Source organism: Seriola dumerili, unplaced genomic scaffold (assembly GCF_002260705.1).
Source record: "Seriola dumerili isolate Sdu_G_001 unplaced genomic scaffold, Sdu_1.0 BDQW01000138.1, whole genome shotgun sequence".
In the NCBI taxonomy this organism is placed as follows: domain Eukaryota; kingdom Metazoa; phylum Chordata; class Actinopteri; order Carangiformes; family Carangidae; genus Seriola; species Seriola dumerili.
In genome coordinates, this window is record NW_019174393.1 from 20,543,350 (window position 1) to 20,687,528 (window position 144,179).

General features: G+C 41.0%; 4 protein-coding genes across 11 annotated transcripts in view; all 4 read left to right on the plus strand.

The window, feature by feature from the left end:
• Positions 1-2,126: 2,126 nt before the first annotated feature.
• On the plus strand, positions 2,127-11,924 carry LOC111224877 (sorting nexin-4-like). Of its 2 annotated transcripts, XM_022749563.1 has the most exons (14): positions 2,127-2,205; positions 3,583-3,710; positions 3,851-3,989; positions 5,246-5,395; positions 5,495-5,542; positions 5,635-5,690; positions 6,691-6,763; positions 7,810-7,871; positions 8,084-8,149; positions 8,347-8,436; positions 10,246-10,345; positions 10,519-10,664; positions 10,774-10,888; positions 10,976-11,924. In XM_022749563.1, exons 1-14 carry the CDS (start codon positions 2,128-2,130, stop codon positions 11,021-11,023), a joined length of 1,299 nt encoding a protein of 432 aa, XP_022605284.1. In that variant the 5' UTR covers position 2,127; the 3' UTR covers positions 11,024-11,924. The 2 variants fall into 2 exon arrangements, with proteins under 2 accessions (XP_022605284.1, XP_022605286.1); XM_022749565.1 differs by lacking the exons at positions 5,495-5,542; positions 5,635-5,690; positions 6,691-6,763.
• Positions 11,925-18,754: 6,830 nt separating this feature from the next.
• On the plus strand, positions 18,755-68,274 carry ttll12 (tubulin tyrosine ligase like 12). 2 transcript variants are annotated; one of them, XM_022749076.1, is made up of 14 exons: positions 18,755-19,038; positions 19,594-19,769; positions 20,095-20,293; positions 24,664-24,823; positions 25,204-25,337; positions 27,756-27,832; positions 50,126-50,242; positions 54,224-54,418; positions 54,579-54,690; positions 62,983-63,134; positions 64,715-64,796; positions 64,914-64,949; positions 65,278-65,416; positions 67,904-68,274. In XM_022749076.1, the coding sequence occupies exons 1-14, from the start codon at positions 18,901-18,903 to the stop codon at positions 68,053-68,055; spliced, it is 1,869 nt and encodes a 622-aa protein (XP_022604797.1). In that variant the 5' UTR covers positions 18,755-18,900; the 3' UTR covers positions 68,056-68,274. The 2 variants fall into 2 exon arrangements, with proteins under 2 accessions (XP_022604797.1, XP_022604796.1); XM_022749075.1 differs by having other exon boundaries at positions 18,757-19,038; positions 64,881-64,949.
• A 3,284-nt stretch (positions 68,275-71,558) lies between these two features.
• LOC111224535 lies at positions 71,559-86,491 on the plus strand. 5 transcript variants are annotated; one of them, XM_022749069.1, is made up of 5 exons: positions 71,559-71,850; positions 80,459-81,732; positions 82,114-85,653; positions 85,774-85,836; positions 85,978-86,489. In XM_022749069.1, exons 2-5 carry the CDS (start codon positions 80,511-80,513, stop codon positions 86,028-86,030), a joined length of 4,878 nt encoding a protein of 1,625 aa, XP_022604790.1. In that variant the 5' UTR covers positions 71,559-71,850; positions 80,459-80,510; the 3' UTR covers positions 86,031-86,489. The 5 variants fall into 5 exon arrangements, with proteins under 5 accessions (XP_022604790.1, XP_022604792.1, XP_022604794.1 ...); XM_022749071.1 differs by having other exon boundaries at positions 80,459-81,693; XM_022749073.1 differs by lacking the exons at positions 82,114-85,653; positions 85,774-85,836 and having other exon boundaries at positions 85,978-86,491.
• A 1,447-nt stretch (positions 86,492-87,938) lies between these two features.
• LOC111224753 (DENN domain-containing protein 5B-like) overlaps positions 87,939-144,179 on the plus strand; it is a 68,344-nt gene continuing 12,103 nt past the window's right edge. For both annotated transcript variants that reach the window (XM_022749375.1, XM_022749376.1), the window contains exons 1-14: positions 87,939-88,601; positions 113,855-113,914; positions 120,017-120,126; positions 125,469-126,171; positions 131,548-131,735; positions 135,813-136,391; positions 137,065-137,296; positions 138,504-138,654; positions 138,774-138,864; positions 140,589-140,720; positions 141,487-141,639; positions 141,870-141,951; positions 142,045-142,126; positions 142,755-142,883. In XM_022749375.1, coding sequence (XP_022605096.1) covers positions 88,493-88,601; positions 113,855-113,914; positions 120,017-120,126; positions 125,469-126,171; positions 131,548-131,735; positions 135,813-136,391; positions 137,065-137,296; positions 138,504-138,654; positions 138,774-138,864; positions 140,589-140,720; positions 141,487-141,639; positions 141,870-141,951; positions 142,045-142,126; positions 142,755-142,883 — 2,801 coding nt within the window. In that variant the 5' untranslated portion in view covers positions 87,939-88,492. The remainder of the gene's footprint in view (positions 88,602-113,854; positions 113,915-120,016; positions 120,127-125,468; positions 126,172-131,547; positions 131,736-135,812; positions 136,392-137,064; positions 137,297-138,503; positions 138,655-138,773; positions 138,865-140,588; positions 140,721-141,486; positions 141,640-141,869; positions 141,952-142,044; positions 142,127-142,754; positions 142,884-144,179) is intronic.

The following is a 144,179-nucleotide window of genomic DNA, read 5'->3' on the forward strand; positions in this document are numbered from 1 at the left end:
GATGGTCATTATGGCCAAACAGTTAAATTTGAGTTTCAGGACATGTCTCCAAAAATTAAGGTCTTTGTCCCTGTGTGCATTTGCAAACTGTAATCTGGCTTTTTTATGTTGCTTTTGGAGTAATGGCTTCTTCCTCGCTGAGTGGCCTTTCAGCCCATGTCGGTACAGGACTTGTTTCACTGTGGATAATGACACTCTCCTACCAGCTTCAGCCAGCATCTTCACAAGGTTTTTTGCTTTTGTTCTGTGGTTGATACGCACATTTTGCACCAAAGCACGTTCATCTCTGGGACACAGAACCCGTCTCCTTCCTGAGCAATATGATGGCTGGACATTCCCATGGTGTTTATACTTACGTATAATTGTTTGAACAGATGAACGTGGCACCTTCAGGCATCTGGAAATTGTACCCAAGGATGAACCAGACTTGTGGAAGTCAACTATTCTCTTCCTGATATCTTGGCTGGTTTCTTTTGAGTTTCCCATGATGTCACACAAGGAGGCAGTGTGTTTGAGGTGTACCTTAAAATACATCCACAGGTGTGCCTGTAATTAATTCAAATGTTGTCAATTAACCTATCATGATGACATCATCATCTGGGCTTTCCCAAATTGTTTAAAGGCATAGTAATCTTACTGTATGTAAGAAAGTAATAAAAAAAATTCTTCATCTGCCTCAGTGGCTTGGCAACACAACTCTTCTTTTGTGTCCTCATTATGTCTTTGTTTTTATTTAAGTCCCCAGATATGAGGGCTTAGTTGTTTTGCTGAATAGTCTCCTTCTCCCTCTCCTGTTATTTTTCGATCTCACAGGCTTTGAGACACATTTCTGAAGAAGTTATTCCTCCCTCTCAACAGTTTTCAAAAGCATCTCTTCATTCTTGTCATTCTTTCAAGAAGAGCGTTTTCTGAAGCTCACAATTGTGTTGGAAAGATTCATTGTTTTGCGCTAAAACCTCCTCACCCACCCCCCCACCCCCCCCTTCCTTTTGGTCTTTTTCTTCCTTTTTTGTTTCACAGGGAACAATAGCAGTCTCCTCCTGTGACCTGAGCTCTTTGTCAAGCACCTCAGCAGCTCAGCAGTGCTGCAACTTCTGACCATAAATATTCATACTTTAAAGCAGTATGCAGTGTATACATATAACATCCCATATATGACACACATATGTATATATATATATATATATATATATATGTATACATGCAATGCCAAGAATGATGTTGCCATATAAAAATCAAAGAATCTTTGGATTAGCCAGGTGGTTACATGAGGATTATGTTCTTTGATTTTCCAAGTGCATTTAACACTATCCAACCCCCCGTTTTTAAAGACAAGCTGGAGGGGATGGGGGCAGATCCCTGCTTCACGTCCTGGATTGTGGATTACCTGACAAGATGACAACAGTACGTCAGGCTGGGTAACTGTGTCTCAGTGACAGGGATGAGCAGCACTGGGGCTCCACAGGGGACTGTTCCAGTTCTGTTCCTGTTCACTCTGTATACGGTGGACTTTAAATACAACTCTGAGTCCTGCCACATCCAGAAATACTTGGATGACACAGCTGTTGGGGCGTGTATCAGGAACGGGCAGGAAGAGAACAGGGATCTGACGATTGCCTTCAGGGAATGGAGCAACAAGAACTGCCTCCTTCTGAACACCCCCATGTTGTTTTATTAAAACAACATACATGTACAATTTCTATATGTTTGTGCATGTTTTGTCATTAATTTCTCATTAACTTTAAACATCTTCACATTCTGTGAAAGTGGTCTCAGACTATTGGAGCCTACTGTTTATAATATCAACATAAACTGACAGGTTTTGGGATGGATATATATTTACAAAACATATGTCTACAAGATAAGCATACATACATAAACACACATGTTTGTATGGGCTAGACATAAATGTCAATCTATGAAATTCTTCAATTTTCCAATAGATTTCATATATCATTCTTACATATGTTTTCATTTCATATTCCACATATGGTAATTCAATATATGTACAAATATTACATTTGAGTAAGGGATAATAACTAAAGATGTATAGTATTTTAACCTTCAGGGTGGAGTGGCGCTATGCGCATGCGCCCTGAATCACCAACATCATCAGGAGAGAAGAAGATGGCGGAGGATGTGAAAGATGAGTCGGTGGCCACTGACTCAGAGCTCCTGGCTGCGGACGGGAGCCAGAACACTGCGGTGAGACAGCAGCTTCTCCTCCTCTTACTTCAAATCAGGTCTACGTGTTTTCTTCCGCAGCAGCGGGTAAACGCTGCGTCCACCTTACGTCGCGTTTGACGTTGGCTTACTGCTGAAAGTTCACTATACATTATGGTATATTTGAGATACGTTAATTAGCACAATTCAGGTTATTAGTTCGCCATTGAAATAGCTTTGGTTAGAATAGAGACAGGTCATCTCTGACTGTTGTCATGCTAACAGTAGCTTGCATCATAACTAAGAGGGGAGCGTGTCTATGTTCCCACAGCCCTATGTTCCCACAGCCCTATATTCCCCTTTTATACCCTTTCAGAACGCTTTGCATCCACGTTCCACGGCGTCTTCACATTTATCCACCCCAGTGATCGTTTTTGTAAAGCATCGTTTTCAGTTTCGGAATTCACCATTCTAATGTGGACGGAAGGGCTAACCGGATAAATATTACCTGGGTTAGTGTGGACACGGGCTTATGGGAACATATAAGACTGTGGAAAAATAGGGCCTAATTTTCAAAACATTCTTAGAAATATGGGAACATAGGGCTGACCCCACTAAGAGACAGCTGCTGGCTAGTAGCTTAATGGGAACACAGTGGGACTATGTCCCGATTCCAATCCTGTCCCTACACTCAAACTCAGAGGAGTGTAACTCCGGGTGGAGTCACACTCGCGGCTGTGGAGGGTCTCTTCGTTAAGGGTATAGATACAACGGCAAGCTTTGGAACGTCCTCGCCCTTCTTTGATGGAATCAGGAAATTTATTGTTACCCAAAATATTTCAGAAAGATATTGTGATTAAATCAATATTTATCGAAAATATAATCTTATACACAGCATTAACAAAGATGTAGGTGTGTGGGCAACGACATGGCTCTCATCACATTCATGGCATAGATAGCTTGTGAAAGGGAAATTATCAATTGGCGGAGTCCCCTTTTTTTCAGGTACACAGCCATGTTCAATCCAAAATACAGTGTAAGCTCTAATTTCGTCTTGTGTGCATGAAAATAGTGAAATGTCTGTTTGAGGTGATTTATGACTTGTCCTTTGGAAATAAACACACGAAACTCACATTTGAAGGTATATGGAATTTCATCCATCCCGGATTCAAAGCAATGCTGCACTTGTTTGGGAGTGTGGTTTGTAAGACTGCATCGATGCAGGCTCTGTGTTGGAGGCTTTATAACCACCTCACTTATGGGTCATTAGTTTGGAACGACACTCAATGTGGCGGACCCTTCACACAAACGTGCAAACGGAGTGAGAGTGGGTAGGGGGAGTGTGTATGGGCCAGATTGGAATTTGGCCTATGAGTGAACAGGTGTTTGGGATGTTAATGTCACCGGGTGCCGTTGCAGGTGGAGGAGGAGGGTGGCTGCACTCTGCTGCGGAGGATGGAGATCTGTGTGGCTGAGGCTGAGAAGAGGAGTGGGAAGAATGCAGTGAACATGCAGGAGACGTTCACTGTGTACCTCATCGAGACACGGTGAGAACTGCATGGCTTGGGTGCTGAGATATGTATTCATCTGCACTTCATCAATTTCTGGGCTCTGTGTTGCATGAATTCACTTCCGTCTTTTGTGTCAGTGCTAAAGAACTTGTCCAAACTGTCCTGCATCTTTAAAGGCCGATGGATGCAGTGGCAGAGGGTCGTAACCCCGCTCCCGACTCTCTGTGGAGGCGATACAGCGAGTTTGAACTGCTGCGGAGCTACCTAATAGTTACCTATCCATACATTGTGGTGCCCCCCCTGCCTGAGAAGAGGGTGAGTTCACTGTGGCTGTGCTTTCCAAACCCTTCAGTGATGCAACAAACACCAGACATACAGGGATGGTCCCAGAGTCAGTGAGTTGATGCATCAGTCAAAGACCCAGAACGAGCAGGTGTAAACTTTATAGCCTGAGCCTGGTCTGAAAATAACTGTGCCACAAAACTGTGATGGAGGTAGAGAAGGGAGGGCAGGGACCCAGACAGCATGTGAACCAGACAACCACTCCTGATGATGCATCGTTTAGAGGGACTAACTCTGAACATCCTGGTACAGGGAAGAAATATGACAGAGAAAGCATTAGTAGATGTGGGCAGACTTCTGGAGTATGAAGGAGCTGGATATCTTGTTCATTTTCTATACATATATGTGGCATGGAGGTGCAGTGGTTAGCACTGTCGCTTCACAGCAGGAAGGTTCTGGGTTTGAACCTGTCTGTGTGGGACTCCTCCATCTACCTGCAAACACATGCCCACATAACTCTAAATTGCTCGTAGGTGTGAATGTGATTGTGAATGGTTTCTGAAAAACGGTTTTGAAGCTCAGAGTGAGATGCCCCACTGTCGCTATCTTGGTAGTGTGTGGCTCCGCCCCCGACTCCTGGCTAATCCAAAAATGGTCCAAGCGGTGGGGCGTGGGTGGAGCCAAGACTTAAGTGTGGCAAGAATACCCTCCCCCAGCTGTCACTCAAAGAGGCCACGCCCTTAATTATACATAACTTGAAGCCTTAATAAAATGTAAACAGGTGAGTTATATAAACAGTTATCATGAAGGAGGAACTTAGCTAGAGGGACCAAAACTGTTTTTGGACCAGGCTGTAAAATAGGGCTGTCACTTTTTCAAAAATCTGGGTCGTAGGTATTCGAAGTGACCCACATTTTGAAATCTAAGTCCCTCTTATTTTAGTTGATAGAGATGATGCTACCATCTAAATGATCTCCACTTAACCTCTGTTATTCGGCAACTTGAAATATTATGGTGATTAAAAGATTAATGATTAATAAAGATGGATGGGAAATCTATTTGGAGTATTTTGCAAAGGTAGAGTTGTGGCTCATCTTCAAATCTTCCCATTTTATTAGACAATTTACACATGCTTCATTCATCTAAATTACAGGCCAGTGCAGTGGATAAACCAGATGCACCAAAAAATATGACTGATGAAAATCAATGAAATGCAATCATGCTGAAATAGAAATTTACTGTACGGCTTTGCAGTGTAAAACATGAATGCTTCATTCTCTTGCCTGCAGGCAGAGTTCGTGTGGCACAAGCTGTCAGCGGACAATATGGACCCAGACTTTGTGGAGCGCCGCAGGGTGGGGCTGGAGAACTTTCTGATTCGTGTGGCATCTCATCTAGTACTCTCCAATGACAAGATCCTCTACCACTTCCTCACTGAGGTACATGGTGCTGCTCGGGGTCAGTCCAGCAGTTCAGCGGATCAATTATCAATCAGTAATTGATCTGTAACTGACTTCTTAAACTACTGTGTGTCGCAGGAACATGGCTGGAGAGAGGTGGTGTATGAGACAGGTTTTCAGGCTAAGGTACTGGATATCTGTGGTGGTTCTGTTTCTCAATTCATACAGTATTTTCAGTGTTCACAAAGCTTGACCAGCTCCTCTCCCTCCTGCTGCAGGCAGATTCCAGGCTGAGAGCTCTCAGTGCCACCTTCCGGGTGAGAAATACAGATAAGTAAGTTAGTGTTTCCAAGTCACACTGTAAGAGTGGCTCATCTGTTTGTCAGGAGTAAATAATTAGCCCCAGTTATTTGGAGTAACTTCTTAAAGTTAAAGCTGTCTGTAATGACCAAGATATAAGAAGATGTAAGTTAAGCTGTTTGAAGGTAGAGGGTTTTTATATTCGTTATTAGCATTATCTACATGGTAAATCTAAAATTAATTGCATAAATACAACTGCAAGCAGCAGTGAGCAGGTTTCAGGTGTGACCAATCAGAACAAAGTGACATCAGCTGGATTAAATGAAACCAATCACTAAATCACAGATTTATGATGATTGAACAAATTTTTTAAAGAGTTAAAATAAAAATTGGCAGAAAATCCCTCATGGCGGACTCTAATGGTCCAAGAGGCTTTTTTGTAGAAGACATTAAGCTGGCCTTGTTTGTCCAGGTGTTAGGGATGAGGGGTGAGGGGCATGGCCTTTCCAAAATTGCATTTGCAATAACAGCTCCGCCATCTCCTTATTCACCATCACCATATTATTTTTCTCAGTTCTTTGTTTAATCATTTTGTCATTAAAACATTATAAAACTGTGTATTATCCCAGCGCACAAGACGACATCATCAATGCCTCATTTTGTCCGACCAACAAACCAAAATCCACAGTCACTAACTATCCAACTTACTATCATTTCAAAACAAGAAAGCGTCAGAGAACCTAGAATCACAGTGTTTGAAATTTTATCTTAAAAGGTGACTTAAGCAATTATCAAATATGTACATATATATATATATGTATATCAGTATATATAATATATATAATACAATGTATAATACAATAATAGATTAATCGTTGCAGCTGTAGATCCACCAGATTAAAAGAAAGAGTCCAAAAATGAAAGGAATTAAAGGATTAATATATACAAGTACACTTTGAATAACTGGTTGGAAAGTAGGTAAAGGAAATTTTAATGGCTGTATTCTGTATGTGTTTTTATTGTGTCTGATGCAGGCGCTTCATGGACATGAAACACTACAGTGATGAGCTGCAGTCTCACACATCTCAGCTGCTCCGAGCAAGAGCAGTGAGTTTCTTCTCTCGCTCTCTTTGACATATCATCACCTTTAAGTTGATTTGAGGAACCCCTTTTTTACACATGCAGCAGTTACAGAGCAGCATTAGGATTCATGTAGAGTCATGTTTCATCTCTAACTGTACCTGTTTAGTATTAAAGGACACTGGTTTGGTTTGTCACTCCAGTCTAGAAAGAACATGCAGTAGTGCAGTCTAGAAAGCAAAAAAAGAAGAGAAAGAGTTAGACCAATCATAGTGCTTGTTTCATTCCTCCAAATATCAAGCTTGGATGATTGTCAGATGTGTAATTTCAATGGCAGCACAAAACAGGTTTCATATCGTTGCCCCTCTCTAAAGACTGTGCTTTAAATCCTTCAAAGGTCAAGGCTAAAGGCCCAGCTCACAAATCTCTGCATCCTGTCTGATTTTATTCTGAAAGTCCTCACTGGAGGTTGTGACCTGCATCATCCTTTGACACTTCTAATGGATGTTTGTCTTGCAGCTGTTCTTCACCCACAATGTTGTCCTCTGTTTACATATCACAACTGCTAACCAGCTCGTCCTGCCTCAGGTTGTCCTGCCTGCAGCGGGTCTCTGGTCCTGCAGGCAGGTCTCTGTTCCTGCAGCAGATCCCTGGTCCTGCCTCAGGATGTCTCACATCCTGCAGGCAGGTCTCTGGTCCTGCAGCAGGTCTCTGGTCCCACAGACAGACTGTAGTTTCTTGGACTGAAGTTGATGACAGTGGTTCTGGTTCTGCTCAGGTGGATAACAGCTTCATATGGAGCTTCACAAAACTCACGAGACTGCAGAGCAGAACAAGGACTGCTGTCTTCAGCTTCAGTTAGCGAGATAGCTGTTTAACAGCTAACATGGTCTGTTTAGCAGAGACTGAACTTTGCAAATTAAATATCTGAATGTAGAAGCTTTTAATGATGAGATCTGTACGATTCATCTGAAAAGTAGATTATATGTTAAAGTAAGATTGTCAGGTCACCTTTCCCAAATTGACTGTCTGTTTTTATTTGAACACTTATTCAGTTTCTGTGTCTCTTGTAGAGAGTTGCTGATCGACTCTATGGTGTTTTCAAGGTGCATGGGAACTATGGCAGAGTCTTCAGGTTTGTAGCTGTGCAACACTAAAAGCAATGACCTGATGTTCCATCGTCAAGTCAAGACAACTCCATTCTATTTTCAATTCTGACAAGAAAAACTAACAGAATACAAAAAATGTCTGTTGTCTATTGTTTTCCTTAAAAACTAATAGTGTGTATGACAGACTCTCCTTGTTAATTTACATGTATGTGTGCGTGTGTGTGTGTGTTCGCTGCAGTGAGTGGAGCGCCATAGAAAAAGAGATGGGGGATGGACTGCAGAGTGCAGGTCATCATATGGATGCGTGAGTATTTGAGTCTGCAGATCCTCAACAGATACTATAATGTGTGTATAGACACATTACACACATACATACGTGTATATACACACCGTGTATAAGACAGTATATACTGTATGTACATATATGTATATGTGTGTGAGTGCGTGTGCATGTGTGTGTGTGTGTATATAAGACAAATTTTCTTTGTCACACACCTGCAGTTACGCTGCCTCGATAGATGACATCTTAGAGGAAGAGGAACATTATGCAGACCAACTGAAAGAATATCTCTTCTATGCTGAGGCTCTGAGGTAAAATGTTATACAAAATATATTAGGCAGTAATAAACTCATATCTAGGCTTGTCACTTTATGCCACATGGAATAGGCCACTTAGGAAATTAGATATCTTGATTTCCTCATATCTTAAAGATGTATGTTTCTCCTCAGGGTTGTGTCGTGGTTAGTTTGTGTGGAAGTGGATGGATCACAGTGGTCAACTGAAATTCTACTGATCAAACTGTGGTGATGTTCATGAGATTAGGGGCTGAGAGAGCTCGTAGAGGGACAGTCAGCGTAGCTCTTTGTTATTACTCCACACCAGCAATAACCAGAGCCAGAGGCATGTTTTCAGGCTGCCGGTCCATCTCATTGTTGTAGACACAATATCTCAGTAACATCTTGATGGCCAAATTTGGCACAAACATTCACTTGGACTGAAGCTTGAACTGATTAGATTTTGGTGGCTAAAGGTCAAAAGTCATTATTCAAGACTTTGCACAACAATTATGACAAAGTATCACACAAATGATTCATATTTTATGTGACTCTTTATAAACAGGGATGTAACGTGAAACTAGTCTGAGTGGTGGAGGCAGACAACCATAAGGAGGTGATTCTAGTTTTTAACTAGCTTCACCCTCCCACCAGTATACACCAGTATAACACCATGAAACCTCTTCATCTTGATGACATGAGCTGTCAACCAACAAAATGTAAGCAAAGACTAGATTTACAACCGTGTTATAAATGACTATCAGGTTATTGGATCAGTGACCACCACACTCCAACATGTACCTGTCTCTCTCACAGAGCTCTGAACAGTAACAACCTGAACTATATTCATTAACAGGTGTCTTAATGTGTCACATCTGTGTTCACTGGACATTGGTTCTTTCTGTTCCTGTAGTATAGGTTTCATATAGCAATGGAAAAACATACACACACGCAGAACACACGAGGTACACACACAGGTACACACGCAGGTACACAGAGAGGTTAATTATTGTTACAGCAATGGACACCTAAACTCACACATATACATACATATCTCTCTTATGCTCTCTCACTAATACTGTGGGTGTCTTATCACAGCACACGTAACCATAAACACACACAAACACACACACTCCTGTAATGGGACTGTGCCTCTGTGGTTCTCACACTGTGATATTTATATGTTACTGTTGTTGAAATGACCTCTTGTCACTAATATCAAGTGCTCACTTTAATGTTGTGCACTTGAATTGACGTTGTTTTGAAATCTCAGGGTTTCTTGTTGAGCTCCACATAAGTGGACCTCATTATGAAGGTCTACATCATGTCATTAGTTATTTTCAGTTAACAGCTGTTCAGAGGTTTTTTGGTTTCATTAAATACTGTTTTGTTAAATTCAGTCTGGTTGTGATTTTTTAATACACATTAAAATTGTTCCAATAAGGGGCGTCGCATAGCGCAGTGGGTTATGCAGGCGCCCCGTATATAGAGGCTACAGTCCTCGCTGCAGTTGGCCCCCGGTTCGACTCCCACGGACGGCCCTTTACTGCGTGTCATTTCCCCTCTCTCTGCCTCCCCATTTCCTGTCTCTCTACTGTCCTGTCCATTAAAGGCACAAAAAGCCCAAAAAAATCATAAAAAAAAAAAAAAAATTGTTCCAATATAATTAACAATTATACAATTGTTAATTTAGAGGAGATTTTAAAATATCAATATAGATATATTGTGTATCGTGATAGAGCCTAAAAATATTGTGATATTACTTATAGGCCATGTTCCCCAAAGTTAATTAGATCATGACATACTATTAACTTAATATTAGTTATGTACCCTTTGCCTCTGTAGGGCAGTGTGCAGGAAACACGAGCTGACCCAGTTTGAGCTGGAGATGGCCTCCCAGGACCTCATCTCCAAGAAGCATCAGCGTGAGGAGCTGGCCACAGGGGTACACTACACTTCCTTACTCTCAGTCTGTCTTTAATGTCTTTAAGAATCATAACTTATCATAATGAGTTTTGATAGATGTCACACTGACCTAAGACCTTTGAGGACTATGTAGGTCTCGTAGACTACTGTACCATCCATCTGACTGTAGTTATTTGTGTTTCATCTTCTCAGATAGTGCGGACGTTCTCCTTCAAAGGAATGACCAACAAGCTGTTTGGACAAGAAGCACCTGAGCAGAGGGAGGCCAGACTGAAGCTGCTGGAGGAGCTGATAACAGAGGGTGAAGATGCCGTCAAAGAGAAGACAGCTGAGTGCGAGTGAGTCCGAGTCGTAGATGCTGCTTAATGATCACGGAAATTACCTGTGTTGGTTAAAAGAGGAAAGTGTTGCATATGGTGTGTGTTTGTCTGATGTGTGTCACTGCAGGGAGCATGTTGAAAGAGCCTGGGTGGACATGGAGCGCTTTGAGGAGCAGAAAGACAAAGACCTGCGGGAGGCGCTCATTAACTATGCTGTCATGCAAATCAGCATGTGCAAGAAGGTTAAGAAGAACATCAGGCCTGTGAATGTTACGAGACAACTGTAGTGGTCATGTCCATGATGAAAGTGTTTTCTTCTCTCTGTGCAGGGAATTCAGGTGTGGAGCAATGCCAAAGAATGTTTCCTCAAAATGTGAAGATGAAGCCATGTTCAGTGCTGCTCACCCGTGGATGCCGAAAAATGACCTCAGTGTCGTCGTGTTGAGGTTTGAAAATGATCACATTAATGTAACAAAATGTTTAGAATATAATGTCATTTCAAGTTCTACTAAAAAGCATTTATATGCAGCTCATTTGCAACAGTGATTCACTGTAGTGGAAAAGCTTCGGGAGGTGGTGGATCACCAAGGACCATTTGTCTAACTTCAAATAGGCACTTCACCAGTTTTACATGTTTAAGTCAGTATATTAACTCTGTTTAGATCCAGGGTTTTCACATGCTCACACCTCTGTGACCTGCTGTGTTTGGTGCGTTTGCGCATTTAGTGAAGTTTGTTGGGCTGGTGTGAAACCTGCTCATCAAACTCTGGTACAGACCAAACAACCAGACCCAGGAGGGTCCTGGTCCAGTTCTGTTATGGTGTGAAAGCAAAGCAGACCAACCACAGGTTGTTGTGACAGTAAATGTGTGATTTTAGCATGAATTCAAAAGACAGAGGACTATTAAATGCATTTGACCAGAACTAAATGACAACAGGTTGCTGAAGATATCAAACTAGAATATCCTTGTGAAACTGGCTTCAGAGAGAGTGAAACGTAGGCGCCACAGTCACTATCCCACCATAACATTACACCACATAAAAATTACTCCTTTTATCTTTTTGCTCCCTGTTTTTCATCATTCATGAAATAAGCTCAAGTTGTAGTCTGGATTGTTACTACTCATGAATCATTTATATCCAAGAGATGCTGTGTGTTTCACTAGATAACATAAATGAACACATCAGTATCTATGGAGCTCATTCACTGCCTAAACCTAACAAACAAAATTCATTAATAAACAAACACAAAACACCATTAACAAACTAGTGTGTTTTGTTTTGTAAATACAAAATGTCTATTAAACAAATACACAACATATTTCTAATACATCATTCAGAAACACATACAGCAGGTCTTACAAGTACAAACATATATCCTAAAGAGATTTGAAAAATAATAACGTGTCTTTCCACCGTGATTGTGCTAAGAAATGTCTCGAGTAATTCTCCCTCCACGGCAGCAGGTGGTGGCATGAGTCAGTTCAAAGGCAGATTGAGCAGAGCAGAGCACTGTGGTCAGGTGAGCTGTCCCTGGTCAAATCTCTGTGAAACCAGCTGTTTGGAGTTCAAGCAGCGTCTCCTTGTGTAATTATGGTACAGGTGCTGGAAGCAGCCAAAATGGACACATGTGAAAACAGTTTATACACCCAGTGAAACGGTTATTATTTTAAACATCATAATGACATATTAAATACACTGTAATGGTTCCTAACTGAGAAACTACTTTTATATATGTTCCATGACATTTACAGTTGTTGCCCTCTTATTTGGAAAAAAAAACAGCCATTGATTAAATTTCACTATTAACGTGGAAAATTCCTTTACCCCCTTTTCCCTGTTCCTTTATACATTTCCTGAAAATGCTGTATATATTGAACTTCTGTTCAAATTAAACGTTACCTTATATGACTATCTACATTTTAAAGAACTATACTGTGCAGTCTTTGGACAAATTACAGGAAACGTGAGTCAAATTCACAAAAACATTTCCTCCATAGGGTTGTTGAAACCCTCAGTGGATTCTTGGATTCTTCAGAGTGACCCTGACTGTTTCCATATGAAACTTCAGGTTTCATTTTTCTGTATATGGTCACACAAAGACATTTGACATATGACATTTCAGCCGATGTATAAAGGAATAGGAAAGAGTTGGTGGGGAATTTTCCATGTATACAGTGGAATTTAGTTTATGGCTGTTTTTTTATCCTCCCAAAAACACACCAACACTAAAACAACTGTAAATGTCATGGAACATAACTAAAAGCAGTTTCTCAGTTAGGAGCTATTACAATGTATGTCATTATGATGTTTACAATAATAACCGTTTGACTGGGTGTTTGGCAGCTTCCAGCACCTGTACCATAATAACACAAGGAGACACTCATCAAACTCCATCAAACAGCTGGTTTGACAGGGATTTGACCAGGAACAGCTCACCTGACCCCAGTGCTCTGCTCTCTCTGCTCTGTTCAACCTGCCTTTAAACTGACTCATGGCGCCAGTGTTAAAGATAGTGCCAAAAGCCACATAATATATTTTTTGTTATCTCTGTAGGATGTATGTTTGTACTTGTAAGACCTGCTGTATGTGTTTCTGAATGATGTGTTAGAAATAAGCTGTGCTTTTGTTTGATAGATACATTTTGCATTTACAAAACCAAATGCATTTGTTTGTACCATTCACTGCCATTCACTAACAAACCAAGGTTTGTTAGTGAATGGCAGGGCATTTGTAAAACATGTTTGTCAAGTGTTGGCTCCATGAGGATCAGTGAGTTGCAGCGTGACCTGCTGTCCGTTATCAGAGGTTGATTTAAGGTTAGATTCAGAGTTTGTTGAAGCTGGATCAGGCTCCTGAACTAAAGGCAACAATGAGTTATATTTGTCCCTGGTCTGAACGACAGGTGTGACAGTGACCTGAGTAAACACAACCATAAAGGCACACAAATGAAATCATTTTTTGATTTTTGATTATGTTTTTTAAAAACATAATCAGAGTGACATCATTTCCTCCACGTCCCTCTGCTGAGTCAGTAACTTAAATCTGCTTTAATAAATGAATCGTGCAGCAGCTACATTACATGTCTTTATGTGCAGGGCGATGTGTTGTACTAATATACAGTAAAGCTGCACATAAGACTCAGTCTGAGATGATTTTATTAACCTTCATTTATTGACTGAGGTTTTTTCTCCTGTGTGTTTTAAATGTTACCTAAATAGCATTTTATTTCCTGCTTACCAGAAATAAGCTTTGTGAGTGTATTTCTGAAGATTCATATTTACAGTTTTAATGCTCAGTTTGGATGCAGATCTTGTTTGTTCTATTTATTTGAATAAAAATCTGTCACACCACTGACTATATTTATATTATCATTATTATTATTCATAGCAAGCAGGTTGTTTTCACCCACAGGATACAGAGTGACTGAACAACTGAACCGATGAACTGAACTTAGTGGAGGGATGGATCATGGACCAGGGAAGAACCCATTAACTTTGGGGCAGATCTGGATAATTTGCTATGAATTAGAATATTTTTCTATGAAGTCTGGTGTGTGTTTTACATCAGCGCTCTGAGTACCCCTCTAGTTTTTCTTGTTTATTTTGTGGAATCAGAAATAGTCTGATGTTCTGCAGATCTGTTCTAACTGTGATTTGACACACATACACACAGCAGTCATCAGAACCTGTGAATGTGGGCTAGAGGAATAAGGAACTGATGCTTTGTTATTTGACAGGCAGAGAGAAAATAATGCTCAGAGACAGACAGAAATCAAGGATCCTCCAGCCAGGACTCAAACCTCCCAATGTTTTGTTCTTTTCACATGTTACTATGTTCACGTTCATTTAGATAACAGCACAAGAAATCATTCTGAGTGCTCTGAGTAGTTTAATGAATCTTAGCAGAAAAGACATTTACACATCAGCTTCCTTTTTCTGTCTTAATATGATTAAAGCAGACAGTGAATAGAGACTTAGTAACAGAATGAGCCTCACAGTTATCTGTGAGTGAGATTTTTCCTTCACAATAGAAACAGCTGTTAACGACACAGTCTGGTGGTTTTTCTTGAACCTCGGCAAACTTCAGGATTTAAACTCAGTAACTCCTGTCTCTAGGGTCTTTCAATTAAAACATTAACAAAAGACGGTATCAGGTGACATCATGAAATACCGTGGGATCATGGGAGTTGTTGTTTTCACCATCATTACTGTAAGTTCCTTCCAGTTTGGATTCCTTCAGTGTCAGTGGTTCAGGAAATCAAACAGACCCAGTGATTATAACCATTAAAAACACTGAATAAAGCAGTTTCACATTTAAATTAAGTGTTTGACTGACGCTGTACGGAGGACAGAGACGTCAGGGAAGAGTTGGAGCTGAGATTGATGCTAACCTTTGATTTGATTGTTTCTCTGATAGCTTATGAACCAGACATTCAGCAGGTTTTTACCCGTAGCTGAATTATCCTCAGAGGTGTCCTCCTCTCCATAACAAACAGACCAGGCGATGAAAACCAATAGAAACACCCATAAAGCAGTTTCACCAAGATAAACCGACGCTCTTCAGTGACACAGGACAGGATGTCTCCAGCAGCTGGGAGCTGAGCTGTCTAACATTTGCTTGCATTAGCTTGTTTCTCTGATAACTTCACATCCAGATGTACGATGACTAAAATCCTTCATTTGGTTCAAATACAGTGTTGAAAATCACCAAGGTGTAAAAAGTGTATGTGGCTTAAAACCAGATAAAAGTCAATGTTGAGCTTCTGGTAGGAAACCATAAAACTGACACATGGTCGCCCACATCGGACCCCATAACAATATGGAGGCCGAATAATGCCTTCTTAGAGCATTTTTATTTTAATGATATTGATCAAACATTGGCTTATCACAGTGATAGATAATAATTACCAATTTATAATTATTTTTACTGAAATTGTACTAGCAAATTGTTTAATTATGTTAAATTGTTTTGCAAATGATTTCACGGCCCACTCGCAATACCTGTGCAGCCCACCAGTGGGCCCACAGGTTGGGAATCACTGTCACATGAGATACGATGTCATTGACAGGTGACCAATGAAACGTTACCTTGATTAAAATCACAGATTTCTCTGGTTTGAGAATTGATGGAAACATTTGGGATGATGTAAGAACACAACAACATATAGAACATAGGTCTAGTTGTTTTTAGACATTATAATGTGGAAAAGTTACAGATTATTACTTTAAAAATGCAACTCTTACAACTGAGTTTCTCAGGAGAGCCACTTGTTTATTACATCATTTAGTTTTAATGGAATCAAACAAACTTAAACTTTACTGTTGGTGGGTTCATTGTTTAGCCATCACCTGACTGCTCTCTGGAGTCTGGGGTTAGACTTCAACTGATACCAACACCCCATTCCTCCACTCAACAGATCAGCTGTTGCCAAAGATGAAACCCCCACATGCTGCATCTTCTACTTGTACTTAGTCACCAACAGTCACATAGTTGTCATTTTCGAATTTACATATGCACAAGTGATTTTTCTTCTTTCCTATAAACACCATGTATTATGAGTATAGTATAGGTGATAACATATTCCTATCTCCCACCTGCCAACTAAGGATATCTGAGTGTGAGTGTGACCAGATGCACGCTGCCTGCCAATGATCTAAGAGCTCAGATTTACTGTCCCTCCTGCATTGTAGGGTTCCTACTTGGTTTTCTGTTTGTCCAAAGCTTTTCCTGTTTTTCCACACTGACAGACCCTCTCCTCCCTCTGGCAGTCTGACTGTGAGGGAATTTTCTCTTGTCCACCTAATGAATGACTGACTCAAGGTAAAAGGTCAGTGTGAGGCCCTACGTCTCTGTGCCCCAGCTACTGCACTAAATCTTACTAGCTTTGAGACGCTGGAGCAGCTCCTCCAAACAAAGCTGTGTTTGTTCCTATGTTCGGCTGATACTGCTGGTGCCAGGGCTGATAACAACAGACCTTGGATGGGCAGTAACAAGTGGCTGAGTGTACTAAGAATCGGCACTCGTACGTATATATTCATATTTCCTTGTTTATGGTTAATGAACCAATAGTGTAGTAACACATCCCTCTCCAACCCCTTCTCCATCTTATGGGGTTATCTGACGAATTATGGAGTGTAAGCTTTCTATAGTATTCTTTCTAAATGTATAAAACCTATCCCCAGAGGTTCCTGCTTCAGAATTTAGGTGGCATCATGCACAGAAGCCTGTATTGATGAATCCTCCTTTCTCCTTGATCAAGCATCAGTAAACATCCTCAGCATAAGACATCCTGGACTCCAGCACTCTTTCTTCACCACCGATGATAAGAATTTTCCCTAACACTGACTATGAGGTTATACAGTTACAATCAATACAGAGTACAATAAACATCCAAACACATGTATAATTTCTTAGCAGAAGCTATTTATATCTACAACAAATGCATTTTTCTCCACGAGTCTCATCACAACATCCTGTACTTTCAGTTGTATGATGTCATCATGTAGAAGAAGTGTTCAGTTCCCAGAGTTAAATACCATGGTTACTAATAAGAGTCCTGTTTGATATGCATTTAAGTATATTGATATTATGAGCAAATATTATTTTTTATTATTAATATTAAAGTATTAGAAGTTAAAGTACTTGTTATAGAAAACAACCCCATTAACAGTCTTCTCATATTGGGTTATTAAGTGACTATTCATTTTATACTTTAGAAAACAAACAAGTTACTTTGGGAATTATTTTGTTAGTCTCTCATGGTCTTATATTTTCCTGTTCTGTTTATCATTAGCAATAGCAGAGCACTCAAATTAGGTTCTATGTTCCACACAAAATAAAACTCAATAAATGTTCTTTGATATTATTACATAAATAAATAATACTTTATTATTATGTAAAAAAAAAAGTATATTTTCAGAATACTATGCTTAATGGGACCAAAAGTTGATTAGTGGACTCTAATGTGTTTTTTAATATGTTGTATGTATGTATGGCCCCATGAAAAAATATCACATTGGGCCCCCTCACCAAAGGCCACAAGAACCCTGTGCAACTGCTGTGGCCACATCTCCAGGATCCAATCGACCCACTCAAAAGCTTTACATAACTCTACCTTTTCAGCTGTCTTGCCTCTTGTAGTCAAATATTTACTGTATGACTGACAAAAATGGATGATTCACTGCGCACAAGGTGACTGATTTGCCTCTTCCTTTATTAAGTCTTCATGGCTTCATCATGGAACCAAAATGAACAAGCACAAAATAAAAACAGGAATCAGTTAGGCTACATAAAATGAAAAGGTAGGGCAACTTAGCATGAATAGGAACATAAGACTCAAGAAACCCATTTTTCTCAACAAAAAAAACAGCTCAACAAAATATTCAGTCTTGATTGTACACAACAAGGTTTATGGTGCACCTGCCGACATATCAGCTGCTGAGTCTGGTAGGGAGGGCGGGCACAAGCCATTTAGTAGGCTATAATTTGCTGAAACGTTCATCTCATTGTGGATATCAAACTAGCAGGTTGATTTCAACCACTCACAGACTATACCCATCTTTCCTGGAGAAAAACTGGGTGACATACTGACGCCCTTTCTTCTCTCTCTCCTCTCTCTCCTTTCTTTCCCTCCTTTTCTGGGACCCAGACTTTGTGTTTCCAGACATTGCTGCAGCCTTTGGCGCACTCTGTGCGGCTTCTGGTGTCAACTGCTGCGGCACAGCTGACTAGCGCCACTCAGGCAGGGCTGTACCATTTCATGCAGAGTAGGGGGGGGGTTTATTATGAATTTGTGCCCAAATGAGTAGAGACCTTTGATATAAATTTTATGAAGACAAAGGGACCGTTTGTTTCATTACTTTATTTTGAATAAAGTATTAATTCTGATTTAAAAAGAAAAAAAAAAAATATATATATTATCTATATGATATATATATAGTAATAAGTATATTTTTTTTTGTGTTTTGTTTTTTTTTTTTTTTTTTTTTGGGAGGCCCCCTGTCAGTCATGGGCCCTTAGAATCGTCCTAACTTTTCCCCCCTTTACGGCGCCCCTGGGTATAATAATTTACACTATCCATTCGGACAGTACTACAAAGTATGTAGTGGACTAGGGAGTGAGTAGTGAGGGATTTCGGACAGAACGATTGATTCAGAATGGATGCAGTCCTTTAAAAATCACCCACAATGCACTGCTAGCTCAAATGTTACACCCCTTCTTCCGGGTTTATCCAGTCCGCCTCCACGTGAATAATGTCAGAGCAGATCATAATGAACAGAGACGAGGATGAGGAGTTAAGTGCCTTCGTGGCTCTTCATGCAGGGGCCCTGCGGTCCTCAGGAATACCCCAGATCTACTGGAGGAGTCTACACCACAAGATCACCAGCGAGGTCTGTGTCCGGCCCGACACCCAGCGTTTTTGAATGCTGTATCACACGCCTTACGTGTATATTAAGTTTTAAGTTATCATAACCAAAGTCATGTCCACACAGAAGTCCACTACATCAGACATCTTCCCCATTCAAAACTTGCGCGGTAAATATAAGGAATAAATTATCCTCTCTGTGTTTACAGGTGTACACACTGTTAGAGCATCACTCAGACCGGAAACAGTATGAATGTTCCTCTCGTTGATTCGACTTACAATTACAGCTCATACCAGCATGTTGGTTAAATGCTTCTCGGCCTCTTTAGTCGGTTCACATGCCGTTTGCTTGTAGTCATTTCTTGTAGGTAAACTGTGAGAGTCACCTTGAAGTTTACATATTATTAACATAGCTGCTTCTTTGTGCTATTTACTGTATTCCGAGTTAGAGTGGAACTAACCACATACTCAACGTGTTGAAGCAGCTTCATTAGTTGCCTGTGCTGAAGATAACAGGCATTCTTCAATGGAGTCTGGGGATGTCGGAAGAGAGTAGGCTCATTGTTTTCATATATGATAGATTTACGATGCTGGGGAGGTTTTCGGAATCATGCAGTTCCAAGAAGAAGACGACGAGGACGAAGAGGAGGCAAATTGGGAGAATGAGGGGAAGAAGAAGGACAGTCCTGGAGCGGTGATCCGCTGTAAAGTGGTGGTAACCCGCGGCAGTGGGCTCCAAGCCACGGAGCCGACCAGGTGAGGGCGCCACAAGCCTAGACGTCCCTCTGGACTTACGGTTTAGCATCAAGTGTTCAGAATTTAATAATAAAAAGGGGAGAAAGAAAAGAAAAAAAAGAAAAAATAAATAATCATATAAAGTTTATAAATTGTGTACAAATGCGTCATGAGTTATAGCCAATATTCTCTAAGCACCGCCCTTTGCAAAGATATTTTTGTTTAGGTCGGCCATGTGTTTCAATCGATCTTTATCATTTATGCTCACAGAAATGTGCATCTCAGTCCCTCCAGACTGTGTACAAAATTTGGTGTAAAGTAAAAATCCCTCTCTGTCTTCCTGCAGTGTTTTCTTGGTGGATCATGCCTGGACCTACCGTGTGGATCATGCCCGTCAGCAGCTGGAGCAGATCCCAGGCCTGCTGCCCAGAATGGCTGCCCTCATGGGTGTGGACTACCATGGCGAGGCCCCCAACATCAACACGGTGGAGCTGGTGATGGAGCACATGTGGAAATATAACCAGACTTATCACCTCTCTCACGGGGTAAGTTAGGAAACACAGTCCATCCTCTCAGGTCAATATCAATGACCAGGGGCCTCATGTACAAATATTGTGTACGCACAAAAATGGTGTTAACACCATCTTTCACACTCACGGTCAGATGTATCAAGAGTGAAATTAGAAGGAAACAGGTATTTAGAGACCATGCTGATTTTTCAGGGCCATGATGATGACTGACTTACCAGCAGTTTAAGATTTCTGTTGGAAAAATTGTGATACTTTATGATTAACATAACCATCTTAAAGGGAAACTGTATTATCCTGAATAGAACTTTTCCATTATTGTGTCTACTTTTAAGACAGGAGTTGTCAGAGAGGAGCGCAGTGACCTTCGCTGTTCCTCCTAGCCACTACACCCAAATATTAGCTATGAGAAGGCATGAATCGAGTCTCTATTGTGTCTGTCTCATTTCAGCAACAATGTAAGGTCACTCTCACATATTCTGTGTATAAAATAATATAGATATAAATAAATATATAATATAAATATCCTACTCTTATAATTTTCAGACGGTGTTCATGAGTTTATTTGATAATTTTCCTAACAATTTCCTAGAGCAATCCCCTTGGAGCTGTGTTGAATTGAGTCTGGCTATGGAGAGAGACACGGCGACGAGTTAGGCATTACCTGTTCCATTACAAGGGCTGACCATACTGGGTTTCATGGCATTTCAGAGAGAAGAGGCAGAGCAGTCTGAACTGTGCTTGTGTCCCTAAGCCACACCATGTCAGATGTACAGGACAGGATCATCCGTATGTCATCCATGTGTATAAAGTTCCCATATGATGTGGTTGACCGGGCTAATAAGCATGTGGTTGATGCCTTCAGAGGAAAACTGACCAATAGGGTTAGAGTTATTAAAGGGGGTCACCCATCATTGAGTTTGAGACTTGTGGCCCAATTCCAATCCGGTTCCTACACACTTCCTCTACCCATTCTCAATCCATCTGTGCATTCGTGTAAAGGGTCCGCCACATCTTTGTAAATGCTGTGTATAAGATTATCTTTTAGATAAATATTGATTTAATCACAATATCTTTCTGAAATATTTTTGGGTAACAATGAATTTCCTGCTTCCATCAGAAAAAGGTGAGGGCAACCTAAAGTTTGCTGTTGTATTTATACCCTGGGAGTGTAGGGACCGGATTGAAATAGGGCCTTAATCTTGAACTTTTTAACAAGAGAGACAAAATTATCCTAAACATGGGATGAGATGTTCAAATTATTAAAATCAACTAATCAGAATAATTTAGACAAATGAAACTATTATAAATCTGTTGCTAGCATGACTGAAATTATATTTCACTAATGCTAGAAGTGTGCAGTTTCATTAAAAGTTCCTCTCCACACATGTTTTAAACTGTAACAGTCCTCTGGTATGATTATTATTTTGTTTAACATGTTTTCACACATAAAAACTGGTTCTGAAGCTCATCTACTCTTACTTCCTGATTGATAAATCTGGTGAAGGTCTTATGGACCACCCACCAACTGCTTGCTCCAGGTTGACAGGTGCAAGAGCAGAGAGTATCAAGATGGTTAGAGGAGAAAACATCATAGAGACTCAGCCACATGTTTGAGCCTCAGTCAGACTCAGATGAGGAGTCTGTTGAGACCAGAATCAGAGACTAGCAGATGTATCAGAACGGTTAGCATAGTTAGCATCTTTTATTTGTTCATAATGTTTGTTAGCTTGTAACTGGCAATAACTGACACAGAGTTAGTGGATGTGCTTATGCTAACTCTTGCTCTGGCAGTGGTGTGCGTGTGTGCGTGCGTGCTTTTGTGTGTTGTTTAGTTTTAAAATAAATGGGTGAAGTCAATTTATTTATGGAGTATGGAAGCGTAACGTCTCAGAATTCGGACATAATGATCCTTTTGTTCTGAATTTAATTGTTGTTATAATGATCTTGTTCTTAACCGAATGCGTTACACTTCTGTAACGGAGCATGTTTACAGATGACAGATGTTGACCTCTGTGTTTTGCAAAGTGATGAAATGATGAGATTGTTTCACTGCAGTGAAAACAAAAAACACATGATGATCAAATAAAAAGAAAACATACATTCATAAGAAATTCATAATCCAACCACAGCACTGTCTGACAGAGAATAAATAAAAACAAGTAAAAACCAGAATGTGATCATATGACTAGTATCTAAGATGTATGTAGTCGCTAGTGTGTGTAGCAAATAAGAGGATGTAGTTACCAAGATCATGATATGTGGATGTAGGGACATAAGTTAATTAGTTATTAATCATATTGGCAAATTGGCAAATTAGATAGTGAAACAGGTGACTTGAATTATACATAGGGACATTGGACTGACATCATCATGTGTAAAAATAATGTGACTGGAATCACGCCAAAATAGGTTAGTTGGAAGAAATTATCAATTCAAAAGGAAGAACGTGGAAAAAATGGTGGAACATGTTAATCCACAGTAGGTATATAGAGATACTTGTTGGACATAGGTGTCTGTGTTAATGAACCAGCCTCAGTTTCATTCATTTAATTTGCACAATTCAGAAATAAAATTCATGTAAAGTATACAAACATGATGATAGCAATGGGGGAAAATGGGGCACTGCAATAAGCCTCAGAAGCTTGTGAGTAGTCGCCCAGTCACTGCATGTACAAAATATAATTTCAGCCACAAGATACCTAAATCCTAAAACCCTAAAAGGAAAAAACTGAAGGGTCCAAAACATCGATCCCATCAGTACAAACAATAATTAAATAAATACAGAGATAAATAGAATAATAATATAATAAAAATAATAGCTCAGTAAAGTAACAAGTTGTGAAGACTGGGCCAGTGGATCTTCTGAGTCACCTCAACACTTTAACTTTTAACTTCTTTCAAGAAAAATATCTAACACTTAAGCAAATACTCAAAAACTGAAGAAAAAGACAACAGCAGACAGAGTCGAGAGCAATCATTGAGATTTTACTGTAATATGCAAGCAAATACATTAAAAATGAGGCTGGGTTCATGAACACAGACACTGGCCAAAGGTGAAACTCCCCCAATACTGTATATCCTGGCGTTGTATAAACTTAGATGTCATTAATTACTGTCCATATCCAAAAGCTATTCACAGTGGGGATTTCTCGCAGCCATTGCCTGAGGCGTCAAGGAGCCTTTGATGTTCATATTTTGTTCATTAATGGTGTATTGGTTTTGTAAAACTCCCAAAAAATAAAATCATGTCTATTCTTTTACTTAACCAAATTATGTCAAGAGTGACACATGTATTTGTACACATCATGAATTAAACACAGCAACATTGCTAATTGTGCCACAAATGTGCTGACTAAATCTACACAGCCTTTTCCAAGTCTATGCTGCACTTTTTCAGGGAAACATGACTGTGCCTCCTATCCAGAGTCCATGTATAGGTCACAGCTCTTGTCTAGGTTTCTTATGTAGTTCATGGAGCAGAATACACTACATGGAACAAAATACACAACAAGAGGCCAGCCTTTCAATTTATACAAGTTTAAACATATTGTAGGGGTAACTGCTGCTTCAAGTTCTTTTTAAAAGCAGAAAGAGATAGTAACATTTTTACAGTGTTATCAGGCTCATTCACACCTGTGGACCTCTGCAGACCACACTAAAACTTAGTTTTCCTGTATAAGATGCTTTTTTCTGGTCTTGAATGTATGCGAGGGAAGGTAAATTGGAGGTCACAGAGTCTGTAATTTAGTTTAAGTGCTCCAAGTGGTAGAAAATGCCTCAACTTAGAAAATAAACCAACATATCTGGACATTTTTTCATCAGCTCGTCAATGTGAACCCCCAGGAATTTGGTAGACTTCATTCTTAATTTCCTGACCATTTATTTTAATACGATCATGTTCAACATTATTTTGATTTCTACTGGAACAAAAAATAGTACAAAACATTTTGTATTGCTTATATTTAATGGTAGCTTATTGCATTTAAACTACATATCCACCTTAACCAGTTCTTCATTTAGGTTATTTCATAGTGCACATAAATCTTTATTTTGACTGAAGTACAGTAAGTCTTGTAATTAGACTCGACTCTGCTTTGTATCTGTGTGTTCCTTGCCTCTTGAGCGCTATAAAGTGAAGTGTTGCAGGAGACCTGAAAATCCACTGGTCTGTCTGAAGAGTTCTGTAATGACAAGACCATGTAATTGTTGCTCTGAAACTATTCCAACAACTGAAAATGCTCAATTACTGTTTGATTTCTACTGGTGTGTGGAATGGAGAGCAGTGATTGGTCAGGAGATGTGAGGGGTCTGGAGGGGGAGTGAGGGCTTCAGAGAAGTAACCTGGTGCAGATTTAAACTCTGTCCTGCTCCTGTTGTGTTTTCAGTCAGCGGATGAGAAGGTGCCTGTTTGGTACATCATGGATGAGTTTGGCTCCCAGGTGGAGCACTCTGACCAGCCGAGCTGTGGCATGGCTCCCTTCTTCTACCTACATGGCCAACTGGCCTACACTGTACTCTGGCCCCTCCAGGACCTGCAGGAAGGAGGTACATCCATACACACAAGATGAACACAGCCTCATAGCACATTCAATTCCTCCATTACACTGGGAGGCATGTTCTTTAATCACCATGAACACATACAGTGTAGTTTAGTTTGTCCGACACACACTGTCCTGTGTGTGTGGGACAAATAGTCACTAGAGTAATTAACCTGCTACTTCAATAGTCCCCAACAAAAGCACCATTTCCTCCTGTTTTAGGAAATTACTGAGTCTTGTTAAAAATACTACATACAGTATGTGTGAGGTGTTTTTAAATATTCATGCCTCAGTAGGAACCAGTGGGCTCAGAGCTGAGCGGCTCAGGAGGTAATGAGACAACATTGCCACACAGCAGAATTGAACAACTCATTATTATGTCCACAGATGAAGTAACCCGTGATTATACGTATGGAGAGACAAACCCCCTGGTGAGGAGATGCCGCCTTTTACCATGGATACCTGCTGATCTTGAAGGGGTCAGCAGTGCCACCAGTGAACCCCCAGACTCATACTATGAGGTGAGGACATACATACAGCACATCACCTGTGTGAAGGAATCAGGTCACTGGTCACTTATATGTAAGCCCTAAAAGTACTGGTTCATTGTCTGTCTCAAGGACAGCTGTGAAAACACTGATAGAGCCAAGCTGGCCCAGTCCCCCATGATAGTTGCCATAGAAACAAAGGTTGTAGCAAGACCCTATGCTTGTAAAAGCCATGATAGAGGAGAACTCTACACAGAAAGGCCCCATTTCCTAATGCATGGATTTGCACAGGTTCAAACCCAGAACCTTCTGGCTGTGAGGTGCTAACCACTGCACTCCCGCCTCTTAATCTATCAGGGTGTCTCAAAACTGTAAAATTAGATTTTGTCAAACTGACTCTAATCAGGCCAATTAATGCACATCAAGAAATTTCTCAGCACTTGTAACTCATAGTCATCAACACCAAAGCAAAAAACAATCTTTCAACTATTATGCTGCACATGCATTTTAACCTCAGCTCAAAGTTCGTGCTCTAAGCAAAATTATGTTACATGGCCTTAGCAGCAAATAAGTATCTTTATGCAATTTTGGCAAAAATATACATGATTATAAAGGAGAAAAGGGGAAAAAATGGCAAATGTTTGAATAAGAGAGCTCCATTGAAAGGATCCAGCTTGGCTTGTTGGGTAGCTGCCTGTTTTGGTGTTTTGTATCTTTGCCACGGACTGAACTCTGTCTGTGCTAGTTAGAATACAATGAGTTAGATAAGTGAAGAGTTTTTTCCCTCACAGTGTTTACATACTATTTTCAAAATTGTCATAATGTGCAAAGGTCAAAAGGGTATTAAACTGTCAACTACAAACCCAGGTGTAGGTTCCCCCGGACGTGGTGGTCAAGAGTCTGCTGCTGCTGCAGCCTGCACCAGGTGGAAGGTGCATCTGTCAGAGCAGTGTCTCAGGCAAGAGGGCCTGAGGAATTGAGAAGGGGTGAGCCTTGACCACACCAGCAGCTGGCCACTCAACAAAAATACTATAAAACAAGAAACACTAAAGTACCAGTGTAATAACTTGAGCTCATTCAACTTGAGTTTGAGCTTTTACTAGAAACTAAAGATAGAAAGACACGCAACTTTATGCAGAGAATGAAAGATGAGTATAGGAGAACTCAAAAACAGAGAGAGAAAAGAGCAAAAAGCAGAGAACAAAGCTAGTCCGTCTTTTTATGACTGACCAGGTCTATGTGTGGATCATAGGTGAAGGAAATCGTCTTTAGGGCCAATTTGTACTTTCTTTGAGGGCCGGGGGAAGGATTGATCTGAACTCCCTCTACTCTGAAGAGGATCGTTACATGGGACATGAAAAGGGCATAGTGGCAATAAGCCTAGTGTAATAGATTAAGGAAGCATGCTGAGTGGAACAAGACTATTTATATATAAAATAATGTCTAATGTTAACAATAACTGCCTTGAATTACATCACTATATATTCCAATTTTTTTTCTTTGCTTTTTTCTTTTATAGCACCAAATCATAACAAACATTATCTAAAGACACTTCAGAGTCAGGTCAACACCTCACAATATTATAGAGAGAAACCAACAGTTAGCAGCTGGTGACAGTGAAGAGGAAAAACTCCCTTTAACAGGAAGAAACCTCCAACAGAACTCTGAATAGGGAGGGCAGTACACTTGAAACAGAGTAACTCAGTCACTTTGGCATTCCTGAGCCAATTTATGAGCAGTCTGTTCTAACTAGCAGAGGCCCACCAAGGGAGACTGAGAGGGAGGAGTGTGTGTCAGTGTGAAGTTCTTCATTCTGACAATTCACTATCTGGTTAATCTGGTTCCATGAGCATCTTCATCTTGTGCTTTCCTTCTCGGGAAATTTACACCAATGTTAGCGAAAGGTTGTTAAAAAGGCCATTAATTTCATTATCAGATGAAAACATCACCTTGTGTGTCTCAGGTCTGTGTTACTTTGACCTTATGGCCTCTAAAGACGCAGCTCCACTTAGTTCCTCTTTCTCTTTCTCGAGGTTCAAACTTCTGTGTTCAGGCAGGAAAACTCAGTTCAAGACTAGGTAGCTGTATTTTAAAATGTCAACTGTAATCTGATAATATGCAGTCTGCCAAGAAATATAAAAAAGTACAAATGAACCATCCATTCAGTTACTTGTATAAATGATTCTGTTCCAACATCCAAAAAAAAAACAGAGGTGAATGGTCGACAGGGTCAAGCCTATGAAGACATGAGCCCCATGCTCCTGCACACAGGGTATCAGCATAACCTGAAACAAAGGGAACATTTCCTAAAACTTATTAAGATTCCTGTTATTCAACCTTGTGTACAGTATATAAATGATTTCTGTAGAAAGTCGTGTGTGTGTCTTTAAGGTTAATCTTAATTGCTGAAGTATCTGAATCAGTGAATGAAACCTAATTGTGTTTCCCCAGACCATTGCACAGGAGAACAAGGAGCAGCTTCCTGTGGAGATCCAACCCTTCACTGTGCCCCAGGACAAAATCCTCAAGTAAGACTCTAACAGCTGCTGTGTAAAATACTGTGTGTGTGTGTGTGTGTGTGTGTGTGTGTTATAGTTGACCAGAGAAGTTGACCCTTGTTCTGGTGGGAACCACAAAGTTACACTGCTGTTTATAGATGTTCTATACTCAAATTTACACATAAATTGCTTCTAACCAGATTTTTTTTTTTTTTTCAATTTGAGTAATTTTCCAAAAACTAATTTATTTATTTACTAATTTATTCTCTCTAAAAACATGGCAGGTTTTGCATGGTGGAACTGCTGAAATTTTATTCAAATACCAGAACATGGTAATATGAACATGCACAAGTATGTCAAAACATAACGCCACAATGAATTGTTTTATTCAAATAATTCAGACCCTAAGACCTATTTTGGCAAATTTTGGGGGAAAATAGTCGTGGAGTTTCTGTTACATGTCTTTTTTAAAGTAGGGGCCTGGAAATAAGGAATACTTTGAAAACAGACTCCTAATGGAGAAGGGATCATCCAAAGAGAGATCTGTGTGTTATCACATGCTGTCCACTTCTCATACAATGGCATCCTGTCACAGGAATGTGCAGAGAGTTTTTCAGCTTCTATCCCCATGCATCAGAATGCTGAATTTACTTATTGTATAATGTGTTATAATGATAATAGCATTTATTATTTTAATTATTATTTTTTTATTAGCCTACTGTTGTCGTTCACCACCTGAATGCAGTTCATATACCAAACTACTACTAAGACAACATTAGAACTGCTGTGGTGCTATGGGACTGTTCAAGTTCATTGGATGGGACACAACGACTCGACCATGTTCCACTGATTCCCAAAGCAAAAAATAAACTGCTAACGTTAGCTAAATAGCACATTGCTGCTGCTAAATAGTTGAAGCATAGACAGACCAGACCTACCTGCCAAATATTGTTAAATTCCTAAAGCACATCAATATCAATCTAAAAGGAAAATGGAAAGTATATTTATAATGTGTTTGGCCACATACCTGATGCCTGTCTCAAAGTAACTTGTGATTATTATTGATCAATAAGGGGACAACGCTCACATAAAGTAGCTAACCTGTTTAGTATTTGCTCTCCACCTATTTTCTTAAGCGAACCTATCAACGCCATGGGTGTCAGCCCCGCATGGAATTTCCCCAAACCAGGCATGCCAGGGTACAGTAGTGGTGCCACGTGTCCCCTATCCATCCTCAACCTGAGACCCGCTACAGCTGCTACTCAAACACCATTGTTTCTAGGGCCCTTCAGACCATTTTAAAAAAAACAAAAAAAACAACTTTATTCCCTCCAGGTTCCATTCTATAACAATCCTACTTCAGCAAAGGCTAGTTCACATACAAATCTAACCTCAGTTGTGAATATAGCTGTTACATTAGATATAAAAGGTTTAACATTCAGTATATTTATAATGTATAGTATATTTTAGTGAACATTTCCCCTCTTTGGGACCAACTAGTCACACATTCACACATTATCCAGTGAAGCCAATGCTAGGGTACAACAAAGAGCAGTAATCAAGACAATGGTCCATACATAATGACAGGTTCAAACATAAGCATATAAAGGATTGCAAAATGATCGTGTATTATCATTCTTACTTCTAACAAAACCCCACACATTGTGACGTAGTTAAGGGTTATGCAGTAGGCCTTGTTTCTAGTTAAACACATTAAGCAATTTGGATAATTGAAATTGCCATTGAAATTGTTTACACTCCAGGATCCGTACACATCACAGCAAACTATTATTCTGGATCCAAAGTGAATATGAATTTAACAGCCAGTGCAAATTCAAGACATGCATAATATTTAGTGTCTATGCTCTTAGTTCAAACAAAGTGCTCACCAAACATCGTGCTCTGTATGTGTTTTTCAAACATAATACTCTTTATGTGCTCTTCAAACATAATACTCTTTAAGAGAGCACTAATCTGGGGCGTCGAGTAGAGGTAGGTTGAGCATCCGCCCCATATGCTAAGGTCCTTGCTGCAGTTGGCCCCGGTTCGAGTCCCGCATCTTACTGCCCTTTGCTGCATGTCATTCCCCCTCTCTCTGCCTCCCCATTTCCTGTCTCTCTACTGTACTGTCAATAAAGGCATAAAAGGCCCAAAAAAATCATTAAAAAAATTAAATAAAAAGAGAGCACTAATCTGTTGTTATAGTGTGGTGTGTTGTCCACACACACAATTGTGAAAGTCTGTGAGATTATATAGTCCACAGTGATTGATGTATTGCATGATCCACAGTTCACTGTGGCTGAATGTTGGGACGTATTCCGATTCCTCATAGGACTCAAGGACAATACAGACTCTCAGGTGGTGGGCAAGAAGATTTTTGTTGAGAGCCATTTCTTTCACTTGGCATTGAAACTGGTTATAGCGCTGGCACTTATTGATATGGTACCGTTTGGTAGAACGCTGCTTCAGCACATTGGTTCTCATACGGCGCAGTGCCTGAACTTCTTCTTGTGGGCAATCTTCTAACATTCGTTGGAACTCCTGTGGCGTCATGTCAACCACTTAGTTTGGGTCTCCAACTTCCTTGGGTGCAGAAGCATTAGCAGTGTTATTTTCAGCAGTGTTTTCTCCAACAGCGGTGCTGGTGGAAGGTTGTGGGGTGTTTCCTCTGGTGTTTGGGGCTCTTGATCAGAATCAGTTTGTGCTGCCCATGGCCATGGAAGCATATACCTGGAATCCGGGGGTGGTTAGAGAGTAGGATTCCTCTTCTGGCTCCTTGGTAGGAAGTGGTGGTTCTGGCTGTTGGACTGGCATCTCACCTTGGAGCAACTGGTACAGTATTGAAAGCTTTGGTGGAGGTGGTGTCAATGGTGGAAAGGTTCCTGTGGCGGGTCCTCCTTGGACTAGAACTGTGTATCCTGAGGCAGTTGGTTGCTTTCCCAACTCCAAATCCTGGGCGGTCTGGTTAACTCTTTTTCTAACTGTTCAAGCAGAAGACTCTCATACGGGCCTCTAAGATATGACACAGACATTGGTCTCCCTGTGCACATCTCTTGAGGTGTTAAGTGTGTTAGTCTGTTAGTCTGTGATTTCATAGACATTAGTGCCAGTGGTAAAGCCTCCGTCCAGTTTAACTTAACATCGCTGTCTGCCATTATTTTATTATATTAAGTGCCAATAGCTCAGGGGTCTCCAACACGTCGCTCGCGAGCTACCGGTAGCTCGCAACGCCTTTCAAAGTAGCTCGCCAAAGGGTTAATGAATCCTACATAAATTTGAAAACTTGAGTAGTCAAATTTGATTAGTCACTCGGCAAACCAACTTACATAATATCCAATCAAATTCATAGATATCCCGCCCCCTTATCACACAAAATGATCATTTGCCAATTAGTTGTCAGTCAAACAGTTGCGCTGCTGTCAAGCTTGATGAGTCAGTGAGGATGTGAGATGGGCAGCAACCATGACCATGGCAGGTACCCATTCTAAGAAGAGTCTAAAAACATACTATTTTCATGAAGAGTGGGAACCAGAATTTTGTTTCACGAACGTAAATGACAAGTGTGTGTGTCTAATCTGCGGTGCAAGTGTGTCGGTCGGTAAAAGATGTAACATGGAGTGCCATTTCACCAAGGTCCACAGCAACTTTTCACGAGACTTTCCTGCGGGTAGCAGTCTACGAAAAGAGAAGATAAAGGAGCTGAAGACAACCCTTCAAAGACAACAGTCTTTGTTCACCAAACCTACGAAGAAGGCCAATGCAGCAACAGAGGCCTCGTTTAAAGTGGCGCACATCTTAACGAAGCACAAAAAGCCCTTCACCGATGGCGGGATTGTAAAGGAGGCCATGACTGCGTTGGCAGAAACATTATTCAGGGACCACAAAAGTAAGACTGAAATTTTGTCTGCTATTGCCGATGTACAACTTGGTGCAAATACTGTAGCAAGGAGAGTGTCTGCGTTGTCTGTGGATGCGGTAAAACAGCTGGAAACCGACATGAACAGGTGCAAATGGTTTTCAATTCAGTGTGATGAGTCTGTTGAGTCAACACACAGCCCACCCAGCTGTTTTCATCTGAATGGTGTTTGATGACTTTTCCACCAAAGAAGATTTTTTAACCTTACTTCCACTGAAAACTACAACCAGGGGAGTTGATATTTACAATGCAGTGAAGGATTACTTTGTAGAAAAAAAGATCCCTGTGGAAAAGCTGGTGTCTGTGACAACTGACGGAGCACCCGCCATGACAGGTCGTCACTCAGGATTTATTGCGCACTGCAAAGTGGATCTGGACTTTCCCAAGTTTCTGAACTATCATTGCATCATTCACCAGCAGGCTATATGCGCAAAAGTTATGGAATTTGACCATGTCATGGCGCCTGTTGTGAAGATCATCAACTCCATTCGAGCGAAGGCAAAGCAACACCGGAGCTTCAAGCTGTTCCTGGAGGAATGCTCTGCGGAGTATGGGGATCTCTTCCTCCACACTGAAATCAGATGGCTAAGTCGGGGTAAGATACTACAGCGCTTTCTTTCCTTGCTGGGTGAAATCAAGGCTTTTATGGAAATGAGGGAGGAGGATACTGTCAGGTTTACACGACCTAAGACATTTAAGACTGACACAAAGAAGAGAAAGACAAGAGCGTTAAGAGTCTTATTTCTAGTTAGTCCTTCCTCCGGTGGTTCCCATAAGTACCACACAAGCAGAAAGGTTAGAATTAGGAACAGTGTCTCCATCCACCCTCGAATGGCGTTCTTTAACCCATTGGGAGTAATTGCGACTGAAATATTTCCTCCTCTACTGGGTTCAGTGTCTTATAAAATCTTCACTGCCTTTCGGGTCTATCCAGTCTCTACACGTCTGGATCCACCCTATTATCAGTCTTTGGCTCACCTCCCCTATCAGAGCTTTCAACCGAAATGACCTTTTTGCAATGGGTCAGATGATGGGTCAGATGAATCCAAGTTGATCTTTCTGCTATTACCACAGTGGGAGTTGTTAGCAATACCTGATAGGGTCCTTCCCACTTAGGTGAGTGCCAGTGTTTCTTCTTTATACTTTTTACTAGCACCCAATCTCCCGGTTCCACTAACTGGATTACCTGTTGGGGAACAGAAGGATGCTCATCAGTCAGTTTTTGTTTCTGTTTCTCTAATATTTTTCTCATGTAATCTTTATAGGTAGTAAAGTATTGATGTATCTGTCCTACCATCCCTCCTGTTGAGACGTGTTACACCATGGCTCCCCTATTCCTAAAGGTTGATCTTTTAGGTCAGTTCTGCTTTTTGCTGTCTGTTCGGCTAATTCCTGACAGTCATGTCTTACTCCTTCTTCTGGGAGTGGTAACAAAGTGGCAGGATTTAGATCTTTTATTAAATACAGTTTGTGGCAAGCAAATTGCCTTTTCTTTTTCTTTTCTTTTTTCCATCTCAATGACAAAAACATCTTGTGCACATACAAAAACCTTCTTTTTCATCGCTCTTCCCCTACATTCTTTTTCCATTGATTACACTCACTTGAGTTTTACCGACCAATCATCCATCTACGAGCAAGATACCACATCAACTTACACAAGGGAAAGTTGTTGGATTGACACATCTTGCACATACAATCTATTTCAGTTTCCAAAACACACTTTATCCATCTCGTCTTTAATCTCTTCAGCCTTCAGACAACATTCTTCTAGTTTCATTTACAAATCCTTTACATGTTTAACTTTCTCGTCCCTCAGGACAAATTCAAACATCCTGCTCTTCTTCTTTCCTACGCTTTCTTTCCCCTTCCTCTCTTTCCTGCCATCTTCTTCCAAAATTCTATGTCACTGTATCCCTCTTTTTCCCATTTCTTGGGATCATTTTTTTGTTTTTGTGATTATTTCGGTCTTTAGCATGGCTATTTTTTGAGTGCTTAGTCGGCCCTCAAATCCATATTTTGTTATCCATTTATCTAGGTGTTTTATTTCACTTGGATCCTGTTTCTCAACATATTTCCAATCTTTACATGATAACTCTTCCTTTGGGGTTGGTTTGCCCCTTTCCCATTTTACCTTCTTATTTTTATTTTATTTTATTTATTCATCTATTAATATATCTATTTATTTATTTCTTTACTTATATATTTTTTTTCTTTTTATGCTTTGTTGCTTGGAATCGTTGGGACGTCTCCCAAGGTTTTAACTTTGCTGGTATTTATCTCCCTAGGTACTTTAATTTTGTTCGGGTCTGACTCCCCAAAAAATTTTTTTTTTTTCTTCAACTTTTGTACAGAAAGTTCTTTCCCTAACTCGAGATTTAGTTGTTTCTTGTATTTTAGAGAATTTGGGCCAGTCCTGTTAACACCTAGGGTGTTCTAAAGACTGGGTTTTTTCTGTCAGCAGGACAGCAATTCAATCCCCTGTTGTGGTAATTCTCACTTCAACTCTTTCGAGTGGAGAATTCTTGCCTTTGCATCCACAAGAGGTTTGCTGTTTACGTTCCCACTGTTTTATATGAGACAAAATACCTAGTGGTGTTTTAATCTCCATGCACTCAGTCACTCGTACACAGTTGTTTTTCCACGGAATTTTACGGGACTCCGCTGCCCATTATTGTTACGGATTTTCTCGGACTCCGCCGTCCTTCTTTTACGGATTTTCTCGGACTCCGGCGTCCTTCTTTTACCTGTGAGAGCCTAGGATTTACAGGGTTTGTTACAACGCGCAATGACCCTCAGTCACTCGCTTGTTTTTAACCAAACTGTACTCACCGCTGTTGTCCTTCCCCTCTCGGAATACCGTCAACCATCAGATTCCAGCCGGTGGGTAAACATCCAGTCCTGGAAAAGGATTTAAAGAGCTCATACTATAGAGCCCTGCTGTGGCCACAGTCTTTTCTGGAGTCCACCCTCCCGCTGGAATCCTCAGGTCTATTGGTATCCGGCTCGAAGGACCAAGTTAATGTCAGGTTTACACCACCTAAGACATTTAAGACTGACACAAAGAATAGAAAGACAAGAGCATTATTTCTTACTCGCGAGGAGAACGGACAGAGATATGCTCAGTTACAATCTCCAACCCGCTCTGAGCATATTCCGCAGTCTCCTCTCTTTTTATTATCACACCAAGCATTCCAGGCATTTCTTAGTTACAAGGCATTGCTTATCTTAGAGAACTGAGAATCACACAAAAGCAATATGATAGGTGCCTGATGATACATTGTTCAAATGTTCATCCCATGATGTAGAAATAAAACAATCCGGCTCCAGTCTGCTCTGTGCATCGTGAGCCCCTTTATCAGCTACTCCCTGTAACACAACTTCATCACAAGACAAACTGTATGCATGATTATTATCCCATGACAAACTGTATGCATGATTATAGGACTGTAAAGCAGGATACATGGTTAGTTAGTAAATATGAGATAAATCCATATACACAATTATTCCAACAGATACCACCCTATTATCTGATGCAGAGTGGCTACTTGATCTTGCTTTCTTGACAGATGTAACTGAGAAAATTAACCACTTGAACCTACAGTTACAAGGCAAAGATAAAAACATATCTGATATGATCAGTGCTGTCAAGGCCTTCAGTGCAAAACTGTCATTGTACATTCAGCAAGTGAAAAACAAGGTTTCAGCACTTCCCCTCTGTCTCAAAGATGTTGGAAATTCACACAGGTGCAGCCAGCGTTTTAAATGTTTCCAAGTATTGTGGCCTCTTGTCGAGGCTTGGACAGGAGTTTGCAAACAGATTCAGTGACTTTGAGAGACTTGAGTCATGTGTGACATTTATAGCCAACCCCTTCATGGATGTGGACATAAGTGAGATTTCGGGACAGATGGCTGAACTTTTTTTGGGATGGCTTGAGAAAAGTAGACAGTGAAAACCGAACTTTTAAAGATGAATGGACGGACCAATACATGTTCGTCCTGCCTGCAGCCAGTTCTAAACCCGTGTGTCTCATATACTGTGAAACTGGGGTTCATAAAAAGTAGCAACGTTAAGCGTCACTATGAGACCAAACACGGATCGTTTGATGAAACATACCCGCAGAAGTCCGCAGTGAGGGCAAGTAAAATGATCGAACTGAAAGCACAGTATGACCGGTCTACCCGTGTCCTCACATGCATTTACAGGCCAGCAACGTGCAGATGAGTGTTCACTTAAGATTGCGTGGATTTTGGCGCAACAGAAGAACGCATTCAGCGATAGGACAGTGGTGAAGGAGTGCTTAAATGCGGCTGCAGAGACTTTACTTGACGGTAAACAAAAAAACAACGTGTGAAAAAATCAAGCAAATCCCATTGTCAGCTTCAACGACAACCAGAAAATCTGAACTATTAGCAGAGGATGTACTGGCACAGCTTGATGCAGCTGTTCAAAACGCAGTATGCATATCCTTAGCCATTGATGAGTCCACAGATGTAATAGATAATGCCCAGCTTTTGGTGTATGTGAGATTTCTTCACAAAGAGAAGAAAGAGATGTGTGAGGACCTGTTGGGTTTAATGCCACTAGTTAATACATGGTTAAAATAGGGGGTGGGCAGCTCAAAGGTCTTTTGTTTAGAAGAAGAAGAAGAAATTCAGTTACTTGAAATGTAGTAAAGACAACTACAGTAATGTTTTCCATTCAAGTGCCATACAAGTTCAGACTTATCAGTATGTTTAAAGTATATTGAAAATACTTGAAATTTGACAATAAATGACATAGAAAAGTACATATGTTGTTTTTTATTTACATCAGGGTGCACTATTTCGAGTGACAATATAAGATTCGGACCTTTGCTGGGAGGACATTTTTGTAACTGGACCTCTTTGAATTTTAATTGAATACCCCTGTTATAAACCTTCAAAATAATGTGCAGTTAAAGTCTCAACAGCATTCTCAGCATTTCTGGAGCTTAGTAGAGCCAGATAACTATAAGAATCTTCACCAAGCAGCTCTGAAAATGTCTGCTTTGTTTGGGTCTACATACCTCTGTGAGTCTGCCTTTTCTGACATGAATGTCATGAAATCAAAGTTCAGAACAAGACTGACAGATGAACATTTAAATGACTCCATAAGAGTGAAACTAAGTGGCTACACTCCACCATACACCTCTCTTGTTGACTCCATGCAGTGCCAGTCATCTCATTAACTGAAAAAGACTGAATACACATAACACATACAACTGGACATGTCAATACTCTTGTGAAGTGATACAGTGACATGTGGACAGATATAACAAAATGACAAGTGAATAAGTAATATCTGTGTATTTGTAATTGCATTGGTTTGTTTTGACAGCATTCATGTTTTAATTTAATGTTGTGAGATACACCAGAAAGAATTGCATACAGACATACAAAATGCACATGCAGGTGAACTAAATATTTTTTGTGATGTTTTAATGCAAAATGTGAGCTGTGGACACCAGCATTTTGTAAATGTTCTGGCAAAACAAGCTTATTCAGTTTGTTTAGGTTGAAATAAGCTACAAGAATAAATGTTTGAAAACATGAGTAGCTCTCGGCCATTTTCATTTTGTAAAAGTAGCTCTCAGAGGAAAAAAGGTTGGGGACCCCTGTAATAGCTCGTTCTACTGCTCCCTTTAACTGAGGATGGTACACACACCCAAACTTTTGCTTTATCCCTAGCATCTTTAATGTTATCTTAATTGCTTGTGCTACAAAATGTGGTCCATTGTCTGAGCTGATAGTATCTGGCAAACCAAACCGTGGAAAAACCTCTCAGCACTTGGCCACTGATTTATAGTCTGGTCGCATTGTTGGTGTTGCTTCAATCCATCTAAATCTATCAAACATGTATCTCATTCTTCATATTCGTTGGATCATGTCCACATAATCTTTCATTAGGTGCCTAAATGGACAATTTGGTGGCAGAATATGTGCAATTGGAGCTGAAAAAGCTTTCCTTGTGTTATATTGTGCACACACTTCATATTCATGCAATGTTCTATCAACTGTGGCTGCCAAAAATGGTGATCACAAACTGGTAGGAGGCGTTTAATAACGTCCCCCTTGTGCAATGGTCAGAACCATGCACATTTCTTATGGCAAAACGCAACAATGAAACAGGCAACACAAAATGACCATGAGAGCTTCTCCACAAACCCTTTTGAGGAACATCTTGTGTGACCTTGATAGCTCCCTTTTTCAACCACACCAACTTCTCAAACAGATCAGCTCTCTCCTGTGCCTGTATTAGAAAAGGTAGAGTTGTTCACGAGGTTCACGAGGTTCACAATCTTCAGCTACCAACAATTGGCCCGTAATTGTGCCAACTGCTGCAAAAAGGTGGCACAACTGCTAAGTTGTTGCTAAATTACTAAGTTATTACCCTTGGCAATTAAAGAAAACATCGCGTCAAACACAGCAGAGACAGCTTACCCGTGTGTTCAGGGGTGCCATGTGACACACACCAAATGCAGCTGTTAATGCTTTGATTTAAAATGGCGTAACCAGTATGGTTTCCTGGAGCATCCCTGAAACAGGAGCCATTCACAAACAATGTGAGATTCGCTGTGATTGGTTGATTATACAGATCATCACGTGCTTGCATGAAGGTGTCTGTTGTTTGGACACAGTCATGCGGTGTTCCATCCACAGGCAACACCGTCCCAGTTGCAGGATTCACTGTGTTGCATCTTTGGATGGTGAGTTCAGGTGCTGAAAGTATAACTTCATAACCTGTTTTTCTAGCTTGAGTTAGAAGGAACTGTGGGCTTGTGAGCAAGGCATGTCATTGGTGAGATGTGTATAAGACAACCTTGTGTCCCATGGTCAACGCTGATGCCTTTTGAAAAGCAAAGGCTGCTGCTGCCAATCCCTGATAACAGGGTGTGCCAGTTCTGATTCAATGTTATCCAATTTGGTGCTGTAGTAGGCTAATGGTTATTTACCTATAGGTGTATCTTGCATCAATACTGCACTCTCATATCCAGATTTTTCTGCAACATATAAATAAAATCGCTTGAAATAGTCAGGGTTGTCCAGTGCTGGGGCAGATTGCAGGTCTCCTTTTAGTGCATGGAAGGCTCCCTCTGCCTCCTCTCTCCACTATAGTTTGGCTGAGTTGTTTGTTTGTCCTGCTGCCTATATTAGGGCTCGCAGAGGCTTTTTTTTTTTATAGCATAGTCACAAAGCCATGGACAACTGAATCCCCCCCATCCCCAGAAAAGAGAACATTTGTCCCACTGTAGCTTCTAACTGTGATGGAGCAATTAAACTCTTATTTCCACAGTGTTCTGCCCAGATATTCAACTTGTTTTTGACAAAATGTAAGTTTCTCTTTGCTGACTTTATGTCCTCCTTTGCTAGCATTGTTAGCACTGCAATTGAGTCCTTTTCACACTGTTGTTTAGTCGGATTACAAATTAACAAATCATCCACGTACTGGATTACAGTACTTGGAACGTTTAAGTGTTGCAGATCTTGATCCAGCATTCTGTTAAAAATTGATGGGCTTTCTACATAGTCCTGTGCTAGGCGTGTGTATGTGTATTGCTGTCCTTGATAAGTGAATGCAAACAGGTGTTGTGAGTCTGGATGTAGTGGCACACTGAAAAAGGCTGAACATAAATCAATGACTGTATACCAGTGTGGATCAGGTGGAATGTTTGAGAGCAGCATATGGGGGTCTGGAACCACAGTTGTCTAAGCATCAAAAATGGAATTGATAGCTCTAAGATCATTCACTAATCGATAATCATTAGAGTGTGGCTTCTTAATTGGAAAAATGGGAGTATTGCAAGATGCCTTTTGTTTTTACCAAAACCTCTGCCTCCATCAAGCCCTGAATTTTGGTTTTGATTCCTTCTATAGCATGCTTCTTCAGTGGATATTGTTTTCTATATGGCAATCTAGCTCCTGGTTTAATGTTAATATGTATAGATTGCTCTACTTTAATCCTACCTACACCAGTATTATGTTTTGACCACACTTCCTGTGGTACCTGTTCTAATAAGGTTTCATGTTTTGGTGTTAAAGGCATAAGTGTAGGTGTTCTTTCGTTCACTATGACCTTTTCTGCTACCCCTTCATCACATGCTCTCAATGATATTCTACTATATCGTTTTCTTGGTGAGATGTTAATGTACTTATTCTCTATAGGTTTCCACTCTTGTATTCCTAATGCTGCATTCACCATTGGACCGAGTTCATGTGATTCATGTCCCTTTGCCACTAGCAGTGGGCCTTTGCTTTTTCTTTCTTTGCTTTAGTTAATTCATTCAGCTGTAGCTGTGTCAGCTTGTTGGCCAGGTACCTGTTAGCATCTTCCTTCCTCTGTTTTTCCTTTCTATAGCCACGTGGTGCAAAACATGCTCAGAGAAAAGAGGCTAGTCCATATTCATGAGTCCCACAACATTTTCCAGACATTTCTGCACTTCTTGTGGCATGGCTTTCTTCACCATTACTTTGAACAGAAATTCAGTGGTGTTATTGATGTTCCAGGCACTTCTTGTTTCATCTTTCTATTTTCAATCTTTGTCCATCCAATTTAGAGGGGTCCATTTTTTCTGGATACTTCCTTCTCAGCTGGGCCCTCACTATGTTGTGGTGTCAACCAAAACCCACACTTTCTGCTTCATTTCCATCCACCACCAATGGCAGGTCTGCTGCATTGAATATGTCTTCTGTCATTTGTTTTCCTGCTATATGCATAAGTAGAGCCTTAATGTCACCTAGTGCTAGCGGTACTCCTGCTGTGCTTTCTTCCAGTGCAGTTATCCATTTATTTGCTCCCAGCCGAACCATATCCATGAATGACCATGGCACATACTGGGTCTGTCACTGTGCCTTAGTTATTATGGGACACTGAAGTTTGGCTCCATCTTGTTCGCCTCTCTTCTGGCCTTCTGTATTCTGGCCGTGGTTTTGTGGGTAATTTTTCCTCCCACTCGTCTTCCACTTCTCAAGTGCATTGGCGATGGTTCTGACATTTCTCTTATATAGTGTGTTTGGTGGCCTATTAAATCTGATAGTTTTCCCCTGACACTGTCTAATCGTCAACTTGTTTCAGAGGGGGATTCTTCTGATATCATGACGCCATCCAGTGGCATCCTCACTCTTTGTAACTAGCCAGTTGATGCCTGTATACTTTTAGCCTCCTCAATAATTTCATTCCATACAGCATCTACCTTTCTCTCTTCCTCCTTCAGTGATTTTATCTGCTCCTCAAGTCGAGTGGTTTCCATTTGTGTCTCTTGTGCTGTCCTTAGAATGTCTTTTCTTGCTGATATTTTCCTCTATCATCTCTGTCTCCCTCCAATCTTTTTTCTTCGTCTTGGGATGTATCTCCCTCAGACTCATCATCCTCAGTTTCTGTCATTATTTCTTCTTGTTTGTCTTTAACTCTTCTGTCTTTACTCAAATGTGTTTTTATTTACCCTCAGTCATTTGCTTGTTGCCTGTCACTGTGAACTTCCCCTGCAGCTCGCCTTTTATCTTCTGTTTCTCATTTTCATCTGTTAATCTTGTCACTGGGCATTGTCCTTCTCCAGGCTTCCTGTTGGGAGAATATGGTGGTGGTCTGCCAGGCCACAGTGGGGCTGTAGGCTGCTGTTCTTATTTTTTTCATTTTTTCCTTTTCATTCTTCTCCTCCTGTTTTTTTTTCATCTCACATTTGTGTCTGTGTCTATATGGCATAAGTGGGTGTATGTCTGTAACTTTTCTGTTTAAACAGCACCTCCCTCTCTCTGGCTCGCTTGCCTTCCCTCTTATTGCTTGTATCTTTTGAATTATAATGTTTTATGTTGGCTTCCACTTCATTGCAGTAGGCTTCTCTGAAGCTGCCTTCTTTTGGCCACTGTAATTTTCCTGAAGTGCGTTTATGCCACTTTTTCATACACGAGTGGATCTGTTTTTCATGTTCTGGTGTTGATTTATCACCAAATCCACTGGTGCTGAAACACCTTTAATCACTTTAGCCCCCATATACCCTTATCTCCGCTGCTTGATAGTGATCTGGGGATTTCTGAAGCTTAATTTGACTCTTTTATCCTGATTAACAGTGGTATTTAACAGCAGTACTGACAGGCTTATTTTCTTCCCCTTATAGGGTTAAATTTGCAGTCAGTTCCCTGTTTTATCTCATTTCTTAAGACTCACTTTTATAAAAAATGCTTTTATTGTGTGATGTTTTTAATTTCATTTGCATTTCAATTTGATTTGTTTTGATGTCTGTATTCGATTTGTGTGACGCACTTTATTTGTATTTAAAAGTGCTATGCAAATAAACTATTATTATTATATAAATTCCAGTCTCTCTGACCTGTCTTCTCCTTGGGTTTTAACAATGTATTGGAATCTGGTTGCCTCCCACTTCACTCTCCTGGGAATGACACTGATACACAGCTGTGAGCTCACTGCTACCCTGTTCTGCCTACCAGCTCCCTCTGACACTCCCGGTGCTTGACTTAGAGAGATAGTGGCTATACACTAGGATCGCCACACAGCTGCTCTAGCAGTCGTGCCAATGTTGCTACGGTCTAACACCTGCTTATCACCTCTTCCCCCTGCACGCCGGGAAACTCCCTTTGCACTTGTGTTAGATTTAACAAACTTTGTGATGTGCCACAGGTTTTGATTTCTATTCTGCGAAAAAATCACACTATTCTCTGACATAGCACATATATTACACTTTAAACACAACTCTGTTCACCAGTAACTCTAATCTATTAACTGTTTTAGAAGCATAAGTCTTGGTCACTGTATTTAAATTTTAACACTTTTTCATGCTTAATTTTTGAAGCAGAGACTTTCCCGCCGGCGACGGCATGTTCATTAATCTGCCGCCTGTAGCACTCACGTATCGCTGGACTATACTAGCAGGCCCGTAGCCCTCAGGGAAAAATGCAGCTAGTTTCTCTGTCCTTGTCTGGTTGCTACCGTTGGCCCCTACACATCCACCCACACTCACTGGCCTCGTCCCTGATTTGAGGCAACGTATGAGCACTGAGGCGTGTGGATGCGGGAAGGGGAGAGGGGCAGAGGAGGGCCCTCTTATGTGATTCTACCCACTGGCCTGTGCGGACGTTGCTGAGACTCCCAAAGGCGCACCCTGACGATACTTTATTCGCTGTCCCAGGCCTCCCCCGGTGGGGGAGTACTCCTGCGAGCCCACAGACCTGCACCTGTACCTCCGTCTTAACAACCCTATCAGGACTTATACCCCTAACCAGAAGAAACCTAACAGTTATGAAGCCTTCACCAAGCCTGAACACCTGGTCGGCCCGGGGAGGGGTCCCTACACAGATTCTCTACCCTACGGTGTATGTGTGTGCCCTAAGGTCGTCAGTGGTGTTGCTGTAGTGTGGTTGTGCTGGGCAGTTTCCTCTTCAAATAACCTCTTTTCCTTAAGCTTGTAAGTTCTCTCTCGGAATGAAACTGATAATAAAGGCTAATAAAGTTTTAAGTAATTTTTTTTTTCCCAGTTAGTTATTTTTGCAATGCCACAAGAAAATTAAAATAAAAAAATTAAAAGATTGAACAGGCTCTGTTCAGCACCTACATGCTGTCATTTAACCTCAGTCAAGGCCGATGACAGACAGAAAGGTGACCATTAAATTTTTTGTTACATTTGTCCTATTTGATTTTATTGAAAATTGTTAACTGGCTGACATCAATTACTCATGCAAGGAATAAATTAGGAACACTCAAACGAAGACACTCACATTCGCAAATAACAAACTCTCACCAGTTTTTAAAATTTGATCTAACTGACTCAGTTTCCCACTGTTGGGACTCATCATTCAAGGGACCAGATGTTTCTTTGCTCCACTGGACAAAGGAACTCACACTCCACAGTTCCTCACCGTTCACACCTGGGGATGACCCTTCCCCCAACGGACCTTACTGGCCAGCCAGCATGGGTCAGCGTGTCGCATGTGACCCCCAAGGGTGTCACCAAACAAAACCAGATATCTGGCCCTCTTCTCTCTCTCTTCTTTCTTGGCTTGCTATGGAGAGCAGCCCCTGCTTTCTCCTCTCGGTTCTTCAAAGGGCAACAAGGCCCCAGCCCAGGTCAGCTCTGCTACCTGAGAAACCAGCTCTCTCGCTGGCCCGCTACCAGCCGCCTGCAAACGCTCTTCTCCTCAAGAGCAGCGACCTGCTTCGGATTAACTGTGAATGAACCAAATCCTCTTCAGAATCAGCAGCTACGACACAAGGCCAGCTGGTTTTCCAAGCAACAGGAGTCATAGCAGAGTTAGCATGGAACAGCTAACTCTGTGAGGAGAGCAAAGGAGATAACCACAAAGCAACACAGTCAGACAGGACTTTACTCCACCAGGAAACCTCCCAACTCACTGGACTTTACACCAACACTGGAAAAGACCTCTTTGCTTGTTCCAAGGACTGGGTAACGTTAACTGACTGGGCCTAACCTTTCCCAGCACAGCATAGCACAGCACAGCATAGCTAAGCAGCAGAAGTCTTAACTTTGTTAATGTACTTGTTGATTGATGTCTTGTTGTTGTAATGTTTGCTTAGGTTGTGGTCAGTCATACAGTTAATCAGGTACTCGTATGTTCACACACATAGCAGTACGTCTCAGTTCTAGAACCTGCATGAAGCTAACCACCCCCCTCTAACCTGGTACCTTTAGATTACATGAGCTAGGCTAACAAAGAAACTCACACCTTCCCTCTCACACACCCCAGGTGGTCCAGCGGCCATTTTGAGTAGTTTCTTTGTTTACCGCCATCTTGTGTAGTCTTCTTTGTTCAGGTCATGTGGTCACAGTGACCACTTTGAATCGGCCATCTTGCCTTTGTTTGTGTCCCCACAAACACACACACAAACACACACACACACACATACACACACCTGTATATAATATATCAGACATTGTGTTTTACTCTGCTTCATTGTAAATAAATGCCTTTAAGTATAACTACTGGTGTGTTTAATGTTGCACAAGCGTGAATGTTGCCAACCTCTACTTTGTAGAATTCCAATCCTTCAACTTTAACTTACTGTTGATTTGGTTGTTTGGTTATAGTTAGTAAGCTAATTGTTAATCAGAGTTCCAGATTAATGGTAATAATTTGAGACTAAAACCATATTGGCTATTTTGCCTATTTGTTTAGGCTGGTGCCCCGTGAACTTTAATTAATTTTAAAGTTATTATTTAATATTAATATTTTTAATATTAATATTTTCTTAATTTATGATAGCCAATAAATTGATAGACAACCGAAATTCAACATATTTGGTGTCCAGCTCATGAGGTAGAGCTCAGACCCAACACCACGCAAGGAATGCTTCATTCAAAAATCAGTACCACGTCCTCAGGACCGGCATAAATCAGGAATACTCCATGAACAAGGCACTCACTTTCGCAAACAATCAACTTTCACCAGTTTTAAAGTGTGAAAAAATTGCAGAGAGCCTCACGGGTGGCAGGAAGCTCCTGTTTATATACTCCGTTCCGCTGTACATTACACGTGAGTGCATAAGCGCTCACATGTACACAGGAAACACCTGCAGAGCTCCCCACGTAGGGTCCCAAGCCAAACTGATAGGTTGAACTAAGATTGAATTTAGTTCACACCTCTTGTTCGGAACACAGCGACAAGAGTTGTGACAGTTTGAAGTATAATTGAATTTAGTTTGCACTTCTTGTTTGGAACACAGCAATAAGAGTTGTTCTTATCAGCCATTTTAAGCCTCCTTAGTGTCACATTTGTCAGCCATTCCATGTATCTTCAGACAAAGTCAGTTACAACCACAAGAGAAAACTTATCTTACTAAGTAGATAACAATCTTGAATAATGAATGAATAACATTGGCAAATGACAATAATGATAACAATGATAATGATGAACACATTAGGTAAGTATACGATTAAATGAGATTAAATGATTAAAAATGAATAAATAAAATATATAATAAGTAAAACACATGATTAAATAATAGTAAAAAAGAGTGAATAAAATATAAATGAGTAAAAAACTAATGTATTATTTTAAAACTTAAACTTCTTAAACTTTACAGATGGAGATCCACATCCTTTCATAGAAGATAAAGATAATAAAGAATAACTGAGGGGTACAATATATAGGTAAATAAATGTAAATACAAGCAAGTTGACCCTGCTGTTCTGTCTGACAATATTTTTGTTGGTACTTTTCTTATGTAGGAGTCCTCTTTACATCTGTTTTTGGTCTTTTTTTTGTCATTATTTTCTTAATAAACCAGCTCAAGACTTGTACTGTTCATATTAAACAAACAGTTATAATCTTCTACCGCTGTCCCTCCAACTACTAGGGACTGTAATGGGCAACCACAGATAATTAAACATCGGCAAATAATAACAACAAATGCATAAACTTCCATTCCTTCAACATTTCTCACTTACTTTTAAATAATTTCAACTAGGTTCTTTAGATAGATACTTTATTTATCCCCTAGCGGATATTCATGTATGTGAGATGACACGTTTGCTGCAGCTGTAGCTGCTTCTCTGTCTTGCCAGAATGTTGTGGAGAGGATGGTTGGTATTGTCCAAGATAGCCTCCATCTTACATTGCATGCATCTCTCCACAACAGTCCGGAGTGTGTCCAGACTCCTGCCAAGCATAGACCCAGCCTTTTGTTACCAGATTGTCCAGTGTGTTTGTGTTGATGTCTCATATGCTGCTGCCCCAGCAGACTGCAGCATGAAAGAGTACACTGACCACCACTGACTGATAAAACATGTGCAGCATTTCACTGCAGACCTCAAAGGACCTGAGCCTCCTGAGGAAAAAGAGCCGGCTCTGCCCCTTCTGGTAGATGGCATCCATGTTCAGGGACCAGTCCAGTTTACTGTCCAGGTGCACACTTAGGTATTTACAAGTGTGCACCCCCTCAATGTCCTTCGCTCAAATGTTGATTGGCTGAAGGGTGGGCCTAGACCTCCAAAAGTCGATGACCATCTCCTCAGTCTTGGAGGTGTTCAGAAGGAGTCAATTCTTGTCACTCCATTCACTGAAGGCCATCTTCAGATCCCTGTACTCCTATTCCTGCCCATTCCTGATACGCGCCACAATAGCTGTGTCATCCGAGTATTTCTGGATGTGACAAGACTCAGAGTTGTATTTAAAGTCTGCCGTATACAAGGTGAACAGGAACAGAGCCAGAACAGTCCCCTGTGGAGCCCCCAGCGCTGCTCATCACTGTCCATGAGACACAGTTACCCAGCCTGACGTACTATTGTCGTCTTGTAAGGTAATCCACAATCCAAGATGTGTAGCAGGGATCCACCCCCATCCCTTCCAGCTTGCCTTTAAGAATGGGAGGTTGGATGGTGTAAAATGCACTTGAGAAATCAAAGAACATAATCCTCATGTAACTATCTGGCTCATCCAAGTAAGAATGGGCCCAGTGGAGCATGTAAAGGATGGCATCATCCACTCCAATATGTTCTTTGTAGGTGAACTGTAGGGGATTTAGTGCATGTTCAACCTGTGGCCTCAGAAGATGGAGAAGCAGCTGCTCCAGGGTCTTCATGATGTGTGATGTTAGGGCCACCGGTCTGTAGTCATTTATCTCAGCCGGTCGCACTACTTTAGGTGCCGGTGCAAGACATGATGTTTTCTACAGGACCGGGACCCTCCCTGTTTGTAGACTTAAGTTGAAGTTCCTCTGGAGAGGCTCAGTCAGCTGGGCTGCACAGTCCTTTAACAGCCTCGGACACATACCATCCGGGCCTTGACCCCAGTGTGGAGGGAGTTGCAGCTGCAGTGTCAGCTTGTGGAGGAGATGCTGTAAGAGAAGCTGCAGCTGAAGCAGTGGGAGAGAGAGCAGGTGAGGCTGTCTCAACCTGTTGTAAAACAGGTTGAACCCATTGGCCTTGTCCTCATCACCTGATGTTATCTGGCTGTTCTTCTCTTTACAGCCAGTGATGGTTCTCATCCCCTTCCACATCTCTCTGGTGTTGTTGTGCTGCAGCTTCCTCTCTACTTACTTTTTGTAGTCCTCCTTCGCTTGCTTTAATCTCCTCTTCAGCTCATCTTGCACACACCTGAGCTTCTCCCTGTCTTCATCCCTGAAGGCCTCCTTTTTCTGGTTGAGGAGGGTCTTGATGTTACTGGTGATCCAAGGTTTGTTGTTTGGAAAGCAGTGTACAGTTCTTGCTGGTATTACAGAAGTTAATGTAGTCCGTGATACATTCAACCATTCTATCAAGGTCATGGTCCTTGCTTTTATCATTTTCCTGTGACTCCAACAGTACATTCCAATCTGTGAACTCAAAACTGTCTTAAAGACTCTCACTGGCCTCCGGGGTCCATTTCCTGAATGAGTGGGTGGTTGCAGCCTGCCTCAGTAAAACCAGATTATGATTTGATCTGCCAAGTGGTGGTAGAGCTGAAGCAGTGTAGGCCTCCTTGACATTTGCATACAATAGATCCAGTGTCTTATTTTCCTCTATGGGACATGTCAATATACTGAGTGAAGCCAGTCAGGTGAGAGTGACATGGTTAAAATCCCCAATATTGCAATGAATGCATCAGGGTGCTGGATCTGTACTCTCGCAACAGTCACACACAACTGCAGGCTCTGCTCGTGGTTGAATGTAAACAACAATGGCAACAATGTGTGAGAACTCCCTTGGTACATAGTACAGTCTAAGACCAACTGCCAACAGTTCAGTATCCCAACAATAGATCTTCTCCTTCACTGTGATATGACCAGGGTTGCACCATCTACTGTTCACAAGCAGAACCAGTCCTCCACCTTTATTCTTTCCATTTGCTCAGGCATCTCTGTCCGCTCGTACTGCAGTGAAGCCGGGTAAATCCACACAGTGGTCGGGAGTGTTGTCGTTTAACCAGGTCTCCGTGAAACACATGAGACTACACTCACAATATGCTTGCTGGTTCTTAACAAGTGCCTCCAGTTCATCACACTTGTTAGCCAGGGAGTTGACATTTCCCATGAGGATCAATGATAGAAAAGGCTTATATCTCCATCTCCTAGCCTTTAGCTTAGCTCCACACTGCATCCACTGTATGGCTTCTTCAGCTCAGCCAGTATGGGATGTTTAACTCCATATCTTGTAAACTTTAAAGCCAGGAGTTCTTACTTTGTGTACATTACTTTCTCCATCGTCAGACGAAACAAGGACGTAGAAAAAAAAAAAACATCAATCAACAAAAAATGATACTAATATATATAAACATATTGCAAAAAAAACCTACGAGCTATGCTGTCTGATCCTCTTAGGCAGGGGTCCACAGGCCTCTGTCTCTCCTGGCTGGCTTGCAAATTTATGTTGGAGAAAAAAGTCCAGGTCCGGGCCAGAGTCTAAGTTGAGACCTCTTCAGCAACACTTAACTTTCAACAAAGCTGCACTTTTGTTGGAGTCAAAAAAGATTAAAAAAAGAAGTCACTGGAGATGATCAGAGTCCAATGAAATTGAATTTATTCTTTCACAAGAAGAAAAGCGAGATCAGATCCAGATCTGAACTGTGCCTGTGCACCATCATATATAGTTAAATCATTCCTCCTTAGGTGGCCTCTCTACCTATTTTCTAAAGCAAACTTATCAATGCAGCCTTGCGTGAAATTTCCCCAAACCAGGCATGTCAGGGTATAGTAGTGGTGCCAGGTGTCCAGAAACCTCCTATCTATCCTCAACCTGGGCCTCGCTACGGCTGCTACTCCAACGCCATTGCTCCCAGAGCCCTTCAGACCATTTTTTTTTTAATTTATTCCCTCCAGGTTCGATTATATAACAATACTACTTCAGCAAAGGCTGGTTCACATACAAATCTCACCTCTGTTGTGAATATAGCTGTTACATTGGATATATATGTTTAACATTCAGTATATTTATAATGCATAATGCATAGTATATTTTAGTGAAAATTTACTACAACACAGCTATAAGCCGTCACTGGTAAATCAGACCATGTATTAATTAAGAAAAAAAAAAAATAAATTAAGAATGTATCTATAAAAAGGAGACAGTTAAATACAATATGCATCTCAAGCATCTGAGTTTAACAAGGACAGATAGGTAAGAGCTACAGTATAGGTCCCCATTAATAAGTGATCATCACTAGACCTCCAAACAAACAATCAATGCAAGTGAGGGTCACATTTCCACCTGCATTCAGTATTTATATATATATATATATATATGTATATACATGTATATATATAAATACATGCACACACACACACACACACACACACACACACACACACACACACACACACACACACACGTGTGTGTGTTTATATGATAACGGTTATCTAAAATGAGTTATAAATGTAATGTAAGCATGGGAGAACATGTCAGAGTTAGCACTTGCTCTCCACATGACTGTTGTCTTATTGTTTCCAGGGTTTACTCTCAAATGTCACAGGTAACAAACAACCTGACACACCCACAGTTCCAGCTGACGGAGGAAGAGGAGGAGGCTGATATCATTTGGGGCTACGATCACATCAAAGACTACAGGTCAGAAACTCGGCCACACACAACACACACACACATTTATACACTCCACAATGGCCGTCAACATTTCTTGATGGAAGTGAAGACTGTATCTCAATGTAGGCAAATCATTTAATCAAGACAGATAATATAGATGCAGAAATGATTTCAAAAATAAAAGCTAAAACAGAGCAACAACAGCTAAATCATTATAATTAGAATCCAGGGCTAAGAGACACATAAGGCATCAATTCACCTTTGATTCTTGCCTTGGAGCAAACCAATGGGGTTTTAAAGCTCCAGTAGAGGTTGCCCTTGTCTTCTTATGTGCATGTGGTGTATTCCTTACTTTGCTGCTAAGCACTGAGGTGCTGATCCAGGAATTGAGGACAGAGGTTACCAGAGTTGGGAGAGTATGTCTCCTATACTTAACTTGGGACTCCAGGGGGGTATTTCATAAACGTCGCTAAGGAAATCTGCGCTTAACTGAAAAAGCCCAGTTAGAATTAACAACAACCCTCACTTCAGGCTCAAGCCACCACATTAACATGATTTGGCCGATCCTCGTCAACGTTAACTTAAACCAGGCTTGGACAAGCTGCATTATGCGCATACACTGACTATACAAGCAGCCAAGAACAGTCAATTGTGGAAAAGAAGATCATGTCACAGAAAGAATGGGAAATAAGACCCATTGTCTTCTTGGCAAAGAAGCAAACCCTGCTGTTTAGGGCTACCAACCATCCTGTATAATATGTGAATAATGTAATGTCAAGCAAAACCCAACCAGTTATAGCTACAGGTGGAGTAGAGAAGTTTATCAGTTAGCAGTAGCCTGACGAGCTCTGAGAAAATACACCTATGCTCACTTTCTTCAGGTAAAGTCAGTATGCAGCGCTCCAATAGCTCACCCAGCAGAGCGCATATCATCAGTGTTTACTCATAGCTGCAGTGGCAGGGATTCAAGTCTGACCCGTGGCATCAGAATAAAGGCACTAAATGTTTAATTCTATATTGCCAACTGCTGGCTATTATTATTGTCTTTGTTAGCCCATTTTACACAATAACCAATGTAGGTAAGGAGGCAATAATCAGCAGATTGATCATGCTAATATTCCATCCATTCAATTAGATTTGGAGCTGAAGGTTAAGATAGTTATTTATTTTATAATTCATAAATATGATTGATAGCCTACATTATTATTATGACAATACACGATTTAAAACCTCTACATAAATAACCAAATCAATCTATCCTGTATAATTCATAAGCAGGGGATCCTATAAGCCACAGTGATGGAAGGGAAATCTGACTTATATTAGCGGGATTTAACAAAATAAGCCAGGATTTTCCCTTATCTGCTTTGATGGAATAGGGCCCAGAGTTCCTTGGTCCTATAATACAGTACATATAAACAATATAGGAAGATAAAAACAAAGTCAAGTCTATGTATTAAATAGTGACTCAACAGGCTCAGGCTTATATATGCCTGCCTACCTTCTTATCAAAAAAGAGTTGATCACACTTGTAACCCTCAAAAATAGCTCTGTAAACCATTCTTTTGAAAACCAAAAGCAAATTACACATTTTAAAATGATTAATATCATTGTTCCATAATTTAAGCCCAAAAATAGAAATGCATCCTTTTAATCTCTTTTTTTAACTTTTTGTACTGTAAACTTACAAACAAGTTTCAGATCATATGCGCTCTGAATATTATTTACATCATTTTACATTATACTACATCCATGTGTTGTTTGATTATAAAGCAGGTCTAGGTTCTATATTAATACTATTAAAGTATCAAAGCACTCAGTCCACAGAAAAATGCACATAGCCTGAATTCAGAAACTTAGCCTTAAAACCAGCCATCAGGACTTCTCGAACTTTTTGATGTCACAACAAATCAGTCATGCCCCAAGCCCTGCCAACCTGGACCCACCAGCCGAACCTTGCAGGATTTGGTTTCTCTGAGTGTTTGCCTGAAATCGATGAAGCAAGAAGCAAGGGTTTTTTAAGCGGGCTGCCCTCAGAAGTGTCAGAGCCAAGACTTTCCCGCCAGCGACGGCACGTTCATTAATCTGCCACCTGTACCACTCACAGATTGCTGGACTATACTAGTAGACCGTAGACCTCAAGGAAAAATAGGGGTAGTTTCTCTGTCCATGTCCGGTTGCTACCGTGGGCCACTGACCAAAACCAGACAGTGGTCTGCTATACATAGCAGAATTAGTGTATCTAGCAATAAACTTATCAGATGTCTCAGCACAAATGGCCCATCTTTTGACAAGTTTTCGGCCAGGTGAATTTTTGGTCATCAAAGCAATATTGAAAAAAATACAAGTAGGTCAATGAGAGTCAGAATGAGTTCAATTAAATCTACTACCTTGCCAAAGGAGAGACAATAGTTGAGAGGGAGAGTCAAATACCTAACAACAGAGTCACCTACTATCAAAATCTCCAGGTTACTGCTTACTACATTGGTGGTGTAGACAGCGAGGTTTGGTAGAAGCTGACAGATAGCTGACAGAATTGGCTTTGCTATTTCCTTTGGCATGACCTCCACTCAGCAGCGGTGAGGCTGAGGTTGGTAGAGCCAGAGGAGCAAAGAAGTTGGATAACTCCAGGTCGGTGAAATCATCTTGGGAATCATTAAGGGGAAGGGAGTGTCTGTTCTTGCCTTTAACCACAAGGCCCAAGTGGAACAGCCAGGAGATGGGTCGACTGAGTGTTTTACACTCACTAGTAGACTGGTGGACTCAGGCTCAGGACACTCTAACGAGGATGGTCGGGAGCCGAGGTCAGCCTGACGCTGGAGAAGAACCGAGATGGGCTGCGCAATGGAGGCTAACTCACACCTGATCTCAGAGATAAGTGAGGATGTAACCGTAGTTCAGAGAGAGGCTTCAGTTTCAGCTTTTAACGACATAAAAGCTGAAAAAGCCATTCTGGAGGCTGTTAGGCTTGTTTTACAAAGTCCATAAATGTTTGCAAGGAGGATTCAGGCCTAGCCTAGCCAACAACGAGACAGAGTAAGCACTAGCACAACCACCAAGGTGAGTGATCAGCGAATCAGCGAATGGTGTGCATGTTTCTGACCAAACTGTCAGAAACAGACTCCATGAGGGTGGAATGAGGGCCCAACGTCCTCTAGTGGGACCTGTGCTCACAGCTCAGTACCGTGCAGCTCGATTGGCATTCCCCATCGAACATTAGTCTTGCACTGTTGGCCATTCTTCTCTTTATGCAGAGTGTGGTTGATGATGGGGTGTAATGTCCCGCATATCTTTCTTCTTCATCCTGGGACATGCTTCCCTCAGAATGTACACTTGACTTCGTCTGTGTTTTCTGTCCTCGCCCTTTCTTGTTCTTCTCTGCTGTCATTCTGATGTGTCTTTGTTTTCCCCTTATCATTTGCTTGTTTGTTCCATGTCACTGTGAATTTTCCTTTCAACTCACTTTCTATTTCATGTTCTTCATTTTCATCCGTTACTTTTGCCTGTGGGAATTGACCTACTCCTGTAAACTTTGTGATTTGCCACAGCTTCTGATAGATTAGATGTTTGTCTTGCCAATGCTCTAAGCCCTCCTCGTCTTTATAGGTTCATTGCAACCGAAAATGTGTTCGCACTCCCTGTGTCTCTACATCTCCTTCATTCTCATAATGTTCTGAAAAAGACACTTCATCTAATTTCTTAATTGTGAACATTACTGATACATTGAGTTTATAGGTTCATCATTTAGTATGATTATAATGCAGAGTACATATTAATAATAATGAGTTACACATTTAATAATGCTGAGTTTAATATTCATTGAAGGTTTACTACAACAGTTGTTAATACCTTTAAATATACTTTTCCCCTGTTGATACTGCCTTGTGCAGTGTGGTATGACAAAGGTCAAAAGTCACCATCCATATACATCCCTGTAAAGGAGACCATGACTTTATTCAGTCATCATTCATTTTTCTGATTTTGATTGAAGAGCCATTTCTGTGACAGGAGACTGAGTGAGGAGCGACCTCATGTGATGCTGAACCAGTTTCCCTTTGAGAGCATTGTCACTGTGAAGGACTGCCTGGCTGCTGTGGCCCGCAGACTGAAGGGTGGCCCACCACCTGATTGGCTACCAGAGACCTTCAACCTCCAGACAGAGCTGCCACAGTTCATCAAGCACTACCAACAGAGGCAACAACGGTTGGACTTTAATGTTGTTTCACTATCTGAATAGGATGGTGTGCAGTTCTGTGATATAACCGATAGGCACTAAGCAAGCTACATGTCAGACTGGTGTGTGTGTGTGTGTGTGTGTGTGTGTGTGTGTGTGTGTGTGTGTGTGTGTGTGTGTGTGTTTCAGTGGAGAAGATAACCACTGGATCTGTAAGCCCTGGAACTTGGCCCGTGGACTGGACACACACATCACCAACAACCTTGACTACATAATCAGGCAGAGAGAGAGTACACCAAAGGTACTGTAATAGAAAAATCATATTCTGCACTTTGTATAACCTGGTTTTGTACTTTGTTGATCTGGCTTTGTATAACCTTGGACATGAATCTGTCTTCACATGTACACTCCTTATCTGTGTTGGGTCTGAGCTCTACCTCATGAGCTGGACACCAACTATGTGGATTTCGGTTGTCTATGAATTTATTGGCTATCATAAATTAAGAAAATATTCATATTAGAAATATTAATGTTAAATAATAACTTTAAAATTAATTAAAGTTCACGGGGCACCAGCCTAAACAAATAGGCAAAATAGCCAATATAGTTTTAGTCTCAAATTATTACCATTAATCTGGAACTCTGATTAACAATTAGCTTACTAACTATAACCAAACTACCAAATCAACAGTAAGTTAAGGTTGAAGGATTGGAATTCTACAAAGTAGAGGTTGGCAACATTCACGCTTGTGCAACATTAAACACACCAGTAGTTGTACTTAAAGGCATTTATTTACCATGGAGCAGAGTAAAACACAATGTCTGATCTAGTATATACAGGTGTGTGTATGTGTGTGTGTGTGTGTTTGTGTGTGTGTTTGTGTGTGTGTTTGTGGGTGTGTTTGTGAGGACACAAACAAAGGCAAGATGGCCGATTCAAAGTGGTCACTGTGACCACATGACCTGAACAAAGAAGACTACACAAGATGGCGGTAAACAAAGAAACTACTCAAAATGGCCGCTGGACCACCTGGGGTGTGTGAGAGGGAAGGTGTGAGTTTCTTTGTTAGCCTAGCTCATGTAATCTAAAGGTACCAGGTTAGAGGGGGGTGGTTAGCTTCATGCAGGTTCTAGAACTGAGACGTACTAATATGTGTGTGAACATACGAGTACCTGATTAACTGTATGACTGACCACAACCTAAGCAAACATTACAACAACAAGACATCAATCAACAGGTACATTAACAAAGTTAAGACTTCTGTTGCTTAGTTATGCTGTGCTGTGCTATGCTGTGAAAGGTTAGGCCCAGTCAGTTAACGTTACCCAGTCCTGGAAACAAGCAAAGAGGTCCTTTCCAGTGTTGGTGTAAAGTCCAGTGAGTTAGGAGATTTCCTAGTGGAGTAAAGTCCTGTCTGGCTGTGTTGCTTTGCAGTTATCTCCTTTGTTCTCCTCACAGAGTTAGCTGTTCCATGCTAACTCTGCTACAACTCCTGTTACTTGGAAAACCAGCTGGCCTTGTGTCGTAGCTGCTGATTCTGAAGAGGATTTGGTTCACTCACAGTTAATCCGAAGCAGGTCGCTGCTATTGAGGAGAAGAGTGTTTGCAGGCTGCTGGTAGCGGGCCGGCGAGAGAGCTGGTTCCTCAGGTAGCAGGGCTGACCTGGGCTGGGGCCTTGTTGCCCTTTGAAGAACCGAAAGGAGAGAGCTGGAGCTGCTCTCCAGAGCAAGCCAAAGGAGAAGAGGAGAAGGAGATCTGGTTTTGTTTGGTGACACCCTTGGGGGTCACATGTCACACCCTGACCCACGCTGGCTGGCCAGTAAGGTCCGTTGGGGGAAGGGTCATCCCCAGGTGTGAACAGTGAGGAACTGTGGAGTGTGAGTTCCTTTGTCCAGTGGAGCAAAGAAACATCTGGTCTCTTGAATGATTGAGTCCCAACATCTGGTACTGTATGGTACAATCAAAGGGGTCCTTGTCCTTGAACACATAGCTGCTTCTTTTTGACAGTGTTGAAGAAGTAATTCGAATACCTCTTCCCCGAGTTTGTTGATGCAGAAAAGGAACACTATGAAGACTTCAAGTTGGTTAAAAGCATTTATTGCGCAGTTTGCAAAGTGCGGAGATCACTCGTACAGAGAATACGTCTGTCATAGTCCAACCCTAGAGAGATCTGTCTGTTGTCTGACTCATTGTCCTTTTATACATATTTTAGACAGTCCCTCCCTGTCTATCTTTTACTTCCTTCTGTGAACATGTTTATCCCTTTAGAGAAGTTTTCTCCTGATAGTGCTGATATCAGCATATCTCGTTTTGCAAGATCTGTGGTTTTGTTCACCCCTCTCTGCCCTTTTCAGTTTGGACATTGCGCCATCAGTTATTGTGACACACTGATAATTATACATTGTCTGTGTTCCTCTTAATCATATACCCTATCCCTATGTATTTAACATGTTTTGCAAAGCCTGTCTGCATCAATAGCTAGGTTAGTCCCACAACAGTTAGACAGTTTTGATGGCACCCAGAATTGTTCACACACACATCCTGACCATGCCTCCTTCTTCTCTTTCCTCAATAAAGATATATATATATATATATACGTATATATATTTATATATTTTATCAGTCAGTGGTGGCCAGTGTACTTTTTTATGCTGCAGTCTGCTGGGGCAGCAGCATGTCCAACATAAACACAAGGAGAAACATAGAGGTTCAGGAGATCCTTTGTTCCCACTGCCATCAGGCTATACAACAACTCAAGGAATTGGACTAATTTAATTATCAGCAATTAGCTGTTGACCCACAAACAAAATGTATGCACTTTCCAATCACTGTTCATGCACTGTACTCATCTGAGGGCTTAAATGAAGAGCCTGTATATATGTATATATACAAGCTATTGGCTGATGCATGAACACATCACAGTCATAACAGCGATATTTAATCAGGAAGTCACATTGACATCGAGATCTCATTTGCGGCTCAAATGCTGCTCTACAATGAGTGTGGAGGCAGCCCTCATTGCAGACATAGCAGAGGCACATACTGGTGGTGTTTGATACCATGTGTCCAGCAATACAAACTGTCAGTGGGAGACTGTAGAAAGTGAAATGCCTGTAAAGCTTTGTCAGTCAGAAACGGCGAATAACAGCATGCATTCGATGGCAATGAAAACTGTTGTCTCTCACTGCTAAAGTAGATTTTAGATTGGCTCAGCAGTACAAGTGACTGACACTCTTCCATAGTGACCACATTAGAAGTTAGTGTATTGTCGTGGTAGGGGTGGGCGATATGACGATATTAGATCGTGAAGGATTACAACGTGAAGACGATCTTTCAAACTGCAGAGATCGTGGGATCGTCTAGGGCACATTCTATAAATTGCAGTTCTATGCTGATGCACCGACGCAACAGACGTATTGACGTCGTCAACCTGACCGACCAATCATAGCGAATTACGGGCAGTGACGCACTTTCCTACCCGCCTCCTTGTTTGTGTGTGTAGCGGTAGCACATGGAGAGCGATGGCTGAAAGCCAAATGGAGTTGGTCGCTAAAAAAAAATTCAACCTCCATTATATGGAATTGGTTTGGATTTTCCGCAACTAATCAAGCACAAGCAAATGTAATCTGCAAAGCTTGCACAGAAACCGTTCCCACGTCGGGTGGTAACACGACGAACCAGAATGTTGTTGTTGTTTACCTTAAACTTTACGTTGTTTGCACATGCAGGCAAAACTGTGACTATTTGAAATAAAATGTTAAGAAAGGTTCTTTGGTCTAAATTGTCTGTTTTTCTTTTTCCAATTTAAGATCGTGATAAAATCGAAATCGTGATTTTATTTTTAAAAAATCGTGATATGATATTTTTGCCATATCGCCCACCCCTATGTCGTGGGAATTTCAGGAAACAGAGGACTGACAACTAGTGTTGCTTTCGTCAACGAAAATTATGACTAAATATCTTCGTCAACGAACCTTTATCACGTGACGAAGGCGAGACGCAACGTAAAATGCTGGTCATGTGACGATAACTATAATTGAATATATAATGCAATATTGTTGACGAATAAAAACGAGACTAAATGTGGTTTACAAAATAAAAACTCTGCTAAAATGTCTCTTCATTTTCGTTGACTAAAACGAGACGAGACGAAATGTTATAACGTCATTTCGACTCGTTTAGTCGAGTTATTATTATTTTGCAGTATTTCTGTTTCCTGTGTCTCACTTCATCAGGTCGCACTGCGCCGACGCATGCACATCACTTCCTCAATCCCCACTCGCGGGCGGCATTTAGAAGTTGCAGCTGCGGTTGAACGACAATTTCAGAAACATAACACGACAGAGAAAAGGACCAATGGCCGGCAGCCAGTTGGGGTTCTTCTTTGGAAGAAAAAGACGAAATGACATTTGGACACACTTTCATTACATAGAGGTGGAAAAAAAACAGAATGTGTTGTGGGAAAAGATGGGGAGAAATGCGGATCCGGGTCGCGGGGGCAGCAGCCTCAGCAAAGAGGTCCAGACAGCCCTCTCCCCAGCCACTTCCACCAGCTCCTCCGGGAGAATCCCGAGGCGTTCCAAGGCCAGCCGAGAGATATAATCCCTCTAGCGTGTCCTTGGTCGGCCTCGAGGCCTCCTCCCAGTGGGACATGCCCAAAACCGTCCCGGGGAGGCGTCCAGGAGGCATCCTCACCAGATGCCCGAACCACCTCAACTGGCTCCTCTCGACATGGAGGAGCAGCGGCTCTACTCCGAGTCCCTCCCGGATGACCGAGCTCCTCACCCTATCTCTAAGGCTGAGCCTGGCCACCCTGCGGAGGAAACTCATTTCGGCCGCTTGTATTCGCAATCTCGTTCTTTCGGTCATTACCCAAAGCTCATGACCATAGGTGAGGATTGGAACGTAGATTGACCGGAAAATTGAGAGCTTCGCCTTCCGGCTTAGCTCCCTCTTCCCCACAACGGACGGATTCAGCGCCCGCATCACTGCTGACGCCGCCCCAATCCGCCTGTCGATCTCCCGCTCCATTCTACCCTCACTCGTGAACAAGATCCCGAGATACTTAAACTCCTCCNCCCAGATCTGATAGACCCAGATCAGACGGGCTTTGTGAAGTACAGGCAAACCCAGGATAACGTGCGACGAACTCTTCACCTCAGTAACCAGATGAGAAGTAGCCACAGAGAATCTATAGCTATAAGTCTTGACGCTGAAAAGACTTCTGATTCCGTTCGATGGGATTATTTACATTTGGTTCTCAAACGTTTTGGCTTCAACGATCAGGTCATCGGATGTCTAAACTCCCTATACTGTTCCCCCACCGCCCGAATAAAAATTAATGGGTCCCTGTCTAATACAGTATATCTTGAAAGGGGGTGTCGTCAGGGGTGTCCCCTTAGCCCCACACTTTTTGCTCTTTTTATTGAGCCACTGGCTCAGGCGATAAGAGAGGATAAGGACATAACTGGTGTATCGATTGGAAATATACAGTATAAAATTTGTCTACATGCGGATGATATTCTTATGACCCTTAGTAACCCCAAAAAAAGTCTCCCTAAATTACTACATCTACTTGAAGAATTTGGCTCATACTCTGGTTACAAACTTAACCTACATAAAACCCAAACCCTAACCTTTAACCTTTAACCACATGAAAGCATTTATAGAACATGTAAATTTAAACTGACAGATAATATAATTAAATACCTTGGAGTACGAATACCGAAGGATTTAACTACCATTTATGACCACAACTATACCTCCATAACAGCTGACATCAAGGCAGACTTAAACCGCTCGTCCTTATTACCGACAAATATGTACAACCGGATAGACATAATTAAGATGAACATACTGCCCCGTCTCCTATACCTCTTCCAGTCATTACCAATTGAGATACCACCAAAGCAATTTAATGAATGGAATAGGATGATTTCTACTTTTATCTGGGCAAAACAAAGACCACGGATTAGATATCAGACACTACAATTGCCCAAAGATAGAGGTGGAAGAGCTCTACCTTGTTTGGAAGAGTATTACAGAGCGGTCTAGCGGTTGGTGTGATCCGGAGTGTGAGGCAAAATGGAAGGAGTTGGAACAAAACTTTATATGTGAACCTCTCCCATCTGTGTTGGGAGGCAAATCCCTCTTGAAAAAGTACTTACTGGAAGATAAACTAGGTAATTGGATCGAAACCCCTCTAAACATATGGTACAAAATCCTTAAAGCCTCTAAATATGAAAGAAGCGTACGACTGTTACGCTGGGTATCAGTTGATACGGAGTTCACACCAGCCGAACTGGACAGCAGGTTTACACGTTGGACAAACCTGGGTATTACCTCATATTGCACAATTTCTACTGATGCTGGTCTGGTTTCCTTTGGGTGTCTCAGGGAAAAGCACAATTTGGAGAAACAGGATCTCTTCAGATATTTCCAACTGAGAGATTACTTTAATAAAAATATCAAAACTATTGGAGAGGAAGGAATGAACCTGATAGAGATATTTGTTGAAATCGAGTAGAAGATTGGTCTCAAGGATTTATTCAGCTCTGCAGAAGGACAGAGGCCTCTCCACAATGTATATTAAATCAAGATGGGAAAAAGAAGCTAACATTCAGTTAACTGAAGAGGATTGGCTAAATATCTGTAGGACATTGTCCACCACCTCCAGCTCAGATTTATGGAGGGAATTCACCTGGAAAAGTATTTTAAGATTTTTTATAACTCCTAGAATCAAAAGCTTACAGACCAATAACCCAGATCAAGGACGATGTTGGAGGGAGTGTGGTAATATGTTAGCTGGCCATTTTCACATATTCTGGGAATGTCCCATTATCTCGTCTTATTGCAAAGATATTACAACAGCAATTAAATCAATAATCACTTTGCAACCAGATCTCTGTTTCAATGTTGTATACTTAGGCAACATACCAACCGAAATAAATAAACAGGACAGATACCTATTACAGCTGTTTTTGGCAGGTAGTAAAAAGGCAATAACCAGGAAATGGCTGAGCAAGGAATCCCCGACTATTTCAGACTGGATAGGAATAGTTGAAGAAATTCACAATATGGAAAGGTTAACATTCTCCCTGAGACACAATACTGAGGGGGCTGACCAGTGTTGGTGGAAATGGAGGGACTACATGGATAAGAGGTAACCTTACCACTGAATGTATATTTAGGGTTGAAATCTGTATATGTATATTTCTTTTCTCTCTGTATACATATTTACTTCATTACATATTTATTTTCATTTAATTATTATTATTATTACTATTTTTTTTTTTTTTTTTTTTTTAATTTTATTGGGGCCCTTGAGGCCTGTACGGAGGGAAGGTATTTTGTGTCTCTGTGGATTTTAATGGAGGACTGTGGTTCCTTAAAAACTCTAGAGCTAACCCTTCAGCCTGACTTCTGCCAACCCTTTGTTTTTTTACAAACCCTGCCATCGTGTTTTTCTGTAGATGACCCTGTCTGATGTACTTGTTCCATGTGTATACTTGTGTTGTGTTTTGTTTTGTTTTATACTAATACAAATTCAAATAAAAAGTAAAAAAAAAAAAAAGTAGACATGAACAGAAAAATGCGAATGCACATACAGCAGTGTAGGCGCCACAAGTACTGTAGGCGTAACATAAATCAAGGTTTTATGACCCCCAAAGATAGTATGAGGAATGTGCTGTATTTTCCTAATACATGTATACACTTCACTTCTCCACAACACCTTGAGGGAACTTCTTCAAATTTGGCACGAACATTCACTTGGACTCAAAGATGAACTGATTGGATTTTGGTGGTCAAAGGTCAAGGTCGCAGTGACCTCACAAATCTTTTTGGCCATAACTCAAAAATTCATACCCTAATAATTACACAATTCAAACGTCTATGAAGTACAAAATTAAGTGATAATATTTTATATCCAGAAGGTCAAAGGTCAACTTCACTGTGACATCATAATGTTCTGTAAAAGCACTTCTTGCCATTATTCAACACTGTAACTTAGAAGGGAGAGATTGTGACCATATTCCCTGATACCTAGCTGGTTGGAGGAGGAAACAACCAGGAGGAGGAGATTCAAGTTTTATCTTTGCACTTATGTCCATACTGTGATCCTACCTTGTACATTTCTTTACTCTTTGTCTCTTTCTTCAGTTACTGTGTATTTCCTATTATTACTCATGTATAGTAGTTTCTTATTTGTACTTATTTACTTCCTAACTGAGTGTTGTAAAATTCCACCACAGCACTCTTGAATGTGTAGTTTTGTTTGCTGTGGTTCAGTGTGTGTGATGCTGGCCACTTCAGAGTGGCTCATTCATGGATGCATGTCTTTGCTGATTGACTCTACTTCTTTATATGAATTTACATATCTATCATTGTGGTTACTATTGCTACATATTTCCATAAAAAAAATCAATGTTGTATTAGGTCAATGAGTCTTTTCCTTTTCTTTACAAGGTTTCACTATGTTGTTGCTTATAACTTTGTCTTTGTTTGTGTCTTAATGTGTTTCATTGTATGTCTGTGTGTGTCTCTGTCTTTGTGTGTCCTGTGTGTGTCTTTATGTGTGTCTTTGTTTCCCAGGTGGTGTGTAAGTACCTGGAGGATCCGGTGTTGTTCAGCAGAGAGGAGGTGGGGATGGTGAAGTTTGACATTCGCTACATGCTGATGTTGCGCTCTGTGCAGCCTCTGTGTCTTTATGCCTACAATGTCTTCTGGCTGCGCTTTGCTAACAGGTACAACACACATACAGATACACGTATGTTTAAATTTTAATAGTACCAGTTCTAAAGCACTCCTTGTTAGTTGTGGGTGTTAAACCAGTTGGTTACTGGTTGTTTTAGTTCCACCTTGACTCACGGAATCAACAAAGTACTGATAAAGATTCATCTTCATATACACCAAGGAGCCACAACATTAAAACCAGTGTGGTATCTTGAGGTGCTGATGTGAAGAAGTGATCACCGCCGACACGTCTTTACTTGTAATCCAAAAGAAGTTTATTTACAAGAAAGAAACAGTGTTAGTCTAAAAATGCCTAATCCTGGAGCATCTCTGCCAATGTGAGATCTCTCTCTGCCGTTTCACAAACCCCTCTATTTATCAATCTCATCCCACCTTTGGGATGTGCCTTTCTTTTAATAGAAGGGCCTTCACACAAATGATCGACCATATCTGGTCGATGACCTCTGGTCTCTAACCTCTTAACCTTTCAGTCCAAAAAAGGACCCACACATCCTGAATGTCAGAAAACCAGAGACAGAAAACCTGAGGAGTAAGCAGATTTACCCCTAATGCGCATTCCTTAAACTTAACTTATAATGTATAGTTTCAAGGAAACCTTTGATAAAACCTTAATTGACACCCTTCTTTAACTTATTAATAAAACTTAAATAAAGGAAGAACCTACAACAATTTAGACTGTTGAAAGAGGAAGAAATGAAGTGGATAATACACTACACCAGTCACCTGTTTTAATGTTGTGCCTGATTGGTACATAATTATTGGCATGTAGGCTTATAAAAATGCTGAGCTTATAAATACATTATAAATACAATATCAGCTAATATAAGCCTAGCCTAAGTGTCATAGCTTACAATATGTGCACTTACATATGGATCAGCCACAACTGCCAGCCAGTTAGCTGGTTTAATGTTATGGCTGATCGGTGTATATTATAGTTCCACTTTGGAATAGACACATGACGGATAAGGATGTAGGTCTATTTGCCCCAGATCTTCAGTGGTTGCTGGCTTAGTCATTTTTGTGACCTGTAATTTAGCAAGAAGTGGTCAGAGGCTGCTATTTGGCCCCCTATCAGTTCAAGTTCCATAAGTATAAATTTTTAGACATCATAGAAAGAACTTCTTAAATATCGTTGACCCAAGCCACGATCGATATCCTGGATCTGAGGTTTCAGAAAACAGCAGCCACACTGTGAGGCAGTAACACTCACTGTAAAAAAAAAAAAAAAAAAAAAAAACTATTAGATAGGAAGAAGAAAGTTAATTAAGATTTTGAAGTCATGATGTTACTAGAAGAGTAAGGATTTATCCCCTGGGGGCCATGTATTTCAGCACCAGATTTTATGGCAATCCATCAACTAGTTGGCAAGATATTTGAGTCTGGACCAAAGCAATTGACTGACCAACCGACCAACAAGCATTCGTAGAGCCATGCCGCTTGTGTGGCTATAAAGATGTTTTTGATGTCATGCATGCAGCATGATACGTGGCAGTAATGATATAGATTATCTGTATTCAGAGTAGGTACCTTCTTCTCCTGTTTGGGCCTGATCTTGGTTTTTTCTATCCAGACCTTTCTCCCTGGACCGTTTCGATGATTACCAAAAGCACTTCACTGTCATGAACTATGCAGAGGGTGTAGAGTTGAAGCAGGTATGTGACAACAAGTTACAAACAACAAAGATTAAGTTAGTATTTATTAAGGTGTTAACTAAGTCTCTGTTCCTCTGTTTGTAGGTTCATTATGATGAGTTCATCCCTATGTTTCAGAAGCAGTACCCACAGCATCCATGGAAGGAAGTGGAGGTAAGTGTCAATGTTTAGCCCTTCTTCATCTGCAGGAAGTTTTCCAGGGAGAATTGAAAACTTAATCCACATTTAAACTGTAGGAACATACAGTAGGTTCAATATTAGCTGCCTTTTAACTCAGCTTATTAAAAACAGAGCTCTAACTGGCTCTTGGAGTACCAAATCATTAACTTCTCCATAAAGCTTAGGGTTAGGGTCATAATCCTCCTGTTGGTTGTCAGGATGAGCAAAATCTGGTGTAAATCGCTCAGTGTGGTGTTTCTGGTGTTCCCTTTTCTTCTCCCATCCTTTCCCATCTCTCACTTTTTTACCTTGCTTCCTATAGGAAAAGTTGTTTAAAGCATTCAAGGAGCTCTTCCAGGCAGCCTCATCTCGACGTGCTCCATATGGTATCTGTGCTTATCCATCGTCCCGGGCGATATACGCTGTAGACCTCATGCTGAAGTGGAGCACTGGGGAAAATGGTGAGCATATATGTTCTAAACTTAACAACATCCGCAGGGTGAAGAAAGATCCATGAATGCTTTACCTAAATCTGGACATGATCTCTTACCTAAGTCACACTGAGAATCTATCTTGACGTTTGTCTTAATAAGGACGATTCATCTGTCCCTGGGACTGTAAGGCAGGTGGGACTGGAGCATCTTCACACTCCCTGGGGTAGAGATAAACAGTGAACTATGGTGACCTGTGCCTGACCTTGGACCTTTAAAGGCCAGCAGATACAGGAGTCATGCATTACTTTTTTACTGAAGCTGCTTCATACTCCAGATCTTGGACTACATCAAGCATTTCAACTACTGCAAAACTAGCGCTGGTCCAGCAAAATTAGCTCTGATCTGGAAGGTGTGCTTCAACCACCCTTGTTTCTTCAACCTATAGGGGATCCAGTCCGTTCAATATCAGAGACCTGACATGTGACTGTAGTTGGGTCTGTTCGGGTTTTGGATCAAGTGTAATTGTCCTGGGGTCTAGTAAAGATCTCTTTTAGTGGTGTAAATACCTTCAAATTTGAGTTCTCTGCTGATCCTTTGAGGGGAATTCATATTACTTTTTGTGACCTGGGGCAAGAACATGCCATTGCCATAAAAAAAACACCTGAGTTTACTATGGTGAATGTTGAGGATCATCAATCAACCCACTGATCCCAGGGCCATCCTTCTGTATTTTAGTCCTTCAGGTGCTGCGCCATTCTTAATTAACATTAACCCACAGCCTAAAGCACTCAAGCCTCTAAAATGAGCGTGATTGTCAGTGATAGAGAGTTAGAAAAATTGTACCTGCCCTTCAGCCAGTCAAGGCTCACGATCTGCTGCTGCTGTAAGAAAGAAAGTTTCACACTGTAAAACCATCCATCAAGCTCTAACGCCTTTTCTAGGCCTCCATTGATAATGACAAGTGAAGCAACAGATATAACAACAGAAATAAAACACAAATCAGACATTACCAAAGGTTAAGACACAGAAATGCATTTTAAGAAGTATTTAAAGGAAGTGCTGGGGCTCTAATAGCGAACGCCTGGTCACCCTTAGTCACAAACCTTGACCTTGGTATGACCAGCAGACCTCCATCCGCAGATTGCAATTCTTGGTTGGGCATATACCTTGTCAAAAAATCGGAGATGTAATTGGGAGGAGAGCCATTCAAGACTTTAAAAGTCAGTAACAAAATTTTAAAATCAATCCGAAATCTAACAGCGAGCCAATGAAGGGAGGCAAGTAGTTATGTGATTGTACTGGTTAGTTCCAGTAATCAGAAAAGCAGCAGCATTTTGTGTGAGCTGAAGGCGGTGGATGGAGGCCTGGCTGATACCTGAATAAGGTGCGTTGCAATAATCAAGCCAAGTTGGCATCAAATATTACGCCTAGATTCCTAGTAGCTGGCTTAATATAATTAGAGAGGTCACCAAGATTTGTGCTGAGAGAGCTGATGGAAGAGGAAGCATGTAAATTGAAAACGTGTCAAATGCAGCACTTAAATCTAAAATCTCAAATCAAGTAAAAACCATTGTCAGCAGCCCACAATAAGTAATTTGTAACCTTAACAAGGGCTGTCTCTACTATGGTGCGCTCTAAAACCAGATTGGAAGCTATTAAAAAGATTATTAAAGAATGTCAATTTAGATGAGACTATTTTCTTAAGAACCTTGGAAAAAAAGAATTTGGAGATGGGTCTGTAATTGTTTAAGGACAAAGGGTCTAGATTGGGCTTTTTTAGGAGAGGATGAATGACAGCATGTTAAAAACAGTCTGGGACAAATAACTGTTAAAAATTGCTAAAATAACAGGGCTAACAGTGGGAAATACATCCTTTATAGTTTGGTGGGTATTGTATCTAAACGTATTGAACTCTGAGTGCTGTGTTTTGAGTTATTATTATAAAGACTATGTCTGATATAACATGACATCACAGTTGTCTAATTACAGCCTGAGTTGTCTCATTAAGCTTCAAAGGCCCATGTTGGTAGCAGTAAATGTCTATTACACCACACCATCATTTGCAGTATAGAGTCTGTAGCATATTTTGGATCTGATACGACTCTGTATTTGATTTAATGTCTAATGGTATATTAGGGTCTCCTATGTTCTTTCTAATTAGTGTATAAGTTGGTGTAATAGTGTCTGAGTATTGTTTATTTTGGATCTAATACATCATTATATGCTGTTTCTAATTACAGCATAATTTAGGTGTGTAGTGTCTAATTAGATTATGGCTGTTTTGTTTACTGTCTAATAAAGAACATATTATTTCTACTCTGTCTAATTTGTTCACTGTCTATAGTATTTTTATACACACACAAACACACACACACACACACACATACACACACACACACACACAGTACTGTCACCTGTGGAAGTCTATAGCACAGTAACACCTGTTATAACACTTGTGTACTGTATAATCAACCGGACCATTTCTAATCGGTGTGTGTTCTGACTCCCGGTCAGGTGAGCGGCTCATGCAGCCTCAGATCTTGGAGGTGAACTTCAGCCCAGACTGCACTCGGGCCTGCCTGTACCACCCATCCTTCTACAATCACATGTTCCAGACGTTGTTCCTGGATCAGCCTGAGCAGTGCCCAGTCACACAGATCGTATAATCAACTCAAGATCAGCACCAAGAACGGTGTGTTTGTAGTTCTGTTTTTTATACATAGAGACATACACTTATTCATCTTCTCTGTAACTGCTTCATGTCATTTTCTCATTTTACCATCTACTTTCAAATTGAGTATAGCTTGTGAAACATGTTTGCCTCTAACTCAGTTCTGGTAATTAAAACCAAAACACTTCTGTACAAATGAGAAGCAATAAAAACACTGTTGAAAAAACTAGACTTTTATCTAACGACTCGTTATTGTTTCAGATACCTTTTCCATTTAGGCAAATCATCTTTGGTGTTTTAAAACTGCAAAGCAAAAGTACACAATTACCTGTTTTCAACTCACCTTCCTGTCCGTTCTCTCTCTTGCTCCTTACTGCTTCATGTTAGTTGTCTACGTGTTGTGTTGAGTCTAGGACTGAGTGGATCCCTCGTCCTCCTGGTACTGCGAGGAGAGGAGAGCATGGTGTGACCTGCTGTTTGCAGGAGTCCAAAGAGAAAATTGAGCTTTTGATTGAGGAGCATTCAGACAGAAACAGAACAACATGAGCTAGGTTGGATAAAGGGAAGTGAAACAAGCAGCTGTAAAGGAACATGTAATGTACAGAGATTAGGGTGTTGGTTTATTTCTGTAATGCTTGATGTATGCAGTTGGGTTTAGCCACTCATGGCTCTAGAGATGGCATTGTCAGCCTGTCTGCTACTTTAGTCCAAACTTAAATGTACTGAAGAAAGTCAGATAAATAGTTTGTCCATTCATGTTCCCGACATTGGTGATCCCTGACTTTTCATCAGCACTTAAGTTTAGAGGTGTTGACATTTATGGTTCCGCCACAAATATCTCAACATATTAAACTAAGCGGTAGTCCAGCATTGTGAGCATGTTAGCACGGCTATATTATCATTTAGCTCAAAGCACTTCTGTGTCTAAGTACAACTTTCAGATGGCTGTTGGCATGGCTGCAGACTCACTGTTTTGTTTTCGAACAAAGAGCTTCTCCCATCTGGATTTTGGCCTTTAGACAGTGAGAAATGTCTGTTCAGAGAGAACACAGTGTATAAATCAAAGAAACTGAAATCAGCCTTAAGCCCAGTCTCATGTGCCGACATGTACTGAGCTGCAAACTCTTTTCCGTGCTTGGTTTGGTCCATTAGTAGTGGGAACTCAGGCTGTTAAGTGTAAGCCTGATCATCTGGCTTAGCTCAGCCAAACAGCTCTTCCTTTAGTTCCACTTTTGGCTTCTATAATTCAGCCAAATTTAGCAATGTTTTGACGTTTGATTTCTGTAATGTAATTATACTAAATGTTATCATTTCCAGAATACCACAATTTTCCATCATGTTTGGTATAAAATCAGTCAGAATAGGATGTGTCTCATCCTATTATTCTGTCTTGTATTAATTAAGAAGAACTCCACTCTCAGAAGAGAGAACAATTATGTCACAAGCCTTTTTGGCTTGTGATATATCTGTTCTCCCTGTCTGCATGTGGATGGCCACAATGCATGGAAAAAGCTAAATTTAAAAAAATATGTATACGACTGGGCCTCAGACCACTCAAATAAAGTTGTATCTCACAAAATGTTCTTTCTATCATTATTATCATCACTCCCATGTCATGACATCTAAATACAAGCACTTGTAACCATTTCAAATTAAAAGCCCTCTAGCGTTTCAGAGGACACAAACCCTTTATTTCTTAATAGGTCTTTTATTGCTGTGGTGCAGTAAGTGTATTGTCTTATTTCCTGTTCCTGGTGTTTCTCTTGTTTACATGCTATTCAGATCTGCTAGCTTCTTTAGCAGTTAGCGATGACTTCTCTCTCTCCTGCTTTCTCTGCTCGGTTTGTCTTATGTTTAGTTATTCCTCTGCCTCCTTTAGTAATAATGATACATATAATGAAAGTAGATTATGTTGTAGCTGAAAGATTATTCTTGAGACAGTCTTGCTAGTTCAGAGTATATTTTATTTGAACCCAAGTGCTTGGTGGCAGACGAAATATCTGCAGATAGCGGCAAAAACCAACTCCTTCAATCCTACCTTTTATGGAGCAGTACCAAACAGCCTCACATCCCTTGTGAATACAATTATGCACTAAGTTTTGAGAAACCAATCTCCCTTTCCAGTAACTCTGTTTTGCAAAATTCTGGCCCCTCTCCCAGAACTCTTGTCCCCGTCATGTTGACATGAGTTCAGGTCATCAGCTCATTTCATTCTCAGTCACATTCCTACTAATGTTTTCCACAGATGTTGACAAAAATACATGAGTATATACTGAAATACTTAATACATGAGTGCATAAGATGTAGATAGATGATTACAATTTAGATATGACTTTTTGCCACCACCCCAGGCCCTGGACAATCCCCTCACAAGATTACATGAAATCGTTAATCCATATCATATCAAGACAGTTTCAATGCAGCACTCCCATTATCTGATCTGGCGCACTTGCAAATAGAAGCAAAAAACCTGAAGCTGGAATTCAGGTAAAAAAATCCTCTATTACCTCAAAGTTTAGATACCAGAATGAATCAACTTCAACATTACATTAGAATATGCTGCATAAATATAATCATGAGTGCATATGTCAAGAAATATTATTGAATACATGTTGCTGTTATGAAGGCAATGCACAGTGTATTGGAAGCGCTCCACCACTTCCCTGCAGTTCCTGTGCAGCCGGGAAACCAGAGCGGCTCGGTAGACTGCCTGTAACAAGAGGTGTCTCTAAATCTAGTGACAATGCACTAAATTGGCAGCACTCCAGGCTCTAAAACTGTGAGGGAAATTCTTCTCTGTGTGAGACTGTTGAAATGCTAGTTTATTCGTTTTTTATGTGAACATGTCATATACATATTTTTTTTAATTTAGCTTTTTCCATGTATTGTGGCCATCCACATGCAGACAGGGAGAACAGATACATCACAAACCAAAAAGGCTTGTGACATAATTGTTCTCTCTTCTGAGAGCGGAGTTCTTCTTAATTAATACAAGACAGAATAATAGGAGATACATCCTATTCTGACTGTTTTTATACCAAACATGATGGAAAATTGTGGTATTCTGGAAATGATAACATTTAGTATAATTACATTACAGAAATCAAACGTCAAAACATTGCTAAATTTGGCTGAATTATAGAAGCCAAAAGTGGAACTAAAGGAAGAGCTGTTGGGCTGAGCTGAGCCAGATGATCAGACTCACACTTAACAGCCTGAGTTCCCACCACTAATGGACCAAACTAAGCGCTGAAAAGAGTTTGCAGCTCTTTTGTTAGATACTACCATGGGTGTATTGTTGGCGAAGTCTTATAATAGATGCATGGAATTTACTCACTTCATTTGGGTTTTGCCTTCCTGCGCCTTTTACAATGGTAAACACCCCTTCCAAAAAACAGAAACCCCCCCAAAAAACCTAACCAATCAGAACTCACGCTGAACGTCATATAATCGGTCCAGTAAGCCCACCCCTCTCTTCACTGAACCTTGAAGCTTCCTTTCAGCTGCATCTTGTGGAGCTCAGAGCATTGGGACTACAAATTCAGTGGGAGTACCGTTGAGGAAATCCATCCCCATTTTTTTCTGCTTTGGACACACACGGACGATAACGGATTACTGCCACTCCTAACGTTAACGGACAACGGCCACTCCGATCGAATTTCTTTCAGTCGTCTGGAGTGAAGTTTTACGCCCTGAAAAGTCACGTAGAAAATTATGAGAGGACCTTAACAACAGCTTTGAGGAAACGCTTGAATACGTTAAATACGCGAACGTGAAATGTGGAGATTCGGTAAGTAACAATGAGTGATAAGAGGGAGCGTATACATTTGCGTGTTTTTAATTAACTGTTATTTAAATGTAACTAACCGTGAAACACCAGGAAAGAAGGAAGTTGACTCCAAAGAGCTCTGTCTGTGACGCAGTCTCAGTTTCGTTTACATGAGATATTATCTTAATTTCCTCCTGTCTTGTGCTGGCTGCTCATGGAGTAAACATGGTATGCATTTCAGAACTGACGTCCGAAATGAAAGTAACATAACTGCTACTTGTTGTATTTGCTCGTCTCGCCCCTCTAACAAAATGCATTTGTAATCGGTATGAATAACTGATAAGACAAAAACTGGGTCTCGACTAATTATGATCAATAAAACAGATTATCCCCAGACCAGTTGACAAAGACTGAACTATCTGGAGGCGCTAGCATACAGCCTCTCCTCGTCTGTGGTTAATCAGCGGCAGCTGGGCGACTCCAACTTCAGTGCACACACAACTATGAGTGGTGTATGGTAATACACAGTTTAAAAAAAATGATCCGCATGTTGCTGTAGTCGAGTACTTAAAATGCCCTTTGCGTTAATATATCTTTATATTAAGTAATTTATTATTTTTTATTTTATTTCATTTTATTTTTTAAAAGAGGACTAACCTGACCAGCATCGATTGGCTGAACGTTTGAGATATGGATACGATGAAACACGCTTTTGGAGTGCTTTTTTTGGCTGTATCGTTGTTTTGTTTGCAGAGAGAGCTAATGTATCCAGATTTAACTACTTGTCTAATTTTGGAAATGACAAACACACTGGTGGGACTGAGATGAAAAGTTAGAGCAAATCTTTAGCTGTATTACTGTCTTAACAAGTTGTGAATTGGTGATAACAGCAACTGCTATACAACTGAGATGTGTCATATCCATCTCCTTTGTCCCCTCTATGTTTAATAAATCCAAAATAAACCCACTAATTTGATTTAAATGCAGATGGTTTTTCTGATTTTGTTCTCTGATGCCTACATGTTGCCTCCTGGATGCTACCTAACCCCTGCTGACCTTGCCAGAATTGTTTTTTTTTTTTTTTTTTTTTAATTATTCTAGTTAAATTCGTATTTGCAATTTTTTATAATAAAAGATGGATACGATATTGCTACGCAAAATAGCGCAATATCGGTTTTTCTTTTTTTTTTCTTCCCACCTCTACTTTGTATGTCAGCCAATTTAATGGTCTTTCAAGAGATCCTGAATACAGTCTCCCTTGCTCATCCCATATTCGGCCATGCCATGCTGAACTGTATAGTGAACAGTCCATCTGTGCATAGGGGATCAAGAATTAGTTAAACTCCTGACTAAATCACTGAAACTTGTGAAAGACAATGCAACATTGTGATTTGCGAATTTGAGTGGGTTTGAGTTAAATCTGATTAAGTTCAAGTATCTGTTTGTATAAAGTATCTGAGTGTTTCAGGTGCGCTCCTTGCTCTACTCCCTGCTCCATTCGTGCTCCGCCCCCGCTCACCTGCTCTGTCTCTACATCCTCTATCCTCTCATTCCTGGCCAGAAGGTGAACAACAGAACATATGTGTGTTTTTATTCCAGCCACATTTGCTTTCAAAACAGAAATGTTGCATTTATCAGGAAAACACTCTCGCCACTAATCAGAAAGGATCTCAAACAGATTTACTTTGAAATCAATGGCTTACAGAACCCAAAATCTTTCTTTCCTCCTCCAATCTTTTCAAAATTCAACAGGTTGTCATTTTTGTTCTAATACTGCCATCTAGTGGGCACTTAAGACAAACACCACATTAATTGAAAATGTCAGTTATGATGTTGAAGTTATATTTTTGAGCACCAAAAACATTTAGTTTGAAAAGTCTAGGGTTGCGTTTAGTCTGAACGGGCGAAAACAGAGACCTTTGGAAATGATGACGTAGACACCCACAGTCGGTTCCCTATCGGGCCTCAACTAAGTGGTAAAAGCAACATGTATAGTGAAATACAAGTGTTACTGACTTTGTTGTCTTTGCTAGCAGCTCTTGTGCATTTAAATTCTGCATTTTAACACTGCCACTACCTTTGCTGTTCCTTGTTCGCAGTATTCTTTGCAATTAATCACCTGCAGAGAGGACAATCTGCTTCCTGTTTACACAGACTCGCACATACCCAGTGTATGTGATTGGTCATGTATCCGTTTTCAGGTGTGATAGTATGTATGGAGATCGTTTCTGATACGGAGATAAAACGTCGGGATAGAGTGTCAGAGCCTCTGTGTGAGATGCTTTGGTCAGCAAATTTCAAACTTGTTCAGCGGGTCTGCACTAGGTCTAAATGATATGAGGAAAATTTGCGATATGCGATGACACTGTTACATATTGCGATGAGGATGTGATAAATATTGACATATGTACAGTTTTGCTGCGTGAAGTTGAATGAAGAACACAGACATAGGTCACTATTGGTCAACTCATCGTCTTCCTCCTGCTGCAGGTAACTTTTTTCCAGTTTATTTGGCTCATTTGCTGTGCCTTGAAAACCCTGTGTGCATGGTGTGTGTAAATACAATAATTTTTTTCTAATTCATTGCGTTTCAATCTTTTGTGACGTGTTTATTGCACATGCTCATGTCGCTAATAAAATAAGATTAATCGGTCAGCACGAGTCTGCACAGCAGCTAATAATAGCTGTGCTATGCTTAACCCCCTTCACACTGGACTGGGAGGCACAGCATCATGATGTAACATGAAGTGGGCGTAGCTGGAAGTATGGCAGGCTGTAGACGGATGTTTTTGTGGGGTTTTTTTACATATTAATTGGTCTTTGGTGATTTCAGACACTGAGGTTGGAAAGTTGCATTGGTTTTCTAAGTTCAGACTCTAGTAATTAGGAAATCAGTATAGAAGACATTTAGCTGAAGCTTCTCATTTTAGCCAGTGCTGAGCGTTGGTGTTAAAGTAACACCAGTTAAAATAACGAAGGTTGCTGGTGGGGTTTGTATTTTCAGAAATAAACTCCAAGAAACAAGAACTGAATCTTTATTGCCAACACTAAAGAACTGAGTTAGTCTACAGAGCAACTGGAGTACAAGTGAAAAACATTAGTTTATACTTTACTCATATAGTTCACTTAACTCTGTAACACCATTGAACAACCACAAATGAACTGTGTTGTGTGAGTGTATCCTTAAATCATGCAGAGTGAAACATCCTCTTTCTAGTGGATCCTGTCATGTCACTGACGTGCTTGAAGTTGGAGCAGAGTAAGCAAGTAAGGCGAAATGAGCAGCACCGCAGAAAAAGTAGAATGCAGTTCGGAGGATGAAGATACAATGTTACATGTGTGCGTCTGTAAATATCACGTGCTTGACTGCATTTATACCTCTCACCATGCCTCCTAACTTTAGCAATGCAGACCTCTATTCCTGCGACATGATTGGCTGTTCGTGATTCATTTGTGGGCTTGCTATAACCATGGAAATCGATTTATATTGAACATTTTTTAATCAGGGAAAATAATTTTGTGATTAAATATTGCTATTGCTTTATCGCTCAGCCCTAATAGCATACCAGTTAAAATTTATAGATTTTGAGCTATGACCTTAAGTCAGGTCAACCATTTTGCACCACCACCTACCCACCCTTAGTTCTAATACCAACATGGTCAATTTCAAATAAACTCTTGACCATTAGACTTGTACTGACACAGATGGAGTCTCTAACAACCAGTTCCAAATCCAGTGTCATAGACCCATTCAGGCCACTGAGGAAACCAAACTGTCGAAGACATCAAACAATCAGGGCAAAGGCCTGCAACCAGATGCACTTCATTTGTGCATGCACTCCAGCACATATCTGACAGATGGTTCAGGGAGCACTCCATCTTCTGCTGTAAAGCATCCCATTGTTCGGGCTTGCACTGAATAGTGTGTGTAACTGATTTATAAAACCAAAAAACACACCTACTTAGGGACATTACTGAATTTCCATAGCCCCATCCAGGTTTAGGGTATGTGATGCACATGGAAAGAAAGTTGCTAGTGGATTTTGTTTTAATATGTGCGCATGCACCCCTCTGCTTTCCCTGAGGTATTGGAGCCATTATTGTACTGTCTGTCGACTGTTTGCAATGTCATGGCCTTTCATTGTGCTTCCCAAAATCTCTGCTGTTTCTTTTCCTGTCTTCTTCCCAAAATCATTGAATTTGATAATCTGCTCTTGAGTTTCCAACATCTGATTTGTGAACATGTCTTAGCATTACCACTCTCTCTCTTTATGAGATATGTGAGGCGTAGCTCACATATCATGAAATGATATGGTGCCTCCCTCCTCTCCTTAAGAATGGCTTCTAATGGCATCACATACAGTATATCAATAAATTGATTTTGACATTCAGTGGAGAGATGAGCCTGCAATTTTCCCCTCATTATTGGTGCTTTCTCACTTTCTGAAGATGCTCATTTAATGTCATATTTACCGAATAGCTCGCCGGTGGGTCACCTTTTTAAAAGCCATGTTTCTGCAGGCCAAATGAAGTGATGCATCCAGTCTCTCTAATACACTTTCTCCACCAAAATTAACGGGTATAAGCAGGTTTTTTGAACATGGGTAAACCTGCTAAAAAAAGCTGATTGACCCCTTCTCCACTGCTAGTCGATTTGCCTTTCTGTTCAGTCTGAGGACACATAACTGCAAAGAGCGATGTAATCGCATACACTTAGAGAGCACACATACAGACGAAGTGGAGAGAGAGTAAGCTCCTAGCCGGGAAAACCCTGGTGACGGTGTGTCTACAGTCTCGTGGTCTGAAAGGCTTTACAGCAAGAAAAGAGGAAAAAAATTGTGTGTTCACTTGGGTGTTGTGTTTACATCCGATTGCACCCTTTTCCATTGCTGGCATAAGCCCAGTGGTAGCAGGTCTAAGTGGGTTTTTGACTAGTGTAAAAGGGGCTTAATGCCCTGTTTTGTCAGTTTCTGACTGCATCAGCTTCTTCTGCTGACTGTCTTTCCCAGTTGCCCTTGAAATCAGAATTCTGAAAGTTTTTAGAAAGTTTTAAAACTTAGTTCAGGCCTGCAGCTCACTCTTTCATCCTGTTTCCGTTCCGATTTTATTGTTAAATTCCCCAAATGAAAATTAGGATTTGTATCTTCCCGCTGCTTTGCTTCTTTCAGATGATTGTTCACTTGCCACTATTCCGGAAAGTAGAACAAGGTCTGCCGTCACCAGCTGCAGTTAGGGGGCTAACTGTATAACGGTTGACAGTGGGCTGATTAGCAGCAATTGAACCAAAGGCTTGGGCACCCTACTATAGCCCCTTTTCCACTGGTCAAAAAACCCATTACAACCTGCTAACATCTGGCTTTTGTTAGTGAAGGTTCAATTGGCACACCTGGGTTAAATGACGCAGGTATTAATCAGCTCCAGCTCCCTTTCCTGCTGTAATGAGTACACACTGTAGACCAGCATTTCTCAAATTGGTCCAGAAGCGACCCCTAGTGGTCCGCAAGTAAATTAGTTAAGATATGTTTCAACTGTCTTTGAGTGACCACAAAGCCTACTAGAGAGTATTGTATTTGTGTTGTTTTCAATATTAAAACAACTAAATAAATACAAACATTATTAGGCCTATATGAATTGGCTGTTTTACAATGTAGTTAAACCGACCGTTTTAAAACACTGCCAACTCACGTAGCCAGTTTACAGTTTGTTTTACTATTTATGTTAAAAATTATCAGTTTGACATTTGAAAGGAAATTTGGAGTAAGCTTACAGTTATCCTGCCTGTGGAGTGTGCTAAATTTCACCAGTCATCATCCTATCAAAAATGGAAAGTGGCAGGATCGTGGACTGGATAGTTAAGACTGTGTCAATTATCAGAAAATCAAAAGAAACCTCCGACATAACGAACAAAACAGGCAAAAGTTTAAGTGCTGAGTTTTAGTAATAATTTAGTCACCATTACTGAAGACTTGTGGTGTGTTTGATGATATCCAGTAGCCAGTGTTCATGTGTGTGAATATTCTGATGTTACATAAATAACACTTGTTGCCATGCAGTGTGTAAGCTGTAGGGTTTCCTGATAATCAAAACTCCTTACATGCTTGATGTTACCAGATAGCTGAGTGGTTAAGGCACTTGCTATTGCATATTTTCTGAGCAGAGTCCGAAAATATGTTGGTGGGTTTGACTTTTTGCAGCATTTCATTCCCCGTTTCCTGTCTGCCGCCACTGTCTTATCCAACGTTTTAGCTCTTCTTCCTTTTGAATTGGAATGTATATATTGTATTTGTACCCATGAATCTGCCCAATGAATGTAATGTAATGACATAAACCATCTGACAAGTAATGTCAGAAAGCATTTTGGCTGTTTGGTGATAGCACAACCTGACAAGCTGATATGAGCTATTGCAGCAAGATTAGGGCTGATGCGATTTGTTGCCATACATACATTGATTTGTTTGATGCGACCAGTCACTATTAACTGCCATATATTTATTTTCTAAATCATCTATGGTCACATTGCTTCTCTGTCCTCTGGCCTGCCCTCTCTGCTTTCTGGGAGAGGCAGGGCTGCAGGTACACAGTGTGCACACACACATTCACACATGGAGTGAACAGCACAGCAGAAGCTGCGCCAGACACAGAGCCAAGTGAAGTAAAGATAATTGAAGATTACTGGAGTTAAAGACAACTATCACTGAACTTTTCGTTACTGTAACTGCAATAAAAAGTAAAAGGCCAATAAGAACTTCAGCCAACCACCTGTTCAACAAGAAACAAACGAGATATTTTTATCTGTTTCTTCCACCGACTCCCGGTGTCTTTTTATATGTTAACATCGCGCTTGTTAAGCTAATAGCGAACTGTTAGAAAATGCTACAACAAAAGCTGTCTGTATGCAAGACTAACTGATTATCGTAGTTTACCACAAATCTTAAAATGTGGCAGATTGTTGTAAACTGATCAACTGGTTGAGACAAATTGGAACAATCAATTCAAATTTGTTGTGAATGTATTTTTTTTTATTATTTTTTTTTTAAAGACAAAAAAAGAACCAGTAATAGTCTGAGCTGGATCAATAAGTGTATGGATAAGATAAAGATAAAATCAGCTTCATTATAAGTCTTGCTTTACCTGTGTTATTTTATGATTATTATGGCACACAGTGACATCAGTCACAAACATGTGAAGCAGCCCTAATCAAGATGCCACCAATGTGTGGGCTTACGTGGAAAACAATGGCTGCAGGTTTTCACGCATATAATGTGCAACCTTAAAAGATTTTACAAAGGACAGTTGGATAGTCAAACAGATTTTAAACCTACAGATTAACCAAAACTATCTGAAGATGACATCAAACAGTAAAATGATTCCAAGTTCCTGGTTACCCATTGACTTAACAAACTTGCTTCACTGAGTGCATTCAGTTTTCCTGTGCAACACAATTGAGATGAGCAAGGTGAGCATTGTGGGTGTGCTCACCTTAAGGTTTACCTTCAAATTAAGTTGTTGAGATAATCTGGCTAAACTTTTCTTTGTTTGTCTACAACCTGATTGTCCAACTGCTGTTTTCATTGAAGGGATGTTATGTGTTTGCAAAAAGACATGGAGTAGCTAACACAGCTGTGGGACAGCAATCCCTCACACACCACTGACTAGCTCTCGGTAGAGCTTTTGTCGGTTGGGACAATTCGGCTGTTGGCCCTGCATTGTCTTTGCCCCGTACTGTCAGAAAACATAGGCGGCTGCTTTATTTGTTCTTTAATGTGATGATGGAGAGGTGACTGAAGAATCTGGTAGCGAACCTACTGCCAGCTAGAACAGTCACTTCTGAGATTGTTTTTTTCTTCAAGAAAAAATTAAATATAGCAATTTAGTGTTTGGTTGTGATACTCCACAATTTAGAGGAAAATAATGCTCAACTGGAAATGGCATATGGTGAAACTGTTACCAAATGTGATTTTATAATGATCAACATAATTAAATGACCACAGTACATACAATGTACAGTTTACATTTACATACATGATAGTGAAGCACAGCTTAATTAATATTAATCGTGGTGTTTTACAAAAAATCTAAATATACTACATCCTAGTTCCAGGTACTCTCGGGGGGGAGGGAATGCAACAGTGGCGTATTATCACAAACAACAATGATGTTGTATTTTTATGTTTCAGTTGTGTATGTGTGTTTTTCTTTTGGTTTTTTTTGTATTTTTTTGTATTTTCTTTTTTAATAATTATTTATATTATTGTATTTTATGTTTCATGTATGAGCTATGCTGCCATTAAAGTTTTGTTTGTCACATAGCAAGGTACAATGTACAGTAAGCAAAGCAGTGAAATGAGGGTCAGACTCGGCCGCAGGGCAGACTGTGCATAACTGCAAGAAGAAAAAAACATTTTTTTCAATATTGTGAAAAATACATTGTCACTGGATACATTGTTATTGTAAAATATTGGTTGTAGCCTCCTTTTTATTCACAGGTGATTAGGTGCCTGTAGTGGAGAAGGCATACATGACATATTGAATGTGAACCAGCCACTCGCTCAGATCACGGATGCATTAGCTTAAGTGGCGAGGAAACCTTGACTTTCCAGTTTCTAATATTTTCTTTTTTGTCTCCTAGACCTTAGAAATCCTTGACTGAAGTCGTCACTTGAAAGATTGCTCTCCATGCAATGCACGCTGGATGTCCACACAGCCAAGGAGGAGCCTCCCCTGCATTCCAACACAAGAGTAATGCTTATGCTATTACATCACATCAGGACAACAATGTTAAACCTGCACCAGTGGGCCACCCTGACAATGGAATGCAAATCAACATGGTAGCCTCTCAATATCCTGAGGGGGTCAGAGTGGTTTCAGCTCAGAGGCAGCAAGACAACGCACAACCACGTCAAAATTTCCAGGGACTCCAACACCAACAGAAGTCACAAGGAAGCATAGCAAGCACTAGATTCCAGCACCCAAATTCCACGGACATTGCATGTACTGTTCTGAACAGTGGTCCTGACTTTAATTCATTACCACATGCCGCTGCACAATGCAGCAGTTATTTTGAGACATCTGATAAGGAATACTCAGTGAGACAGTCTGGTGATAATAGTGGACAACGAAGGGAATGTTCAAAGCAAAATTTTAGTAGACATTTCCTGAATGGTTCGAATTTGAACAATAATACTAATCTGCAGCAAATACAACATTTAAACAGTGCCTTTTCAGCTGGTACCAGTTCTGCAGCACATCAGGGAGATGCCCTTGGAGTCACAGCACAGACATTTCCTTTGCAAATTCATCGTTCTTCTCTACCTAATAACAAACTGCAGAAATCTTGCCCACTGCTATATTCCTTACTGAAAGATTGTGGAGATTCAAAATTTTTGTATGCCACTCCGTCTTCTTCGTCAGGGCAAACTAATGCCAACGTTGAACTCAATACTAGTGCTCATTTTTCAAGTGAAGTGCCCTGCAAGAGTCAGCAGGTGAAAAGTTCACTAAACGCTCTAAACTTTGGACAGATTACAACTCAAAACTTATTGCCAGTTGGAAAAACAGGACCACCTACAGATGATCAAATACAGGACTTCATTACAGAAAAGCTAAAATATTTTATAACAGTTTCACCTCGGGAAGAAGGAAAAGATGGACACAAGAGTTTTCACATTAATAACAGCGCCTCCATTCTCCAGTCTGACCGCAACACACCAAAATCCAACAATGTTGACCAGTCCCACCACCCCATAACCTCTACCTCCAACAAAGAAGAGAGACTCAGTGTCAGCTGTGGATCAGCAATTCAAGAGAACAGTTCAAAGGGCAGCAAAGCAAATGCTGAGTTACCTGCCAAATCCAAAGACAAAGGTGATTGTTCTACAGTTGCTTCAGAGAACTTTTCAACAGGTACTATTGTCTCTCCCATAAGAAACTTAAAACATGCTCCTAAAAATGAATCTGTTGATAACAGTGTATCTGTAGATTTTAATTATCCAGTAAAAATACACTTGGATGTAATTATGCCTACAAATGGTGATGGGAAACGTGTTTACTGTGAACATAAAACATTTGTTGGTAGCAATGATGAAAGTTTCCAGAGTAAATTGTGTGATAAGTACTTACAGAATGGCATGACCACTCTTCATTATTCGTTAACTGCACTGAAGGAGCTGGTTGCTAGTCTGGAGGAAGTAGAGACCTTTACAAAGATGGACAACTTTTCCAAGGTCATACTGCAACAGTATTGGAATGGGGATATAGATAACGTTCATCTCTTTACATCCACAGAATATCCACAGATTATGGCGAAAGTTGCTGCCACCTGCACAAAGAGTGAAGATAAAAGTCCATTGGTTCTGACAATGTCGGAAATGACTTTGGATGGGCTGACTGAGAAGGACCCTAGCTTATTGCTCAACAGCAGCTTGTCAAAAGAAGAGGAAAAGTCTCTTTGGTTGAATATTAACAAGGATTTGCACACGACAGAGAAGGACAAAGGAGATACAGATCTAAAACCAATGGAGGCAGTAGGGTTGGACAATGTGCGAGGTGTGACCGTCTCTGAGGATCTTCAAACCAAGTCAAGTTCAGTGGTAACTGGATTTGAAACACTTGTACTCACATCACTCAATGAAAATCAAGACACATATACAGACAAAAACAAAAACTCTGAAGCTCAACATTGTCATATTACCTGTCAGAAAGTAATTAGACATTCCAAGCTAAATTCATCAGTTGATCAAATTCAGATCCATAATGTAATATCAGTTCCTACAGGCCAAAGTGAATGGCTGTGGAAACAAACAAGCCATGGAGGTGTGATGGAGGATCCAGGATCTGTACGTTCACAACTCCAAGAGCCGCACCTATTACCTGAAAGCAAGAGTGAGGAAGCAGACTCTGTGGAAATTTTGAAAGATCCACAATATGAAGACATTTCAGATGATGAAGACATGTCACAGCTGTTGACCAACCTCCCAAACACAGAGCATGAGCAATTAAACTTCCCACCATGTTTTGAAGAGCGCCAGTATGAAGATATAAGTGAAGATGATAATCAACAGATTGTGAGTTTGGCTGTGGAAACACCTTCACTTACACAAGTACAAATACCTGAAACTGACAATAAGCAGTCACCATTTGAAAATGAAGACTATGGATGTGTTCGGGGTCAAGCTCAGATAGAGACAGAAAACATTTCAGATGAGAGACTGATTGCAAAGAAGCAGATTTTACCAAAGACGGGAACACTGGATGTACCACAACAATGCTCTTGTGCATATTTTGGTGACACTGATTATCTATTATGTCCGAAATGTGACGGTGAGAGATGTCTGAGATGGGAAACATACCACTCTTTTTCATATAGTACTTCCTCTGTTTTGAAAGATGGAGATGGGACTGACAATGAGATGGATGATGACTATATAGTTATACCTATAAGCATGTCAGACATTAAATTTGAACCAGAGGAAGAAGCCCAGGATATCACTGAAAACGTTGTCCTAGATGATGATGAAACTAGAGACAAAGACAGGCACAGTGACACAAATGCAACACACTGTGAGTTATATTGTCCAGTTCCAAAACCAGTACGAGCTTCTGCGTCTTACAAACTGGAGGTTTTTGACACAATTAAGAGCTTTCTAAGGGCAAAAGCTGTACAGTATGGGACAGTTTTGTTAGCATTAGGCAGGAGCACACCTGAACATGAACTGGACTCTGAGCAAGAACAACATACACCTCAGAACAGGAGAGAGTCCAGCTCTGAGTCCGAAGACAGCTGGGAAACGGAAGACAGTTGTGATTACTCATCTGCATCAGAACAAAACTACATGACAGTGTCTGACCATTTGTTAAAAAAGAGGTCCGCACATCTGCCTCCAGAGACCAATGATACCAAGTCTGAAAAAGAGAGTGAACTTGATGAGGCTACAAATGTGCAAAAAGGTCAAACCAGCAGCTCTAGCAAGTTGGGCTGTATGCAAAAACCTACAGAGCTAATAGTAGCCCAAGCTGACTCACAGCATGTCAAACCCAAGACCAACATACAGATTTCAAAAAAGGAAAACATAATAATTATTGATTCTGAAACGGAGGATGAAAGTGACCAACACTGTGAAATGGAGGCAAAAGGGAAGAGATTAGTGTTTAAAAAAAACAGACTGCCATCTGCAGCCTCACCAGCACCACAGCGCCAGCTTAAACTTAATGACGAAGTGGTACATGATGCAGACTCTGACTTGTCACACAGCACAGAAACAAGTGGGCAGCTGATTGAAACCAAAACTGACTCTGAGTATGTTCTACATGAAAAAAAATCTTCAAAAGATGTAATAATCCTTGATTCTGACACAGACGATGATAGTGACAAAAACTACAATAAGGCAAGCAGAGGGAGATTATTCCCTTCAGGTTTATGGGACAGTGACAGTGTGCAATTAATTCAACAAATGAGACCTTCACCGGAGACTGTGGACAGCGATTGTGGAACTGCTGAAGAAAAGCTCCAAGAAGTGAGATTGTCTTCTGCAGACTCATCAGTACCGCAGTACCAGTCTAAACTTAATGGTGCACAGTTGAAAGAAGTGATGCACAATACATCCTCTGACCTGTCCCTCAGTATAAAAAAGGGTGGACATCGGATGGAGGCTAAGGGTGACTCTGAGTATGGTCAACAGAAGTCCAACAGACAAACGACCTCAAAAAGAAGAAAAGTTCTCCATGATTCTGACAAAGTGGTCAAAAAAGACAATCAGATCAGCAAAAAGGAGGAATTGAGAGAGAAAACACTCTCATCAGTTGCAAAAGACAGTGGTGATACCTTATTTGCTATACAAAAAAGACATTTAAGTGAATCTGTGAACAGTCTTTGTGGAGTTGCCAACAACAAGCTTCAAAAGACTGTATTTTCATCTGATGACTCACCAGAGAAGCAGCTCCAGTCTGTGCACAAGGAGGCAGACTCCACCTTAAGCCCAAATCCTGTGATTCATCGCCTTTTAGTTAAGAAGTCGTATCAAACCTGCAATTACTTGAAACTTTCAAAAGAAGTCCACAGGCAGGGTAAAGCTGAAACTCCGAACACCAAAGACTGCCAAAGGTCTCCAAAGACCCCCACAGCAGCCAGAAAAAAGATGGACCCCTGTGAAAAGAATACAAAGCGTTCACAAAGAGATGAACAAGAAAAACTTGTGCCCAAACCAAAACCTGCAAATAGACACTGTGGAACAAAGAATAAGGTTCAAGCCAACGTGACAAAACCCGGACTGGTTTCAAGACAACTGTCGTTACCTTGCCTGGAAGGCCCATCCACCTCCACCGATAGCTTAAATTCCACAAGTGGACAAATTCCTGAAGCCAGGCGAAGCTCAGAGTTGTCACAGTCTGGAGAAACCAGTACCTTTTCTAGTCCTTCTAAAACTATGCAGAGCACATCAGTTCCAAGACATTTGTCTTCATCCAAACTAAAGTGTTGTCACTCTTATAGCAACCCCTCAACATCAGATCATCCTAGCATAACTACCAAAGGCCCATTATCCTCTGCACCTGTGCAATCATCAGCATGGGAACAAGTGAGAAAAGACTGGAAGAAGAGCTATGTCGCCATCAGGAGGGACAGAAAAACTAGCATGGGGACAGAGGAGGCTTTGAGAACCACAAATTATGAATCAAGGAGGAAACTGAGGCCAGGACCTAGTCACTGCGAGAAGGCTCCCACACAGAGGCACAACTCCCTCGAGTCTGCAGCTCCCCTGCTGAAGAGGTCCAAGTTTGAAGCCAGAGAGTTGACAAAGGCGAGAAATCGAGACATCATAAGGGAACAAAGTGTGTTCTTTTGAAATCTTTAAAATGTTTCTTTCTTCTGAGCATTTGTTTTTTGATAGGCAAATAAAAACGAATGTGTCTAATCTGAGCAAATTTTCCCAACACTCATTGTTATCATAGGATACTTCATGAGTGAAGGTAGCAAGTGGTCAGAGATGCCAAGAGAGGCAAGGCCAATGGAAGGTGATACTTTACATGGTTTGCTCCAAGCATAATAATAATTCTTTCATAGCCACCTAATGCACTGTACGATTAAATACTTTCAGTTTTTTGAGATACAGATGCAATCTTTTCCGTGTTGTTCTCTGCTCTTTTTCATAACAGGTTCTGTCAGGGAGAGGAAGTGGTATAGATCCCCTCGAAGATCCTTTCAATGAGAACAAAGTGCCAGTTCCTACGACTCATGTTCCAAAGGACAGTTTATTGTTGTAACTGTTTCACTGTTTCTGTCTTTAATCTTCCAAAGCATTTCTGTATAGTACATTGACAGTCTGTCATACCTGTGTGTGTGTGTGCGTGCGTGCGTGCGTGCGTGCGTGCGTGCGTGCGTGCGCGCCGTTGGTGTTGTCATTGTCAACTGTTCTTTTGAACAGCTACCTCCAAATTGAAAAAAATTCATATAATTAAATGTTTTTCCTCTGAATACAGAAATTGAAATATGTCAGATATTTTAAACCATTTCTGTCCTTTTTATATAAAAAAAAAGAACTACAGATAGATGCACAGTATATAATCATATCCTTCACCACTTTTAAATGTTTGTTTTTGTACTCAGCTGTGAGGAAATGTCATTAAAAAAAACTTCAATGACTTCCTATCTGTTTGGTTCATGTGTTGTTCTTTTTCACCACTAGATGGAGACATTGCAATATAGATTGCACTTAAAGTTGCTCTCCATTTTAAATTATACTCCCTTGTGCTTGTATTAAACGACATAGTTCATTGTGATTGGTCAGATTTTGTCGTCTAATCAGAAACAGAAGTGACTCTAGTTCTGTTGCTGCTTTCACCATGGATCATATGAAATTGGCAGCTGGAAAGTAGTGTCTCCATGTACCTGAAATGGTCTGAAACATTTAAACAGCTGTCATTGCAGAAACCTCGCCTGTCAATATTTGCTCAATTCATCAGTCTTTTTCAGCAGTTGGCCATCTAGTATCAAAACATCTGATGGATACTGTTGTAATGGCTGTAATATATGATGATGAAACAAAGTAAATATAGTAATTATTTATAGAATGATATGGAATTCATCCACAGTTTGGTAAAGTTTTGGTTGACTATGACAGGAAACCTGTTTTGGGGGGCCACTAAACCTGATTTCATCCTTTTCAAAATATCCTCAAAGTGTACATCATGTTCCAGTGAAACATGTTAAGAACCATAATACACAGAGACAGCAAATATCAGAATGTGTTGTGTTGTTTTTCATTTATCTATATTTTTTGGGCACTTTTTGCCTTTAATGAGATAGCGACATTGAGAGAAGGGCCTGGGCTGGATTCAAACCAACACCACTGCCGTGGTATATGCTCTTCAAGGTGAGCTACCCCCCCCCACACACACACACACACACACAACCCACAGTATGCATTTTATGTGGATTAAATGGTAAAAACTCCTTAAAATGGACCAAATACCATGAAAAATCATCCCTGAATAAGTACCTCTAAATTACCTCAATGTTTCCTTTAAAGTGCAAATCTATGGGTGGCTTTGTATTTTGTAAATCTTTTAGGGCTATGCATAAATTAATAGATCAAAATATGTAAGATGTGTGTTTTATGGTTGAAGACACCCTAAAACTGATCAAATATCATAAAAGCCAACACTGACTTTTCACCTTGAATGAAAAAAGAAATATAAATGAATGGATGACTTTCTCCCTGATTGGTGATTGTTTATTTATAAATTGGTCTTCAAATATGGTCAGATTTTCGTCAAAGTTACAATTATAAACACAATCTGTATTAACTAATAAAACAGAAATCAATGCCATGTTTTTTTCTATATAGAAAACATCATACAAACATTCACAGTGATGGAAACTGTGTGAAGCTCTCCACTCTAGACATGAACAGAAGCTAATACTGGAGTCAGTCAGTGAAGACAGATCAGAGATGTGCGTTAGATACACTTTGACTTATAAACACTCAACCATTTAGAGAAACATCAGCTGATGTGAAAGAGGCCTCAGAGCAAAGATCTCAGAAGACCACAGGTCAATAATTGTTTATTTATTTTTAAGAATTATAGAAAGCTTGGGTTCAAGTCTGTGCCCACCTCATAGTGTTGTGGAGTTAGGTTTCTGGGTAACACAGGGTAAACAGAAGTCGAGACAACATCGGCCTTAATAATTTGCACCTTTGTAGACGTGTTCACTGTGGCTGCAACCGCTTTAATTACGTTTCCAAACACGTGTCTCGTTCAGTCGGCCACTTAGGGAGGAAAATTAACATTTGTTATACTGTATTATTACAAACACAAAAGGCATCTGCTCCTCGGTGTCAGCACACTGATTAGACTGAATAGAGGACCCTGGATTTGAATATCCCGCCCATCCAGGCGGCTTCTCTGAGCTGCACAGAGGCGGGGATTCAGCGCTGTCTTTCCTACAGCTTAGTCAGTCGTGTGTCGGGAAGCTCCGGTCCGCGAAAAGCCAAGTCTCACCGGAACAGCTTTGAAAAACAACTTTGATTTACCACGAAGCATTTTCTTTTTCCCGCCGAGAATCGACGCCGTTTCTCTGAGTCGAGAATTCAATCCAGTTTCCCAGTTTTTCCCTGGAGATGTGTTGCTTGAACAAGTAGGAGCGGACAGCGCTGCACACGAAGCCGGGATGAGTGGCAGCTCCGCGGTGTCCGGCGCGGCGCCCTGCCGCTTCGCCCACTATTTTGTTATTTGTGGGATAGACACAGAAACTGGACTGGAACCGGACGAGTTAGCAGGTAGGACCTTTTTCCTCTCTGGTGTCTTATTGCTACCCCACAGTCCTCCAGCGGAACTCATCTCAGGAATGTTGTTGACCAAAAATATCCCTCCAACATCATGTAGCTCAAACATCCAGATTATATTGAGTGGTACATACATTCTGATGTAAACCACAAATCACAGCAAGATAAACAGCGCACGGTGAAAGACAGTAAATCCTTGAATCTAAACTCATTACAAATAAACTCCCAGATTCTAATGAATGGACCAAGGTCTCCTTCAGAGCCAGTTGTACTATACAACACCAGAGCAAAGGGCTACAGCAGCATGAAGGTGTCAGACTTGTTGACAGGGTCTTCCTAGCCTCTCTCGCTGAGCTGCTATCATTTAAGGGTGATTGGCTTCCTGTGTGAATGAGTGAAAATCATCAGAATCTGGTTTAAGCTTCCTGTGCACTGCTGCCCTGCTCTGAAGCAGTCAAAGTGAAATTACTGTTCATATACTGTAGTTTTTATTCCCAAACAAACCCCAATTTGTTACATGAACAACATACAGTCAAGTCAAGTCAATTTTTATTTGTATAGCGCCAATTCACAACATAAGTTATCTCAAGGCACTTCCCAAATAGAGCAGGTCCAGACCTTCTCTTTATAAAACTATTTACAGAGACCCAACAATTCCCACCAAGAGCAAGCACTAGGCAAGGAAAAACTTCCTTTTAAGAGGCAGAAATCTCGAGCAGAACCGGACTCAGGGTGGGCGGCCATCCGCCTCGACTGGTTGGGTTGGAGAGAGAGAGAGCAGGAGAGAGCACAGAGGAAAAGAACAAGAACGTACAGTGATAGCAATATTAATTATAGTGACAGTAGCGGCAATAACAGCGATACTAATGTAGTGGCAACTATAGTGCTCCTACTGATAAAAATAGTAATGACAGCTAATAACATTAATAATAATCAAAGTTAATTATAGTAAATTTTAGCAGGTTTAGCAGCAGGTGTTAAACAGGATCATGGGGGCAGTAGTTGGTTTACAGTTGCAGGTCCAGACTCTACAGCTCTGGAGGCGGGTGGGGGACCTGCGGAGAGTAACAGGAAGGAGAGGGGAGAGAGAGAGAGGCACACAGCCTGGGCGCTTCATGTGCTTGAGGGAAAAAGCAAACGGTTAGAATGATGCAGTGATATTTAGAAAGTTTACATTAATCTCTTCGGGAGAACAACCTGGACTATACTATACTGAGTTTTTTAATTTATTGAGACTGAGGCCCACCCGCCGGTGGTAGGATGGCAACAGGTGCAAGGCCTGAGTTTGTAAAAGAATAGGAAGCTAACTGAAAGTTAAGGCATGAAAATTAAAACATATTTTTATGCCTTAACTTTCAGTTAGCTTCCTATTCTTTTAGTTTAGATTTGAAAGTCTGAATGGAGTCAGACAGTCTGATATCAGCAGGGAGATTGTTCCAGAGCAGAGGGGCACAATAATAAAAGGCTCTGCAGCCAGCAGACGTATTTTTAACTCTGGGAACAGACAGGAGCCCTAAATTCTGGGAATGGTGAGCATGAGCTGGAGGATGAGGTTTAAGCAGATCAGACAGGTATGAAGGAGCAAGTCCATTTAGAACCTTATATGCCATCAAAAGCACCTTAAAGTCTGATCTGATGAACAGGAAGCCAATGAAGGGAGGTTAAAATCAGTGTAATATGGTCAAATTTTCTGGATTTAGTAACAATTCTAGCTGCGGCATTCTGAACCATTTGAAGGCTTTTAATACGAGTACGTGGCAGGCCAGGCAAACAACACGTTACAATAATCAAGTCTTGATGAAACAAAAGCATGAATTAAGATTTCAGTGTCAGTCTTAGACAGAAAAGACCGAATCCTAGCTGTGTTATGTAGATGAAAAAAGGCAGTCTTGGTGATATCTTTAATGTGCTGATCAAAGGAGAGGGAAGAATCAAAGGTGACACCCAGATTTTTGACTGTCAGACTATGAGAAATAACACAGTTATCAAGAGTCAATGTTAATTGATCAAACTGGTGTCTATGTCGGGTCGGGCCAACGACCAGCATCTCGGTTTTGTATGAATTTAGGAGCAGAAAGTTACGAGACATCCAGCTTTTCACAGCAGACAAGCAGACCTCTAAATTCATAATCTGAGAGGAATCATCAGCCTTTATAAATACATACTACTGGGTATTATCACCATAACAATGGAAATTAATTCCATGACTGCGCATAATTTGACCAAGAGGTGAAATATAGAGAGAGGAAAGCAGAGGGCGAAGAACAGAGCCCTGGGGTACTCCATGTTTCACAGCAGAGTATGTCGATATAGTGTTATTAAAGGAGACGCACTGTGTTTCTGTCAGATAAGTAGGACTTTAACCAGGCGAGGGTCAGGCCAGAAACACCGAATTTGCTTTCAAGTTAGTCTAAGAGAAAACAATGATCTATAGTATCAAAAGCTGCACTGAGATCCAGTAAGAGGAGCACAGAGGTGGAGTCCGAATCCATGAAGATCAGAAGATCATTTACTACTTTAGTAAGCGCTGTCTCAGTGGAGTGACAGGCCCTGAAGGCAGACTGGAACGGTTCAGACAGATTGTTATTAGACAAATGAGACAAAAGCTCCTGAGACACAGCTCTTTCTGGTCGATAATTATTTAAGGATCCTGGATCAAGGTGTGTTTTTTTAAGTAAAGGTTTAACCACAGCAGTCTTAAAGCTACTGGGAACTGTGCCAGAAGTGAGTGATAAATTAATAATGTTCAGCACTGAAGGTCCCAAGATTGGCCAGAGGTCTTTGGAGAGCTTAGCTGGTAGAGGGTCCAGTAGACAGGTGGTGGGTTTAGAATGCAACACAAACTTAGATAGTGCTTTGAGAGACAGTCTCAAAATTTGTTAAAGGAGAAGTTAACAGTGTATGTATGCACTGTATCAGTGTATCAGCATTACATTATATGCAATGTAATGCTCTGCTGGTTCTGTAGACGCTGGAGAAGAAGAGATGATTTTATGTCTAATCTCATCTGTTTTATTATTGAAAAATTCATGGGCTGTAAAGGGCGAGCAGCGAAGAGATGGCTGCTGCTGAGTGAGTTTCGCTACAGTGTCAAAAAGAAATCTATGATTGTGTTTATTGTTACTGATTAACTGAGAGAAGTAGGCTGCTCTAGCAGTGGAGAGAGCACACTTGTATTTTAACACTGACTTGTGACACTGAAAGTAGAGTGCTTCAGATTTTGATTTTTGCCATTTGTGCTTCAATCTCCTGTAGGCCTGCTTTAGGGCTCGTGTTTCCTTAGTAAACCACAATGTAGACCTCTTTAACTGTCTGGTTTTAGTGGTGAGAGGAGCAGCTGAGTCCAAGAGGCTAGCCAGAGCTGTGTTTAATTTACTAGTACAAATTCCAACGGAGTCAGTTTCTACAGTGAATGGAGCGAGGGCCTCCGGTAGTTTCTCAGCAAGAGCAGCTACAGTCTCCTCTAGAGCCATGTTCTACTTGTTTGAGCCATTATAATTAACTTTGACAGCAAAGTAAACCCTTTAAATCAGATTTTGTCAAAGTAAAATTTCCGTTTGCTTCTCATTCACCAGTTTTTGTGTGTTGCATTTAAGGCTGCCAGGAGTGTGGGTAAAGATGGCGACACTGTCTCCACAAAGACAGCAGTTTTTTGCTACACCGCTGATCAGACCTTTAGGACTTGTTTATCTGATAGAGGGACTGTTGTTGTTGGTGATGTTGTTGTGTTGGTCTTCTGTCGACAGTCAGCTGAGACTCCTGCCAGTACAGCTGTGGTGTTGCAGCACAGTTTATTCTGTCACCAGATACATGGACTCATTGTCTCAGTTACAGTGTTCTCCACTGTAACAGCCTCTTCATATGAATGAAGAGTGGAGTTGCTTTTTGTCAGGGAGGGGTTTACATGCTGTGTTGCTGAGGTATTACATCACAGTGGTGTTGGTGGCTCCTGTCTGTGTAACTGAGGCTCTGGGCCAAAGTTCACAACAATAAAGTCCATATATAAATACACAATAAAGTGTTGAAAGCTGTGACATGTTTGATTCAACAGAGCTGCTGAAAACGTGAAGCTGATTTCTTTTAATGACATGTTCTCCATATGTCGTTAGTGTTTCTGAGTGTTGGTTATCGTGTGTGAGACTCAGTTTAGAAGGTGTGTGTGTATGTGTTTGCATGTGTTGGTTTCAGGCTGATAGGCTTCCATCACTCCAACTTGCTAAACTGCTGGTGTGTGTGTGTTTTTCATTATCCACTAATCTGCCAGTTATTTCCTTGATGAATCTTTTTGTCTGTAATGTCCCAAAAACAATCACAGTTTCTCCTTGAGGCCAAGGTGACGTCTTCAAATCTCTTGTTTTGTCCAGTGATATTTAAGAACCCACCACATCCTCATACTGAAGAAACAGAGACCAGGGAATTGTTTTTCATTTTCTCTCAGAAAATGACTGAAAACAGTAAATCACTCATCACAATAGTTGCTGGGGGTGTTGACGTGTCCTTCTCAGTATTTTTTGATTGTTTGCTGAACCCATAGTTAGTATCTTTGCTGCTATTGGTTTTGAAAGTAGGAGATTAATCCCAAGATTAATACATTTAAGACTATATACCTTCGTAATATCAAGGTCCCAGAAGTCTGTGAATGTCCTGGGAAGATGTTTGAATGCCTGAGGTTCCTGATGAAGAGGTTCCTGGAGTCTGGCTGTTAACAAGAGCAGAGAGGTTAACAGGATATTACAGCTGCAACAATTAATTCATTGATTAGTCAATTGACAGAAAATGAATTTGGCAACTATCTTGATTATCGTGAATCATTTTTATTATTATTATTATTTATTATTACTGATAGTTTAAGTTCCTTTTTCACATTCTCTGGTTCAAGCATGTGCAGCATCTCAAGACCCCCACATCTTTGGTACCCTGAGGTGGGTAGGTACTGCAGTGACCCATATTAAGCAGTGTTCTATGCCTTTGCTTATTTTAGCAATTCGTGTGGCAGTGTGGCCTCACTTCCCTCAGCCCATTGTTCTGCTTGGAGGACCAGACTTCCTGTAGACCTGCCTTGGGCTCCTTTAGGGGTTACAGTCTCCTCTCTCTGTGTCTTTGTGTATCTGCTCTCTAGAAGAGTGGTTCCAAACCTTTTAGAGCTGCCATCCCTCCTTACAAAATTTTAAGTTGGCATTCACAACCCTTTCGACTAACCCCTGAAACATACCGCAGTTCCCTGTTGGCACGGTGCTCGCAATGTTTCCAACATCTTGTAGAATTTACACCATCAAGAACTGCGGCTGTTTTAAGAGTAAGGAGAGACCCTACCCAGTATTAGTATGGGGTTCCTTATAAAGTGCGCACTGTCTAGAGTCTGAGCTCTTAGCTTTAGACTGGAATGCTAATTAGCTGGGTTAATTCCCTCCATAAATAGCCGCTTTGTCATTCCAGTCACTCACCCCATATGATGCCTGTGAGCCTCGGTGATATAAATACCCCCCAGCTCTCAGGCAGAGCCTAAAATATCCCCTGCATTCTAACACCACATGTATTCTGGATCAGCAGCATTGTTGAGTGGAAAGGTGAGAGCAGGGGAGGGAGCTGTTTGGCATATCAGTGATAGATGGAGATATGAGGTCAGTGTTGCTCCAGAAGGAGATGTGTACCAGTTTTTCATCCTCTTCTCCTGTTAGAATTGTAAGGTTCCAGTGTTTTTGGAAACTGTACAATACAAGGGATTACATCTCAGGAAACCTTTGCTCCCCCCATTTTGACCACATGTTTTGTAATTGGTAAATTCACACAGCTTTATGGAAGTATAATACGGAACTACTGAATTACACATGAGATTTTTTACATGAACCAAAACTCTGCTTTAACTTCAGGACAGTCGCAGTGAAGTCTCCAGTAAGAGATGAGGTACAGCACATACCTTCACACACACAGAGACACAGGATGGAGACTGTTGATGATGGTGATGATGATGATGTTCTAAGAACAACAGCTGCTCAGTCTCTCTTATATGTTGCTGCCGCAGGAGCATTGTTAGACTGCATTTTCTCTCGAGTGTCTCCTATGCTAAGGAGATAAGATAGGAAGCACTGAAGCTTCTCTCCTCATCTCTTATCCTGGCTGCTGCTCAGATACTTCAGCTCATTTCATTCAGTTTGAACCTTCACAAGCAAAAAGGCTTTTCAACCTTAGCCTGAGAATTTTGGAAATGGTGATGCAGACACCCACATTCACTCTCTGGTTGGGTCTTATCAGTCACAAAATATCCTTCCCTGATTGGTCACGCTTCTATCACGTGACCCTTTTCCAGTAGAAAATAAACGGCATCAGCCTCGGCTACCAGTGGTGAATGAAACATGGATAATGAATTACTAGAGTCTTTGCTTTGTGCAATCAAAGTCCAAGCGAAGAAATCTCTGGTCTGACATTTCACCTTTACTGTTCTTCATTCATCATATTTTCAGCAACTAACCAACTGCTTCCTTTTTATACGTGAATGGTCATGTGATCACATTTTTAGGTGTGTTAGATTATCTCTGGTAGGAGCTAAAACGCTTGTCTGGACGGAGATTGTTTTCATTTTAAATATATAAGCGTGGATGTAGTTTTTTTCCTTCTGTTATTTTGCTCTTGTTTTTTGGCTGTTAATTGTGTTATATTGGTTATTATTGTGCATTGCCTTATAACCCCAAAACACAGCTGCATGGCGTGGGCCACCTAGTTTATTTCAAACAGTGGGGGGACATTTGATCCTCCTCTGGGAGAACCTCCTGCTCCAGTGGGCCAGTCTAACTCTATTTATCTGGCAAATAAAAGTCAGTTTGTTGTGAAAGCTCCCTTGCCGCCGGTGGGAGTGGGGAAGTTGCCCACTGTGGTTTTAGATATGAGTGGAGCTCAGAGGTGTGTGGGAGTGTCCTCGGGCTGCAGCATGACACAAAGGGATTTGAGCAGCTAAAGCTCCCCTCTGGACCATCTGTCCACACACAGACCGACCTGGGAGTCAGTCAGCACAAAGGCATCATGCTTACACTGCCCACTGATGTCTGCTATTGATGACTGGGGCAACAACACTGACACATGCTCCTGTTGACTTAGCTTAATAATGGTTTGCCTGGGTAATGGGCAGAAGTCCCACATGACATGTACAATGCTAATAGCCTAGTAAAACACAGAGCAAACCCCTGGACCCTGTCTCCTGTTTATTACCACCTCTGTCTTTGTAACATCTGGGTTTATGTTGTTGTTTCAGATGACGCATTCACTCTGTGATGATACTGACAGGCTATGTCCACACTACTACGTTTTGTTTTAAAACTCGTCTGTTTTGCTACGTTCCTCCCATCCGCACGACTAGAGCACTGACTTTCAGAAACTCTGCTGGACCTGTTTTAGCTTGAAAACTCTGGGGTTGTGTTTTATTTTGAAAACTCTGGAGTTGTGCTGTAGTATGGACGGACAGAAATAGAGACCTTTGATGATGTAGACACCCCTGATCGCTCCGTGATTGGCTCTCATCAGCCTGATACCAGTGTTAAATACATGATAATGAATAACAGTGTTACTGACCTTGTTGTCTTTGCTAGCAGCTGTTGTTCGGTTACATTCTGTATTTTAACGCTACAACTGTCTTTGCTGTTCCTTGTTCAGAGTATTTTGTGTAACTAATTAACAGCAAAGAAGACAATCTGCTTTCTGTTTACACCGACTCATACATGCTCAGTGTATGTGAATGGTCATGTATGTGTGTGTTTTCAGGTGTGTCAGCCTGGACAGAGATCAATTTAGTTTTAAAATGAAAACGTACTGATGAGAATGTAGCCACAGAGTCATCACCTCTGTCTCTCAGGGGATTCTGTTGTTGTTTCAGATGATGCATTCACCCTCGCCTGTTTATCTCAGTGTGTGATGATACTGACAGAGTTACCACCTCTGTCTTTGTAACATCTGGGTTTCTGTTGTTTTTCGAGATCCTGTTTGCAGCCTCCCTCTCTCCCTCACTCTGTCTTTCATGGCTCATCAGTTCCTTCCTCCTCTCCTCCCCTACAGTGATTTCCTCCATCTCTCTGTGTTTTGTCCCCTGCCCGTTGCCTCTGTTACTCCAGCCAGGCTGCTGTTAAGCCTGTTAGAGTAATCCATTTGGACAGTTCCTCCAGGCTACACTGAACACAGCGCTGTAATGTTACACACAGCCAGGCCTGACCGCTCTCCACACACACACATCTTACTCTTGTGGGGACCCATCATTGAGATAATGCATCCTATTATTCCATAGCCCCTCACTCTAACCTGAACCATCACAGCTGAAGGTCTTTAGATGTTAAACACCAACCTTGACCTAACACTTAATGCAGTGGTCTGACTCTAACCTTAAGGAGGGACATGGTCCTCTACACATTCCACTGTCTTTCTGATGCTGATGGGCAAAAACACTTTAAGTCCCTCCTCATTTGATTGTAATTGGCGTTGAAATAATTTTGTGGTGTGCTCCATCAGCTGAGGGCAACACCAGTATTGAACAGAAGTGGCTGCTGCAGAGAGCAGTAATGAAGTTACAGGCAACAAGCAGTTTCCAGATAGTCTGTGGTTTTGGGGCGGAAACTCACCCAACTGTGTGGGAGGAGGGTGAGACTAACAATAGTGACAGACCTGACAGAGCCCTGAACATCATCTGATAGGCCATGTGCTTCTAGTCAAAGTACAGCAGGGAGGAGGGAGGAGCGATGATGGAGACCCCGGAGACATCAGACGATGCTGCCAGCTGTTGCTGACTGGTTGCATCCCTTTGCAAATGTCTCCCTGTGTCCAAAACCAAAGTGAGTGGATGATGTTGGGAAGTGTGGGCAGACGTTTCACAACCCCTCCCTCAGGCTGACCTCTGACCCCAAGCTCCATATGTTCTGTCTCAATGGGAGAGGAAGGAGACAAAGGAACCAGAGGGAGCCTGGGGGTTGTTGTTTTGGTTTCTTGGAGGGTCACAGTTTATAGTTTTATTTCAGTTGGACATGACCATGGAAACTCCACTGTTCTGTAGTCTGTTTGTATAACTCTTCTGTTTTCAGAACAACTCCTGCTTCTTCTTTGCTGTGCAAGATGAAAACCTCTGAATTCAGTGTTTGCTGGAGATGAACTAGTTTGTACGAGAGGTATTTTTAGCCGCTCTTCATTTAACACATCTATTGTCCCAGCGTTAAAGAGCTTTCTTTTCTTAATGTCAAAAGAGGATCTGAACCTGCAATGCTCTGTGTGGCCTCGAGGGTCTATTAGACATCTCTGCAGATGTACATGCACGTGTAAATGTGCTAGAAAAGCAAAGTTGTTTTGAAGAGGTTGTTCATGTACAATTCTTCATTTGCAAATACCCGTATAGCAGTGTAGTTTTAAATCAGTCCTGAAGCCTGTGGTGCTGTCTCAGAATGTCACATCATGTTCTTGAGGGTTATGTGTAAATGTCACTGATGTTTCCATTGAAGCCAGTTTTTATTCACTGTTTCTCTATTCTCTACTCTGTTATCAGGAGAGGTCAACATTTGAATTGCATCACAATATTAAGGTTCATGTGTTTCCTTAGAAAGCGGGACAAACTACAGAAGGCAAAAAAAACATACACGATGGGATGTAACGTTAATTTAGGGAAACTTTTCAAGAAGCTGGGTGTGCTTGGGTGTAAAAGAGATAATATTCACTTGTTTGAATAGCAGCAAAATCAGGTCACCGCGTCCTTCTGCAAGCACAAAATCCAGCACGTTCATATTCTTTTTTTTTTTGGCAATTTTGGATGGCTCTGCCTGATACACGGATTACGATACAGCGTCACTACATTGCCGTAGTGGCGCACAGACGCAATTGCAATTACAAACGTCAAATCCACAGAGAACGAAGAAAACAAGTAGACTTACTAGAATTTTGTCGGGAAGCAGCGGCGGCACGAAAACCCTGCAGACCCATCAAAACCCATCTGGACTCACACCATCACATCCAGCCAGTGTCACACTTTACGAGAATGATGCAGTAAATGGAGGATTAATTCATTATAATTAATACATGAAACAGAACAACTGGCACATTAAAAACACATTTTATCACTTTCCTCTGTATGTCAGCAGCAATAGAGAAAGAGGTCAGAGGTCACAGTAGTCAGTACAGCAGTAAATACAACACCAGATTTTAATCTGATTTATTGTCAAAACATAAAGCCGATCAAAATCTGATCTTTATTTTAACTGTTCTCTCCTCCTCAGCCAGCTGCAGAGTGGCAGGTCATCAGCTGCTGCTAATGTTAACCACAGGCCGACAGGCTGACACAATATGAATGAGAGAGAGAGGAGAACGAGAGAGAGAGAGAGAGAGAGAGAGAGAGATTTGATCTGGACTGTATCAAGGTCTCTGAGCAGTGACCTGGGAGAAATGGTCAGAGTCTGTCCACACATGAAACAACATGATAATGATAATAATACACCACCTGTGACTGCTGGGACACAGTCACCATCTCTCAGCAGTTCAGTATTATGTCAGACAGGCCATAAACCTCCTTACATAACTGTGACAGGACACACAGTGGTAACTAAGGCTCAATATGACAGATTAGAGGTGGCGTGGTGCAGGGTCCCAGCCGGCCCCTGAGATTCGGTCACCTCAGAGTGAGACAGGCTGGACTCTGGATTACACTTTATAAACTCAGCCTGAGCATTAAACATCTGAAATGCGACATACGAACACAGTCAACCATGTTTATGTATCTGGACTTTAAACCTATCACTTAATGCAGCTCTCTCTCGCTCTCTTTCTCTCTGTGTGTGTGTGTGTGCACGTGTGTGCGTGTGTGTGTGTGTGTGTGTGTGTGTGTGTGTGTTAATTGGACTTTGTTCTCCCACTGATTGAGTTCCAACTCATCCACTGACCTCTTGTCCATGTGATAGGGCGGAGTATGTTTGTGTGAACCTCAAGGAATGTAATCATTTCACCATGTTAAATGAAGCTGTGAAGTTTGTAGTCCAAATAACAAGACTATACAGATTTACTAGCAGCTTGCCTGCAGGACTCCACTCAGGTAACAGAAACCCATTCAACACAGAGGGCTGGCTGCCCAGCAGTGTCTTTACTGGCTGTACCACTAGCAACCTGAAAAAATAGGTGAAGTGCAGCATCAGTGAAGACTTATTTTATCACTTATATTGTTAAAATGGTATTAATATCAAACAATGAGTGATTAATTGAATTGAACACAAACACAAAAGTAGTATACAGTTTTTAAAGTTTCACATGTATTTGAATAAAGGTATAATATTTGACCAGAATGTGTTTATCTTACCAGTTAGTAAACTCTGAGCCCGGGTCACACTCACTCCTCATCAGGTTATGTAACTGGCAGATTAGAGTGACATGCAGCTATTTCTGAACCAGTGGCTTGGATTGTTTATCCCAGTGACAGGACAGAGACCTGGAGGAGGACAAACTGATGGGAAGAGTAGGAACTTTGATGTGAGGGATGGAGGAAGAAAGTGATTAGTAATCTGAATCCTATGTGTCTCATAATGCACCAAATAGCATCTTTTTGTCAAACCATCCTTGCTTGCTAGTTGTTTCTTACTGAATTTATAATGCAGACTTTGTGTTATGGTTTGTCATCTACATGCCCAAGCTGAGTTTACCCAGATGACATCACTCTGACATTATTAGGGTTATTTTCTAAAACTAGACAAAGCTCCTCTAGAGCTGTAGTTGTGAGGACTAGGGATGTCACGATACCAGAAATTTAGTAGTTGATACAAATACCAGTGAATTTCCACGATTCTCGATACCTATTTCGATATCACTATAACCCCCCCCCCCCCCAAAAAAAAAAAACCCATAAATTCGATGTACTTTCTCTTTCACTCCTTTATCGAAGGATCCGAATAAAAAAAACAAAAAACAAAGAAAAGTGGCATGTAGCCTTCAAGAATTCAAAATAAACAGTACTGTGATAAAGTATAAACAATCAGCTTTTTATTGCACAACTTTTCAGCTATAGTGCCCTGAGACAAAAAAATGGATATAATAATAAATATAATAGAATGAAGCAACTATTGACATAGCAAAAAAGAACAGTGGCATGTAGCCTTCAAGAATTAAAGTAAACAATACTGTGGTAAAATATACAGTCGGTGAACTTTTTATTGCAACGCATTTTAATACTCTGAGACATAAAAATATGGACATATAATAGATATGATAATAAAATGAAACAACTTTTAACACTGCAAAAAAGAACAGTGGCATGTAGCCTTCAAGTATTTAACGTAAACAATACTTTGCTAAAATATAAGCAGTAAAACTTTTATTGCACAGCATTTCAACTGTGGTTTGGAAAGTGCGAAGGCACCGTTTACAAACAGGCTTTTGTGGGTATATAATCAACTCCTCATCATCCGCCTTGGAAGCAAAATATTTCCATATGCAACTCTTTTCTTTTTTTTTCTTTTGATGAGCCAAGGTGCTGGAGTTGGAACAAGTTGTGTGCCTGAACGTGTCGCCATCTTCTATTTGTTATTGTAGCTACACCTCCAGCCTAGCAGTGGACGTTCCTCAACCCCCCTTTGGCAGAGGCAGAGCATGTGCTGGAGAAACTGTGCTTAAATGTGTTCCGAGTCACTCAAACGTTGCTATTGATGCAAGTAATTAGTGTTAATGTTCTTTGACACATGTTTTTGGTAGATTACTGTCACTTTTGAGGTAAGACACTTTTGCACCATAACATAAGTTGCTCATACAGTTGATGACATCCTGCTTGTGCACAGTTAGACCTGATGCGCCTCCCTCAATCGGATGTCCATCTTATTTTACTTCCTAAGAAGGTGACTATCAATGGTATCAGTAATTTCGGTACCTTCGGTACCATGAAAAACGGGTACCGTCCCGTTTTTTGCCACGTGGCATCGACTTGGTACCAAAGTATCGGTTCTGGTGACAACCCTATAAGGACACTCATTGACATAATGCATTCCCTGGTACCTTCCCCTAACCTTAACCATCACAACTAAATACCTTACCCTGACCCTCACCCTGACCTTAACCCTTAAACCAAGTCTTAACCTTTGAAGTTGACAGGACCAGACAAAATGCCCTCACAAAGATTGTTTTGTGTACATTTAATTTGCATTACAGACAAATAAATTCTAAATCATACTATAGTTATTTAAATTCATCTATTAGGGTTGTAACTATTCTGTCTTAAAACAATAGAGACTGCCTGAGATGACATATTCAACCAAAAAGACAACTGCAAGAATACTCAATCTCGCATCATATAAGACAAAGAAAAGTAAAGGATGTCCTCACTGTTGAGGCTGCAACAAGGAAAACAGATGAATTGATTATAAAAATACTTAATGGTATTGGCAATTGATTAATTGTTTCAGCTCTTGGGGATTAAAAAGTTTGACTCAGTTCACACATACATTTTGCCTCTCTGCCAATTAGTGTTGTTTTTGACGGCCTGTTTTAATTTTAGTTTTAGTCTAGTCTTTGTGTCAAGCTGTCATTTTAGTTTTTATTAGTTTTAGTCACGTTCATACTCTTTTTAGTCTAGTCAAGTTTTAGTCGACTAAAAGTTTGAGCATTTTAGTCTTATTTTAGTCAGAATCATCCATGACTATTTTAGTCTAGTTTTAGTCGACGAAAACTGATGACATTTTAGTCTAGTTTTAGTTAGTTTAGTTTATTTTATTTTAGTCTCTTTCTAGTAATGCAATTCTGTTTAGCCCAGTATAGTATAAGTACCTAGTAGTATAGACAAAACCAAAATTTTCTTTTAGCCAAACCCATTTCACAGTTCAAACAAGGTTATCTTATTATATTATTGTTACCTTATAGACTCAAGAAAACATCCATTCCAGACACACAAGACGCTCTGATTTGAATTTACAACATATTTATTTTACCAACCAAACATGTTTTCCTGTGATTTTGTGGTCGCATTTCTCCCCATCTTTTTCCACAACACATTCTGTTTTTTTTTCCACCTCTATGTAATGAAAGTGTGTCCAAATGTCATTTCGTCTTTTTCTTCCAAAGAAGAACCCCGACTGGCTGGCAGCCATCGGTCCTTTTCTCTGTCGTGTTATGTTTCTGAAATTGTCGTTCAACCGCAGCTGCAACTTCTAAATGCCGCCCGCGAGTGGGGATTGAGGAAGTGATGTCGCATGCGTCGGCGCAGTGCGACCTGATGAAGTGAGACACAGGAAACAGAAATACTGCAAAATAATAATAACTCGACTAAACGAGTCGAAATGACATTATAACATTTATCAATCAATAGTGTTTAAATCATTGTGATCATCAGTCCACACATATTCACAAACACCTGATGGTCTGTTATGTGAAGCATACTTGTATCCTCCCTGCTTGAAGGCTGCAGTGTGGGACATAAAGCTGTAGTGTCTTATCCAACTGTCCTCAGTGAGACATGCTCATCCAGACATGCCTCTGTCTGTCCCTTCCTCTTTATTTATCTCTCTTCTGTTCCTCCCCTTCCTCTGACCTTTTGTCTGCCTTTAGTTGCCAGCCTCACACTCAGGTGGCCCTTTATAGTGTGCTGAGGGGCAATGCAATTAACATGCACCTGGGTTCACATGGAAAGATGTAACCTCCATTAACAACAGCCCTTTAGTCTCTTCTGGGTGCTATGGGATGCACAAGGGTTGCATTTAAGCAAGACAAATTATTCCACTGAAGGGGGTTGATGAGCTAAAGACAGCACCCAACAACTCTGCTCGTCTCCCACACCTCTCTGTCATCCATCTTGTTGCTTCTTGGCATCACAGCGAGGCTCTCTGTGTCTCTGATGTGTCTGTCTCTGCTCATAATCCCCCTCTGTGGATTCTTCATCGTTCCATGTGAAGCCTGTTACGCTCTCCTTTCATCTCCTTTGTTAGTGAGGACATCCATGGGCTGGGATGATACTGCGTTTGTCACCCCTGCCAACAAAGATCACGTTTTTAATCCATGTCAGGTTCGCAAGATGTCTCAGGGATTACAGAGGAATTTTCCATAAAATTTCTTCTTTTTTTCCTTTGACCATAAGTCCAACCTGTCAGAACTTCTTCCACCATAGAGTCTAAAATAAAAGCCAGTTTGTTTTGGTGTCTGTCAGTATTATGTCATTATTAATGAAACTCGTCCTGCAGATCTGTTACATTAAAACCTCCTGGGAAACGGAGGGTGCTTTTAATGTGAAAAACCTGCAGGAAGTGTTGAAGCACTTGGTCACAGAGTGAGTATCAAATGACTCTGCTGCACTAATGAATTTACAGATGTGGAAATATACATTTTACTGAATTATCAAGACAACAAGTAAATATGTACAAATGTTGAGTTTCATTCACAGCAGACAGAACCAATAATCATCAGTTTTAAACAGGAGCAGATCAGAAAACAGGGACATTTATTTGATTTTGATTTTGTTTAATTGATTGATTTTAGTCTTTAAGTTATAAAAAGACAAGAAAATTAGGACAGAAAGGAAATAACGATAATAATGATCCTTGACGTCTGTCCATTTGTGGTTTTGGATGAAGTTATAACACTTGTTAGAAAACTTTTATTGACATATTTAGCTTTTTTAATTTTTAAAAGTATTTTATTTATGGTGTGGCAAGGGAAGCACAGCAGCCTGAGGACTGAACCCTGTCCACAGTTTACCTTGAAGAATTCAGTTGCAGTGTTGTATATTGATGAATATTTCTACCTTCTGTAAATTAGGAACAGAGCAATGAATGTGCCAATCCTCCTCTGTCATATTTATGCAGTTATTCTACTAACAATTTGTGATCAAACACTTTTTTATAAATTTTTTATTAATGAGTAAAAAGAGGCTGCAACTTAGTCGTATCGCGACATTAGTGGTGAAAGATGTCTGACTTCCAGTTTCCTCTGAACCATTATGATGCAGTGAATCCAGGTGAGACGTGAGCACAACTGACACTTGCCTTCATAATCAACTTGTACATGAACTCCCACTCCCTCCTGTCAGGCACATCTCCTTCATCACCTCCTCATAGCCCTGCAGCTGCTGTGAGAAAACACACATGTACACACACACACACACACACACACACACACACACACACATACACAGCTCAGACAGCTGCTTCCTGCCTGTTTGACATTTTTATTCTTCACAATAAGATAAATGTGTTTGACTGGCAGGACTTTGTCACTGTACACTGTCTCTACCTTCTGAAGCAGCTTATTTCACCTGTATTCATACAGGATCAGGTGGCTGAGTATATAAACTCATTCACTACAACACCCTGTTAATATATAGCATCAAAACATTGAGTTTAGACAGCATTAATAGAATATTAATAGAAGTGAAAACTTAAAAGGGGAGTTATTTCATTCTATCCACAACTTTAGAAGCTGCTAAACCACATACAAACTTTTTCAGTGTACACCAACATATTTACTTAACTGTGATCTGTGGCTGGATGGTCTTGGTTTGTTCATTTTTGTTGACACATTGAAAACCCTCATGTAGATGTGATGTAAAGATAAATAGTTTTTATCTAAAAATATATTTACAGGGTAAATCAGATAAATCACAGGAGGGTTTGTTTTTTACTTTTCTCTGCCTCAGTTGCAGCGCAGCTCTTCAGCCATCCACTGGCAGCTGGCTCACACTGTTGTGTCATGGGCAAAGAATCCTGGACTCGTGCCACTGTGGCAACTGCAGCTTAACAGGGACAAAAGGACTTGTGGAGATGTGCATTTTCCCTCCACAGTCCCAAGAGCACAGACGTGACGATGCGTTTTCGTCCTGTATCACTGCATATGAAATACAAAATGGTAAATGACTTAGATAGCGCTTTTCTAGTCTTACTGACCACTCAAAGCGCTTTACAATACTTGCCACATTCACCCATTCACTCACATGTTCATACACCACACCCATACACACACTTATTTACAGATGGAACAGCCATCCGGGGCAATGTGGATTTCAGTATCTTGCCCAAGGACACTTCGAGACGCAATGTAGAGGAGCCAGGAAACGAACCACTGACCTAATTAGTGAACGATCCAGTCTACCTCCTGAGCCACAGCCGCCCCACACCTCCTCCAAAACCCCTCCTCATTCAGTGTCTGTTCTGATTTCATCCATGTCATTTTATCATAAGTCAGTGCTCAGGGAGCTGAGAGGAAGCTGCAGATAAACTGCAGCTGACATAGGGGAGCAACTAGAGCATGGGCCTGGATGAAAATCAGTCAGCCTCTCTCAGGACCTCCTGCCCCCACCTCCTTCCCTCTCCTCCCTACCTTCTCTCCTCTATCCTCTCTCCTTCTCTCTCCTCCTCTATCCTTCTCTCTCCTCCTCTCTCCTCACAACACTCTGTGTTAGTGTTAGTGTGTTACAATGGTCCAGTGTCCCAGGTGAGGAAGCAGGAGAGAGGAGTGATGAGTCCTCACTCCTCTCTCCTGCTTCCTCACCTTTTTAAGGTGAATAAAAGAACAGAGCAGTGTTTGACAGCATGACAGTGTGATGACATCACCACAGTAGCGTCCAGTAACTGGCCAATAGAGTGCAAAGTAGAGCCAACAGGGCCGAGCTTAAACAGCTAGAACAGCTCTGCCTGGGTACTGGGACACTGGACCATTGTAACACACTAACACAAACACAGAGTGGCATAAAGGAGGGAGGAAAACAATCAACACACGTACGCACACACACACACACACACACACACACACTGTCCTTGTGTCTCATTCTGACTTAGCCTTGCTCCCTGCAGCCTTGAGCCTCATCATCATGTAAAGATAATTCATAAAGATTAAGAGAAGGGGTCATCCAACACCCCCTTACACCTCGGCAACAACAGCCTTCCATTTGAGTTGTCCTGTTGCCAAGGAGACAGATGGGGTGCTGCTCTCACACAGCCAGTGCCAGGCATTGGCAGTAAAGTTCAGAGCAGCAGGAGCTGGCTCCACTTAGAGAGAACGAGAATGTTCAGTGTGTTTGTGTGCGTGTATGTGTGTGTGTGATCAGGCTCAGTGCCCAGTTGTAGCAGGTGCTGCTGTGCTCCTGGTGTAGCACTGGGTGGTGGAATGTACTGGTGAAGCTAGATGTATGAGTGTAATAGTGACCTGTAGAGAAGGATTGACACAGCTGAAAGTGATAACAGTGGGCTTATTGTTCTTAACCTGCACTGAAATCCTGCTTTAAATTATGAATGCTGAATGTCCATTCAACAGAATCATGTCATAATAAGCACCCTGGTGCTGTTTCACATGTTTTATTACTCATTTTATGATTTTTGTTAAGTGTGTGGATATTGTCCATTTTCTCCTTTATTCAATCTGTTATTCTGCAGCTCATCTAAATCATGGATTCATTACTGAACAAGACTACCAGGGGCTCTAAACCAAGAGGCTCAAAACAACTACAGAGAGACACAAGATGCAAACAAGCAAAATAAACACAGAATGACTAAAAAGAGATGCACATCGACACAACACAACCACAAAGCAACACAAAACAACCACAAAGTGACACAAAACAACCACAAAGAGATACAAAACCACCACAAAGAGACACTCTCAGGGAGTCTCATGCAAGTCCCCCAGTCTGACGGAGTCCCCCCTTAGACATTTCAGAACATTTGGAGTGAAATCAATAAATTGTGATAATGAGGATGTAGGTTGATGCTGATATAAAGGCTTTGATGACCGATACAGATACACATGTGAGAACAGATTTCCTTTCTTCTTATAGATTCTCCCTCTTAAGATTCCAGACTTGTGGTTGTATGCTACAGGCTGTTCTCTTTGTGCTTTTACATGACTGACTGAGCACTGAAGGGGATGATTAAATGTACTCTGCAGATGCTTGGAGCAGCACAGTCCCTGTGAGTGTGAATAATGACGGTCACAGCCATGCTATCAGTCTGCTTTTCCGTTTGTCTGCTCAGTCTGACTCTAGAGGACTCACACACACATACACGCACACACACACACAGACATGTGGATCTGGAGGGCCTTGAAGTGTGGCAACAAAGCCTGTCAGTCAGTCATGCTCCCTGACTGTGGAGTCCGCACACACACACACGCACACACACACACACACAGAGAGAGAGAGAGCAGAGCGTCTGATCACCCGGTCGAGCAGGGTAACAGGCTCTACATGAATTATGCATCAGTGTCTGGGGATAGCATATGATTAGTTCCTCTGTGTTTCATGCATTTATCTCTATACAAGTGTGTGTGTGTGTGTGTGTGTGTGTGTGTGTGTGTGTGTGTGTGTGTGTGTGTGTGTGCTGTAATTGGCCATTTTTCCTCCAGTGTGTACCTTATGACAAGTTGCCTCACACTCACTCTCCTCCTTGTTTTTATATATATATATTTGTGTGTGTGTGTGTGTGTGTGTGTGTGTGTGTGTGTGTGTGTGTGTGTGTTTTGCATTCACATAGCAGTATGTATGTCTGGGAACATCCTCCTGGGGCCTATTGCTTGTAATTAGAGGTGCATTAAGTGATTTGTGGCTCTAAGGATGCAGTGTGTGTGTCACATAATACCCCACCCCTGAAAGTCAGGGTGGGACACCCCTCCTGTGGGGCTGAGCTGTGGCTGTCTATTGATGGAAATTACCTCATTATTTTGACAATCATCCCCAGAAGTACAGAGGAAGGAGGTAGAAGAAAGCAAATTATTGTGGCCAAATGCTGGTTTAATTGTATCATCTTTGTTTTATAGTCTAAGTGTCGGGAAATTGTAACCAAGAAAATTGGAAATCTGTGCATCTGTAATTAAAAGGCTCATTAATGACCCTGTTAGGCCTGAGAGAATGGAGACTCGCTAATTTCAGCAACTCAAGAGGTACCAAAAGGATTTCACAGCAACACAGCAGGGAGTGGCACATGATAAATCAGAGATTGTATTGTTCTCCTCTCTCTCCTAATGTAAAGGTCAAGTTCTCAGGGCCCTCTAGGAGTTTAGTGTGGGGTGTGTATATAAGTGTAGCCTTGGCTGTTCATAAGACTATTACTGCAGCATCAAGACAAACTGCTTGGTTTTGTAAATGTACGTAAGGTTAACCGCCTCACAAAAAGCAATATAAATAGACAAAACAGCTACAGTGAAGTGGATGAAGGTGTGATAGGGTTTCCTCATAATGAAAAAACATCCGATTAAATTAAGTTTGTGCAGCTCAGGGAGGGATTGAGGGTGGTAATGAGTGTATTATAATAAATATGAATGTGACTAAAACAGTCAATGGCCTGCATCAATACAGAGGCCAAGAGGGTCGTGAGGTTTGGGATTAACACGGACTCACTTAACATAATTGGTTTTGTTTGTTATACAGCTAGCAATCCTGCTGTGATGAAGCGTTTGTTCTTTTCACAAGAAAAAAGGTCAAATCATTACCCCCGCCAAGAAGGTTTTCTTTTGCCTGTTGGTTTTTTGTTTGTTTGTCAGGATTACACAAAAATTACTGAAACAATTAGCATCAAACTTGGTGGAGGGAAGGGGTATGGACCATTGACGAACCCATTAATTTATGGTGTAGATCTGGTTTAAGGGGCAGATCCTAGACATTTTTTTTTGTAATCCTTTTCCTAAACATTGCGAGATTTTTCAACATTTGATCAATTTTCTCAGGAAATAATGTTTGGATGTTGATTTAACAAAAATCAGACACATTTATGGTGTTGAGAGCTGAGTTTGTACAGTTTGGTCCAGGGTTATAGATATGATATAGAATTGTTTGGCCTTGGGGTGGGGAGGGTATTTTTTTATTGTTACCTATGTCGAGATAATTGTCTCTATGAAACATTTTTGTCATTTCTTGGGAAATAATGTTTGGATCCTGAAAAAAACCTGACTATTTATGGTGTTGAGAGCTGAGTTTGTACATCATAACCCAGATAATAATCTTGCCTTGATGGAGATATGCGCTCTACTGAGTGCCATTCTAGTTGCCATTGTAGTTTTGCACATCTTGGTGCATTTCTCTTGTCACCACATTGTCATTTGTGTCATTAAATCAGCCTATGCATTCTAGGGGTGGAGTGTTTTGTCCACACCCTGTAGTATAATGCTGTTTGGATGTGCGGTATGAAAAACTTCTAGCTGCCCTTAGCTTCACATAACTGCGTCTACAGTGTGCAAATGGAGGCCAAGCCAGATAAAGGAAATGACCTCAAAACACAAGGCTTTCTAAGGAGACAGATATTCATCACACTCAAAGTCAGACTGTCAGACTCACAGTGTCTTTCAGTGTTACTTTTATTCGCAAGCTCTGGTTTACTCACAGTTGTGTGGTGTTAACCTAAACGAACCAACTATGTAAATCCCATTCAAAACACAAAAACCAACAATGTGTTAATCCGTCTCTCACTGCATCATGACTGCATAACCCTGTCTGTGGCTCTTAGCTCCAAACCCATTGGTTCCTGCTGAAGACGTAAACGTTTAGGACACAAATATATAATTTCATTTTTTTAAAAAGCTGCAGTAAGTTCCTAAAACAGCTGCTCACTGTAGTTTTTTAACAAACATTACTCAAACATGAGGAAATAGTGCATTTGTTGGGGACTACTTCCAGTGGTGGATGAATCCACACTGATGTTTTTTAGTAGTTTTTGGAAACAGTGGAGCTCTATGGCTCAGATATATCAGGCTCTGTTAGTAGGAGACACAGTATTGGTTTGGATGCACATGGGAATTAATATACTTTATCACTGAAACTAAATGTCATCCCTTTGAACACAGTGAAATGGATTATGAGGACTGAGCTGAAGGATTGTCACAGCAACATCAATGCCATTTAGATTTTAGCAGAATTTAAGCAGCATCAATAATGAATCCATCATCTTAAATATGGTTCACTTTGAGTGTCAGTACATCATGCAGACCAATGACTAATCAGCTCATTACTGATCTTTAATGATCTCTCATTTCTGATGATTGCAATCAGTCATAACAGCTTCATAGTTCTTGTGAAGAAGAATCATAGGGTGTGAGTGTGTTTGTTCCACAGTAAGTGGAAAATAGTTTTGCATGTTTGTACAGTGTGTGTCTGTGTGTAATGTTATCGGTGAATGCTCTATAGAAATGAATGAAGTATGAGAAATGAGAGTGACTGACCATATTTTGTGTGTTTGGGGATACGAAGGAACAGAGTTACTGCAATGATGTCATGAACAGATACTGTGTGTGTGGTTTTCCTGTTACACAGCAGATGAACAGTTTCCCTCTCTTCTGACTTATCCACTGTTTGAACAGACACCTCACTTCACAGAATGACTGCTCAGACTTTCAGGGGCTGTGGTTGGTCCTGGTATCAGCACACTAGAGAGATAAATGCTATGTACTCTTTGGATGGAAAAGTAAAGCACCAGTATATTTGTATGTTGTGAAGTCAGTTAACTAAATCTTTTCCTTTTGACTGATTTCATACCTTCCATTGGGAGACAGCTTGTATGGTATGAAAGTCAACTCTTAGAGACTTGATGTTGGTAATTGATCAGCAGCACCTTTGTGACAGACCCAGTTATTTTTAGGCATGCAGAGAATTGGATAGTAACTTCAGCTCAAATACTTTCTCCACTGGGGTTTGTTTTGGATCTGATGTTTTCACAGATTGTTTATATGGGTGATGAAGATTTGTGCTATTTCCACAGTACTTCACCTTCATTTTGCATTTTACACATGGCTTCACTTTTGACCAGCGCTTCACTGTCATTTTTTTATGCTATTGCCTACAGTGGACCTACAATGGACCACCTGCTGCAAATATTTTTTGTCTTTTGCGTGGGCAGATCTGCACCAGGCTGGTGAGGTGAAAGCTACACATGAACACGGCAAAAGGTCATAGACTGTAAAAAGCATATATTAAAAGGTCAGTGTCAGGATTTTATTTATATTGGATCATTAAACTCTGCATTAATGATATTATTATTAATGTTGCATCCAAATATCTTTTTGGAGATAAGATATTCAATTTTAGAAATCACCCAAGCTCATATTAGTTAGTCATAGTTCATATTCATGTACATTTCATAGTACATGAAGTCCTGCACAATGACAACGTCCCGTTCACTGATTGGTGAGCAGCAGATTACACTGCAGTCCAATTAAACTGGTCCTTCAGTTGTCTCAGCTTCAGGTGGAGGAATAACCCACAGTACATGAGCATTAGAAAAGACAGTGAGCTGTTTGAAGAATCACAGAGGACAAAGTGTGACAGGAAGAGCAGACGGATGAGAGAGCAGGAAACTGCAGAGAGAGCAGATATAATAATGTTCTGGAGTTACATAATACTGTCTGGGAGGTGTGTCAGTGTGTGTATCTGTCAGAGAGATCAGCAGTATGGACACACCCACAAGTCTCTGGCACATTTTTGCACCATATTCAATTTTATTTTTTAACATATTTGAGAAAATGTTTGCTCATCTTTTTGGAGGGAAACATGGTCGTTACATTCTACATATTTCAAATGTGTAAATGTCATCAGCACTGCCAGTATTAGAGATTTATCTCATCCAGGTCTAAACTATATCACCACACTCTAGATATCTAACAGGCAGGGCTCTGGGTGTACAGAGGCCTGATGAAGGCTTCTGATCTTCAGCCTGGTGACTCTGATCACAGCAGCTGGGACACCTTCACAGGGATGAGCCTGCTGTCTGTACATTCACACAGTCCATCCACCAACAGAGACATGATCCTGACTGTGTTCTGGTGTCATCTAGACATTTAGACAGTGTGAGCCTGTTTAAACTAAACACAATGATCACATTGATGGTCCCCGGCAGTGTGAAAACAGCTGGATCATGTCCTCAGTCTCTCTGGTGGAGCTTTGTTAAATCTGAGAAAATAATCCCAGTGATGTCATAATGATGTCATCAGCCACATCTTTCTTTTTCTAAAATGAGAATATTTAAGATGTCTCATGCATCGTCATTTTTTCCACATTCATATATTTAATTTCTTTGGAAACCTATCCTATTTAAAATGAATTGTGTTTGAACAAAGTTGGGCGGCACAGAATGAGTTTATAATGACTGCAGGCCTGTGGGGTTTTTAAGCAAAGATACACAAACAAGCACAAATGCCCATGCTCCAATTCAGCTGATATATGTGAACTAGGGATGGGTACAGAAACCATGTTAAACGGGCCCAGGTACTCAATCATTAAAGACCATAGTATCAATAAGGTCAGACGTTCTCGGTTCTGCTCTTGATATTGAAGAAATTAAGAAAATACATTTCCTGTTTATTATTGATACATAACGCTTAAGTGCAACATCTCTTGCTTGTAAGAGCAGAAAATAGAACAATCTGTTGAAACATCTGTTGAAAGTCTGTCACATACAGGCAGGCATGTGCACTGTTCAACCACCTGGCTCGTACTTCATCTGTTGTTGTATATATGTTATGTATGCTAGCAGCCTGGAGCCACACTTGGAGTTAATTCAATTATGCAAATGTAGGTTAATTATTACAAACATGGGTTAATGATGAAAAATAACAATTAGTATTTTGCTCAACAATGCTGCTGTAGTTTGCTTCTTAAGATTATTCATTTATATAGCCTAGAGTACATGTTAACTCTGTTCCCTTTTTTTGTCTTTAAAAATAACAAACAAAAGATAAGAGAAGTGTTAAAGAACTGGATCAAAAAACAGTATCAGTAAGAGTATTAGTACCATTCAAATCATAATGATACCCATCCCTAGAGTTTACCTGTCATATCTGTTGTTTCTGATTGATTGGAACCCCTCTGGAGTTTGACTGTGATAAACATGTGGTCTGTTTGTTGCTGTGTAAATGCTCCTGCTTAGTCTAACTGTGAAGAGCCTCTCACTAACACTGAACATCAGCTATCACCTCACCCCTGACTCCATCATTAAGTCACTGAGATGTTCATATCTGAAACGGCTCCTTTTACTCACCAAACATCACCTCAGGTCACAGACACTTCTGCACAGAGTGTGACACTTTGTGTCTAACACACTGCACATTTTAACCTCCATTATTGTTCATGGTATAGTCAACAATACAGACAACAGTGAAAAGTAAAAAGTGCTGTTTCAGAATGTGTGTTATGTCTTAAATGTCTCGCTTTGTTGTGATATTGATATATGTCATGTTCATGCTCAACTCATTCCCATGCATTTATTAATGTGCTTTTCCATGTGCATTTGTTTTGACATTGCCCTTGTTTTTTTGTTTGTTTTGTGGTCCATGTTTTTCTGCATGCTGCTCGTCCATAGCTTTGTACCAGTGGCTAGAAGCAGACCGGCAGGGCAGGGATCCAGATACTGCAGCCACAGGTAAAAAGTGCTACACCTCACACTGTCTGTCTGCTTTTACTCAGTCAGCTGCTCTCTTCTACAGATACACCTTAGAAACTAATGAAACATGATGTCAGCCTTGGCCCAGTAAAACCATTTCACCGTAGGATCTTCACAAAATCTCTTCAGACTGTTTCTCACATGTTTCACACTTTAATGTTTAAACCTGTTTTTCTCTCAGATGGCACTGAGACAGCCTCAACTTCACAAGTCACGCTGTTTGGTAACATACAGCTGAAGATAGCATGCAAACAGGTTAAATGAAAACTGTTCAGGGTTGGGTTTTGATAGCATTTTATCAAATCTAAGTCCTCCCTCATGGAATCCTCATTCATTTTGCATTATGAAGGTCACGCTGTGACGGTGGTATGAAGGTAAATGTGTTGTTTGATTATAAAGCAGGTTCTATATTAATACTGTGAAAGTATCAAAGCGCTCAGTCCACAGAGAAATGCACACATGCTTTATTTAGAAACTGAGCCTTAAAACCAGCCTTCAGGACTTCTGGAACTTTGTGATGTCACAAAAAAGCAGTCACCACTCTTAGCCATGCTCCAAGACCCGCCCACCTGGACCCACCATCCAAACTTGCAGGATTTGGTTTTTCTGAGTGTTTACCTGAAATCTTCTATATTCGTATTGGATCATTCAGAAAACAGTCAGTCAATCAGAGGAGGTGCTTAGAGCCTCCTCTCTTCTCAGAAGAGAGACTCAGAGCCTCCTCTCTTCTGATTGGCTCACTGACCTGTTGTTATTAGAGCTCCAGAGAGAAGCCTGAGAGAGGAGATGTGAAACTACACTGAGATGGTTTTTGGTTTTTAAAACCACAAATATATCTTCTTATGGATCAACACTTCAAATAAAACACAGAAGAAGAGGAAAGTATGTAGCTTTAAAAATAACTAAATGTCAACACAGAAACACCAGAGATTTTAGAGGCACTCTGATTAATGTTCAGAACCTGTTGCTAAAGTCTGACAATGAGATGAACATTTGATGCTGTATCTGACACATTGAGAGAAAAGGTAGGAACTATACTTGCACAATAACCTACAATAACCTAACCATAACCTTATTTTTAATAAGGTCCTTGCTCTAGATAAGAATGGTCCTTCATTCAGAACTATATGACAGTATGAACTACATTTAACCTTAGAACAAGAGGAGTGTTCACCTGAAGGATTTCTACATTTCTGTGCTAATAAAAACCTTTGACAACAACAAGCTGCTTCCTGTTTGCTTTGAAGGAGCTATTTGTAAGTTTTGCTATTGCTACATAGACAACCTTAGCATTAACAGCTGTTTACCAGTTTCCAGATTAATATATATATTTAAAATGTAAGAAATATCTTCTAATTATCAACCACATGAACATTCTCTTTCTTTCTTCATTTGTATATGTAGAGGCACATAAGATTGTTTTAAAGTATTTGCATTTAGCAATACAAATGGTTGCCAGCAAATAAATGGAGGGACACCACTTCCTGCCCACTGGTTGTCACCTGACAAGGTGCTGACCAATGGGGATGCAGCCGTGTAACACCTGCCCAGATGAGAGCTTCATGTTACGACTGAAACTGAAAAATTCAAATGGCTGCGAAACTGAAAGTGAAAAGTGGAGGCAAATGAAAAATCCCTCAGTGAAAGAAACCTAGAGAACATGGTGATTAACTCTTGTGTAGTTTTAGTTTAAGTTTTTAGTTAAGATTTTTGGTTTCAAATGACTTTTATTCACGTTCAATTTCATATTTTTGTTTGATTATTGGGAAGTTTCGCTCAATTGCTTGACACAAATCTAATCCCATAGGTTAAAGGCCTAGTGATATTCTATATTTTTCTCACAGTCAATAAATCTGATGCACAGATCCAAACCAACAATGATCTTACTCATATGTGTGTGTCAAAGCCTGATCTGAGGCCACTAATAGGCGGGCCGCAGTCCGGGTCCAGACCCAGATGCCGTCCTTTCTGGAACCAGACCTATAACGTTTAAATGATTAAGAATTAGTGAAGTGGTTTTGTTTGTACTGGCAGCTTTTCTAGTCACTGGTTTAGCAGCCCAGGATCTCATGTGTTGCAACTCATCTCATGTGATGCTACTCAGCCAATCATTACACCTGGAATATCAGATATCAGAGGGAAAGAAAGCATGTGTTAAAGCTGTCCATGTTAAGATGTGTTGAGATTGTTTATTATAAATATGGTTGGTTATTGTTGTTGGTTAAGATGTAAACAGAGGTAACAAAACCCATGTCCATCTATTTTCAGGTCATTATTTCAGTCTCTGGTCATGAATGCAAGTTCACTTTTATCTTATATAGAAAGAGGCCTGGAACAGAGACCATGTTCTCCAGTGTCTTTTTGTTAGTTTAAAAAACTTTATCTGGACATATCTAATATATTTATATTTCTTACATATTGGATCAAGTTAAATTAACAACAGTAACAATGCCTTGACTGTCCCACAACTCAAAGCCCCTTCCTGTGGTACCAGAAGAGAAGTGTATGTCACCCAACACTGTGAGAGGGAGGACGTGTATCCTGCCTGGCTTTAATAGTTGTGTTGATAATGATATCATAATAATAATCATATTCTCCCCAATAAAAGTTTGAAACTTTAGTTTAGAGGTAAACAGGAGACCACTGATTAACCCGAGAAGATTCACAGAAACAGGTTCACTTTTCATTTTTAATCCAGTCAGCGATGTAGCATAGCTGGTACAGCCCAACATCAGGAACTTAGAGACCACCTTTTTCCATAAATCTAACTGGTGGTGGTTGCAGCACAAATGTGACAATTTAATGCTTCTCTTTGTCATACAACATAGAAAACTGAAAACCTCTGAAGAGCTCACCTTGGGCTGCGACAAATGATACTGAGCATCTGTGCTGTTTTCTGACATTTTATAGACAAAGTAATTAATGGATTTAATAAAGACAATGATCAGCTGATTAAGTGATTTCAGCCCTGCTGAAAGACCTGCGCAGGAAGCGTTGACTCTCAATGCTGAACAGTGAATAAACAAAACTGTAAAGTGGACAGATTACAGCAGAGCCTGGCAGTCCTGCACTGTGCTGCGGGACCGCACGCCAGAGGGGTAAACATTCTGTCTAACTGTCTCTCACCACTCAGACTTCTAGTCTGAACTCTCGTACCAGACAGAGATGAAGCTGGTCCCTCGTTTGTGCCTCAGTAGAATATTGTGTGGGTAGGAGGGACGAGGTTTGCAGGAAGTGCAGGCAGTGCTCGGCTCTCTTGATCAGGGAGGTGGTGTTTACAGTTTGTTGGATCTCTTCCTCTCTGTGCACTGTGTTGAGACAAACTTGATTATGTGTTTTGTGTCGTATTTGGCACAACAGTCATGGAACAGCAGTGGAACTGGGGTGCAGCCCTGGGAGGTGTTTGTTCTCAGAATGATGGTTTTGGAAGTGTTTTCTGACTGGGGTCTGTCTATGAGGAAGGTGGATGTCTTGGGGGATGATTGCATTGAATTCCAAGCTGAAGTCTTTGAAAAGCATCAGACTTTCCTGTGCTGATGATATGGTGTAGCCAGTGGAGTGGGCTGGGCAGTATGCAACTGGAACAGGTCAGAGAGTCTGAGTGTTATGTGGTCCTTCAGCTCTCTCTCAGAGTACTTCATCATCATCATGGACTGTGTACAATATTAACCCCGTTTCAAATAAAGGCATCTGTATTTGAGATAAGTTATTATACTCATCGTGTTTGCCACATAAAAAAAAACTTTTCACAAGACCTTGCTCTGGAATAATCTGTGATAACATGCTGATCTCACTCTGATCATAAGGAGGTCCAAGAAAACCCTGTCTGCTGTATTGACTGTATTGACTGTCTATAGTCAATACACCAGCTCTTCCATTCACTTCTCTGAAATCAGTGCAGGTTCGAGATGTGGTCACTGAAAGGAAATGAGATGTCTGTGGATTAACCACAGAAAGTAATCACAGAGCTGCAGGTTGGAATCCCAGGACCAGGCATCATCAGCACTTCATCAGGGAAAAAATCCAACCCTTTGAGTCAGTTTCAGCAGGTTGAGTCAGCAAGTTTTCAACCTGCTGATTTAATTCAATTCAACTTTGTTTGTATAGCATCAAATCATAATACACATTATCTCATGGCACTTTACAGGGTAAGGTCTCAACCTTACTTTATTATAGAGAGAAACCTAAAAGTTCCCACAAAGAGCAATTTGGCACTTGGCGACAGGGGAGGAAAAACTCCCTTTAACAGGAAGAAACCCTAAAAGAACCGGACTCAGGGTGCGGGGTTGTGTGCCTCGACCAGTTGGGTTTGGGAGGAGGAAGATGGGGTGAGGGAAGAGAGAGAGAGAGAGAGAGAGACCATGGACAGCAGTGTACACTGTTGATTGTTTATTGTAACAGTGAAAATAATAACAGTTATACCCATAGGCAATGGTTTTTATCATATCTGCTGTTAATTGTTTAATACCTATAGATAGTAATGTTATCAGTAATACTTATAAATAATAATAATGATAATAATAATGTGTTGTGGTGACAGATCTGGATCCTACTGCTCCAAAAACAAAGATACCTGCAGAATGAAGAGAGAGAGAGAGAGGGAGAGAGAGAGAGAGAGAGAGAGAGAGAGAGCTCAGTGCATCATGAGAATCCCCCAGCAGTCTAGGTCTATAGCAGCATAACGGATAACAAGCCAGCCCTAATTATAAGCCCTAAGAGGACAGTTTAGTTTTAAGCCTGTTCTTAAAAGTAAAGAGGGTGTCTGCCTCCTGGACCCAAACTGGGATCTTCTTCCACAAGAGAGGAGCCCATTCTAGTCTTAGAAACTCTAGGAACCACAAGTAGACTTGCGTTTTGAGAGCGGAGTGTTCTTTGCAGATAATAGGGAACTATGAGCTCATTAAGATACGAAGGTGTCTGACCATTAATGACTTTGTAGGTGAGGAGGAGGATTTTACCGGGAGCCAATGTAGAGAAGCCAAAACAGGAGAGATGTGATCTCTTTTCCTAGTTCCTGTCAGAACCCGCGCTGAGGAATTTTGAATCAGCTGGAGGCTTTTTACTGAGTTATTGGGAAATCCTGATAATAAAGAATTACAGTAGTCCAGTCTAGAGGTAACACGTGTATGGACTAGTTTTTCAGCATCCTTTAGAGACAGGATGTTTCTAATCTTCACAATGTTGTGCAGCTGGAAGAAAGCTGTCCTAGAGACTTGTTTTATGTGTGAGGTAAAAGACATGTCCCTGCAAAAATGACCCCAAGGTTTCCTACTGTAGCACTGGAGTCCAGAATAATGCAATCCAGAGTAAGTATAATATCAGATAATGAGTCTCTGATGTGTTTAGGGCCAAATACAATATCATCAGTTTTGTCTGAGTTAAGAAACAAAAATTGCTGGTCATCCAGGTCTTTATGCCTTTAATACACGCCTGAATTTTGAAGTTTGACCAACTGATATGCCCTTTAGCAAGACTGTGAACCCCTTCCAGCTGATTAGTTGATCTGTGTGATTAGTCTGTAGTTGTGGTTGTTCTGGCTCAGGCTCTGTTATGCTTTCAGAACTTGATGACCATTTGCGATGCAAACAGTTTTGACCTTGTAGTGCCACAATTAGGCCAATCATTTGTTAATGAGGCTAGGGCTAAACGAGCACATCTGTGATACTAGCACATCTCTGAGGCTCTTTTTCGGCATGGCAGTGCTTTGAACTAAATGCTAATGTAAGCATGCTAACATGCTGATTTTTGTTTAAAATACTGTAGCTTTAATTTCTTCACCTTTATCCCTGCATCTCTTATTCAGTTCTTTCAGCTATTGAGTGATGTTCTTACTACCATTATACCATAATACTGCACACATCTCCTTTTCTGTTGGCATTGGTGCTTTTGTGCTTCTCCTTCTGCTCCGCTAACTATTGGAGAAAGACTAGTTTGCTGCAACCTATGATATGTTAAAGTAACCCTTTAGCGTCATACTCTCATGCTGTTCTGTTGTGTAGAATATTGATATTTTATATTTTCTTACATTTCCCTGATTGTTTCCCACCAGTCCCACCTGATTATTTTGCCTTCTCTCTCCAGGTGAAAACTTTGAACAAAGTCCCCTGAAGAGGACATTCAAGTCCAAAGTTCTGGCGCGCTACCCTGAGAATGTGGAGTGGAACCCTTTCGACCAGGATGCTGTCAACATGGTACGTGGCAACTATAGTGAAGATGGATGGTACCATTATAGGGGGCAAAGGTAATCCAGTAAATCAGTATGATATCAGACGCAGTGACATCTTAGTTAAATTGATCCCCGTCTCTACTTCAGAGGAATATTTAATAACCTCCAGGGTTTTTCCTCACTCTGTAGAGTTGCCACCTTTTATGTAAAAAAAGGTGTCAGCTGGTTTGGTTTTACTTGAAATTACATTATTCACAGCACTTTGAGGACATGAACCAAAATACGGGACAAATTGCATCTTGTATTGATTCAAATCCACCGAGTTCTGAGAAAACAATTACTAGAATTTTGTTGGGAGGCGCAGGCGGCACGAAATTTGACTGAGGCGGCCGCCTCCCAATTCTCTATGCAGGACAAACCCTGACCTCCATCTACTAACACAGGACTAATGTAGTGACTGACAATCACACAATATTGGTCAAAGTGGATCAAACGTTTTTGTAACAATGCCATGCTGACTCATAGTCTCCCTCACGCTCAAACACGTTGAGAGACCCCCGAACAGGGCTGGTTGGATTAACACAGGTCTAAATTATCAGCTCCTCCCAACAGGCTCATTGAAATGGTGTAATCCTAGGAGTAGATATCAGTGTGATAGTTTTAGTGAGAGAGAGTGAAAAGGGATAAACAACAAAATGTCCCTAGCATGACCTTTTTAATGACGTCCTGCTGTGTCCACTACAAAGCCCTGGATTAAGACACATAGGACTCACATCTCACACAGGACTTTCTCAAGGGAGCAGTGATGAAGCACCTCCTATCTCTGTGGAGTTGCACCGAGAGCTTTGCATGACCACCTTTCCTATTCAGATTTGAACAGATGAACAAATACAAAGTTGACTCACATGGGATCAGAAAACACAAACATCAAACACACACTTGGATCAGTGGAAGTCATCGAGTAAACACTGTCTCCCTCCACATTGAGGAATATTAATACCCCATCTGGATTATTAAATACACTTCATGCTTTATTATTTGAACAGATAAACTGATACATATGCAGAGTAGCAGTAGAAAACAATTTAACAGTGAGAATGATGCGGTCTAAACTGTTCCAGTGAAGCCTCCTTCTAGTGTCAGTGTGAATCTAACTCATTGTGTGAAATCAACAGATACAGAGAAAGTATTTCATGTGGGGACTCGACCACCCTGGTGGACTATGGGTTAAAGTGTTGACTATGAACTTCAGGTCAGGGCCTTTGTTGTATGTTCTTCTGATTTGATTTCCCCTCAAGTATATCAATGATCAGTCCTTTTTGTTTTTGGAAAGTGTGATTGTTTGAGGCTCTGCTGAAGTTGCTACATTGTCAGTATAGTGACCAGAAAGGTGTGTGTGTGTGTATGTGTGTGTGTGTTGTGGCTCTGGGTGTTGCCCACTCACAATTGAAGGTCACTGCTTATTTTTCCACTTGCCTGGTGTCAGCACTGCTAAATAATTCAGCCGTGGTTCTCGTCTTGCATCAGGATGGAAACAGCTTTTATGCAGCGACGGAAACTTGACACATGGATGACTGTGGACTGCTGATGATGACAATTACGAGACATCCTCTGGAAACAGACACATTTCTCTCGCTTTCTTCCTGCTGATTACTTCAGCTTCTCTTTCCCTCTCTTCCTCCTCCATCACACCTCTATCACCTGCTCATCCCATCATCCTCTCACCCCAGGACACCCAATGATATATTGCATTCATTTACTCATGCCCCACAAAAACAAACTGAAACTGAGGACATTTCAGGTTCCTCAGCAGGGTTACACATTGAGTCATGAGGCTCAGCTGAACAAGTGTCTCGAATCCACACCAGGATTGCTGGTCCTGGGGTGTTTGTAGGAGCTGAAATCAGATGAAAACAGTCAACATCTAACGCTATGTCCACACTACAACGTTTTAGTTTTAAAACTCATCTCTTCCGCTACATTTACTTCAACGTCCACACGACTCTGGAGTTTTCAGCCCCTAAAACAGACACTTTCAAAAAATAAAACCCAGTTTTATTTAGAAAACTCTGGGGTTGTGTTGTAGTCTGGAAGGACACAAACTTTGGAAACAATGACATACATACCCACAGTCGCTCCTGATTGGGTCTTATCAGCGTCGACTGCCAGTGGTGACTATAATATCACTGAATCAATGATCAATGATAATGAATTACAAGTGTTACTGAACTTGTTGTCTTTGCTAGCAGCTGTTGTTCAGTTACATTCTGTATTTTAATGCTACAACTGTCTTTGTTGAGTTAGGGCTGACTGTAGTCCTACTGTTACAATTCAACATTTCAACACAGTTCACCATCTTAAGATTGAAAAACAATCAGCATGTTTCTTCACAGTTCTACCCACAGAGAAATAGGGGTATCGTTTTGGTACCTCAAGGTACATTTTTCAGAAAAGTACCCTGTAAGGTACTGAAATGGTCCTTAGGGTGATAACTGTGGACCTTTTGTTTCAATTTAAAGGTACAAAATCATTGCAGTAGAAATGTACGGCAAAGTTTTAACAAGATGAAGATTCAGGCAGATAACGCTGCAAATCAGTGATTACAACATCTTGATTTATGGATAGTTGGTTTTGTTGTAATAAAACAGGCGACAATTTCCAGACAATTCTTGGTCTTGGAGTAATTTTATCAGCTTCAGTAACAACACAGCTGGGTGTGTGTTTTAGTGATTTCAGCTAGTCTTTACATTGTTCTAACCGTTTTAATAATATTGTAGGGTCATGAGGCAGGCTTATAAAGCCAGTGTTAAAACACTGAATTAATTGAACCTAATACAGTATGTGGGTTATGACTTTGCATTTTGGAACTTCTCCTAAGGACAAATCAGCTCTATCAGAATACATTGAAATGCACTGAAAATGGATTAGTTTATATATAAACTGTTGTTTTTGTTAAAAGATGTAAACTAATTTTCAGTTTTTTTAAATAAATTTTTGTCAATAAGTATAAATGATTTTGTCTCTGAAAAAGGGGTATGTTTTGCATCATAAAGGTACAAAATGAAATGTCGCTCCAACTGTACCTCATGAGGTGCAAGTTCTTGGGGCGCCTCTGTGGCTCACCTGGTAGGGCATGTACCACTTGGGTTTAGTCCTTACCGCAGTGGCCATGGGTTCGAGTCCGCCGCACTGTCTTTTGTTGCATATCGTTCCCTCTCTCTCTCCCTGACTTTCCTGTCTCTCCCTCCCAAAATAAAAAGGTACCAGTTTAGTACCTTTCAACTGGGTATATTTTTGTACCAGGACATAAGGGTAAATTTTTGTCACTTAGGGTACAGAAACGTTCTTTTAAAGGTACAGACAAGAAGGTACAAAAATGTACCAATGGTTAAAGGTATAGTGCTGTACCCTGCTAGGCTACAGCTGGAGTGACAAAGCCTTTGTACCTTTTTAAGTCAATTCCTGTACTTTCATTTCTTAGTGTGTAGGTAAAAGTGGGCCTATACTTGGTTAGCAGCCCTCCATAAATGATAGGAACACAACAAAAGGTTGGGGTTGTACTGTTGCAGTTCTTCACTTTTGAAGTCCATATAAAGGAAACTTGGGTTCACTACAAAAACAACAGTGTCTTCTCAACATGAAAACAAGCCAAAAAAAACTCTTTGTATGAAACTATAGGTGGCCATTTTACTTAGTGACATAGACACTTTACAGAAGAGACCCCAGGAATGGAAATAAGGTGTTTGCTGGACTTCAGGGTTTTCTGCAGAGAGAAGGACTCACTTGACTCTGGGTTTTATAACTTAATGAACTTGTACATGCACAAAAAAAGCTAGAAAACAATAAAGGAAAAGAAGGAATATGGGCTCTTTCATGGAGACTGATTGACTGAATATCTGAGGTCTAGATGATGAATTTATTGAGTTTACTTTGTGTATTTTATGCCTTTAGGAACCATTGATATCTACCATCCCAGTAAACACACACACACCAGTCACCACTAATAGGATCACTTCAGTCGATCATGTAGGAGCTATAGAGATTCTGAAGAGATGTGAAATCTTCTTGTCTTTTTGTGGATGGTTGGATGACATGTCCACACTGAGAGCTCCAGTCAACCTCCAGTCCAGCAACAGATAAAGCTGAGAAGCTTGAGAAGTTTTGCTGCAATGTAAACACAGTTAGCTCCTCCTCTGCTCCTGTTGTCCTCATTTCTTTCTCACATCAACAGTGTTTACATGAAAACAGCTGAATCAGCTCCTTTTAAACTGTGACTGCTGCAGTCCTGGAGGTCAGATGTGTATTTGTTCACACAGGAACATCACTTCTGATCTGTCACATTTATGTTGCTCGGGGATCCTGAACGCGCCCCAGCTCATGCTGCAATCCTGAACGTGCCCCAGCTCGTGCTGCTGCCAAATTAAACAAAATGTTTCTCACTGTTGTCTTTGATCTCATCACCTTCCTCACACTTCCAAACACTAGTGCACCCCACCACCCCCACGCCCTTCCTCCACCCCTCACCCCTCAAAAAAAAATAAAATAAAAAATGTGGTGGTGGTGATGACTAATGTCAGATGGAGGCTGGGTGTGGAGAAGAGACTGTCTGTCAGCACTGATCAGTGAAACACATGACTTATGCATAATCCAATCAGGTCACCAGGCGTGTGTGTGTGTGTGTGTGTTCAGTCAGTTCCTTATCAGCGGCCACTTCAACCATAATGAGGCTGATAAGGGAGATTTATTATACACTGGGTGTTTACATCAACAGTGTGTGTGTTTGACTCAGTTTGGCTGTGAAAGCACAAACATTCCATTACAAACATTATTTACACGTGTAGAGCTGCAGCTAATTATTTTCATTATTGATTTATCTGCAGGTAAACATGGTTGAATAATTCAAAAACTATAAAGGCTACAAGACAGAAACTTTATGAACAGCTTCTCCATAATTCAATGCTTCATGCACACAGAAATATTAGCATAGTGCCACCATGTGGTGAGAAATTTGGTGACAAAAATTTTTGTCTAGTATCTCAGCAACTGTGAGTGGATGATGCTGAAGAGAAACAATAAACTAGTTCAGACTTTTATCTCTGTAATTCCAGTCATTTGTTAAACATGTGCATAGAATTTGAAAATTTGCAACTGAGGCACCCTCCAGTGGTGGTATCAAGTGCATGCTGCAACAGATCTGACCCAGTGCCACCGCAGCAGTTTTCACCAGAGTCCCACAGACAAAAACATTTGCCATCAGAAAATGTTAAAGATGATATAATTATAGAAAATAGTCGTTTTAATTAGAATTGACAGTAGATTGACAGTTGAAGTAATGACTAACCCGTGTCCCCTACCCTCTCCCTGCAGCTGTGTATGCCTAAAGGCCTTTCATTCCGGACACAGGCGGACCAGCGTCACCCTCGCTTTCATTCCTTCATCATCACCAAGGAGGATGGCTCTCGTACTTATGGCTTCGTCCACACTTTTTACGAGGAGGTGACCAGCCCACAGATTTGTTCTGCCATGCAGACCCTCTACCAGATGCACAATGCAGAGCACGCCTCCACCAACCCCCCTTCCTCCTCCTCCTCCTCCTCCTCCTCCTCCTCCTCCAGCATGGACTCTCTGGCCAGCAGTTTAGACGAGGCTGACTCCCCCACCTCCTCATCTGCCTCGTCTTCATCTCGTGCGGCTGGGGGGTATGACTCATCGCGTGACACCCTCTATGTGTCCAAAGCTTTGTGCCTGATAACCCCCATGCCGTTCATGCATGCCTGCCGCCACTTCCTGTCACAGCTGCACAGGGCTGTTACAGTAGCCACTGCCCCCCCGTTGCCACTAGAGAGCTACGTTCACAACATCCTGTATGAGGTGCCCCTACCCGCCCCAGGCCGCACACTCAAGTTCCACGGTGTCTACGAGCCCATCCTGTGCCAGAGGCCTGGGCTGGGGGAGCTGCCGCTGGCTGACTTCCCCCTGGCTGAGTCCTTCAATCTGCTGGGAGTGGAAAACCTGGTCCAGGTGTTCACCTGCACCCTGCTGGAGATGCAGATCCTCCTGTATTCACAGGGTAAGTCCAGCTCCACATAATGTGTTGATATTATAGATTTAGTTAATATGTAGAACTTGTTTTCACACTGTATAATTACAATCTATACACATATAAAAGATTACTTAATAAAAGATCACCGTCCCAACAGTTCAGCAAACAGATTTAGTTGTTTACCTTTTGATTTCATGCAGAAATCATCTTGCATCATGAAGTACTGTGGTTTGTCCGTTTAGTTTTTCCATGATAAAGTACAGGATTTCACACTCTGAGGTGCACCTGGTGAGTGACTGTGCGCTAAAAACAACAGGAAGTTAGTTATTGTAGTTTGGCTCAGATATCAACATGGTCAGCAGATGCAGCGGCAGCAGTGGCTGTGACACACAGTTGATAGAGGCTATCATTGTACCATAGTTTACCTCGGTCAAATCTGAGCAAACAGACATGATACACAGTGATTCAGTGTGACGCACATTCCTGTGGATATTCATTGTCTGTTAAAATTATACATCCAAACATCTTTTTATAAATCATAACACAGACATTTCTTTAAGTATCACAGTAATCCAGTGATAGTTGTCTGAACATCATGATACACTACAGACAGGAGCTGATCGCAGCTGATTCAGCTGCTGGTAATGGGACAGTTTGAATTTAGAGTATGAAGTAGTGCAAAAAAAAAAAATAGGACTGACAATCGACTGACATCAATATTCATATATTTCATGTTGCACTACAAATATTCTTTAGTTCAGGTAAGTGCTGCTGCTGTGTGGCTGTAGAGGTGGGAAGTGAGGAAGTTCAGCTGTGTTTGTGCAGCCCAAGTTCAAAGTATTTTACATCAATATGAAGAAGAGAAGTCTCACAGGCTCTGAAATTAACTTCATGTTGGAATAAGTGTCAGATTAGCAGGCAGACTGTGCTCTGAACATCTGTACAGGCCTTCTCCTTCATGTCAGTCAGACCACCATGCCTCTGATGAAGACACAATATATGAGAAATTGAGACCTGTCAGTCACTGAAACTTATTCCTTCATTCAGTTTTCTAGCAGTTAATATGTGAATAGTTGATGCAGTACAGACAGTAGTTGAGATGCACAGGGATCAGATTTTCCACGTTCTAGGTTTCCCTTCATCCATTATTCACAGCTGCAGTGAGACTGTCGTAGCAGTGTGTGTTGCTGGTTGTATTACACCAACATAATGTGAAGCAACTTTGGACCAATATAGACTGATATCACCTTTCATTCTCTGTCCTCCTCTGTTTCAGTGTCACTCCTCCAGTCTGCAGCTCACTCTGTAACACTTTCTCTGCAGCTTGTTTATCTTCTGAGCACAATGAGTCATAAATAGAAAAGGTTAGCACCCACACCAGATCCACAACCCCAGAATAAAAGCCTGTCTGCAGTATTCTGTCCCTGTGGTGCAGTATAATGACAAAGGGTGAAAAACTCTCACTGTGCTGCTCTTCAAAAAGAATAAAAAAATTAGAGTACAGCCCAAACAACACTGCTAACAACACTGGCTGTTACCAAACTAATGGCTTTTCATCGCTTTAGTTTAGGAACTATAGACATATTTGCCATAGTATATGGTATGTGGGAGATTATGTCGTCATGCTGGCATCTGTGACACACACAAACTCAATAAATTCTGCCTTTCATCAAGTATGAAGCATCACAGTTTATGAGCTAAACAAATCCTCCGGCACACAGGCAGGGACAACTTGTTTTACAAGTTTTCCCTGTTTCCAACAGCAGCAGAAGTGATCAAGTGTAATCCTACATCATGGGAAACGTGAAATTCTTATTGACTTTCTTTGCAAGAATGAGACAAAAAGATCAGTGTCTCTCTGGTGTCTGGAGTCAGTCTGGTTGGCCTTTATGCTAAGCTAGGCCAGGCAGGGGAAAACGACTAACAGCTGTTTCCAAAGTTCAGAAACAACGATCAACACCTTGGATTTGCATTTCTGGAAGTTTGGTTGAAATTTGCACTAAATTTGGGTGGAAACTTGACTAGTATAGTTCCTAACTGACTCCTGACTTCCTAACTGACTTCCTAACCACTGTCTTGCTCATCAAACAAAAAACTTTTGCTGTGTGATGTAGTGCCACGTGCCACGACATTAGAGAGACGTTCATTATTTCAAGGCACATGAAATGCTGCAGGAAACCCTGCGAACTCCAACTCATACTAATGCACCGCCACAAGACTGATATCAACCGTCTTATCTCACTGTCAGCAAGAAAGCAAATGAGCGTATTTCCCAAAGTGATGAACTAATCCTCCTTTAAACACTGTTAAGTATGAGCAAAAACTGTGAACCAACAGGAAACAACAACCCACAGAAACTGAGGCTGCATCAGCAGAACATGAAAAGAAAAGGAAAGTACGTATGAAGAGCTGCTGAATGTAGGGAAATTGGAGTCTCTCTCGCTCTCTCTGTCTCTCATCCCATCGTCATTTGATAAAAAATGGGTCTCAGTTTTATCCATCGTCAGCATCAAAGCAATCTAGAGGAAAAAAATAAGAACCTGGAGTCATTTGAATGATGAACATCCCTGCTGTTTTTGGAGTGTTTATTAGTCATTAGTCTGGAGGCAGGTGACAGAAGAACCACACAGACCGTTCCCTGAATGTTAATGAGACACTGCTCTGCCATATGTTCCCACGCTCCTCATGATCAGTCAACAAGCAGTTACACCACAAACAGAGGCATCAGCTGAACCCCCCTACCTGTCCTCCTTACATACTCACTAGCTGTGAACAGGTAGGGGAAGAAAGTGACAGTCATGGGGCTTCAGTGTAGTTCATTTACAGTCCTGGCAGGTGCCCCGGAGCCTGGCTGCCCCGTAGAGGCTGTGGCGATCTCCAAAATTTGATATCCAGATACAGTCCACCCCAAATATCACAATTCCCAATATTATCAAGATTATTTTTTTAAATTATATTATTGTAGTTAATGTTACTGGTATAAGTGATGCTGCCACTAAACAGCAGTTTTAAGTTTTATTTGTCACATATCAAGGTAAAATTTATAGTAAAAAAAAAAAAAACTGAAACCAGACTAGTGGAAGCTGTTATAACAGCAGTTGCAGGGTTTTACCAGCTCAGCAAAGCTTTCCTGACCATCACACTGTACACACCCCAACAAATACTCACAAAGCATCTTGCTTCTGTGTTTCAGTGTATTCAGTGTTTAATGTGTCCAATTTCCACCATGTTGGTGCTGTGTTGATGTAATTTATGGTGTGTTCTCCCAGTACTACAGCTTTATTTCCTGCTTGTTTCTTCCATGTATTATGGGAACAGAGGATTTTACAAGCCTTTTTCATTTAGATTTTTTTTTTTGTCTTCCTTCCATACAGTAACTTTCAAACTCATTATCTGATTTATGATGCTACAACATTATCATGGTGCAGCTGCTAAACTCTACTGTGAACTGTTCACACTGTCTTCCCTTCTGAGACGAAGCTGCCGGTGTTTATCAGTCCGTGATGAACTGTTACAGTTTCACAATGACTCTATATGTCCCATCCTGCTTTTCAGCAGCGTGCACTATCCCTGAGCCCTGTCTCTGCCGGGGCTTTCTGCAGTGCCAGGCTTTGCCATATCAGATTTGTTTTCTTGTTTTTTTAAACATGCTTGCTATCGCATACCACCTATTGTAGGCTCACCTATCACAGATGCTTGTAATTTAAATATTTTTAGGGAAGTTTCTTTGGCAATGCAGCAAATGTTGTCAAAGATCAAGATGAATCAAACCGTATCAATTTGCATCTGTAATAAAAATGAATTAATTTAGTAAAGAGGAGAAGATGACATCACTCACTGTTCCTCTCTCATTATCTGCTTGTTAATACCCATGAGGCCTCACTGTGAGGAGGAAAGAGAGGCACTTTTTGAGACATGGTGTGTATGAAACCACCTGAGACACTGAGGCTACACTGATCCTGGTGTGTGAGTGAGAAGGGGAGTAGGTTGGGAGGATGTGCTGCGACATGCAAAAAGAAACAGAAGTGTTTGAGTCAGACTTTCTCAGTGCAGTTCCCACAGTGGTGTGTGTGTGGGTGTGTGGGAGAGACGTTAGCCTGTTCAGACTTGACAGATAAACACTATAGTCACACTAGCAGATCTGTGAGGCTGCTTGCTGTACAGAAAACTAGGTTCAGTCAAGGTACAGTCATGATGGTAGTGGTGCTTCTGCTGTGACAATTACAAGCTCTGTGAGGCTATACTGTACAGAGGTTGTTTGAGCTTAATACTAATGTCAGCATGCTAATATGGTCACAAGGACAATGTTAACATGCTAATGTTCAGCATATACTGCTTATTGTGGTGTAGCTGGTTAACATGTTAAGATTAGGTTATTAGCACTGAACAGGAAATTCTGATGGGGATGTTCTGCAGGTATCAAATCAAAAATTTGACCTGAAGATGGCGATAGATGAGATTCTAGGGTTTGTAATGTTTTCAAAATTCATCTGATGTGCTGTGTCCTAAAAATGATGGTTATTGAGAACCAAAGTGAAACCAGAACTTCCAGGTTCTGTTCCAAAAATAAGAAAACCTCATTCCAAATCCCATTTGAAACAACAGCCACTCTGGTTAACCAGAGGTTATGGTTAAGAACAGACCATGGTTTGGTTAATTATTGAAAAAGTCATCATGAATATTGACAGTATTTTAACACAGACCATGACCTCTCTCTAATCCTGCTGTTCTTACTGAGAACAGCTAAAACGACTTAAAAAAGAAGGAAGATAGAGCCTTTAATGTAAAAGTACCACAGGTGACAAATTATTACTTTGCTTCAGTCTTAAAGTCTGTGTTGGTGTCCTTTTAACCATATTCATGTATTCATGAATGTATGTATGTATTTATTTATTTTTCTGCAGAATTGGCTCAGTTTGGTAGAAAGTCCATTTGACTTGAAATTTGACACTTATCAAAATTTGTAACTTTTCAGAAAAGTAGTGAACTCCTCCTTTTAAAGTCAATTTAAATTTGTCAATTTTTCTCTAACAACATCTAAATCAACAAGAGCAAAGGAGCAACAGGCAATTGACAAGTGAACCAAAACACTGATATCAAAAATTTAACCTTTAATTATGCTCGTTACAGTGCAGCAAATCCCAAGAAACTACAGTGTAATGTATCATTACTCACCTGTATTGTCATGATACTATTGTTATGTCTATGTTGTATGGTAGCTGTTGTGACTGTGATGTTAAAAGTTAAATGTTCTGTCCTGAGCTCTTTATTGATATCTTTGATTGATAAAGTGTTCCTTAATTCTGAGGTTTTTCAGATTGCTTTTAAAAATAAAAGTTTCTTCTTCTTGTAGTCCGTCTCCTCAGATCTATGTCCTCATCAAAATTTATTTCTTGCTCTCAGACTACCAGCGGTTGATGACAGTGGCAGAGGGCATCACCACCCTGCTGTTTCCCTTTCAGTGGCAGCATGTCTACGTTCCCATCCTGCCAGCCTCCCTCCTCCACTTCCTGGATGCTCCTGTTCCCTACCTCATGGGCCTGCAGTCCAAGGAGGGCACTGACCGCTCCAAGCTAGAGCTTCCTCAGGAGGTACACAGCCACTCTACATGTTGTTGATAGTTAAAAATGTCCAGAGATGTTTAAAGCTCTTTTTACCCCAATGGAAAAAATGTTTTATTTTAATAGCAGCAGTATGTGACTCTTGGATTAAAACTGCTGTCAGCTCAGGCATCACAATGCCATTAGTTCAGTTATACTTTAGACTTACCTTCAACTTAGGAATGACTAAACACTGTTCAGGAGCAGACTTAAAAGGAATAATTCAGCATTTTGGAAAATATGCTTATCTGCTGTATTTACATGAAAAGATTAATATCATTAGCATTAATGTTGAAAGCACATAGGTGAGCTTTAGAGGTGTTTTCCCCCTGCTAACAGTTTTGATGCAAAGATAAGCTAAACACATTCTGACTGCATTTGTGTTAACAGACACACATTAAACATTCAAACATTCAGTGAGCCCTTTTACCTGCAGCGAAGCATCTGCATTTATTGTGTTTCTATACTCATTCATTCAAGTTTTACCTTTAATTTTCTCACCATATTTATGTATGTATGTATGTATGTATGTATGTATGTATGTATGTATGTATGTATGTAATGTATGTAATGTATGTATGAATATATGAATGTATGTATATATTGAAGTTCACGTCCACAGCTAAGAACTGCAAGTGTGAAAGTTCCTTGAGTTGATTTGGGGTTTTTACAGTTTTGGCACTCAGGACTGAGTGCCTGTGATTGGAGTTACAATTACTCTGTTGAGGCTTGTTAAATAAGTGTAAACTACAATATAGGGGTCCGACAAGTATAGTGAAACTGTAGTGCTGTAGGTGTGTGCATGCACAAGCTGCACTGAATAAGGGGCCGTTCAGATGTAGCACGTGTCCACAGTGCACAGAGATGGAAAAATCTCAACTTTTTCAAAACGCAGCAGGCGCACTTGCTTGTCATGTGAAAATAATTAACAAATCAGCTCCACAGGGCTGACTTAACCCTGTCCATCCATGGACTTTCAAGTGCCTTAGATAAAAGGATGAAAGCAGATGACGTTTTTTTACATGCTACATCTGAACTAATGGCACCACACACACACACACACACACACACACACACACACACACACACACACACACACACACACACACACACAGTTACCTATTGTTCATCTACAAATTCACCTCCTCAGACAGTGAGGGGGTGATTGTGCTCTGGTGCTTAGCCAGTATTCAGCCCTATTCAGGGTTACAGTTAATGTGTGTGTGTGTGTGTGTGTGTGTGTGTGTGTGTGTGTGTGTGTGTGTGTGTATTCATGTGTTAAGGTGAGATAAGGCCCTGACAAAGCAGAACATCCAGGCTTGCTGGCTTCCGGCTTTGCTTACATCCCGACTCCCAGTGCTTGTTAATCCAGCACATTACATATGGATTGTAATCATCGCCTCCAGCAGGATGCTGCTGCGAAGCACACACAAGCCTGCCTGCCCACCCCCACCCCCACAAGGTCCCCTGTCTGGAGAATCTCCCTGTGTTTCTGAATGATCCTTTGAAGTGGCAGTGACCTAGAAATTGGCTGATGATGAAAGAATGGCTTAAAGTGAATTAGAGTGAACTATGAATGTAATTGGTGAATTAATGTCAGACATGTTTTGTCTTTTTGAACCCTGTACTTTGTCACTTGATGTCAAATAACATCAGTCATGTTGCATTGCGGACAACATTAGGTGTCACTATTACCATGTTAGTTTTCTCTCTTTTTGTACATACAGTTGTCAGGTAACACTGAGTCAGTCTAATACAACAGTCCTGCAGTACATCCTCCTTTCTATGGTTCTAATGTTCAGTTTGTGTTGAAACTGTATTAAAGAGCTGTTGATTCAGCTGTGTGGTCATTGTTGTAGTTTGTGATGCTGTTGAACTGCATTATGTTGACAGGTGTTTCTGTTATTTTGTTCACTTCATTTATATCAGTGAGGGTGGGTTAAATGTCAGGAACATCTCAGTGTACCTCCAATACAGTTAAAAAAACACCACACACTGCAGCCTCCACAGTGATCACACAGCTGGATCAACACCTCTCTAACAATGTAATAACAACATTATAACCTTCCTTCAGGAGGGTTTACTAACTGTTGTTTTACACTGCATTATTTGTGACTAGATGAACCAAATTAACCGACTGAGTGTATAAGTATTCCTGGTTGACTTTAGGGCCAAAATAGGGCAACTTATCTGGAGACAGAAAGGTTTTTTATTGTCTCCCATACATCCCACAGAGGCTAAATGAGCTGCACTGAAAGCAGATAGACTGATTGCACATGCAGTTTTCGTATTCTTCTCCTTCATTTGTTCTGTGAGGTTTACTCGTACGAATATTCAAAGTCAGATTCATAAGACTCTCTTTACTGAACAAACATGCCAGTTTCAACTTTATGACCTGTAGGCCCACATTCCTGAGATCTGATCAATAGCATAATACATACATAGTTTTCTTTATCAGACGACCTGTTCCATTCCATATGTGGACATATTGCAACTTCACTTGACCTCTCTCATCAATAAGCTGTTTCTTTTGTAATCTACAGACTGTTTTGGAGGACCCATAAACAGAGAATTGCAGTAGTCCCACCTTGTCGTGACATGAATGAGCTTCTCTGAGTCATACTGGGACAGAAAGCCTCTGGTTCTGGAAATAATCCTGAGCAGGAAAAGGCAACCTTGATGTACTTGCTTTTCCAAAGAAGTAAATGAAACCTCTGATAAACCCAATGTACACTACCTGTTGGTTACTTAACAGCTGACCAGTAAAGTTAGCAGCTAGCAACTACTAAGTCAAATGTTTAGCAGCTAAAGAGTTAGATAATGTTTCTCAGGAGTTTGTGTTGACTGAAACAGAACTTAAGGAGGAGAGTGACTTACATTCATCAGGGGGACACAAACACCACTTTGAATTAATCATAATGTTGTTCTGTGGTCTGCTGAATGTGTGAATAGCAAACTGTTGCTGAGCTTTAACTGAGAATTTACTTGGTAAATGGTGGTGGTGGGTGGCGTGTTGCCGATGTGCATGCAGAGACTCAATGCAGCATAACTCAGGTTATGCTGCATTGCACGCTTTTGGTAGATGCTACAATATATGGATGTTCCCTCAATGCCTTGCATGCAGGCTATCAGTAGATGCTACAATTTACTGACATTCCCTAAACGCCTTGCATGCAGACAGTAGTTGGGCAGCTGCGTACAGAGAACCCTGTGGTCTCCACTAATTTAGGCAGCTCAGACAGGTGTGTGAATTAGATGATTTGAAAAGAGTGAAGTAAGGTGTGATTACTGGGCAGTTTGTCCAAGTAGAGCGCATATGCTCTCTAATGATGTTGAAGACCCTACATCTGTGTCTGGTTGGTTTCTCTGAGTTACTCTGTGTAGAGCTGAAACGTTTTGTTGTGCTGTTGTGTGTCCTGTCCTGTGGGAGCTTCCCACTTCCAATACTGGACGAGCGAACTTGGTACCAGACTCGTCTGATCTTTTATCTGCCCCCATGTTTGTGTGTTTGTGTGTCCCATCATTTGATTTTAGCTCTGGTCTTCAGAGTGTCAGTGTGTTTGGCAGCCGACCCACAGATGTTGGAGCTTTTCTCCAGAGCATGAACACACCACACACGGGTCTGACCTCCCCTTGATTGCAGTATGTCTGTGCTCTCTGGCAGGTGCATGGTTTGTGAAGCTTAAACCTGTGAGCTGAGATCAGAGGTTTAATTCCATGTGAGGGTGTGATGCTAACTCCATTATGTCCGATTTAGGTTGATCTCAGACACCGTGCTATTATCACATGACCTACATTCTTCATACTCTACATCTCCCAGGCCCCATCATACCTCCTAAAGCCAGTCTGTCCTCATTATGTCTCCTGTTAATACTGGTACCAGCTCCCTGGACACCCTGCTCCTGGCTTTGCTTCCAGCTGATTTTATCTTCTGTCTGTGGTGTGGAGATTGGATTTTGTTTTTGCACTAGCAGAAATGTGCGTCACAGTCAAAGGGGTCTTTGTCTATTCCTGAGTTATATTGTTGTAATATAGGTAATAGTAATATATAATCTTTCCCTGTCCCAGGCCAACCTGTGTTTTGTGGACATTGACAACCACTACATCGAGCTTCCAGAGGACTTTCCCCAGTTCCCCAACAAGACCGAGTTCATCCAGGAGCTCAGTGAGGTACTGCTGACTTTTGGCATCGCAGCCAACACAGGGGCCCCACCGCGGACTCGCAGCAGTCCCGGCAGCATCCCCTCCACACCGAGCAGGGAGCGTAAAGCCATGGCCCTCCAGCAGCTGGAGGATGACGGGCATAACGGCAACCTGGCAGGGGAGGAGCTCGCTGTGCTGGAGCTGTTGCAGGGAAACGCCACCCTGGAGAGGCTGCAGGCGCTGACCAAACGCACTGGCGTGACAGTGGCCCGTGTTGATGCCCTGAGGGCTGGAGTCAAAGCTCAGGTGACTGACAAGCAAGGGGGCCGAACAGCAGCTGAAGAGGAGGAGCTAAGAAATGCCAAGCTGAATGTCCAGCTTAGGGAGGTGTTCGCCAGCCGCTTCACCACCATGTTTGCTGACTATGAAGCCTTTGTGATCCAGAGCGCCCCGGACCTGGAGTCCTGGCTCACCAACAGGGAGCAGATGCACAACTTCGACAAGGTGATGAAATCAAACACAGACACAGGAAGTGTTTCATGACTGGTCTTCTTACTGCAGATGTCATATCTGAATCATTTTATTATTCTGTAACTGGATTATTTGTGTTGTACTGAAAACCAGTTTCACATTGACATGTGTTGTGTTTTCAGTATGATTAATAATGAGCTGACTTCAGAGCAGTGGAGGGCTTGTGAGTGTTTTCACAATACATCACAACATTCCCTGAGTGAATAGTGGATCATCTACTACTATTGAAAATTGGTCTGTTGTGTTGCACATCAGCTTAAGAGAAAATTTCTAAAATGACCATTTGCAGTAGTATGTTTGATATATTTAGTAATGTTTTCTTTTTAAAATAAGGTTGTTTTTGTAAAGATCTCCATCTCCTCTTTGCCATGGTTCATATTGTGTGTGCTCTTTTAAAGCACTCTGCAGACTTCGTTTATCTGCTTCACTGTGAAGGGTCTGAAGTGTTCAGTGGATGTTACTGATGTTCTCTGGGAGACTTTCACAGTGAAGCAGCTGCAGAAAGTATTTGTATTAAAGAACAAAGAACAGGTTCTTACAGTGACTGTATCAGTGGTAGATTTTCTCATTCATTTGGGACCAGCTCTTATTCACCTACATGTTTGGCTGATGTTTGAGACAAGGATGTATATACATGTATCTCCAGGCCTCTTTCCTGTCAGACCAGCCGGAGCCCTACCTGCCCTTCCTCTCACACTTCATTGAGACGCAGATGTTCGCCACCTTCATTGATAACAAAATCATGTCCCAGTGGGAGGAGAAGGAGCCGCTGCTCCGTGTCTTTGATGCTCGCATCGACAAGGCCCGTCTCTACAACGTGCGCGCTCCCAGCCTTCGATCCTCTAGCTACCAGAGGTGCTCTGTCCTCAGGGAGTCTGGTAAGCTCAGCAGGACTGTACATACTGCATGGTTCATCTCAGTGGAGAGGCTTTTCCACAGGGGAAGTGAAGCAGTAAGGCTGTGGTTGTAACAGGCTGCACATGTGTCCGACCTTCAGAGCATATTGATTACATTACATACATTAGCCGGAGTCAGAATACATGTTAACACTCAGCTCTCCCCAGTGACCACAAACCCCCTTCTCATTTCTCTGTATCCCAACACTGTCTCTCTGTCACACACACATACACACACACACACACACACACACACACACACAAACACACACACACACACACACACACACTGAATCAGAGCTGAGTCTGACAGAGACCAGGAGTCGTGTTTGCTGTGACTGCCATGTGAGCAGGAGATAGATAGTAAGAAGATAAGGCAGATGAAAGACACAGAGGGAAGGGTCAGTGTGTGGGGAGAGAGGGAGTAATGAATGGGTCAGAGGCAGGGAGAAGGTGTCTGTGCTTGTCAGATAGTCAAATGGCATATCTATTGACCACATGTGGTGGTGATTGTGTATATCCAAATGCAACACTATGAACCCCTCCCAGGACAGAAGGGTGTGTCCTGTCTCTCCCTGTGGCATCAGGTCTGTGGCTGTTTGTAATGTGCTCAGGCGCCACTTTGTATGAGCTACTTCTTTTCAAGAATACCACCTTAAATATGATGAGTAAATTTCCAGTAAAACACCAGACCCTATCGATCCTTGATGTTCTCTGACCAGCTGACTGCTGTATGTTTACATGGACTCCGGTAACCTCATGTACTCCAGCTTTTACAGCTGTTCCATTCATATGAGCAAGGAACAACTACCAACTTATTTTTTGCACTTCCATAAAGTATATAATGAAAGATTCTTCAGCAGAGGCTGTTACATTCTGAACTTTTGTTTAAATAAAACACTGGATCTTTTTCTAGATTAAGACACAAGCTGATGTATGGTTGACATACAATGTTTAATGTCTTTCTGCTGCAGGGGTTGGATTTACATCTTTTCACTTTCACTGCAAAAAAATGTCTTTATATACTTTCTTTGATATAATGAAAATTATTGCATGTGCCGGGAAATACTCAGATTTTCAATATTATTGAGTTTCAGCCCAAGATGAATGAATGTAGATTAGAACATCTACAACTTGACTTGTGTTTATTCTAACTATGACCTCATTGGAGTTACTACTCTCCCTGCAGCTCAGGCCATCGAGCAGCGGCTGATGAAGATTGATCATACAGCCATCCACCCTCACCTGCTGGACATGAAGATCGGTCAAGGCAAATATGAGCAGGGATTCTTCCCCAAACTGCAAGCCGACGTGCTCAACACAGGGCCGACCAATAACAAGTGAGTCATCCTTCATTTCCCGGTCTCATCAGACGTGTTTCCAACAGCCACTGTTTGATAAACCTGCAGTCAAAGCAGGGAGCAGCTCGTTGTGGGTGTTTAACAGTGTCACTCTGCAGGTGGTCTCATAGGACGGCGACAGCTCAGAGAAGGAAGGATCGCCACAGACAACAAACAGAGCATCTGAACCTGGACAATGACCTGAAAGAGGTAGAAGACCTTCTCAGATCTGCCCCCCCCCCGTTCTTATTTATTTATCATATTTCTGTTTGTCTTTTTCTGTCACTGACTCCTTTTGATTTCAGTTCTTTTTTTTTCTTCATGTGCATGCTGCCATCTCTGCTTTCTTTTCCATTCTCCCCTTTTGTTTCTCTCCTTTGCCGTCTGCTCGTGCGTCCCCTGCTGGTCCTCCTCCTCAGCAGGTGGAGGGCTCCAACTCCATGGCATTTTGGGAGTGGGACAATGCATCCCCTCCACCTATCAAACCACCTAAAAAATCTGCCTCTGCATCTTGCCTGGTATGTGGAGGAGTTGCCTGTGTGGACTCCCTCTCACAGACCCCCTCCACCCCCAACTCCACTCTGATCTCCACTCCTTACACTCTTAGCCAGGGTTCCCAGTTATCCTTAAACCGGTTTACTGAACTGAGTGTTCCCTCTGCAGCAACCAGTCATTAAGTTGTGTGTGTGTGTGTGTGTGTGTGTGCATCACCTGCACTGATTTAAGACTGAGCTGCTGTTAAAAAAAATGTTTGCGACAAGTATGTTGTGTTTCCTGTGGCTGCTTCACAATAAAAGCCACCTCCTGTTTCACCAGTTAAACATTTGACTGCAAGAAATGTTAATACAAATCAGCTCCACAGATGGTGTAAAGAGAGTGCACAGGGAAATCCACAGTTCAGAACCTAATAAATGTCTTTCTTCAAAATAAAACTCCTTTTTAAAGTGGCCTTTTATTGTGACCAGCCCTGTGACAGCTGATCTCATGAACATCTTTAATAAATCTTTCTACATTAGCTTTAGTGAATTATTACACTCTGTGCTGTTACTTGAATATCCAGCTGGTTAAGTTTGAGTTCAGCGTCCTGCTCTCTGTGAACACCTTCACTGTGTTACAACACAGCCAATCACTATATGTTTTTTTTTTTTTTTCTCTTATCAAACATCCGAACATCTTATTTAATCACAGCTCATAGATACTACTTGTTAACCAGCAGGCTGATAAAACACTAGTTAAGATGGTCAGGTGACAGGGAACATATATGACAGCAAACCATGCTGCGTTTGTGATGCAGTTTATACTCAAACAGCAGAGGTATGTAAAATATGTGGGCACATTTGTTAGCACAAATGAATATGTCAGAATTTTGACTTGTGCTGAAAGCATGATGCACATTGACTCCACCTACAGATGATGGCACAAGTTCAGTCGAAATAATCTGAGTCCAAAACTTTGCTGTGACCTGGTCATTGAAGTTTTCTGAGCTGGAAAGCAACATTAACCAAAGCAGAGAAGATATATCTTTACTTTTACTTCAGGGAAGCACAGGACGATCTGAACTCATCATCAGAACTTATGTCTTCACTGGGAACCCTGCTTACCTCCCAACACACCTCTAAAACATACACACACTCTGTATCACAACCTTCCTTGTTTCCTCACATCGACCCCCTCCCCTCCAGTGTTGGATCTTCACAGCTTCTCACATGAGGAAATTTGTAGATCCATCAACACATTAAAACTGTGAACTATTTTCAGCAAGTAACACTGTTCATTTTAAATGGTGTGGCACTCACCCTTAATGTCTTTCAGCCTTAATCCTGCAGAAATGATGAAACAGTTATGATATGTCTCTTAATTTGAAGTTGAAAAAGGTTCAGATTTATCTGTATTGTTCAGACTGTGCTCTCTGACTGGTTCTGTGTGATGTTCAGAAGTACATGCAGGAGGCCCGCAGCCTGGGGAAGAACCTCCGACAGCCCAAACTGTCTGATCTGTCTCCTGCCGTCATTGCTCAAACCAACTGGAAGTTTGTGGAGGGGCTGCTCAAGGAGTGTCGCATGAAGGTGAAGTACACAACCACATGAAGGTGAAGTACACGACCACATGAAAGTGAAGTAATCAACCACATGAAGGTGAAATACTCAACCACAGCAATGAGATGGGATTCATTAGTACAGTGGGTTTTTATATACTCATCCTTGCTCATGAAGGATGCATCAACATCAGACTGTCTTTGTCCTGAGTTCTGAGGTCATCAGACCAGGAGTTCCCATCTGTGATAGAAAACATGTTGATTTTTAATTGTAGCACCTTCTGTTTTGGCCCTTACCCTAATCTCTATTTAGGCCAGTCTCTGTCATTCTAACACTATCAGATACAGGGACAGACAGCTACGTCCTGATGAAATGTCATTTTTATAACCAATGGAAGTCAGAGAACTGAAGGCACTATGAATATAATTTATTGCTATAATTTATAGAAATAGTAATAATACTTCTACAGGCATGGGAAGCATACTACTAATAGACTTAAGTATTGTTTTAGTAGTTATTTTACATTTACATATGAAACTTTGTCACTTCTGCATTTTCTTTTCTTATTTAGTTTTCTCTCAGTGTAGTAGAATATTATTTATTGATTTATGCATCAATCCATTTTCTGAATTAGTGAGTTTAGGATTCAACAGCTGTTTTTCATCTTTTACACCTCACACGTCTCTGTACACACAGAGGCTTTAGAGGGACAAAAAAAACATCCAGACGTTCTATTCAGGCCATGTGGTTCATATTCCATTGATTGTTCTAACAGTATGCGCGTGTGTGTGTTCAGACCAAGCGTATGCTGGTGGAGAAGATGGGCCGGGAGGCAGTGGAGCTGGGCCATGGGGAGGCTAACATCACTGGACTGGAGGAGAACACTCTGATCGCCAGCCTGTGTGACTTACTGGAGAGGATCTGGAGCCACGGGCTGCAGGTCAAACAGGTTAGCACACACACACACACACACACACAAACATAAACATACAGGGAAGCATACATGACTCTGTTTCTATCTTTTAATGAGATTTATGATAAAGAACATGTTGTGATATAAACACACTGTGGTTAATCAGGTATTTATGAACATATTGAGGCTGATGATCACACTTCACCTTCCTCCTCAGTAACCATGTTATGTTGTTGTGTTTTTATTGTGACATCTCTGACCTCCAGGGGAAGTCAGCCCTGTGGTCCCACCTGCTGCACTACCAGGCTCGAGAGGAGAAGCTGGAGCAGCAGCAGGCCGAGTCACCATGTAACACATACACACACACACACGCCGTGTCTCTCCAACAGACATATATCTGAGTGTAACACATGCATTCTCTCATGTATTTTTCCTGAACAGTGTCACATGTTCCTGAGAGAAGGAAGTCTGATTGCTCCATATCGCTGTCGTGTCTCCGTGTGTCTCTCATACAGGACATGAGGTACATGCTGCTGTCCTCTCGAGACAAATCCACAAATTCTCCTCAGATCATTTACAGACATTGAGTTGTAGGTTGATTTCAGATAGAGCTCATTGCTGTGAGCAAACATTAAGAGGCTACAGGTGAAACACATTGTTGTTCGTGCCTCATAAAGTCACTGTGGAGTCATGTGGAGGTGGTTCATGTTGATCCTTGTACTTAAGTGTTTGTCCATTCTTCAGTGCTTGACAGCAACTGCCCACAAAGGTCAGAAGGTCAGCACAGCTCAGGTCAAAGTTCAGCAAGTTTAAACTTTTGATGCACCATGCACCACACACACAATAATGGAGGAGAGATTTTCATGATACTGCAAATATGCCGAAGTTCTCCCCCATTCATTTTCTATGGGACATGAGCAATTCATTTTGCAAGGCATTAATTAATTTTTATAAACATGAAATTTGCACTGGAAGCTCTGTAGAGATTTACCAAAAACAAAGACAGAGTGTGGTAATGGTGAAACAGGATGTTTACTGTGTATTGTTGCGTAACAGCTGCAGAAACAGTATACACTGTGGTACAGAGTCAGTGAGGATCAGACTGATCTGTTTGCTATGAGCCTTCATCACTCCGTCCTCTGTCTCTTCAGGCACATCCGGAGCATGTCTGAGATTAAGACGGACGTGGGCAGAGCAAGAGCCTGGATCCGTCTGTCCCTGGAGAAGAAGCTGCTCTCTCAGCACCTCAAACAGCTGCTGTCCCGACAAGCCTTAACCAAGTGAGCACACACACACACACACATACACACACGTGCGCACGCGCACACACACACACACACACACACACACACACACACACACACACACACACACACACACACACACAGATGAATCAGTGTAAACCAATCACAGCAACGCAGAAATAAAGACAAACTCAATGTTATATCGAAGGTGTGACATCCATAGGTTTGAAGTGAAAGCTTTAGGTCTACATCTCATCTACAGGTAATATTACAGGTCTGTCTCTTCCATGGTGGGTTAAGGTTGATCAAAGGTGGGGAAGTGGACCATATTATTTTTTCCTTACCCTTGAAGTGGAACATATTGTGGCGTCTTCTTTGCCTCACTGTGGTTCACAGGCCAGAATGTAGGTGCACTGGTTGTGTTTCCCTGACAGCCACAGGGGGCAGCAGTGAGCAAATTTGAAACTGCACTCAAAAACAAGCTTGGACAGATCAGACACAGGTGAGATTTCACAAAGTGCTTCACAATCAACATTCAATAAAAAAATTTTTCAAAGAATTACAATCAATTACATCAAATAAAAAAAAAGATTTAAAAAAAAAAATACAATAGGAGAAACACATGTAGGACACTGGTTGAAAGCATAAAATACCACACGTTACCTAAAAGCCTGTCTAAACAGATGGGTATTCAGTTATTTTTTTAAAAGAGGCCACAGAGTCCAAGGATCTCAGATTTGGTGGGAGACTATTCCAGAGAAGGCAGTCACCGCGGGTCTTAAAGCGTGTGTGTGGTAAATTTTAAAATGGATTCTAAAATTAATGGGAAGCCAGTGCAGGGAGGTTAAAAATCGGTATTTTGTTAAAAGCCTGGCAGCAGCATTCTGGACAGTTTGCAGGCACTGTAGGGAAGATTTGGTCAGACAGGTAAAAAGGGAATTACAATAATCTATACATGATGAGATAAAAGCATGTATTAACATCTCCATTTAATTTTGTGATACCACAGGTCTGAGGTTGGCTATATTTCTTAAATGGAAAAACCACGACCTTGTCAGTGTTGTAATGTGTGCATCAAAACTCATGGACTGGTCAAAAATAATGCCAAGATTGCACAGACTGGGTTGAGAGGAGGATGACAGGTCACAGAGGTTCTGCTTGATTGCTGATTGGATATGGTCAGTATCTTCTGCTAATTTCAGTATTAACTGGATTTAACTGTAGGAAGTTGTTCCACATCCAGTTTTTAATGGCATTTAAACAGTTGGTCAATGTAGAGAGTTTGTGGAACTTGTAGGGTTTAAATGAAAAACAAAGTTGGATGTTTTCGGC

What these genes read in the sequence shown, in the direction of transcription:
- LOC111224877 (XM_022749563.1), top strand. Translation starts at nt 2,128, where the DNA reads ATGGCGGAGGATGTGAAAGATGAGTCGGTGGCCACTGACTCAGAGCTC. An exon ending in GCAGGTCATCATATGGATGC is followed by an intron (nt 8,150 to 8,346) that starts GTGAGTATTTGA and finishes ACACACCTGCAG; the next exon opens with TTACGCTGCCTCGATAGATG. An exon ending in GTGAGGAGCTGGCCACAGGG is followed by an intron (nt 10,346 to 10,518) that starts GTACACTACACT and finishes TCATCTTCTCAG; the next exon opens with ATAGTGCGGACGTTCTCCTT.
- LOC111224535 (XM_022749069.1), top strand. Translation starts at nt 80,511, where the DNA reads ATGCACGCTGGATGTCCACACAGCCAAGGAGGAGCCTCCCCTGCATTC. An exon ending in TTCAGAGAACTTTTCAACAG is followed by an intron (nt 81,733 to 82,113) that starts GTACTATTGTCT and finishes TTACATCCACAG; the next exon opens with AATATCCACAGATTATGGCG. An exon ending in AGACATCATAAGGGAACAAA is followed by an intron (nt 85,654 to 85,773) that starts GTGTGTTCTTTT and finishes TTGTTATCATAG; the next exon opens with GATACTTCATGAGTGAAGGT.
- ttll12 (XM_022749075.1), top strand. Translation starts at nt 18,901, where the DNA reads ATGTCAGAGCAGATCATAATGAACAGAGACGAGGATGAGGAGTTAAGT. An exon ending in CCCCAGGACAAAATCCTCAA is followed by an intron (nt 27,833 to 50,125) that starts GTAAGACTCTAA and finishes TATTGTTTCCAG; the next exon opens with GGTTTACTCTCAAATGTCAC. An exon ending in AGGGTGTAGAGTTGAAGCAG is followed by an intron (nt 64,797 to 64,880) that starts GTATGTGACAAC and finishes CTCTGTTTGTAG; the next exon opens with GTTCATTATGATGAGTTCAT.